The 101,443-nt window shown below is 41.4% G+C and overlaps 3 protein-coding genes and 1 long non-coding RNA gene across 6 annotated transcripts in view; 3 read left to right on the top strand and 1 right to left on the bottom strand.

Moving 5' to 3' along the window:
- Nucleotides 1-16,286: 16,286 nt before the first annotated feature.
- On the top strand, nt 16,287-25,888 carry PIGM (phosphatidylinositol glycan anchor biosynthesis class M). Of its 2 annotated transcripts, XM_042446830.1 has the most exons (3): nt 16,287-16,409; nt 19,591-19,659; nt 20,641-25,888. In XM_042446830.1, the coding sequence occupies exon 3, from the start codon at nt 20,814-20,816 to the stop codon at nt 22,101-22,103; it is 1,290 nt and encodes a 429-aa protein (XP_042302764.1). In that variant the 5' UTR covers nt 16,287-16,409; nt 19,591-19,659; nt 20,641-20,813; the 3' UTR covers nt 22,104-25,888. The 2 variants fall into 2 exon arrangements, with proteins under 2 accessions (XP_042302764.1, XP_042302766.1); XM_042446832.1 differs by lacking the exon at nt 19,591-19,659 and having other exon boundaries at nt 16,335-16,409.
- A 16,092-nt stretch (nt 25,889-41,980) lies between these two features.
- Nucleotides 41,981-52,959, top strand: LOC121916445. Its single transcript, XR_006100877.1, has 3 exons — nt 41,981-42,196; nt 51,119-51,203; nt 51,798-52,959. It is a non-coding gene; the product is annotated as an uncharacterized LOC121916445 (long non-coding RNA).
- A 1,798-nt stretch (nt 52,960-54,757) lies between these two features.
- On the bottom strand, nt 54,758-82,642 carry OPN3 (opsin 3). Of its 2 annotated transcripts, none has more exons than XM_042440121.1 (4): nt 82,253-82,642; nt 67,523-67,842; nt 61,832-62,083; nt 54,758-55,800 (listed from the first exon to the last, which is right to left on the bottom strand). In XM_042440121.1, exons 1-4 carry the CDS (start codon nt 82,638-82,640, stop codon nt 55,540-55,542), a joined length of 1,221 nt encoding a protein of 406 aa, XP_042296055.1. In that variant the 5' UTR covers nt 82,641-82,642; the 3' UTR covers nt 54,758-55,539. The 2 variants fall into 2 exon arrangements, with proteins under 2 accessions (XP_042296055.1, XP_042296063.1); XM_042440129.1 differs by having other exon boundaries at nt 62,021-62,083.
- Nucleotides 82,643-96,785: 14,143 nt separating this feature from the next.
- WDR64 (WD repeat domain 64) overlaps nt 96,786-101,443 on the top strand; it is a 105,234-nt gene continuing 100,576 nt past the window's right edge. The window contains 1 exon segment of the mRNA XM_042440396.1: nt 96,786-96,823. The gene's annotated coding sequence lies outside the window, so the exon portion shown is untranslated.

Raw genomic sequence — 101,443 nt, 5'->3', positions numbered from 1 at the left:
CGCCTGGAGAAGAGAACGAAAGTTAAGGGGTGATATAATAGCCCTGTTTAAATATTTGAAGTGATGTCACATTGAAGGGGAGCAGCTTGTTTTCTGCTGTTCCAGAGAACAGACCTGGGCAATGGAGCAAGCTGCAGGAAAAGAGATTCCACCTCAACATTAGGAGGAACTTCCTGACAGTAGGGCTGTTCAACAGTGGAAACCACTCCCTCGGAGTGTAGTGGAGTCTCCTTCCTTAGAGGTCTTCAGAGGCTGGTGGCCATCTGTCAGGGATGCTTTGATTGTGATTTCCTGCATGGCAGAATTGAGTTGGACTGGAGTCCCTTGTTCTCTTCCAACTCTATGATTCTATTATTCTATCTTAATTATCCTTTTTTTTTAGTGTTACACTCCAGTAAGTGAATGATGACTCCAGCCTTTGCATTACCCTCTGGATGGAACTGGGCAGGCACAAATGGTCTCCTTTCTCCTCCTTCCCTACTCCCGTTCTCTGGCTAATCAGGAAGGGTTTTTAGGTCTTCCCACACTAGTTACCCTGCTCTCTTCCCCAACCACGAGAGAAACTCCGTGGAAAAATGAGGAAGGAAATCAAGGAAGATTTCAAGAGCCTCTCAGAAACAGGCAGCCAGCAACCTGTATGCATTGCCATGCGGTGGTATCTTTTGTACCGTTCACTTGGAATACATCTTAATGAACACATGAAACTCATTTCCATGTAGACATATTGCTAATGATTAAAGTGTGAGATTGTTGCCAAATAAAAATTGATATTGAAACTGGTGGGGTTGCGACAAAAGCCAGTAAAAGAGCCAGTGCACTACTTTTCTGACCAGTTGTGTAAAATTGCTCTCGAACAAAATCCTTTCCAGCAACCTACCAAAACAGAACCATCATTGCCTCCCGCAATATTTGTGTGTAGATATTTTCAGGAATACGCTTTTTAGGCTCATTTTTTATTTCTAAATAAGATCACATATGTAAGTACTGTATCTTTATAGCAGCTTGAAATGCAGAGATTCCTGTTATGTTTATGATCCTGCTCCCCCCCCCCGAAACAGGAGATTTCTTTGTTACTTTAAAAATTGAAAATATTTCTGCTCTTTCCCTTACCCCACTAGTTCTTACTAGATTATGAACTGTTTTCAGTTTACTCCATCCCGATAAAACAAACAGCATAGTCAAAATTAAATTGAACAATTTACTTAGTCTTGGGTCTGGATTTAAATCTATAAGACTAGCAGAGACATGTTACTACTTGCAGTGTGTGCTAAAACCAATAATTATTCATGCTGCTAAAAACTGCTGTTTCGGAGTCAATCAGCATTTTAGTCATATCATTTATTGGATTCTAAAACTAATTGCCCTTCTATTTCCTCCCCTTTCGAAAAATATTTATGTTTACTGTAAATGAAGATTTCTTCAATCAAGCACAGCAGGAGTCCTCCTTGTTGAGCAAAGACATAGCCAGTGATCCAGCAACCAGGGGATTTACCTATTGAGAAGGACTTGTAGTGTGCATGCCTTTCAGAACAGAAGCTGTAGATCATGAAAAACGGCTCTTCAGCAAGAGAGGGGTAAAGGATCCGCATGCCTCCCCAAAAGAAAGAAAGAAAGTAGGAAAGAAAAAAATTAGCATATAATGCATTTATATTGAGTAGCCATTAAGGGTGAATGTTGTTGTTGTTGTTGTTGGTGTTTCAAGACATGCACACTCTGGCAAGAGGCAGTTCCCTGCCTTCATATAAGTCTGATACTGTATTCTTATTTTTGAGCATAATTCATAACAACATCTGGTTGACTCTTGCTGTAGGAAAAACAGACTGTAATAAAGACTTAGCTCACTTGTGATATTAGTAATTACACGGAGGGGAGGAGTATAAATAAAAATGTCCATGTTATATTATAGCTACTTCTCTCTATTACTGATACCAGCAGTGAACTAGGTGCTATATTATCACTCTCTAAGACTGGCTTACTTCTTAGTAAAAATTTGGACTATCTGAATGATCATTGAGCAGCTGGTAAAATTCACCAGATATGTGTGAGATGTTGGTATGTCCTGAATCAGATATGATTGAAGATGGAGAGAGGCAGATATAGTGCAGACACACATTCACATACAGTAAGGTGATGCATGCTACAGATTTTCAGTGTCATGGCGAATGGACTTTTGCCCATTCACAAACCTATAGTTACTTGCACTGCAGCAGATGCTAGGAGGCAGCAGCAAGGTGTTGGGGAGAGCATTGTGCGTTAAGCGGACTGCCCTTGTCTGCTAAACTAAGCTGTTGACTCTTATTGCTGAGGGATGCTTGCCCATGCACAGCCATCATTATGCAATTACCAGTCCCTATAACAGCAAGTGTGAGGTCTTCAGTCAAACTGATCCCGTACAACGTTGGCTCAAACTTGGTAACAAATAATTAAGCCATCTTAAGTGACCAATATATGTTTTAGGCAGATGCATGTCCAAAACCAGATAGAACTAATACCAGAAATCATCTATGGTCTGAAATACGTACACAAGTAGAAAATAATGTGTAACAAATTGAACACCATCATGTGAGATCGCTTCACTTTTTTGGGTCACTGGGTATATATTTGCATATTTAAAATAGACACATGCATCCATGTGTATTTCCACATATGTAGGCTAGCCTTTTATAGCAGAAACAGATAGAATACATATGGTAGAAACATGTGGTAGAACAAAAAAGTATATGTGAAATGTATCCTATTTTAAATTTTGGAATAATTATGAGTGTATGTGAACCAATGGCTAAATTACCTATAGGCAAAGTATCACTTTTTATGCTCTTCTAAGAAAGGTGGCAGGCATCGAGATGAAAAAATTCATTCAAATTACATTTACCCTAGATTTAAAAGTGTCTCTCCATTGCAACATGAAGAGTGAAAGAACATCTAGCTGGTGGTGTCCTTTCCTTCAGCATCCAATGCCAGTTTGCAGCTGACATGTGGCTAACATTCACCTTCAGCAATGATTGCCTGCTTTTGATTCTTATGATCTCTACACATTTCAAGACTGCTTTCAACTGGGATGTGATGTGTATGTTGTGCATGGTTTTTATTATGGATAGTATTTTCCTTTGAAATTAGAATTCAGAAATTAGGGCTACAGTGCTGACAAATTTTGAAGCCCTGTACTTTATTACTCATGTTATTAAACCAATTTCTCCCCTTTCTTTCCGTAAATACCTGGGAGCTAGATATGCAAGCATAATCTGTGCTATGATGATGCATTTAATTAATTTCAAATTGATTGGTATCATGTATTGCATCTTTATTCTGTCTTTCTTCCAGTTGCTGCCTTGTCATTCTTTTATTCCCTCCACCACATACATAAACACTGTTTTATACCAATTATGCTGTATGCTGGCATTTAGCTCACTGACCACATTAGTGACTAACAGTTGTGTTGTCTGTCTAACATACAGATGGTGGATCCTGTAGCACCTTGACTCTTAATCGAGAAAGGAATGTCTAGATAAACTTTCATGGACTCAGATGTACAAGTGAAGCTTCTCTGGACAGACATTTTACCATCAGTGAGAAAGAGGCGAGTGTGAATTATGCCTGTTGGTAGATTAGGGATAAGGTAGGATAAGATAGCGTGTGCTGACATAATTACTTGATTATTTATGCTTGTACAATAAAACCTAACTGATGAAGACCTATCCGGTGTAAGGTTGACATAACTACATATCCACATGTGTGCAGTAAGATTTCATAGTAGTAGGCAGAGATTGCCTTTGTCTTTGTATTTCTCTAAGGTGTGAGTTGCCCAAGGTCACGCATTGGGTTTCCGTGGCTGAATAGGGATTTGAACCCTGGCCTCCTGGAGTTCTGGTCCCAACACTCAAACCACTAACAACAATGTGCTAAAGGAAAAAGGCACTCAGCATGGGTGGGATTTTGTGAAGAAGGAATTGCTAAAACCCAATCAGAAAACAATTCCATAAAGAAGAAAAATGAAAAAGCCGTGTGGCTGCACTGTAAACTTGGAAGTAAAATGGGAGGAAAAAACATGCAGAAGGAAGGAAGGAAGGAAGGAAGGAAGGAAGGAAGGAAAGAAGAAGAGGAAGGAAGGAATCCCAAGAAGAATACGTGTTTAGCACAAGTTTGCAGAAAGTTCAAGGAAAACTAAAGCTCAAGCTGAGATGGGCTAGGCGAGCAAGAAGCAACAAAAATGGGTTTTTAAACTACACTATATTTGAAGTAAGAGAATGACAAAAGAAATGGTGGGACCATTGCTCAGTAAGGATAATAAAACACTCACAATGAGAAAAAGAACTGCCAATACTTATTTTACTTCAGTTTTCCCCCAAAAGGACTATATGCTTCCATGCATCAGCATGACCTCAGCAAGGACTCTGGATTGCATACGGGATGGATAAATTAGTCAGGAATCACCTAGTTAACCTAAATGAGTTCAGATCTGTAAGCTCAGTGAACTGCCTCTCAGAGTACTTAAGGAACTTGCTGACCTTGGGCCTGAACAGACAGGCTTTGGGCCACTTTGGAGGTATGCTGTTTAAATGACACATGCACTTAAGAGGCCGAAGCTGCCACAAGCTAGCCCAGGTTCATTCCCTACCCCTGTTGAATTAAGTTAATGCAAACTAATTGTGCAGTTTGAACTCAATTTGCATTAAGTGAAATAAGCTGAAGGGGAAGTGAGAGAAGGAGTGATAAACTAAACATTTTTAAAATAGCTGAAAAAGTGGGATGAGAGAGGATTAATCAGGACTGTCCCTGCTGATTCAGATAGCTAGAGGTATGTAGTATCCATTTATCTCTGGCATGTTTGCTGATATGCAGCCCTGGGTTGAAATGCAGCTGTTGGATGAAGGTTGTGTTGGGGATATTTGATATAGTTTTGGCTTCTAGTGTCTTTTCTTCACCACACTCCTTTATTCTTTTCAATCTCTTTCCCCTCTCAGATCTTCTCCTCTCTCTCAGAATCCCTCTGACATTCACATAATGTCCTCAGAATCTCCTGACCTAAGAAAAGCTACAGATCACTGTGTTTGTTTGGTATTATATACACTTGCATGAGAAAGTTATTATAGATAAATGATTTTCATTTGCACTTGAATACTAACAATATACATGACTGTAAACCTGAGGATGAGAGATGCAGAGTGTTCTCCTCATTGTTAGGCCATAAGTACTGATCAGCTTGTGAGAAGTGGTTGTTGTGTGCTTTAAGCACTTTTTGACTTATGTGGAACCTATCATGTGGTTTGTTCAGAGAAGTTTTCCCTTGCCTTCCCTTGAGGCTGAGCCATAGGTTTACCTAAGTCACCCAGTGGGTTTCATGGCCAGCAGAGAATCCAGAGTCATAGCCCAATACTTTACTCAGACCTCTATGCTATGCATTCTTTTTGTGGCGGAAAAGGATTTGTTACAAAATGTACAACTGTCAGCACAATGCCATCAACCAAAGTTTAGCAGTGTTGAAGAAGGTAGAAATGGCCTTTAAAAAGAAGCAAATTTCATTGGTGTGGGGCTGTGAAAAGGGAAAAGGATCTCATTAGGGAGGCTAATAGAACAGTACATCCAAAATCCATCAACAACAAAAATACAAGACATACAATTCCACAGTTAATAGAAATTATCTGAGTGATACAATTTTGTTGATGGTGATGGCCTTGGCTCTGGAAGAAGAATACAAGTCCTAGTTCATCTTTACAGAATAAGGGCATAGTGCTAAGCTAAGGGAAGAAAAAAGTGACTTGAACTGTATACACCGAGTATACAGTGAAAACAACAGGGAACAGTAGGTACGGTTATAGCAATATTCCTTGTAAAATTCTTCCAATCAGGGTTTTATCTGCAGATGCTGTCCTTATGTTAGGTATTAAAATGCTAGCAAAGTGTTCCCACCTCAGTTAAATGTGTTAGTTGAACATGGCATTGTTACCACATTCTCTTGCATCCGCAGAATACAAATATACACTAGCATGCATATTTATATTGGTACTGTATACCTTTGGGCATCCACTGTGTTACACTCATGTAAGTACTGCCCTGGTGGCACATTCACTGTGCAAAGAGGAAAAAGAGAAGCTAGTTGAGTTAGAAAAGAGTGAGCCTTAGACTCTTTTGCAAATAAAACCACTATAAAAAGGTAGGTGTGCTGGTCCATGAGGGCAGGTAGATGAAAAAACCTACAGTAGAACAATTTTTTATTTGAACCAACCAATTTTGATTATCATACCAAAGATATTGCTAGTCCTATGCTTTCTTCTTCTTCCTTTTAAAAAAGATCACTTTGGTAGCTCCAGAGCTAGTCCTATCCTTGGTGCTTGCATACTGTTATGCCGCAAAGGAATGTTTCAGTTTAATGCTTCTCTTGAGAGCATTTATTTAAAGTTTAAGCCCTCTCATGGGAGTCCATAGAGAAACCAGATTTCTCCTAGCTATCGCCTTTGCCCCTTTTGTGCCCCACTACTTCTTGGAGTGTGTAACCGATTGTAAAGTATCAGAAGCAACTCAAACCCACATGGAAAAAGTACAAATTCTCACACACAGGGCTTTGCTAGAATGAAAAGGTTGCCACATGCTCATTTTAACTGTGATCTATTTCCAGCTTGCTCAGCAACTGTGCTTTCCATAAAGTTAGATCCTCTCTCTCTCTCTCTTTGCAATAGGTTAGAAACTATTATTTTAACTCTTTATTCTGATATCTTTATCTAGGACATGGAAAAGAGGGGCATGGATTGCATTAGCATGTCTTCACTGGGTTGAGCATCTGCTTCCTATCCAGGGCTTTGCCAATGGAAGCAAGACCCAGAGAGTTACCGTTAGAATGGTATAGGATGAATGCCACAGATGAAAGCTTCAGGCCTAGCTTGGGAAGGATCCTTGATGTGGAAAGTCAGGGAAATCTGCTGAACAGTTCAGGGTGGGAAGATTTCTAATGAATCTCTGGACGATAGCCAGGAGATACGGCAAGGAAGGAACCGGAGAGATGCGTGGGATGGGTAAAACAAGCAACCTCCACCTGGCTATGACATTGACTTTGTCGGAAGCGGAGATTTAATCACTGCTTGTCTCTGTGGAATTGGGAATGGAGAGGTTAGCTTTCTTGTCTGTGCTGCTGCTTAGGAAAACAGAAGCCTGGCAAGGGAGGAACACAGCACAGGAATTGGGCATAACTTTTTCATGGAGTTTCAGTCCACTCCTCGCATGTCCTGACACCGAGTGGTATGAAAGCCACAAGTTTTCCCGACAGGCTCCCACTCCATCCGGCTAATCTGTTCCCTCCACTGCAGCAGTTTTCAAGAAATAAGCGTGTGGTAGTCTGTTGTAGCACAAAGGGGTGGAAGTCCGGATCTCTTCCTGCCTTTAAAGATGGCAATTTCTTCCTTTTCAGCCTAAGTGAGATGTTGCACTTGCTCCGCTCTGACTGGGCCCCCCAACAAACTCCAAATCCCAGAATTCCAGCCTTGAACCAGACAAGTTAAAGCAGGGCCAAACTGTTATTTGTCCATGGTGGGCAGCTTCTATGGGTCCAAAAACACCTGCAGAAATAATCCAGTTTGAGACTGCTTTAACTGCCTCGGCTCAAATCCTGGAGCCGTAGTTTTGAGGCATTGAGCCCTCTCTGTCAGAAGAGCTCTGGTGCCACAATAAACTACATTCCCAGGATTTCCCTGGGCACTTAAAGTGGAGTCAAACTGGTTATCCCTGCAGGTGTTTTGGACCCATATGGGACCCTAAGAAGCCCTATCATGAGGTTTTTTCTTGCCAAGTTCTTCACAGGAGGTTTGTTATTTGCCTTCCCTGAGCTGAGAGAGTGTGACTTTCCAGGTCCCCCCCGTGGGCTTTCCATGCCTGAAGGGGGACTCGAACCCTGCTCCCCAGAGTCGCAGTCCATGCTCAAACACTAGGCCACGCGGGAAGGAAGAGAGAAGGGCAAACGTGGGTGGCAGGAGAAACAGAGCGCACCCTTCTATCCTTGCTGTGAAAATCCTACTTCCAGCCCTGCGCATGCGCCCTAAGCCACCCTGCGCCCACCCTTGCCAGTCCTATTTCTCTTCTGAAAAGTGGCTTCGTGCTTGCGCTACGGCGCATGCGCGGATTCGAACCAATCCCTCCCAGATGTGTCTGACGCGTCACTGTGGCAAAGTGATTGGCTCTGTCGCACGATGACGTCTTCCCTTTCGGACTGACTGAGCCTAAACGTCGGGGGGCACTCCGGTACTCTTCCCAGAACTACCCCTAAAGTCTTCCTCCTTGGCCGCCATTTCAGAGCATCTCTCTCCCCCCTCCTCACAGTATATCCCTGTGCCCCTTTCCTCCTGGGAGCGGGAAAAGGAGTCTCCCTCCCCACATAATTCCAGTCAGAGGGGAGGAAGTGGCTGTGGTTGCTGTTCTTAGCTGCCCTAGTCCGCCTGAACTAAGGAGCTTAGTGGGAATCTAAGGCCCCATTCATACGGGGTAAAAGAAATGGAGGGAAATGGGTGATTCCGGATGCCCTCCCCCGAATCGCTCCGTACAAGTGCCACTACAATGAAATCGAATGCATTTTGACGGAAATCGAATGCATTCTGTAGATTGGCCGCTGCCAATCAAGCTAATCGTCATGGTGAAGTTTTCAGGGCATTGGGGAAAGTCTCCTCCCTTTTTAAAGAGCCAGGCCACAGTGTTTAGCGGCTGAAGCAGGAGAGAGATGCTCTCTCTCTCTTTCTCTTTTTTATTAAACCTGTGGGCTTTTGGGTCAGATCTGCCCCTGTCCAGGCAAAGGATGGGTTGCCATGCTTTTTTTTTTTTTTTTTTTTTTTGCTTTTAAAGCAACATTAGCTTCCCTTGCTTCCCTTGCTGTATTCTGCTCAAGACGAGAATCATTCCGCATGTTCGCTCAAAAAATTGTTAAATGAACTGATTGTTGCAACATTTTGTCACTTTTCCCTCTGCACAAGCAAGGAGATCCAAGTTGTAAAAGTGCCACTGTATTCTGCTTTGGTCAGGCCCCACCTGGAATACTGTGTCCAGTTCTGGGCACCACAATTCAAAAAGGACATTGAGAAACTGGAGCATGTCCAAAGGAGGGCAACTAAAATGATGAAGGATCTGGAAACTATGCCCTATGAGGAATGACTTAGGGAGCTGGGGATGTTTAGCCTGGTGAAGAGAAAGTTAAGGGGTGATATAATAGCCCTGTTTAAATATTTGAAGTGATGTCACATTGAAGAGGGAGCAAGCTTGTTTTCTGCTGTTCCAGAGAACAGGACCTGGAGCAATGGATGCAAGCTGCAGGAAAAGAGATTCCACCTCAACATTAGGAGGAACTTCCTGACAGTAAGGGCTGTTCAACAGTGGAACACACTCCTTCCTCGGAGTGTCGTGGAGTCTCCTTCCTTAGAGGTCTTCAAACAGAGGCTGGATGGCCATCTGTTAGGGATGCTTTGATTGTGATTTCCTGCATGGCAGAATTGAGTTGGACTGGATGGCCCTTGTGGTCTCTTCCAACTCTATGATTCTATTATTCTATCTTTAATTGATCCTTTTTTTTTTTTAAGTGTTACACTCCAGTAAGTGAATGATGACTCCAGCCTTTGCATTACCCTCTGGATGGAACTGGGCAGGCACAAATGGTTCTCCTTTTTCCTCCTTCCCTCACTCCAGTTCTCTGGCTAATCAGGAAGGTTTTTTAGGTCTTCCCACACTAGTTTACCTGCTCTCTTCCCCAACCACAGAGAAACTCCGTGGAAAAATGAGGAAGGAAATCAAGGAAGATTCCAAGAGCCTCTCAGAAACAGGCAGCCAGCAACATGTATAGCATTGCAATGGCAGGATGGTATCTTTTGTACAGTTCACTTGGAATACATCTTAATGAACACAATGAAACTCATTTCCATGTAGACATATTGCTAATGATTAAAGTGTGGGAATTGTTGCAAAATAAAAAAATTGATATTGAACTGGTGGGGTTGCGACAAAAGCCAGTAAAAGAGCCAGTGCACTACTTTTCTAGACCAGTTGTGTAAAATTGCTCATACGAACAAAATCCTTTCCAGCAACATACCAAAACAGAACCATCATTGCCTCCCGTTAATATATTTGTGTGTAGAATATTTTCAGGAAATACGCTTTTTAGGCTCATTTTTTATTTCTAAATAAAGATTACAATATGTAAGTACTGTATATTTATAGCAGCTTGAAATGCAGAGATTCCTGTTAGTGTTAATGATCCTGCTCCCCCCCCCCGAAAATTGTGCGTTAAGCGGACTGCCCTATGTCTGCTAAACTAAGCTGTTGACTCATTATGTGCTGAGGGATGCTTGCCCATTGCACAGCCATCATTATGAATTACAGTCCCTATAACAGGCAAGAAGTGTGAGGTCTTCAGTCAAACTGATCCCGTACAACATTTGGCTCAAACTTGGTAACAAATAATTAAGCCATCTTAAGTGACCTAAATATATGTTTTAGGCAGATGCACTGTCCAAAACCAGATAGCAACTAATACCAGAAATCATCTATGGTCTGAAATAATGTACACAAAGTAGAAAATAATGTGTAACAATGTGAACACCATCATGTGAGATCGCTTCACTTTTTTTGGGTCACTGGGTATATATTCTGCATATTTAAAATAGACACATGCATCCAATGGTAGTATTTCCACATATGTAGGCTAGCCTATTTATAGCAGAAACAGATAGAATACATATGGTAGAAACATGTGGTAGAAACAAAAAGTATATGTGAAATGTATCCTATTTTTAAATTATTGGAATAATTATGAGTGTATGTGAACCAATGGCTAAAATTACCATTATAGGCAAAGTATCACTTTTTATGCTCCTTCTAAGAAAGGTGGCAGGCATTGAGATGAAAAAATTCATTCAAATTACATTTACCCATAGATTTAAAAGTGTCTCTCCATTGCAACATGAAAGAGTGAAAGAACATCTAGCTGGTGGTGTCTTTTCCTTACAGCATCCAAATGCCAGTTTGCAGCTGACATGTGGCTAACATTCACCTTCAGCAATGATTGCATGCTTTTTGATTCTTATGATCTCTACACATTTTCAAGACTGCTTTCAACTGGGATGTGATGTGTATGTATGTGCATGGTTTTATATTATGGATAGCATTTTTCCTTTTAGAAATTAGAATTCAGAAATTAGGGCTACAGTGCTGACAAATTTTGAAGCCCTGTACTTTTATTACTCATTGGTTATTAAACCAATTTCTCCCCTTTCTTTCAGTAAATACCTGGGAGGCATGAATATGCAAGCATAATCTGTGCTATGATGATGCATTTAATTAATTTAAAATTGATTGAGTATCATGTATTGCATCTTTATTCTGTCTTTCTTCCAAGTATGCTGCCTTGTCATTCTTATTATTCCCTCCACCACATACATAAACACCTGTTTTATACTCACAATTATGCTGTATGCTGGCATTTAGCTCACTGACCACATTAGTGACTAACAGTTGTGTTAGTCTGTCTTAACATACAGATGGTGGAATCCTGTAGCACCTTTGACTCTTAACTAGGAGAAAGGAATGTCTAGAATAAACTTTCATGGACTCAGATGTACAAAGTGAAGCTTCTCTGGACAGACATTTATACCATCAAGTGAGAAAGAGGCGAGTGTGAATTATGCCTGTTGGTAGATTAGGATAAGGTAGGATAAGATAGCGTGTGCTGACATAATTACTTGATTATTTATGCTTGTACAATAAAACCTAACTGATGGAAGACCTATCCGGTGTAAGGTTGACATAACTACATATCCACATGTGTGCAGTAAAGATTTCATAGTAGTAGGCAGAGATTTGCCTTTGTCTTTGTATTTCTCTAAGGTGTAAGTTGCCCAAGGTCACGCAGTGGGTTTCCGTGGCTGAATAGGGATTTGAACCCTGGCCTCCTGGAGTTCTGGTCCAACACTCAAACCACTAACTACACAAAATGTGCTAAAGGAAAAAGGCACTCAGCATGGGTGGGATTTTGTGAAGAAGGAATTGCTAAAACCACAATCAGAAACAATTCCATAGAAGAAGAAAAATGAAAAAGCCAGTGTGGCTGCACTGTAAACTTGAGAAGTAAAATGGGGAGGAAAAACATGCAGAAGGAAGGAAGGAAGGAAGGAAGGAAGGAAGGAAGGGGAAATCCCCAAAGAAGAATACAGATGTTTAGCACAAGTTTGCAGGAAAAGTTCAAGGAAAACTAAAGCTCAAGCTGAGATGGGCTAGGCGAGCAAGAAGCAACAAAAATGGGTTTTTCAAATACACTATATTTGAAGTAAGAGAATGACAAAAGAAATGGTGGGACCATTGCTCAGTAAGGATAATAAAACACTCACAATGAGAAGACAGAACTGCCAATACTTATTTTACTTCAGTTTTCCCCCAAAAGAGGACTATATGCTTCCATGCATCAGCACTGACCTCAGCAAGGACTCTGGATTGCAATACGGGATGGATAAATTAGTCAGGAATCACCTAGTTAACCTAAATGAGTTCAGATCTGTAAGCTCAGATGAACTGCCTCTCAGAGTACTTAAGGAACTTGCTGACCTTGGGCCTGAACAGACAGGCTTTGGGCCACTTTGGAGGTATGCTGTTTAAATGACACATGCATCTTAAGAGGCCCGAAGCTGCCACAAAGCTACGCGCCAGGTCTCATTCCCTACCCCTGTTGAATTAAGTTAATGCAAACTAATTGTGCAGTTTGAACTCAATTTGCATCAAGTGAAATAAGCTGAAGGGGAAAGTGAGAGAAGGAGTGATAAACTATAACATTTTTAAAATAGCTGAAAAAGTGGGATGAGAGAGGATTAATCAGGACTGTTCCTGCTGATTCAAGATAGCTAGAAGGTATGTAGATATCCATTTATCTCTGGCATGTTTGCTGATATGCAGCCCTGGGTTGAAATGCAGCTGTTGGATGAAGGTTGTGTTGGGGATATTTGATATAGTTTTGGCTTCTAGTGTCTTCTTCTTCACACACTCCTTTATTCTTTTCAATCTCTTTCCCCTCTCAGATCTTCTCCTCTCTCTCAGAATCTCCTCTGACACATGCAACATAATGTCCTCAGAATCTCCTGACCTACAGAACAGCTACAGATCACTGTGTTTGTTTGGTATTATATACACTTGCATGAGAAAGATTATATAAGATAAATGATTTTCATTTGGCACTTGAATACTAACAATATACATGACTGTGAAACCTGAGGATGAGATGCAAGGAGTGTTCTCCTCATTTGTTAGGCCATAAGTACTGATCAGCTTGTGAGAAGGTGGTTGTTGTGTGCTTTCAAGCACTTTTTGACTTATGGTGAACCTATCATGTGGTTTGTTCAGAGAAGTTTTCCCATTGCCTTCCCTTGAGGCTGAGACCATATGGTTTACCTAAGTCACCCAGTGGGTTTCATGGCCAAGCAGAGAATCCAGAGTCATAGCCCAATACTTTACTCAGACCTCTATGCTATGCATTCTTTTTTGTGGCAGGAAAAGGATTTGTTACAACTGTACAACTGTTCAGCACAATGCCATCAACCAAAGTTTAGCAGTGTTGAAGAAAGGTAGAAATGGCCTTTAAAAAGAAGCAAATTTCATTGGTGTGGGGCTGTGAAAAGGGAAAAAGGATCTCATTAGGGAAGGCTAATAGAACAGTACATCCAAAATCCATCAACAACAAAAATACAAGACATACAATTCCACAGTTAATAGAAAAATTATCTGAGTGATACAAATTTTGTTGATGGTGATGGCCTTGGCTCTGGAAGAATACAAGTCCTAGTTCATCTTTACAGAATAAGGGCATAGTGCTAAGCTAAGGGAAGAAAAAAGTGACTTGAACTGTATACACCGAGTATACAGTGAAAACAACAGGGAAACAGTAGGTACGGTTATAGCAATATCCTTGTAAAATTCTTTCAAATCAGGGTTTTATCTGCAGATGCTGATCCTTATGTTAGGTATTAAAATGCTAGCAAAGTGTTCCCACCCTCAGTTAAATGTGTTAGTTGAACATGGCATTGTTACCACATTCTCTTGCATCAGCAGAATACAAATATACACTAGCAGTGCATATTTATATTGGTACTGTAATACCTTTGGGCATCCACTGTGTTACACTCATGTAAGTACTGCCCTGGTGGCACATTCACTGTGCAAAGAGGAAAAAGAAGCATAGTTGAGTTAGAAAGAAGTGAGCCTTAGACTCTTTTGCAAATAAAACCACTATAAAAAGGGTAGGTGTGCTGGTCCATGAGGGCAAGGTAGATGAAAAAACCTACAGTAGAACAATATTTTTATTTGAACCAACCAATTTTGATTTATCATAACAAAGATATTGCTCAGTCCTATGCTTTCTTCTTCTTCCTTTTAAAAAAGATCACTTTGGTAGCTCCAGAGCTAGTCCTATCCTTGGTGCTTGCATACTGTTATGCCCGCAAAAGGAATGTTTCAAGTTTAATGCTTCTCTTGAGAGCATTTAAAGTTTAAGCCCTCTCATGGGAGTCCATAGAGAAACCAAGATTTCTCCTAAAGCTATCGCCTTTGCCCCTTTTGTGCCCCACTACTTCTTTGGAGTGTGTAACAGATTGTAAAGTATCAGAAGCAACTCAAACCCACATGGAAAAAGTACAAATTCTCACACACAGGAGCTTTGCTAGAATGAAAAGGTTGCCACATGCTCATTTTAACTGTGATGATTTCCAAGCTTGCTCAGCAACTGATGCTTTCCATAAAAGCTTAGATCCTCTCTCTCTCTCTCTTGTCAATAGGTTAGAAACTATTATTTTAACTTCTGTTATTCTGATATCTTTATTCTAGGACATGGAAAAGAGGGGCATGGGAATTGCATTAGCATGTCTCACTGGGTTGAGCATCTGCTTCCTATCCAGGGCTTTGCCAATGGAAGCAAGACCCAGGACTGAGTTACCTGTAGAATGAGGTATAGGATGAAGTGCCACAGATGAAAGCTCTCAGGCCTAGCTTGGGAAGGATCCTTGGATGTGAGAAAGTCAGGGAAATCTGCTGAACAGGTCAGGGTGAGAGAAGATTACTAATGAAATATCTCGGGACGATAGCCAGGAGATACTGGCAAGGAAGGAACCGAGAGATGCGTGGGATGGGTAAAACAAGCAACCTCCACCTGGCTATGACATTTGACTTTGTCGGAAGCGGAGATTTACATCAATGCTTGTCTCTGTGGAATTGGGAATGGAGAGGTAGCTTCCTTATTGTCTGTGCTGCTGCTTAGGAAAACAGAAGCCTGGCAAGGGAGGAACACAGCACAGGAATCTGGGCATAACTTTTTCATGGAGTTTCAGTCCACTCCTTCGCATGTCCTGACACAGAGTGGTATGAAAAGCCACAGGTTTTACCCTGACAGGCTCCCACTCCATCCGGCTCAATCTGTTCCCTCCACTGCAGCAGTTTTCAAAGAAATAAGCGTGTTGGTAGTCTGTTGTAGCATACAAAGGGGTGGAAGTCCTGGATCTCTTCCTGCCTTTAAAGATGGCAATTTACTTCCTTTTCAGCCTAAGTGAGATGTTGCACATTGCTCCGCTCTGACTGGGCCCCACAACAAACTCCAAATCCCAGAATTCCATAGCCTTGAACCAGACAAGTTAAAGCAGGGCCAAACTGTTATTTGTCCATGGTGGATGCAGCTTTCTATGGGTCCAAAACACACTGCAGAAATAATCCAGTTTGAGACTGCTTTAACTGCCTCGGCTCAAGGCTAGGGAATCCTGGGAGCCGTAGTTTTGTGAGGCATTGAGCCCTCTCTGTCAGAAAGAGCTCTGGTGCCACAATAAACTACAATTCCCAGGATTTCCCTGGGGCACTTAAAGTGGAGTCAAACTGGATTATCCCTGCAGTGTGTTTTGGACCCATATGGAGACCCTAAAGAAGCCCTATCATGAGGTTTTTTTCTTGCCAAGTTTCTTCACAGGAGGTTTGTTATATTGCCTTTCCCTGAGGCTGAGAGAGTGTGACTTTTCCAAGGTCCCCCCCGTGGGCTTTCCATGCCTGAAGGGGGACTCGAACCCTGCTCCCCAGAGTCGCAGTCCAATGCTCAAACCACTAGGCCACGCGGGAAGGAAGAGAGAAGGGCAAACGTGTGGCTGCAGGAGAAACAGAGAGCACCCCTTCTATCCTTGCTGTGAAAAGTCCTACTTCCCAGCCCTGCGCATGCGCCCTAAGCCACCCTGCAGCCCACTCCTTGCCAGTCCTATTTCTCTTCTGGAAACAGTGGCTTCGTTTGCGCTACGGCGCATGCGCGGATTCGAACCAATCCCCTCCCAGGATGTGTGCTGACGCGTCACTGTGGCCAACGCTGATTGGCTCTGTCGCACGATGACGTCTTCCCTTTCGGACTGACTGAGCCTAAACGTCGGGGAGGCACTCAGGTACTCTTCCCAGAAACTACCCCTAAAGTCTTCCTCCTCTTGGCCGCCATTTCAGAGCATCTCTCTCTCCCCCCTCCTCACAGTATATCCCCTAGTTGCCCCTTTCCGTCCCTTGGGAGCGGGAAAAGGAGTCTCCCTCCCCACATAATTCCAGTCAGAGGGGGAGGAAGTGGCTGTGGTTGCTGTTCTTAGCTGCTAGTCCGCCTAGACCCTAAGGAGACCTTAGTGGGAAATCTAAGGCACTGCACTTAGGCAGGAAGAATGAAATGCATAGATATAGAAATGGGGGACACCTAGCATAGCAAGACTATGTCTGAAAGGGATCTAGAAGTCCTAGTAGACTACAAGTTGAACATGAGCCAACAGTGTGATGCGGCAGCTAAAAAGGCCAATGCGGTTCTAGGCTGCATCAATGGAAGTATAGCGTCTAGATCAAGGGAAGTAATAGTGCCACTCTATTCTGCTTTGGTCAGGCCCCACCTGGAATATTGTGTCCAGTTCTGGGCACCACAATTCAAAAAAGATGTTGAGAAACTGGAGCATGTCCAGAGGAGGGTGAAGGGTGTCTGGAAACCATGGCCTATGAGGAACGACTTAGGGAGCTGGGGATGTTTATCCTGGAGAAGAGATGGTTAAGAGGTGATATGATAGCCCTGTTTTCAAGGGATGTCTTATTGAGGAGGGAGCAAGCTTGTTTTCTGCTGCCTCAGAGAACAGGACCCGGAACAATGGATGCAAGCTCCAGGAAAAGAGATTCCACCTCAACATTAGGAGGAACTTCCTGAGAGTGAGAGCTGTTTGACAGAGGAAGACGCTCCCATGGAGGGTGATAGAGTCTCCTTCCTTAGAAATCTTCAAACAGAGGCTGGATGGCCATCTGTCGGGAATGCTTTGATTGTGAGTTCCTGCATGGCAGGGGGTTGGACTGGATGGCCCTTGGGATCTCTTTCAACTCTATGATTCTAAGATTTCTTCAGAGGGAGTTTGCCCTTGCCATCCTGTGAGGCTGAGAGAGTGTGACTTGCCCAAAGTCACCCAGTGGCTTTCCATAGCCAAGTGGGGAACTGAACTCAGATCTCCAGAGGTGTAGTGGAAACCTCAAACAACTACTTCAGGCTGACTCACTGGGTATAAGGGATGACCCCTACCTTATAGGAATGGCAAATGTCCCTTCTTATGTGGGAAGTCTCCCATCTGAGGGCTGGAAGGCTTTTCCTTTTGGATTGTTGTGGTTGTTATCTGCTCTCGAGTCGTTCCCAGCTCATAGTGACACTGTGGATGAGGCATCTCCAGGGCTCCCTGTTTTCCAGTGCTCTGCTTAAGTCCTGTAAATTCATATCCATGGCCTCCTAGAGGGTTGTCTGTGCTGAGCGTCTACATTGTTGTTGTGTGCCTTCAAGTGATTTCTGACATATGGTGACCCTATCAAGGGATTTTCTTGGCAAGTTTCTTCAGGGGAAGGTTTGCCATTGCCATCCTCTGATGCTGAGAGAGTGTGACTTGCTTAAGGCCACCCAGTGGGTTTCATGGCCAAGCTGGAATCTGAACCCTGAGCTCCAGAGTCATAGTTGAACATTCAAAACACTACACCACACTGGCTTCTGCCATTATCTTAAGGGGCTGATAGTCTTTCCACTGATCAAGGCTGGACTCTCCCCAGAATCCAAGATGATCAAACTGAGGCTATTGTATTTTGGCCACATCGTGAGAAGGCATGACTCATTGGAAAAGACAATAATGCTAGGAAAGGTGGAAGGCATTAGAAAGAGAATGAGACTACATGTCAGATGGTTAGACTTGATCAGGGAGGACAGGAGCCTGGGCCTGCAATACCTGGGCAGTGCTGTGATTGAGGACAGGGTGTCTTGGAGATGTCTCATCCACAGGGTTACCATAAGCTGAAGTCAACTTGAGGGCAGTTAACAACAAGATATTCCCATTTTTAGTCTGTACTCTTTAGATTTTTCCTTTTAGATGATCAAAGTGAGGCTGTTGTACTTTGGCCACATCACGGGATGACATGAATCACTAGAAAAGACAATATTGCTAGGAAAAGTGGAGGGCACTAGAAAGATACGGAGACCACATGTCAGATGGATAAACTCAATCAGAGACGCCAAAAGGGCCTGAATGTATGAGATTTAAGCAGAGCAGTGGAGTACAGGGTTTTTTGGAGATGCTTCATCCACAGGGTCACCTTGAGTCAGGGTCGATTTGAGGGCAGTTAAAACACCTGTTATTCCACTTATACACACAGGGAACCTATTTCGTATTCATCCAGCATTCCATTTTGCCTCCCTTTGCCCATGTACTGTGGAGGACCAATCACCTACTAGCATCCATTTGTTTACTAACAATCTGCATTAGGCTGTGACTGAGATCCTACATCAAGCAGGCAGAGCTTGATACTCTGCCCCCACATCCTTGCCCTAGGAAGGACCCCTACTGCTGATCATCAGTGTGAAGGGGAAGGGGGAGGCAATTCAGACCATGAAGAAGCAACTGGTCTTTCCCTAGATGAGGAAAGAAATGAGGATGTGTCCACATATAACATGCCATCTCCTTTTCCTTCCTCTCAGAACCCAGAGTAGTCATATCTTCATCTGAATTGCCTCTCCACCAGTAAAAAAAAAAAAAAAAAAGCAACAGCAGGCCCTTCTGCTTGACAATTGCAGTGGGGAGAGATTTTAGATAGATGCAAAGAGCTAGAGAATAGCCCCCTGATCCCAGTCCAAAAGGAGAAATATGCAGTGCTCCCCTCACATTCTCTGGGGTAAGGGGTGAAGGACCCTCATGAATGTGGAAAACCACAATTAAAAAAAAACAACACTGTTCTTTTTACCTAAGAAACCATCTCTAAGAATGTCCAGGTCCTCCAGTGCAGCTCTGGTCAACATCTGCCAAAATTGCTCTGGAGGACATAGAAATTCCCAGAGATAACATTTTAATCAAAACTGCAAATAATCAAATCCACAAAAGTCAAAGCTGCAAATGTTGAGGGCCAACTGTACATACATTTATAGAATTCAAAGATATAGCAGTATCTGGAAAATCAGTGTGCGAAGGGATCTTAGAACACCTTTGAGACTAAATGAAAAAGAGATGTTGGTAACATAAGCTTTCATAGGCTTGAGCCTACTTGCCCAGGTACATAATAACATATACATATTTATTCTAACAGGATACTGTCCTGTGTGTGGATTGGCAGCATGTCTTTTGGGTGCCCTCTCCACCATGATCCAAGAAAGAGGTGAGCAAGTGTTTAGAGGGAATCAGGTATTGAATGCATTCTTTGTGTCACCCAGTGTGGAGCAATGTTTCTCAAACACTGGTCCTCCAGGTGTTTTGGATTTCAGTTCCCATACAACCATGATACCCTACTTGCATTCTGCATTTGGCCATACTGAGAGGCCTGATGGCTGGTAGAACATTTTGAAAGGTATAGATTTCCAGGCCTATTTGCAGTGTTTGACACAGTTTCGAGGAAATTATATTCCTGTTCATGTTGCTCACAATAGGCATGCTTATCTTCAGAAGTATACTTGCTCCATGTGTCTTCAGGTCTTTCTTGCATTCTTTTTTCCTTCTTCAGTCCTGCTTCCCAACAGAGCCTAAATGAGGGGTGGAAATCATGTAGCTCGCGAGACATTGGTCCAAAACACAGTGCGGAGATAATCCAGTTTGAGACCGCTTCAACTGCCCTGGCTCAATGCTAGGAAAATCCTGGGAAATGTAGTTTATTGTGATAACAGAGCTCTCTGACAGAGAAGGCTAAATGTCTCACAAAACCACAGTTCCCAGAATTCCCTAGCATAAAGCCAAAGCAGTTAAAGTGGTCCCAAATTGGATTATTTCCGCAGTATGTTTTGGATCATTGCTGACCTGCAGCTGTCAGTATCTCTAATAGAGACCATGGTGAGAAGTGTTGGGAGCTGCAGTCTGGCAATATATGCAAGGTCGCATGATTCCCACCACTGGCTTAAACCCAACAGCTAGTCCTAATTAGAGTAAGACCAAGTCAATAAATTAGTGGATAAGAAATGTAACTCCTGTTGGCTGAATGAGTCTACTCTACTTGGGACTGGCAATTAGATTTAGGCCAAGGTTTCCAAAACCACTAAGGAAACATGACAAAGAAGATCCTTTTATTAATCAAATAGCAGTTTACTTCAGTCTCCGCCTTTTTAACATACCAGCCAACCTTGACTGTCTTAATGTTTTTTTTCCACAGAAATTCTTCCTACCTGGCTGAATTGATCTTTGGATTCTATATACATCTTAAGACATTAAGATCATGGAAGGAGAGTTCTTCTTCTTATTCACGCAGCAACACAGTGAGAGGACTCAGGTCTTGATCAACACAGAACTCTGTTTTCCACAATAATTCCTTTCAGAGAACCTAATATGGCATCCTATGAAATATTAAGGAAACACATTCTTACTGGATTCCTCAGGAAGGATGTTTTATTTAGTACTGCTTTCATAATCAGGCTGGCACTTGTCTTTTATGGCATTTTTCAGGACAGAACCATGTTGGTAAAGTATACAGACATTGACTACCAGGTATTCACTGATGCTGCCAAATACATCACAGAGGGAAAGTCTCCTTACTTAAGAGCCACCTACCGTTACACTCCATTACTGGGCTGGATCTTAACACCAAACATTTATGTTACTGATTTGTATGGGAAGATCCTCTTTGTTGCTGGAGATATGATCGTTGCATATCTCACCTATCAAATTCTCATTCTTCGAGGGCTGGATAGTAGGAACGTGTGTGGATGTTGTGCATTCTGGCTCCTCAATCCCCTGCCAATGACAGTGTCCAGCAGAGGAAATGCTGAATCTCTTGTTGCAGGCCTTGTCCTTGGCACAATGTATTATATGGAAAAGCGTCATTTCATAAAGGCAGCTTTTCTTTATGGCTTGTCTGTGCACATGAAAATTTACCCCGTGACTTACGCATTGCCACTAACTCTCCATTTGCAAAGGAACAGAGATTCTGAGCAGGGAGAAATGGGCAGTGTCTCTTTAAAGAGGCAAAATGCCCATTTGAGGGGTGATTTGCAAGGGCTTTTCATTAGGCTGCTCAGTCATGATGTTTTGCTTTTTGGCTTGGTGTCTGGTTGTACCTTTGCTGCCCTAGGCCTTGTGTTTTATTTGTGTTATGGCTGGGAGTTTTTGGAGCATACCTACCTCTACCACTTGACCAGGAGAGATATCCGCCACAACTTCTCACCCTATTTCTATATGTTGTACTTGACTGCAGAAAGTGAGTGGAGTTTTGCCCTCGGCCTTGCAGCTTTCCTGCCTCAGCTCTTGCTGCTCTTAGTGATTTCCTTAGCTTATTACAGAGATCTTGTCTTCTGTTGCTTCTTACACACAGCTGTATTTGTCAGTTTTAACAAAGTGTGCACATCCCAGTATTTTCTGTGGTATCTTTGCCTGCTTCCACCTGTAATGCCTCTCTTGAGAATGTCCTGGCAGCGATCTGCATTGCTTCTCCTACTGTGGCTCACTGGGCAAGGCCTGTGGCTAGCACCTGCATACCTGTTGGAGTTTAAAGGGCAGAACACTTTCCTGTTCATATGGCTAGCTGGCTTGGTTTTCCTTTTTATCAATTGTACAATTCTTGTTCAGATTATTTCTCACTATTCTCCATTGCATATGACAAGAAAAATAAAGCAACAGTAAGACTTGTGTTGCTGCAAAGGTGAATATTTTTAGGCAATTCTCTGAGAGTTATTCATGGAAGAAAATGAGGGAACAGTTACTATTTTCCAGGTATACAGTTTTCAAAGTGTTATTGTGAACACTGCTTTGAAAGTTACATTTTATGAGTCTTCTTTTATTATGATGGACTGTAACTTTTCTGCAGGTCTATGGAATCTCTGGGTCTCCTATTGTTGTTGGGCTCTATTTCCCATCAGCCTTTGCCAGCCTGGTCATTGTGAGAGATAGTGGAAGTATTGTTAAGATTATTTTATTAATTTCTATCCTGTTTCTTCTCTAATATCAAGACTCATGGCTGTTTAAAGTATATTCATATCAGGACAAATTAAAAGTCTACAAAAACATCAGTAAAAAGTTATTTTAAAGTTATTTTTTTAAAAATAATCAATCTGTAGTATTAAAACCATTTAAAAATGTTTTCAGAGTCAGGATATAAAACACAACATACCATCAGTTCATCAGCATCTGGAGGGTCTCCTATATTGATGGAACATTTAAAAGAATTGTCAACATTAAGGCAAAAATCAAATGGTGTTAAATATCCATATAGCTTGAAATGTTAAAGAGCATAACATCTAAAACCATTTCGTCGAAACCACAAGCTCTCTAATGAGGATTCTGTGAGCACATGTTCCTCCCCACCCCCATTCTCTGATAATTGCTGAGGATTCATCTGAGCAATGCAAGCAGTTTCTGCCTGCTTTAAAGGGTGTAGGACATAAGAGAACTCTTGCCTCCCTCAAATTATTTGGATGTTCACAATCTGTTTGGGAGGGTGAGAAACCATCTTTCATTTTTGGAACAGGCAGAAGGAAAATGGGAGACCCCTTGACAGAAGCTGGTGGCTTCCCTGCCAGTGAGGCATCAAATCTTTTCTGGGTTTTAGTCCAAACTTGAAACATGTTCAGAACCATAGTTGCTCATTTTAGTTTTAGACTAAAACCCAGAGCAGATCCATCACTCAACTAACATGAGAACTACCAGGTACCACAGTTCACAGTGTTTCAATCTGCTGCTCCAAACTCCAGTATTGTTTTGAGAGTGCACATACACCTCCTATATCTTCCAGCCTGTGCACAGAATGGAAAGATCAGTGGCAACTGATTCCTGGTTATTGAGCCTAGCCATTTTTGTAAAAACCTATTCTTGGCTATGCTGGTTGTTCTCCATGAAGAAGAAAGTGTAGTCCTCCTCCTCATGATGTTAGACTGCAACTCCTGGTAGCCCTAGCCAGAGAGAGATGATGGGAGTCACAGTCTAGCAGCATCCAGAGGGCTCCACCTTCCCCATCCCTTTTTAAAACCTTTTTTTAAAAACTTAGTTGTTATTTAAAAAAAAAAAGCCTCCCTGTCTCTCTGCTTAAAGTTGTGACAATCCGCATGTCTTGCATCTTACATCTGCAGATGAATACTGTAGAAACAAATATATCTAGTAGTATTTACCAGGGTATAAATGACACCTTAGAGAAGAAAAAAACAAAGGGCCACTCTGGGAAGGTCTGCAGTCTCCAGCTTAAAGATGGCTACGAGTATCTGTGACAAGCATCGACATTTCAGAGTTGTTTCCAAGAACAAATGGCTTGTGAACAAATAATTTGGGAACACCTCAGAATAGGAAACCTGCAGACCACACATATACCACAGAGGAATGCTCATGAGGATGCCAAGAGATAGCTAGGAGGGCTAGAGAGTAGGATCTTGCTTTTTCCTTCTATCTAGAAATTTTACTTAATGGGCAATATCTAATGACACACAGAGTCCCTTGTCTCTCCTTTTACCCCCTTCCCCAAATCTGTGGTAGAGGATCCTCCAATCCTTTGTAGTATATGAGTTTGGGCTGCAGGGAAGATTCCACTACTGGTGTCTCTTCCTTTGACAGGCAAACACTGTTGGATTTATCCATTCACCTATCAACAAGCAATATCCTAGGTATCCATCAGAAAACTGGCTTAACTGAAGAAAGAACACAAGTAAGGACATGATATAGTAGTTAATTCAGACTGCACATGCTGGAAGTTTTCATGTGCAAGCCCCATTGAAATGAATGGGAGCTTTGTTGTGGCAGAATAATGTTCATGGAAACTCTTATTCATGTCAAGAAGATCCATGCTGGATCATTTCCTAGGACCAAAGGTGTCCAGTAGCTAGTACAGACAAACACTGCCTGAGTTAATAAAGCATTGAAATAGAAACGCAAATCTGATATGTGGACTAAGCTTCAGAGTCTCCTACTGGAACTCTGAGTATGATTGGCAATGCATTCTAAGTCTTAAATAGAATGATAAGCTGGGTACTAAAAAGATGGTAATTATCTAGACAGTTATGATCTCATTGGCTGTTTGAAAGACAAACGTGAGGCACTGTGCTGAATCACAGCAGAACCCTCATAACGTGTTTTGTGGAATAAACAACACTGCAAATGATTGATCTCTTTTATAATTCAGGCTTGCCAGTGAAATCCCATAAGCTCATTTTTCAGCATCCTTTTGTTGTTTATGGTATTCATTTGACAGAGAGAGGGAAAATGCCATTCATTTAGCATTCATAGAAAATAGAGATAGACTCTTTATAAAATCACTTTGTAAACTCAGTAAGAAAAAACACTTCTCAGAACTATGCAGCCTGTGTTTACTCAGAAGCCCCCTTGAGCTTCACAGGCCACTTTGCTAGTGGCAGTGGATCCAAGTAGAGTCCCACCATCATCATGGGCATGATGAGCATCATCATGCTCACAGTTTTTCATTAAACCACACATACACAAAGAGAGGGGTGAGGGAGAACATATGCCTCTCCATCCATTCTGCCTTTCGCTGAATGGAAACTCAACTGAAGAGGCTCTGCCAGTGACAGTTACTCCAAACTGAAGGCTTTGGGCATTGTCTCTCCTTCTTTGTGGGTCTTTAAATGGAGGTTGGATGCCTATGTCTCAGGAGTGTTTTAGCTGTGAATTTTTGCACTGGTATGGGATCGGACGCAATGGCCCTTCAAGTGTTTTCTGACTGATTCAATGAGCTTTTCTGCATGCTCTGCCCTCCATTGCTGTTTGAAAGTTACTTTGGGAGCAGCTAATTCATGGTAGTACCCCAAGGTGATATCAAAGGGAATGTTTTAGGTGTGTAGCCTGCCTTGGCACTCGCATGTTGGCTCAGTTTGAAATTGGGTAGAAATGCTGCTGGATTTCATTTTGAGCATTCAAGACAGGCTCCTCGCCTCCTCATTTCAGTCAGCCTTGTTGAGCCACTATCACTGTCATGACCCTTTGATTGGAGCTCTGTTTCTGGACTGGTAAGAAATTGTCTTCAAACTTGCTACAAACTAGCTCTTGTGTGTGTGTGTGAATGCTATTGCATGAATTGTGATTTTCCCCTTTGCTGTTAATCAATAAAACTACCGTATATACTCGACTATAAGTCGAAAAATTTATGCCCCAAAATGAACTCCAAAATCCTGGGTAGACTTATGGAAGGGTCAATGAGTTAATGCTAATAAATTTTGTGAAAGAAGAAGTGCTCACCTTTCTCTGTAGCCTTGTAACGGCTCTCTGTTTGAAGCCCCTGCGCCGGCTCTCCTCTCCTCCTCTCTCCCTGTGTGTGTGTGTGTGTGTGTCTGTTTCCCAGGCTCTCAGCCTTCCTGCCGAGCCAGATCTAACTAGCTGCTGCTTGAGAGAAGGAACACAAAGAAAATATGCCCAGGCTTGTTCCCCGTTTTGCCTGGAAGTCTTGGGGGTAAGAAGGATAGAGAGAAAGCCCTGTCCTCTATTTCTGAAAGCCATGAGGGTTGCCATAATTGTCCACTTTTACCAGGGACAAAATGTAGGACAAATTCAAGACCAAACTGTAGGGCAACTGCAGGACAAAACTCAGCTCAAAATGTAGGACATTTAAAGTCCACAACATTTTTCTTCAATGTCCTACATTTTGGGCTGAGTTTTGTCCTGCAGTTGTCCTACAGTTTGTCTTGTTTGTTCCACATTTTGTCCCTGGTAAAGTGGACGATAAGCAGAGAGAGAGTGGATCTGTCCGCCTTTTCGCAAGCCATGTGCCTTGGAGATGCTTTTGGTAAGGGGAAGAGAGTGTGTTTGTGTGTGCACACTGAGGTTTGTTTCCCCTTTTCCATGAGACTGATGCTTGGGAGAGGTCCAGAGAGTGAGATATAGGGAGGGAAGTGGTGCTTTGTCTCCCCCCCCCCTTTAGATCTTTTGTAACATCCTCCAGTGTTTGCCCCTCGACTTATCCACGGGTCATATCAAAATCCATGATTTTGGATCCAAAAACTGCCCTCGACTTATACATAAGGTCGACTTATACATGAGTGTATACGGTAAGTTGTACTTAGCACCCTTGAGTTCTAGTTTCTCTGAACCATTAGGCAAAGTCAAGAGCCCAACTCTTTGAAGTTGCCTGGAGTCCTCTCACTGCTATTAATTTGAGCTGTTAAAAATCTCCTATTATATATTAATTTGTGGGTGCTATCTCGGTAACCTAGCAATTTGGGTAATGTTCTGATTTGGCAGGAATCATGCCTATTAATACACTGCCTTCCCACTTTTTCAGCTGCTTTTAAAATATCTTTTTTCTTCCTCCTACTTTCCTTTTTTGTCCACAGCTTACTTTAGTTGCTACAGAGTTCAAAATGCAAAAGCACTCAGTTAACTCAGCAGAGAGAAGATAGGAGGAGATAGAATCTCTTTTTTTTTTACAAAAAATCTTTATTTGTTAAAATAATCAGTACAAATTACATACCTACCAATCCATTCATAAACACATACACAAAAACAAATGTTGTAGATGAAAAATAAGGTAAATATACTCAAATCTAGTTAATATGTACATTTCTTTTCTTCAAACACAATATCCATCATACACATTTTTATTATCTCAATTTCTTACTTCTCTACCTGCCATCAGCTGCTTATATCCTTCCATACTCACCCTCTTATCTTCTCCAGCTTATATCCCTTTCCTGACCTTAACCCCTCTACCTCTAAGCCTTTCACTTCCTTATTCCTACCCTCACTTCACTCTCCACCTTCCTATCTTCCCCTTTCTTCCTTAACACACATACCTTCTACATCCTCATACCTTCTGCACCTACTTAGAATCTTGTCCTTCCCAGTAGACCCAATTAAAGGCAAACTGCAGCAGCCTCTCTCAGCTTGTGTATTCTTCCTCATCAATACATTTTGCCATCTTAACTACACTCTTTATGTTGTATGGCCACCCATGTCCAGCTTTCACCTGTGAAATGTTGGAGATTTTGCAAACACTGAGCCTCCTTTCTTCCCTTATATTGTTTCCTTAGTTTTTATATCTTACTTTGCTTGTAAATCTGAGAGTATGGAATGCCATCGGTTTTATAAGCTGCTCTGGGTACCTTCCGTGGCAAAAAACCAGTCAATAAATAATAACTGGCCTCACTATGCATACCTGCTATTGCCATCCTGAAGACCCATTCCAATAAAGTAGCATGGCTGATGATATTAAAAAAACATCAAAAGATGAAGGAGAGGAATGATATTTAAATAAGTTTCAAAATAAAAAGCTTTGAAGCTTTGCAGAGCTGAAAGTGAAAACATGGATTCAGATTATATGAAGTACTGTCTTTCATTTTCAGGCTGGGGATGCTTTCTCATTTTGTCCTACCTTAATTTTTTAAAAATAAAACATCCCTGCCTGTTTTTTTGAATACAGTCAGTGTGACAATTCACATGAGTAACAAGCACTTCCTGCCATGTTCAAAACTGTGAAATGTATTTGAAAATAGATTTTAATTAACATTCACACTTCATAATTACTGCTGGCAATAAGCAGCCTGTTTGCTGACTCCAAAGAAGCAAGAGAAACTGCAGCTATTTCCTACTTGCTCATGACATTGGCTTATCAGTTAGGAAGTTCATAGAGAATTGGCATGGTTAGCCTGATGTCCTGCACTGGAGGCTGTGAAAAGGCGTATGGTTCAGTGGGCCTGAGATACCTTGAAGGAGAGCCATGCTAATTATAAATCAAGGTGAACCTCTTCTTAATCCCCAAAGTCAGAGAGGGGTGCTTGGTATATGCCCTCTTCATTATGACCAAGCTGCCTCTCCTGTCCACTCACTGTGGCCACTGATGGGGATGGGGTGCTGCTACCACCCAGAAGCTCCTTCTGAGTCTGGCAGTTCTGAGAAATGGAGGTGACAGTGAGAGCAGCAGCAATGGCAGCCACAGACCTCTCTCTTCCCCAGAAGGAAAGGAGTCCATGGCCACCACTGCCCCCATTGGATGCCTTTCCTGCCCAGCCAGTAGACCCGCCATAACTGGAAACGCTGCTGGGCAGGGGCAACAGCAGCCCACTTCCACCAGCAGCTGCAGCAGACTACCTTGCCCTCCATTCCTGCCTTATGCTCCCTAACCTAGAAGGAAGCACAGGGCAGGGCAGTGGGAGGGAAGCGAGGGCAAGGTGGGCAGCAATCTGCCAGGCATCTGGGAAAGTTGTTGTTGCTGCTGCTGTCCAGCAACCCTTTCCACATTTGGCAGAGCTGCTGGCTGGGTAGGAAATGGATGCAGTGATTGCAGACACTTTTCCTTCGGAAGAAGGGGAGGTGTCTATGGCCTCCACTGCTGTCATTTCTGCCAAAACTTCTTATAGTTTGACCAGCAACCTTGCTGGATTTGGAAAGGGCTGCCTGGCAGCAGCATCACCCCACCCTCACTCATCTGGACAGATAGCAGAGGTGCCCTGGCTAGCAATGAGGAGAGGGCGTCTTGGGACAGATGGTGAGTGACACCCCCCCCCCCCCGGTGTTCACCCAACTCTCAGATGTTCATCTCCCAGTGTGATCTGTATCCCTGCATCCTCTATTGACACCCCTGTGAATATGGTGAGTTAAAGTAACTTGATATCACTTTCACTTTCTTGATTCCATCTGATGGAATCCTAGGATTTGTAGTGAGGCACTTAGAATTCTGCGCTAGGAAGTTCTACAACTGTGCTCACTCCCTTGAACTAAAAACACAAGAGCCTTCAAGCACAGAATCCTAAGCAAGTTACAACCCTAGGAGTCTGCAGGATAAAGCCGCCACCACAGTTAAAATGGTATCAAACTGTATAGATACACTATCTGTGTGTTTTGTACACGTATGTACAAGTGTATTTAGGATGCCTGATTAAAACTAAATTTGTAGCAGCAGATCTTTCACCCATAGTATTAGCTTTTGTTCTTATTTCTATTGGACCCACCAAATAGAACATAGTGCTTCCGAATTCAAGGTGCTAGCTTTGACATAGAACCCTACATGATTGGAACTAGGATATCTGCAAGAACACCTCCCATATGAGTTTGTCCAAAATCTGAGATCCTCAGTAATTGCCCTGCTGCATGTCTCAGCCTCCCAAGGAGGATAGCTTGTTGGAAATACAGGCTGACCCTCTCTGAAGCAGCACCTTAGCTGTGGAACCCCCTCGCAAGGTAAGTCAGCCTGGCTCTATCCTTGAAATGTATGGTTTTGCAAGGCCATCAGGCCTTAAAACCACGGTGGCTGGTCCAGCTGTTTTTATTGCATATGTTGTTGTTCTTTTTTTCTTTTCTGAGAAATTGCTTTAGTTTGCTTTTAAACAGCGCTTTTATTTGTTTATATTTCATATTTTAATAATGTTTTTATCTCTTTTCCATTGCCTCAGAGGCCCTGGCAGGCTGACAAGTTGTAAGTAAGTAATGTCCTCCACGCCTGACAGGGCATTTTGAGGGTAGTTAGGTTACTAGTTCAGGATTGTCCCAGGCCCTGAGGTTTCTGGGCTAAAACCTAAGGCTCAGGGATAAACACTGGTGATGGCCATTGAGCCCTATATGTTTTAAGTACCATCCATATTTGCTCATAGTTTTTCATTAAACCACACATACACAAAGAGAGGGGTGAGGGAGAACATATTTTCCCATTTGGAAATTAAAACAGAAACTTTAAAGGGGTTCTTCCCAGATCAAGGTGAAATGAGGGGCTTGCTCTTTTTTTACTTATTTAGGGAGATAGGATTAGGAACATGTAATCTAGCCTACCTGCTTTTAGTTAGAGCAGGGCAGACAGTGAATCCTGGAGTTACAATGACTAGAAAGTAAGGAAGCAGCTGAGTAAATTCTCTCTCTCGCACGCACATATACACACAAGGCAATCTTGCAAGTTGCACCAACAAAACATATTGGGAACTAGCAAGCTGCTGCTCTACTAGCTGAGCTGTAGATTTACACACAGCCCTATCCTCTTGCCTGGAAATTAGCCTCCCAAACCTGGATAATTAGTAACCCTGTTTCTTCCATTGAGATGACTCATGAAAATGGGAGTCTCAGGATCAGGTTCTGAGATTTGCTACCCTCTGGGGTAATTGTGGTCGTTTTTAAGTCCCAAGATAGCAAAGCCAGGAATTTTGTCAAGCCCTTATTGGGCTGTCAGATATGTCAGATAGGCTTTATTGGGGTGGTTGGGTCACAGTTTATTCTGTTTTGTGCCCTTACTGCAATCATTATCACACAGTTAATTTTGGTATAAAGTATGAATATGCAGATGTCGCAATGAGTGGTGATTATGCAGCCACTCTTTGATACATCTCTTGCAACACTGGATTTTTAAAAATACATTACTTGTCATCTCAATCTATCAAGGCCAAATCAGAGCCACTTAACACGCAGGAAGCAAAATAATTGCATGATGTTTAATCCTTTAAAGTGTTTGTTAGTAGCTGACATTTTGCCTCAGCTCAATCCTCTGGGGCAATATATCACTTCTTATCTAGGGACTAAACTGTTTGAAATTCATGTGTCATTTGAAACTGAATAAAAGCATATTTACACAAGCCAAGAACACATTGCTGTTTTGCTGCTGAGGTTGGCCACCATCCCATAAGAGTATCTGACTTGAAAACAAGGTTGGCAAAAGAATGGTTTTATATTATTTGCTATACATTCATATTCTTTAGTGGTCAGTACACTCTTGGGTAAGTGTACACTTGTGCACATTTGAAAAACAGCAGTGAAAGAAAAGTGAGTGGGCCAGGAATGTGCAGGGAGGAGCACAGGCCTGCTTCACATAAATGGCATGTGAGGTAATGAACTAGATCCTGAGGCTGTACCACTTAAGAGTCACACATGGAATCTCCATTGGAGATAGTCCTGTACAATTTCATGGGTTCTGTGGAGCCAGATACACATGAATACTAAAAACCATAATCACAGAGGATAACGGTTTGCAAATTTAAAAAAAACTTACAAGACTATCGCACAGCTTTAAAAAATGACTTACTACCGCCAAATTGAATTCTCATTCGTGCTGCATCCAGATACTGTTGCATGTGTTTTGCTGCTGGCGCTGCCAGCCGGGTGCAGCCCAGGTAACTTCCAGCTAGAATCCGAGCTCAGTTGGCCAGTTTGCAAAGCAAGGAAGCTCCTGGCTTTTAAAAGAGGCTGTCTGAGCTCACATTCAAGCCAGAAGTTACTCAGGCTACACCCAACCGGCAGCATTGGAAGCAAAATGTGTGCAACAGTATCCGGGTGCATCCCAAATTAGAATTCAATTCGGCAGCAGTAAATTGCTTTTTTAAACTGTGCAATCATCTCCAAAATGTTCCAATTTGGCAAGGACAGTCCTGATGAAGCCCCTGTCCTCCCACTTTTTCAGCTGCTTCTAAGATATTCCAGTTTCTTTCTCCTCCCACTCCCCCTGCATTTGTCTTCACATTACTCCAACTGCAACAACCTGAGTTCAAAGTGCAAAAGTAGTTTGCTCTCACTTAACTCAAGGGAAGGGGGGAGATGAGGGGGTAAAATCTTGCCCTCCAAACTGCTACATCCTCTTCTAGCTGGTATGTTCTTCCTCACTGATAACTTTTGCTATTTTGGCTACACACTCATGTTGCTTGCCACATGTGTCACAGCTTTCATCTATGAAATGTTGGAAGGTATAAACTCCAAGGAATTTTGTGAATAAACAAGGACCTTTGTTCTTGAGGCCTTATGCAGTCCAGAATGATTGGTATGAGAAGTGTGCACTCTCACCCATTTGTGTCCCTTACCCATTTGTTGTTGTTGCTATGTGTTTCCAACTTATGGTGACCCTAAGGCGAGCCAATCAGAGGATGTTCTTGGCACATTTTTTCAGAGGTTTGCCATTGCCATCCTTTGAGAGTATGAAAGCGTGACTTGCCCAAGGTCACCCAGTTGGTTTCCATGGCTGAGCGGGGATCCAAACACTGGCCTCCCAGTGTCCTAGTCCAACATTCAAACCAATAAACCATGCTAGCACTCCTCTTATCCATCTCATTCCATAAAACATAGCCATGTTGGCTATATAGCAAAGTACAGTAATATCCAAAATCCACAAAACAGTGATACATTTACTGGGCCAAAATAAATGCACATTATACATGATGCAAGCTTCCAAAGCTCCACTGGCTTCTTCATCAGGCAAAGATGTTAAAAATCATACAGGAGAAAAAAAATATATGACAGTGTTAGTCACAATCCTGCATTTTGTCAAGATGTGGCTGTTTTCAGGTTGTACTGGGGGGAAATTCATGCAGGCAGGTCCTTCCTTCTTCTGGCCATGTGGGTACTCCAGAATTTTTATTTTTAAATTTCATTAGCAAGACAAAAAGAGATGCTGCTCTTGAGATCCAAGTTGCCTCTGTCCTTTATGAAGCTACAGGTTCCTCCTTTAGGCAGAGAGCACTGAATTGCTAAAGAAGCCCTCCATGTTTTACTATCCCATGTTATGTGACTTTACTGATCCCAAGGAACACAGAACCGCTTCACACATGCAACCCTAGGCACCAGGTGTGAGGCCCTGAAGAATACATTGTGTTCCAGCAACCACTTGACATGCAAACAAGTGGAAATCCAAAAGGTCATCCACATTTGTATTAATCTTGCTGAACCAGGGAATGAAATTGGGAAGGAACTGTTAAATAGATACAGGTGAAGATCACTCTTTTAGAAGTTAAAATTATGTCATACCTTTCTCCCCAAAATTGCATTCATTGACAAATACAGAAGAATTAGATAGCATGTGTCAGCTATTAAACGTCTTCAGTGAATAAGCATTCTTTTTATTTAGATGTTAGCTGTATAACATATGTAAATTATTTTTTACTTATGTTGGAAGCTGCCTTGGGATTATTTTAAAAATTGAAACGGGCAATAGTTTCTCTGTTAATGAATAAATAAAAATACTGAGGAACTTAACACAATGAATTTATCATACTTATATTGCATCTTGTCTCTCTGTAGCTAGAACCTATGTTCAGGGAAAGCTATATAGTAGTTCCCGGAAAAATATTGATATTTTCTGGTGACCACAGCATGTTCTGTAGATTAAAAAGCATCCTGCCTACAATTGCTGGGTAGCTTGCCCTGGAGTCCCTTAGCTTTCAAGCTATTAAAACTTCATTTGTTCTACAATGCTAAAAGGTTCCCCCCTCCCTTCTTTTTCATAAGAGTTCATCATTTCTCTTCTCATGTCAAAGCAATTGGGTAAAATACTGGAAGACTAATTTAAAGGGCACTTCTAGGCAGCCTACGCAGGTGCATAGTTTATGCAAATGTGCCAAATTAGATTATTTGCTCAGTACTAGGAAGAACTTTCAAGGGATCCTAAGAGGTTTGCAGTATTATCCAGATTTCGTAGTACTGTACAAGTTTCTGTTTGAAACTTAGAGGCTCGACAGATGGGCAGCTCCCATCACTTAAAAGTGGTGCCAAACTGCATTATTTCTACGGTGTGGATGCACCCTGAGGCCCGCCACCATCACAGGTACATTTGTTGAAGACCTGGGAGAGAAAGTCTTCTCAGTGGCTGCTCCTAGACTGTGGAACTCACTTCTGAAGGAGGGTTGGTAGGTCTCCTGTCTTCTTTCATTTTGCTGACAGGCAAAGACTTTCTCATTTGAACAGGCCTTCAGGGTTGGGACATTGGTTGGGACAGTGCAAAAGGTATGCTCCCGCTTCATCTGTAATAGGTTTTTTTAATGTGTTTTTAACTATTCAGAATTCATGTTTTCAGTGGGCTGTAATTTAATTCTTTTTACATTTTTGGATTACAGGCTGTTTTAGCTATTTGGTGTAAGTAGCTCTGAGTCCCATTTGACTCAAATAAATTAAATTAGACAATTAATATAAATTATTTGATTCATCAGATTTTTTTGCATCTGTAAAGAGTTAGGTGGATTTGGGTTTAGGAGTGTAAATAATATACTAATGGAAGTTCCCTGAGCCATTGGCTCTAGCACATACACTGGAGCTTCAGTTAGAGCTCTGTGTGACCAGAGGATGCCCCGTTCATTTTAATAAGCAGCACAGCATTTTCCCCTTAATTCATAATAGCATTTTAATTATTTGTTTTGAAAAATGCAGTAATTATTCTAAGATGCATGATGGGTCCCAATGTACACAGAATTCTGTAGAAAGAATATTTACCAACACTGAAAGAGGGGTAGGTAGTGGGAAAGTGCTACTGCATTACCTTTTCACTAAAATGATTGTTTGAAAAACCTACATTAATTACATTTATGTCATAAAGAAGATGATAAAGGAGATCTAAATAAATAAAGGAGCTTGGTGGAGTCTCCTTCTTTGGAGGTCTTTAAGCAGAGGCTGGATGGCCATCTGTCAGGGATGTTTTGATTGAGATTTCCTACATGGCAGGGTTTTGGACTGGATGGCCCTTGTGGTCTCTTCCAACTCTACGATTCAATGATTCTATAATTCTGTGACTCTTTAACTGGGTAGTATGAAAGAGCCCCAGGGCATGTATAAAAAGCAAGGCAGTCCTTCCCTTGGGTGTGTTTAGAGGTGAGGGGACCCTGGTCAGCAAATCACAAGAATGCATAAAGTAACCATGCATCTCAGTCTTCTTCCACAATCATCTCACTAGCTCCTGTTAAAAGGACTGAGGACCAAATTAGTATATCTTTCAGCTGAACTGCCTGATCAAACTGTTCTGATGTATGTATTCCAAACAACAGCTGGTTTTCAGTGTCTTCCTGTCATCTGGTGTTTTGGACATCCGGCTAAGCTTTCTCATGTTCTATTAAAATATGAGGGAGAGGAACATAATGTTAATCATGATTGTGCACCAGTGTAAATAGTGCAGAAAGGGTTACAATGAGTTCTCTTCTTTCCATGAGCTGTACAACAGTACAAAAGTCACATTGGGCTTGATGTAGATTCATCCTGGAACCATACCATCAACATTTGACAGATGAAAACTGGAACATGTTTGGTCAAACAGCATCAGAGTGTGGACAAAATGGCAAAAGTTATTAATGAAGAAGAAAAGGCAAGCTAGCAGATTCCATATCAGTTTGCTTTAGCCTGAAGTTTGAATCTTGGACTATGACTCTAGTGATCAGGGTTGAAAATCCTGTCTCTCTGTAGTCACACTCTCAGTTTAGAGGAAAGCAAAGGAAAAACCCTCTGAACAAATCTTCCCAAGGAAACCCCATGAAAGGATCACCTTACATCAGAAACAACTTGAAGGCACACAACAATAACAAACTGGAAAGGGCAAGATTCCACCCCACCTCTCTTCTACTGAATTAATTGAGATCAAATAATTTTGCACTTTGCATTTGCAGCACCTGAAGTAAGCTGAGGACAAAGGGGGAAAGTGGGAGGAGGAGAGAGAAACTGGAACCTTTTAAGACCAACTGGAAAAAATTAGAACTTTCCCTGCCAAGTTGGGATAGATGGAGATTATATAGAACTGGACAAATTGTAACAAAGGCTATTATTCTTAACAAACCTGGTGTTATTTTAGTAGGACTCCTAGTGTTATGATATGCCCATGTCAGAACATCTCTGTTTCAATGTTCCTGTTCCTCCTATAACTAGCAAGAGCCAGTTTCCCTAGCCTTGTAGTGTCTCAATATAGCAGCCAGAATTAATCTTTTATCACCAAATACAGTAGAGTCTCGATTATCCGATATAATTGGGCGGGCTGACAGTCAGATAGCCGAAAATGTCAGAAAATCTGGAAGGTCCAAGAAAAGCCTTGAAATCACTATGAATTGCAAACGTATTGAAGTTTTACTGCAGTAACAGTAAAAGTAACATTGCAGTAATGTTACAGTAACAACATTGTAATGTATAAACAGTTCAGTCCTCTGAAAATGTAAAGAAATCACTGATCAACATTGTGATGTACAATATGTACTGTATAAACAGTTCAGTCATCTGAAAATTTAAAGAAATCAGTGATCCTTTTCTGCTTTACTGACAATTGCCGATTCTTCGCTGCCAAGTCTCGCCATCTTTGCAGCATCATAATTTTACCCCCGTAGCTTCTTATTGTTGTTCGATGTAGTTCATTGCGATTTCTAGAGCCCTAACCCCATTGCCATGCGAGATTGTGAGAGTTTCAACAGATGATGCTTGCTCATCAATTTCTATTTCGCTGTCATCGCTATTGACAAGAGTGACAATTTCTTCATCAGTAATTTCATACAACGTCTTTGTTCATCCAGCTGTCAACCTCTTGCAAATACACATCGTCACACCCAGGGATACGGTGTACTAAGGGTAGAATGCTTTCTTTGTCTTCATCTGTGCTTTCCATCATTTCATCTTCTTCATTTTCGCATAGCAACTTATTCCATGATCTGACAATTGTTGGAGCCCTAATGTCACTCCAAGCCCTTGCAGTTGCAACCCAATAAGCAACATCACTGATGCATTTCAATCTTTCAATCATGTCTTGCTCTTCTTCAATTTCTTCTATCAGTGTCGACAGTAGCTTCCTGCGATAGTTCCTTTTTAGCGTTTCCAAAACGCCCCGATCCATCGGTTGGCATATGGTGGTGACATTAGGTGGCAGTAACATAGCCTTAACGTTCTCATCTTGAAGCTCCTCTGCATCAGGGTGCGTCGGGGCATTGTCTAGCAACAAAACTGCTTTTCTGGGGCGGTTATTGTCTTTCAAAAATTTCTCCATGGAAGGAATGAATTCCTTAAAAAACAGTCTTTGAAAATTTCTCTGCTCATCCACACACTTTTTTGACTGTTGTACTTCACGGGAAGAACGTTTTTTGAAATGTTTTTAAAGGCTCTTGGATTTTTGGACTTTCCAATCACTGTGAGGTCCATTTTGAGGGTTGCAGAAGCATTGCTGCATGCTAAAATTGTTAGCCTTTCTTTACTACACTTATAGCCTGGGGCTGCTGCTTCAGCTCAGGCTGCAAGACTCTTACTGGGTAACAGTTTGTAATTGAGGCCGGACTCATCACAATTAAATATCTGATCATCCATTAGGCTTTCAGTTTCAACAAAGTCTAGACATTTTTTCTTGAATGCTTCCATTTCTTGAAAATCTGAAGGCAGTAACTGATGGATTCCATAACATTTCTTCCACCTGTCAAGCCAACCAACATCACTGTAAAACCTGGGTCCTCTTCATCAAATTCCTTTTGAAAATGCAATGCCTTTTGCTGTAAAATAGGCCCTAAAATAGGCACACCTTTGTCTCTGAACTGCAGAAACCAAACATACAAAGCTTCATTGACCTTTTCATAGCTGCACCTTTTCATGGTTTTCCTCTCTTTCACAGCATCATCAGTAACTCTGGAGGAACACCATTTTTCTATCTCCAATCGGTTCTTTCTCCAGTCTCCTACAGTTACCCTTCCAACACCATAGTCATCTGCTACCTTCTGTAACGTCTCTCCATTGTCCAGTCTCTTGATTGCCTCAAGTGTCTGCTCCATTGATACAAGGACCTTCTTCCTTTTCATTGCAGTGCTTGGGGGCGTGTTTGGAAGCCTGGCTGTGCCTGTCACCTTCCCCATTGCCATGCTTTGACCCTTGTTTTGGGGCCTGGAAGTACTCACCCTGCTCACTACCACCACCTCCGCCACGCTTGGTGCCTGTTTTGGGGTCTGGAGGTACTCGCCCTGCTCGCCTTGCCTGTTGCGGCCACCATGTTTAGGGGTGTGTCTGATCTGGGGGCAGGCAGCCGCAACATCGGATAATCCAGAATGTGGGATTACTGAAGGAGAATTGAGACTCTACTGTATAATAAAACATGTGTGCATCATTGGGGGGGGGGGAATATACACAGGAGGTGCCATTTCTTTGAAACCTTTTTTCTCATTTGCTACCTCTCTCTCCTGTTCATGAAGCTACCCAGAAGATGGTCTCTGATATTGAGTTGATGACACAAAGAAACTGACATGAAGTTAGTCATTCCTTTAGTTTATAGATGGGTAAGATTTAAAGGTAAGCACCAGCATATCCTCCAACTGTCTCAGTTTGGCAAGGACCAGTCCCAATTATTCTTCTGCCATTTCACTTTTCCAGCTTTTAAAATGTTTCAGTTTCTCTTCTCCTCCCACTTTTTCATTTGTCAGCTTAGTTCAATTGCTGCAGAGCTTAAAGTGCAAAAGTAGCTTGTGCTCAAGTAACCCAGGGGAGAGGAGAGGTGCAATTTTTTTCCTTCCCAGCAGCAAACCACTGCAGTCTCTCCTAGCAGTAGCCCTCCTTCATTAATTCCTTTTGCCACCTTCACCACATTTGGCCACATGTGTCTTCATTTTCTTCTTGTGAAATGTTGAAAGGTATGCACCAGCACTTGAAATTCTGCTCACAAATGTACAGGTAACCACTGCAGTGGTTTGAAAATAAATGAAATATGTTCCCTCCTAATTGTCCCAGTCAAAATAAACCTTAAGCTGTCTTCAGAGACCATCTGCACAATGACTCATGTTTGAGAGTTAGGACAAGGATACAATTCTCATCAAGCAAAGCATAACTTTTAAAGACGGCTTTTGTTGTCAAAATAATGTGCCTCAGCTCTAGTAGGATATGAGAATCAATACTTTTGTAATTTATTTTTACCTGTAAAACCCCCAATGCATCAGCCTAAAGGAACTTCAGTGTAATTCAAAAGCAGATCCAATGGGTTTTAAACCAATACATCTCTTCATTGACATTTTGATATGAATACTACCTGCAAGGAGATGTGTAAACCTCACTTTATTGATTTTCATATTTCCACCCCAATGTGGTTTTTCAAAAAGTATATAAGCAACAAAAAGTGGAATTTTACTGTTCTTTCAGCTTTAATAATTCTCAACCAGTCATGTTAGATTTAATGTTTATTCCACTGTGCTAGTCTCCTGGATTTCTGCCCCTTAAGGATAGTGTTCACAGAATTATACAGTCCAATCAAGGCTGGATTATCCATGGTGCAATTGGGGCAAATGCTCCAGGGCCATTAGTGCCTAGGAGCCCAATGTGGCTACTGATACCAAGCCTACACACCAATTATTGCAATTTTGTTAAAGAGAGAAATGCTTCTGGACAGAGGGGGCTCTCTTCCTCTGCCTAACATGAAAATTAGGAGTGTTTACAAACCAAACTGTTTCCTACTTGTGAAGTAAATGAAGAAACAGGTGGGACATAATGGGTGTTGCTCTAAGACTCTTACCTTAGCCATGCTATCTGGAGCAAAGGTGGAGGGATGCCCAATGAAAATGAGGTTGTTGTGTCTAGTCCTCCTTCCCTACCACATCATTTTTCCAGGGAATATATGATGCTTCCAAATAAATCAAGTAATCCCACCCATAGAGTATTCCAAGGTATTTTACTGAAACAGAACATCACTATAAGTTTATTTATTCTGGCTTCACACTAACCTTGAAAACCTCATCAATCTTGGCAAAATAAGAAAAGTCTAAAAGTAAGTCTCTATGAAAACTAGACCTAAGATCATGTGGCTATACAGACTCCAGTGGGAGGCTGAGCAAACTGGCAGGAAAGCAAGGTCTAGTGCAGGGACAGGCAGGTGTTTACACACCAGCCTATCCCCACACCATGGACCCGGTACCATTGTGCACCACCTGCCTTACTCCCCTTTTGCCACTACTGAGAAGCCCCCATCACCACATCATCATCATCATCATTATTATTATGATGCTTTATTTATATAGTGCTGTAGATTTGCACAGCTCTGTACATACAAACAAAATAGATAAGAGTAAACCTGCCCATGGCGTACAATCTAAAAAATAATAGCATAATACATATAAATAATACATAACAATACAGGAAAGCGTTCACTAAAACAGGCAACAAATTAAAAATATTCCATCTGATCTGGAAACGGGGCTGCCTGGTCATGTGGGTTCAACTAGGGGCCCTAGAACCATAGAATCATAGAGCTGGAAGAGACCACAAGGACCATCCAATCCAACCCCCTGCTATGCGGGAACTCAGAATCAAAACATTCCAGATGGCCATCCAGCCTCCGTTTAAAGACCTCCAGGGAAGGAGACTCCACTACACTCTGAGAGAGTGTGTTCCACTGTCAAACAACCCTTACTGTCAGGAAGTTCCTCCTAACACTGAGGTGGAATCTCTTTTCCTGTAGCTTGCATCCATTGTTCTGGGCCTTGTTCTCTGGAGCAGCAGACATCATACAGCGTGACAAGGGGGTTTCTCAGGAGTGGCAATGGAGGAGTAAGGTAAGGCATGCATGGGCCATCTGCTCTACCTGAGGTTTGCTGTGGAGTTTCCAAGAAGCTTTATTGCATTCTTCACTGCTGCTGTATCCTGATAAAATCTGTATTCCCAATGCAATGGAAAATAGAGGGAGTGGGGCATAAAAAGAAGCTTCAGTTTCAAAGGAGCTCTGGTGGTGCAGTGGTTAAATGCCTGTACTACAGCCACTCACTCAAAATCATAAGATTGCAAGTTAAATACCACCGAAAGGGCTCAAGCTTGACTCAGGCTTGCATCCTTCCAAAGTCACTAAAATGAGTACCCAGATTGTTGGGGGCAATTAGCTTACAGTTGTAGCCTGCTTAGACACTCTTAGTTTAGTATAAATGAAGCTGTCTCTCTCTCTCTCTCTCTCTCTCTCTCTCTCTCTCTCTGTGTGTGTGTGTGTGTGTGTGTGTGTGTGTGTGTGTGTGTGTGTGTAGCCAATGACTGAATAGGGCCTCTGGCCAATAAGGGCCTGGAGCATATGCTTCAATTGCAGCACTGATATTCCAGCCTTCTCTGGAGGGTTGCATGTGGGGAGCAAGAGAGCCATGTATGCCACTTTGTACCCATGGAAAAAGGATGGAATGTAAATGTCACTCTTTAAAAAAAAAAAAAGACCTCAAAGTTATTTGTAATAATTTGACAAAAGTTTTTGATGCCTTCTTTCTTAGAGCAGCAACAACAGATTTCCTCCATTAATTTGATTAAAACTCTTAGGCAGGGGGAATTTAAAAATAGATTTGTGTATGGAGAATTAGTTCTGCTCCTGAAAGCAAATTCTTTGTCTAAACAAGTCTAAAGACTTCCTTATCCTTAATGAGAAGTGTATAGAAGTCTTCTGGCAAATCATTTTGATACAGCTCTAGTTCACAGATGTCAAACTTGTGCTTAAAAAAACAACAGCCCAAAGTCTCTCTGCCAAGTCTGAAGTCTGCCTACCCCTGATTTATATAATTAAAAATCCATACTAGTTGCAAAAGAAAGCCATTATACAGAGGCTGTAAATGGTTAAGGACTAAATCCAACTGATAGTTGTAAATAGAAAAAATCCATTGAATCAATGGAATTTAAAAGTGATGATCTACATCATCCAATAATTGTTTCGGTAAGTATTTTTTAAATTGAGATTAGCAACTAGCATTAGGTTTAACAATCTGAGTGCATCTCCAGCTACTTGGTTCTTGTTTGGAGGATTTATTTAAGAAAAATGATAAAACTTCTATGCAGTACATAAGAATGTGTTTATTTATTTAATTAACTTGCTCAAGTGCATGAGATGGGGAGAATATTCATGAAATATAACAGGATTTTGCTCATTTGCAGCATTGCCATAATACATTTGTTGCATGCCTGTGGCTCCCTCCTTCTCTGGATATTGTCTTTTATGGTTTTTTGTGTTAAAGTTTTTCTTTGAATCCATAGGTTCCTGACTGTCTTTCAAGCAACAACAACAACAACAAAACAAAAAAAAAGGAAAGGAAAGGAAAGGAAAGGAAGGAAGGAAGGAAGGGTAAAAAAAGAAAAACAAAGCAATCCCCCAAAATCTTTAAATAATGGTAAGAGCTGAGAGGTGTTATGTGATGATTTCTTTTTCTTTTTCCAGCCTTTATGTCTCCAAGGAAAGAAGGGGGGAGGGAGCTGTTGACATCCATTTCTTCAGGGCTCAATTATGTTGGATACCTCTATCAACACACTGTCTTTCTTTGAGAATGCATTGCTTTCCATTCCTGGGAAGGATTTCAATTTTAAAATATTTAAGTCCAATAGGATTTAGAATCCTTTCATGAATCAAAGTCCAGCTGCTACAAAAACATGGTGGGGGTTTGCAACACCCAAACCAACCTTCCTTGATTTATTACAATGGGGAACTTGGGACCCCAAGAAACATGAACTGTTATTCAACAGAGCTGTTCAAAAGCTTTGCATGGGTAATACTGTAACAGAAATTTCAGGAAACTTAAATATCTAGGATTGGCAGAGCAATAGGATTGGCAAGAGGACCTAGTAATTGAAAATCCATAAGTTTATTTCCAGTTGTCGACAAAGGAAAACAATGAACTCAGTGGAATTCAAGTTCCAAAAAGCTGAGGCCCCGAACAAGACAAAATGGCTCTTTTTATATTATTCAAGACAAAGAAGCTTCTTCAATACACCTGATTGGCTAATTACAATTTAAACATACAGAATTCTTACAATCAGAACAGAAATACATGCATATATTAAAACTGCATCATCACTCCTTACCCCCTCCTGTAGGAATTCAGTGGCTTTCCTCCTAACCTTGCTTCTTAATGTCCTTATCTCAGTACATTATGTTATGTCTTTTTACTGGTGCCAGCTTCCATCTAGGTCAAGACGCACTCATTATTCCTTTGCTCTAGTTTTTCCCTAAACTCCAAGCCTTTATTTCAGAAACCATCTCTCTGGCTGACAAAGGTGACTCCATCTTTCTATAGTTTTTATTTCAACAAGGAATTCCCACCACAATACCTATCAACATTGACCTATGTGCCTAAGGTGACAGATAAACTTGCAGTGTTATTTAAATGTCAAATTCATCACTTCTAATACATGTTTCTTCAGGAATGAGAGAGCTTGAGGACTACTTCCCAGTGGTAAACTGTGCTTAGTCTGTTCTTTCCTATTTATCTTTTCTAAAAGTCCTGCCTGGGCAAAAGTGATCATCATTTTAGAGAGAATACAGAAGGAGAGGTAACTCAATTGATCAGACAGAAGGTTTTTTATGTAAGGAACTGAAAGCTAAGTTAAAATAAGGGAAGAAAAATGTAATTTTCTGACACTTTTAAGGCTAACCAATCTATTTTAGTATAAGGGTGTATCTAGAGTACACAATTATAGCAGTTTGGTACTGAAGGGTAATTTAGGTTTCCTAAGGCTTCAGCCCTTGCCAAGAAAACAAAAATATTAAATATCAACAATGTCAAAACCAAGTCTATTAAGGTCCAGCTTTAAAGCAGCAGAGTAGCAGAAATGTGATCTTGTCTAACTATGCTTCCCTAAGACCCAAGACTGACTCAAAAACAACATAAGTAGCTTGTAGTTCAAACAAAAGTTTACTAATGGTTTAAATTTATATATACATAGATTAAGAAATATTTTTCTCACCATCTTTCTGAAGAAAGTTGATGAAGAAGAAAGGTGGAGGGCTCAACAAGTAAAGAAAATCTTTAAAGTTGTTAGTTCTAAAAGGGGAGTGACCTCAATCATATGGTTAGAATCATAGAGTTGGAAGAGACCCCAAGGGCCATCCAGTCCAACCCTCTGCTGTGCAGGGACTCAAAATCAAAGCATCCCATCCAGCCTCTATTTAAAAACCTCCAAAGAAGAAGATTAACTCTGAGGAAGAGTATTCCACTGTCATTTTAATGAGAGAGAAAGAGAGAGAGGAGTTTCCATGCAGGAAATCCCTATCTATTTAAGGGGGGGGGGGGAGAGAATGCAAAAATCTTCAAACAAGTACTCCATATGTTGAGACATTACCTGAAGGTAATCTTTTATTACCTCTTTATATATTCTGTGCTGCATTTCCCCTCCTGCAGCATCTGCTCTGTTTCCCCCAGTTTGAGCACTATTTTTTCCTTTGGGAGGAAATCAAGGCAGACAAAGTATTGAGTAGTTTTCTGTCCTCTGTTAGCATTTCATCATCTTCTCCATGCAGTTTCCCTACCATTCCCCTTGTGGTTGTTGTTCTTTGATTTTGTGAACTGGGGTGTCTTATAATTTTTATCATCATCATAACAATTTAGCTGCTTTTTAAATTACTGAAGATTAATTGTTCTAATATAATTTTAATTGTTTTTAACCTGTCATGTATTGTTTAAATTGTACTCTATTTTAAGCCATGTTGTAAGCTACCAGGGTTCCCATATTTGGAAAAAGGTGGGATATAAATTAAATATATAAATAACATGTTGGATAATGAAATTACTTTATTAAAATATTGGGTCCCTTCTTTAAAAGGGTCTTCTAGTGCATGGAGGAAAACTCTTCATAAGCAGGAAAATACAGTTTGGTAATTACTGGTTGACATTCTGCCATCACAGTTCATGGAAGGTGGGGGGGGGGGGGGGGGAATTAGAATTCTGATGTTTTAAACCAGCATTTTCCTTACAGTTCTGCTAGATTTTTAATGACATAACCACTTTTTTGATCAAGCCCATGATCAAGCTGTTCCGTTTTGACTGCCAAATCAGCTTGGCTGTGCTATGATGGTATATTTGAAGAAAGTCCAGAAGAATTATGCCTAGTCCACCTCATTCTGTTTGGATCCTTAAAGAAGGTTAAAAATGTGTTTCTGGTGTATATTGCTCAGCAGGACTTAGGTCCAAACTACACTGCAGAAATAATCCAGTCGGAGACAACTTTAACTGCCCTGGCTCAGTCCTAGGGAAACCTGGGAGTTATAGTTTATTGTGGCACCAGAGCTCTCTGACAGAGAAGGCTAAATGTCTCAAACACTACAGTTTCCAGGATTTCCTAGCACTGAGTCAGGAAAGTTAAAGCGGTCTCAAACTGGATTATTCCTGCAGGGTGTTTTGGACCTTAGTTTTGTATTGACATTATGTAATTTCACTGTTAATGTATGGTATTACTTTCAGTTGTGTTGCAGCACTTGATCATAATCAGAAAGGAATAGAAAGGAAATGAGCTGTTGCTGATACCTTTCAAGAATTTAAAGCTGTGTGATGGTTTTAATCTAGACTTATTCAGTATCACTCAGGTGGACATTTGATTCCCAATTGCTCTAACAAAGTTCTGTGCACGTTTTTATTTCATGGTGTTGTGTAGAAGTAAGGGTATGCAGAAAATATTTTACACAGAGTGAACTGGATTCAGAGACAGGAGGAGTGAAGATAGGAGGAAGGAACATTAACAATCTATGCAGATGATACATTGTTACTAGCAGAAACCAACTAAGGCTTGGAACAATTACTGAAGAAGGTCAAGGAGGAAAGCGCCAAGGTTGGATTAATGCTGAAAACAACAACAACCTCCACCACCAACAACAAAGTGATACAAGAATTCATCCTAGTCAATAAAAAAATTGAAATTGTCAAAGAATTCCCATACCTTGACTCATATCAATCAGAACACAGACTGCAGTCAAAAAATGAGAAGACTAGGAACAGGAAGGACTGGGCTGCTAAGAATGAACTGAACAAGACCACAAAATGTAAAGACATAACTCTGAACACGAGTGAGGATCATCCAAGCCATTGTATTCCCCCTCACCATGTATGGATGTGAGAGCTGGACAGTAAAAAAAAAAAAAGCCAATAGGAAGAAAATCACCTCATTCAGCTGGTTCACACTGGTTTGCCAGAACTGAAGGTTAAAGCTGTTAAAAGACAGGGAAGCTGAGGCAATTAAAAGGGGAGCCAGGAGTAGCTAATGGGAGGAAGAGACAGAGAGTGCAGCAAACAAGGACGGAGAGGTGAGAAAGTCAGAGAGAGGGATGGGCCTCCAGAGCTCTGGGAGGGAGCCAGGGATGGGAAATGGTTGTCAATTATTTTGAATAACAACATTGATCCTTCAGTTGTAGGGCTTTGCTGGCTTGAAATCCCTTAAAATACTGCATACACTGTGTGTTTCAGAAAATATGGTGATCTTGCTACTATACTCATCATGCTATATTTTTCCTGGATTGGCATTTTAGTTTCTAGTTTCTAGCACAAAATGATAGTAGATACCTTTTCTCCTTTGCTGCATTAAATGCCGTATCCTGTAACTGGTAATTTGTTCACATTCTGGAATATAATAACATGTCTCTTCCTGTTAAACATATACTTTTGAAACATTGGCATTTGGTAAGATATATTCCAGGATGTGAACGATTACCAGTTACAGGATGCTGTGGAACTTCCAGGATAAAATAGTACATTCAGAAATAATTCACAGCAGAATTCTTGTGGTGATGTTGATAATGATATCAGTTTCCATATAACTTTCATTTAGATATATAATAATATCTCAAGAGAGTGTATAACTCAAAATGGTTTTTCCATTGCTTTTGCCAATGCAAATATTTACGACACAACCATTAAATAATTAATTAAAACTTTTACAGTTAGAAAAATTTTAAATACCAAGGGAGAGCATTCAAAATAAATAAATAATGGGCACCACCATGGAGAACACGCATTTCCACTTTGCTGCCCAATTGGTAGAACATAATCTAAATTGCAATCATTCTCCTGGCGATATAATGCCAGTTTTCTAGCAATCAAACAAGTACATGTTTTGGGCCGAAGTGTTTGTGTGTTTCTTGGCTGGGCAAAGGTAAAGTAAAGGTATTCCCCTTTGACAAGGTTGTCAAGTTGTTTCCAGCAGCAAGGGCAGTGCTCATCTCTGTTACTAAGCTGAAGAGCCAGCATTGGCAAAGACAATTCTGTGATCATGTGGCTGGCATGACTGCACAGAAGGTTGTTAGGTTCCCACCAAAGTGGTATCTATTTATCTACTTGCACTTTTACATGCATCTCCACTGATGGCATACTATGGAGAATAGCAATAGCAATAGCAAGTACATTTATATACCGCTTATCAGTGCACTTAAGCACTCCCTCTGAGTAGTTTACATGTGCAAGCTAATTGTCCCCAACAATCTGGGGACTCATTTGAGAAACCTATGGAACAATGCAAGACTGAGTGGTCCCTAGAGCCCTGCCTGGGATCGAACTCACAACCTTGTGACGGTGAATGGCTGCAATACCAGTATTTAACCATTGTGCCACCAGGGCACAGAATGCTGTGCGGAACCAGTTGTCTACATCCATCCAGCTAAGCAGAATGCTTGTTTTAACATAAATGCTATGGTTATTCATAGCTACACAGCTCTGCAGGGGTTCAGTGAATACAGTATTTCCATACACACATGCACCAACATTTCCCACCTATACATTCTTTGTTCATCCTAAGGTTAGCTCTGAGTAAAGTTGTTTTTCTGCCTTTGATCCCACTGGGCAAAGGGATTGTGTTTCTTTGCTCATCTTTTTTATTTCTGACCCTTTTACCTTTTCTTCCACTTTGGTCCCTCACTCTGCTTTGCAAGAGTTTCAGAACCCCTCCCATGTTTGAAGTCAGCTGGTTGGGGAGCACAGGAATCAAAATCCATGAAAGAAAAGGAGAAGACAGAGGAATGGGTGAGTAGGAACAGCTGGAACAGAAGCAGGGAGAAAGAGCTGCTTCACACAGCCCATGGTGGGGGTGAAGGAGAAGTTGTTATTTATTTATTTCCTGCTTTCCCCCTAAATTGGGACACATAGCAGGTTTACAAATTAAAATAGTACAATTAAAAACTTACAAAAATGCACACTGAAACAGAATTAAATCAGTACAGTATTAAAACATCACTCATTAAAAGAATAAAATGTGATCAAAAGATAAAAACACTTAACTGTACACATTAAAACAATTGAAATACTAAAACAATAAAAACTAAAACTATGTACATACTCTTACATGTCAAAACCCAGCACCACATAGCACTGAGAACCTAACCTCCACTATGACCTGGGATAGATGGGCCAAAGGTGGCGTGCCGCCACCGATACTACTGTTCCAGAGCACATGGCAAGCATACTCTCCATAACCCTAGCATGTCATGGCGGTGGCCTAATGGTGGCCTCCCATCTACATGGGGGCTGCTATCTTGATCTAAGCTACATGCAGTGTATAGATTGGCAAACTCATGATGTGCACATGCCATCCTAAAAAGAACCCGGGATGGAGGGATGCTGGGCAGTTTGGCTGCTGCAGTGTCCCTCTGCAGGGAAACAGGCCACTGCTGGGCTGCCCTTTGGGGGCAGTTTGTACCGGGCCTATAAAAGGTTCTAAAGTTTTTGAAACCAGAGTCTCTGCTAGAAGTTATAACACTGCTTGATTAAAACACAGGGAACTTGGTAGCACATGGAAACCACAGTCATTGGAAGAGCATTATTTGCTAAAAAACCTATTAAATTGATAGAATAGTGATGTCCTTCTGTAGGGCTGATGGCACATCCATATTGTGAAATGATCTTGAAATTTTGAACAGTAAATCAAATTTACAGAGGGATGCAGTGGCCCAAGTGATTAAGATAATGACTCTGTTGATTTCAAGATTGGCAGATTGGCAGTTCGAGACCTGAGTGCTGCATGATGGGATGAGCTCCTGTCACTAGTCCCAGCTTCTGCCAACCTAGCAGTTCAAAAGCATGCAAATACAAGTAGATAAATAGGTACCACTTTTCAGTGGGAAAGTAACAGCGTTTGGTATAGTCATGCTGGCCACATGATCACCAGAGCAGTCCTCGGACAATGCTGGCTTTTCAGCTTAGAAATGGAGATGAGCATTGCCCCCTACAGTCTGATATAGCTAGACATTCATGTCAAGGGACTACCTTTATCTTTAAATCAGACTTCCAGTAAATCAAACACATCCATAATCATCAACTAGGTAAATATGACTAATTAAAAGAAACCTCACTATCACTTTTCCTTCTGTCCCCCCCCCCCCAAAAAAAGCAAACATAAAAAATAATACTGAAGTTTTGTTTACACACTTTTAAATATTATTGTAAAAAAATCTATTTACCACTAGAGGGAGATCCTGCACTTTGCTAAACACTAGAAGAAACAGAGTACAAGTGATGTTGTTTCAGATTTAATAACATGTTTGCAGTTATTATCAATGAAATTTATCTTACGTCTTCACCCATGGCTTTTAGCCAAGGGCCTGCAGGAAGCAGAGGGGGGGGAGTGCCGGGGAAATCATCTCCATTTGCTATAACTTACACATATAAAGAATATAGAATGTTGTACTGAACCATTTCTAGGCGGCATAAGGAAATTGAAACCAATGTATTGTTATTTACCATCAAATCAACTTCTTCTCATGACAACCCTATGGATGAGAGACTTCCAAGAGGTCATCAACTGCCCACCTCAGGTCTGATAAACTCAGGACAGTAGCTTCCTTAACTGAGTCTATGCACTTCTAATACAGCCTTCTTTCCTACTGCCTTCTACCTTAGCACTCATCATTGCCTTTTCTAATGAGTCATGTCTTCCCATGATATGCCCAAAGTACAGTTCCAAGATCCCCTGTGGATAACAAAATCTGTGGATGCTCAAGTCCCATTAAATATAATGACATAGCAAAATGGTGTCCCTTATAAAAATGGAAAAACAAGGTTTGATATTTGAAATGTATACTTTTTTAACATTTGCAAACTGTGGATGCTTGAATCCGTGTATAAAAGTGCATGTACAAGAAGGGCCAACTGTATAGTCATCTTGGCTTCTAGGGAGAATTCAGGCTTGGTTTTCTCTAGAACCCATTTATTTGTCTTTTTTGGCAGTCCATGGTATCTGTAGAAATCTCCTCTAGTGCCACATTTCAAATGTGTTGATTTTCTTCACTGTCCAGATTTCACAACTGTACATATAAATTAGAATTATTATGACATGGATGGTTCTGACTTTGACGTCTACTGACATATCTGTATACTTGAGGATCTTATAGGTCCCTCTAGTCCAAAATAGAAATAAACCAGTTTGAGACCACTTTAATTGCCCTGGCTCAGTGCTAGGGAATCCTGGGAAGTTTAGTTTATTATGGCACCAGAGCTCTCTGACAGAAAAGGTTCAATGTCTCAGAAAACTACAGTTCCCAGGATTCCCTAACTTTCAGCCAGGTCAGTTAAAGTGGTCTCAAACTGGATTATTTCTGCAGTGTGTTTTGAACCGCTGTTACCATATTGCTAGTTTACTGAGATAGTATCCTCAAATTAATATATAATAGGGGGATTTTAATAGCTCAGATTGATAGCTGCAATAGGACTCTGGATAATTTCAAAGAGCTGGGATCTTGCCTTTGCATATTGGTTTTGAAAAACTAGAACTCCAGAAGTTTTATTAGTAGTACAGTAACTTGATAAACTGAACCAGATTTTTATTTTTATTTTGTCTTTAGCTCAAATGCTTACCAAACTGAAGTTTATCCAGTTTGAAAGTATTGTAGTGATTAATTAAAATCTATAGCTTTAAAAAAATCTGTTCTTCAGGAATCTTGCTGAAAATATGTTGGGGGGAGGGATCCTTGTACAGAATGGCTGCACTAGAAACCTTAATTCTAAACATTGGTACAGGTATTTCTTACTGCAAGGTAACCTAACCTCTTGAACACAGCTCATTATGCTAATAGGTTCAGCAGAAATGAATGAAGGGGGCTTGATTAAAACAAGCCAGGAGGTGCTCGCTATTCTTACAAGGGAACAGCAAGAATTTATCTGATCTTCCAAAGACTGAACATTATTATGCAGCATGAACGTTTGAACATTTTTCTTCAACTGCACTTCGATAAACATAACCTTTAAGGACTAATACTGTTATACAGCTAATGTATAAATCTCTGTATGTAAACAGGTCTCTAATCAAGAACACCCCCTTTAAAAGGTCTTTTTATACCTTCTCAGACACCTCTACCTAGCTGGACATTTTTTACCAGCATCGTTGCTGAGAGGATTGTCATGGAGGGCTGGAAGACACATTATTTGAAGGGTAGGAAATTATTCTTCTTATTTCTGTGTTATTTCTTTCTCTGGCACCAAGTTTTCTGTTAAAGTAGTGCTTTCAGGTGCTTTCAAAATATTTTTGTTTACTTTTGGGTATAAACGTCTATGTTTTATGTGTATAAATGTTTGATTTTTAAAAATTGTGGGGTTTTTTTTTGGCAAGGCTTTCTGCACCTGCTTGTTTGAATGCATAATTTTGAATAAAAAATTGTTGAAGCATGTGGAACTGCTCTTCTTTTTTATGGTGTAGGAACTTATCCCTATTCTTTCCATGCTATTTCTGCCTCCAGGTTTTGGGAGGAGAGGTAATGCCTGCTTATACCTGTCACACAGTACAAAGCGGTGGCACTCAAACTTTTTACCCTTGGGACCCCCACACTTGACATAGTATATGAATAAAAATATTTTGTTTATTTAGTGCCCTATCTTTCTTAACTGTCCAGCTTTCACATCCTTATATGGTAATAGGGAATATAATGGCTTGTATGATTCCAACTTTTGTGCTAAGCTGTATATAATTCAAATTAGAACAGTTTTATTTAAGTAAATTCAATAATTTCAATTCCTGTGTAAATTTTAGATATACAAAAGTTGAAGAGGAAGAGGACGAGGGATCAGTCTCCCAGTTTCATGCCCCACCATCAGCAACTCTCGCATCCCCCCTGGGGGTCCCATCCCAACATTTGAGAACCACTGGTATAAAGGAAATGCTATGAGAGCCAGCATGGTTTAGTGGTTTGCATGTTGGACTATGACACCGGAGGCCAGAGAAGACAATGCCAAACCTCCTCTGAACAAATATTGCCAAGGAAACGCTGTGATAGGGTCACTGTAAGTTGGGAACTTCTTGAAGGTACAAAACAATTACTTACCACACAGCATCCAGCAGGTGGCACAAGACACCATCTTCATCTCCAATAAGCAGTAGGGGACCTGACTTGCAATAACCATCATTCAGTCCAGACAGCACCTTTACACCCTTCTTTTATGTAGAGGGGTCTCTAGTTCTTCTTTCACACTGTCTGTGTATCTTTCTTTCTCCTGCTTTCTTTTGAGGGAGGGATTATTTTCAGGAAATTAGTCTTTTACTACAGCTTACTCTCTGTTGCACAAACTATGTACCTAGTGAGCATTAATGTGATTGATGTCATTATTTTTCTTTCAGAAATCTAGCATGATACACCCGTTCACCCTCCTTTCAGGGCCACCCCACTCCCAATATTTTCATTACAGGTGATTACAGGTAAGCCACTACCTGATTACCTTCTGTGGACTGGAAATAATACATGTACTTAACAATTTCACTGAGTTGCTCTGAGATCAGTGGTTCTCAACCTTCCTAATGCCACAACCCTTTAATACAGTTCCTCATGCTGTGTTGACCCCCAACCATAAAATTATTTTCATTGCTACTTCATAAATGTAATTTTGCTACTGTTTTCCAATGGTCTTAAGTGACCCCTGTGAAAGGGTTGTTCGACCTCCAAAGTGGTTGTGAGTCGTGACCCACCGGTTAAGAAGTTTATTCACTAGAAACAAGCTGATGATTATGAATGTTGTAAAACATTGCTGATTGATAGTAACATTGCTGTAGTATTTTAGCCTTTACTTAATGGTTCAGTTCTTTAGCCTCCTGGTTGCATTGCACAGCCATGTTCCACAGGTATCAATTCAAAGATCTGTAGTATGAATATATTTCAAGGACTGGACACAATGTTGCCTCTACGTTCTTAATAAATGCACAAAATACCACTGTGAATCAGGCATTATTCCAATGTGTAACTGAACCTATTTTGTACTGTAGAAACATAAAATGTGTAGTAGTAAAGAGGTCTTTGCACAGTTGGTAATAGTGACTTTAATCAGGAACAAGGTGATTTGTTAAATAAATAGAAGATAAAGAAATGGAAAATTAAAAAGACTGTTACCTTTCAGTTTCATAACCTTATATTAATAGCAAATTATTCTCTCAGCTTAAGAGGGAAGGCAATGGAAAACTTCCTCTGAATAAATCTTACCAATAAAACTCCATGAAATGTTTGCCATAAATCAGAATTGACTTGAAGGGATGTAACAGAAACAACAAAAACATTTAGACCAACTCCCTGACTACATCATCTGTGACCAAGGAGGATATATGCATAAAGATGCATCTACTTTTTGGATCCAAATGTGTTACTTCAGGAATTGTCAATTGCATCCTGCATTTCTTTTGCATCATGGTTACAAGATCCACTAGCAACTATAAAGTGCTATTCATCACAAGATTTTGTGTGCCTTCAAGTTGTTTCTGATCTATGGCGACAGGGTTTTCTGAGGAAGATTTGTTCAGGGGAAGTGGGTTGTCTTTGCCTTCGTCTGAGAGAATGTGATTTCCCCAAGGTCACCCACTGGGTTTCCTTGGCTAAGTGGTGATTCGAACCTTGGTCTTTAAAGTCCAAGTGCAGTACTCAAAATACTATGCCATGCTAGTTCTCAATGATGTTCACCATTACATAAACTGGGTTAATACTGGTTCAGACCACAATGGTATCAAACCCCATTGTAAACAAAGAATCCCACCGTGGTTTCTCACAGCGGACCATACGTATGGTTTGGTAGGTGCAATTGATTGGGACTAGAAAGAAGTCTTGCTGGACAAAAGGGGTGTTAAACCTTTTCACTATCTTTGTTTTGGATGTTGGCATGTGGTAGGATAGCATTGTGGTTGAAGGATACTGCTGCTCTGAAATCCAGGGGACGCAACATAAAGACAACAAACAGCTGAAAGGTTAACCCTAGCCCACATATACAGCTAACCCTCCATATCCACAGATTCAAGCATCTACACCTTGAAAATATTCAAGAATATATATTTAAATTCCAAAAAGCAAACTCTGAATTTGCTATTTTATGTAAGGGACACCATTTTTCTATGTCATTATATTTAATTGGACTTGAGCATCTAGGGATTTGGGTATTCATGTTGGGGGGGGGATTAGATATCAAGGACCCACTGTACACCGATTTTTCTCCAAATTCTTTTGAGTACTTTTTCCTAAAGAACCAATGTGGTTCTCTTACACCCATTTGTCACACTAAATAGTTCACTTGTTGCTAGTTGTTGTTTTAAAATTGTTAGCATATACCCTTTATAGTTGTCACACTATATGAGAAAGAAAGAGTAACTTGTTCCTTTTCATACACACACACAAATAAAAAAAAACACTTCCACAACAGGTATTAATTTGGGAGCGAAGAAAGTCACCTTCTGGAGTGAAGAGCCAACCACAGAAGCATGAATTTTTGTTCGGAAAAGGGATCAGTTAAACCCCCCCCCACACACACTTTTGTTGTTAATAAAAATGAAGATGTAGCACTTCCAACTTCAGTGTCTTGTTTGCTCTTTTGGTTCAGATGATCACTATGCAGCGTTTTCAAGACTAGTTCTAGTCATACTTCCGTATCTTGAATTTCTGCCCTAGGCTCCAAGGCATGTTTATGCCACCAACTATCTTTATGCCAAATCTTTGTGCAGCTTTTGGAATTTCTAACAGTAGTCTGTTGTCTTTAAAAGTTACCTTTAACAGTTTGACGTCATTCAGCATGGCCACTTCTTAGGCACAATCATAATAAAGATGGTCAAATACTCCACATACCTCCCCTTTCATTTCTCACGAAGATAAATCATCTTGCTTTTAAGGAAGAAAACATGCCACACACCAAAATGCAATTTTGTACAAGAACCAATTTCCTGTTTATACATGAGTCACCAGCTTGGGCTACAAAAGTCATCACAGTGTACCCCCTACAGTCAATTCAAGGCATGCGTTTCACATAGCAGGTATGCAGGCCTGAAGGAGCAAATGATATCGCTTTGTATTAAAGTATCACACCAAAAGTCATTCTGAAAAGAAAATTAGTGGGGCTCTGCTGAAAAAACTATTGCCTCCTGGAGAAGCTCCTTTTATTCCTTGGTATGGCTACAGTGCAGCAAGTGCTAAACAATCAAGATATGATATTGAAAAATAAATACTCAAAGAACAAAATAAATCAGCCAAATGTCTTAATTTCAATACTGTTACAACAGTCAGCATATTACAGAGCTTCAGTCACTGACACTGCAATCCTATATGTGTGAAGTCAGAAGTAAGTCCCACTGAGTTCAACAGGACTTACCTCCTAATAAGCAAGCCTACAGGATTAGTGCATGAACTGTTTCCATATTTCACACTTCAGAGATGATGTCTGCCTTTCTAAATGTACCACAAAAACAGTCTTTACCCAAACAGCTGGGTTAACAGAAGTCCACTCAAATCCTAACAGCTGCCGAATACTGCCTGCTATAGCGGTTTAACTTGGATCACATTTATTTTTGTGTCTGTATATTTGGTATAGTCGTCTATTTGCTGTGTGTCATCGCTGGTGATAATGAAAATGATTGAGGAAGAGCTAAAAGTCACTTTCTTCTTTGGCCTGCCCCCTGGTTTCTGGGACATGACAATAGGCCTTATGGGCTTGTTCCCCATGACTGGTCGTTCTTTCAAACTCCTCTTGAATCTCAGGAGGCGAACACAGAAAAGTTGCATAAGGCATCGACGAAACTGCAAGGGGAGAAAATCAGAGACAATTAGGTGTTCAGGAGGCACTATTTTCATACCATATATACAAAAGTGGCATAGGTGCCATATAACATCAGCACAGGCATATCACAGTTAACAAAGCCTCTGACAGTGAAGCTCGTTTTTACAAAGGCTTTTTAGGCCCACATAGTCCCCAACTTTTCCTCCTTATCCTCTGACTAGCTGAAATGGGATTTTTTAAAAAGCAATACCAACATTGGAATGATAGTGGAGAGCTGGAGAAACACAGACTATCAATGCTTAGTGCAGCAAAGTGTCTGAAGGAAACAATGAAATAAAGTCTGTGTTGGGAAAAAATGGGATTCTACTCCACCTACTCTTCCTATAGTCATGTGTATCTGCCTACAGCAGACAAGGTAAACAACAGCTGCCTCAAGAATCATTTACTGCAAAACAGCGAGAAAAGGCTAGGCACACAAGTCCTCATCGCCAGCTCTCCTCACCCCCAACCCAGCATGTAAAAGAAGCACAAATCTATAAGTTTGTCCACTAAAAATGGAAATCATAAGAAAAGTAGAGGCTGGTGAAAGAAAAAATAACCACCCTGGAAGAAGTTTTTGGAAGAAGTTTTCAAATGGTCTCTAGGAGGTTCAAAATGTTTTTGTTTACTTTTCCAAGGCTTACCTGACCCGACTGTTACATTTTGCATGTGCATATTGTTATTTTTGAATAAAGGTTTGCTGAAACACATTGAACTGTCCTTCTTTTTTGAGAAGTAAGAAACTATCCTTTCTTTTCATGTTACTTCTGTCTCTGGAACCAAATTTTCTATTAAAGGAGTCATGCTAAAGAAGACATGTACTTTATTAACAGGGGTATACCTATATTGGCTTGATTTTTGGTACAGGGTACAGTAGCATATACCCCCATCCTCAGTTGGCTCACAAATATGAGGACTGTATGTAGAGGGATTTGTTTTACCATCATCTTTCCTATTGACAGTTTTCAAAACTGCAAATTCTGTATGCATGACAAACTTTATTTGGACCAACATATTACTGAAGAATTCTCTAAAGCAGGTCCAGTCAATACATCTTCGCCTCATGTTTCTAATTGCCCCATTTAGCAATTCTTATCTTACCCTACAAGTGGCAGTGGAAGAACAGAAGGCTGAAGTGTTGTTGCACAAAATTCAAACACCTTCACTAAGTCAAACCAAACCATTCTTCAAAGATAATAATTATTAGTTATTTCAGTATCTTTAAGGGGAAACCTGCACTAAAAAATAAAAAACAAAACAAAACAAAAAACCTGTGGCACAAGTACAAGCTTTCTTAGGAAGGTGTGTGTGTGTGTGCAGAGGGGGGGGGGGGATAAATAATGGTAACATTTTCTGATTGTAGCTGTTCATACTGCTCCAGGGCCATTTTTGAAACATAGACACAGTATGAGCTTGGCTAATTAGAAATTACATGCACATGAGGTGGTTACAGCATCATATAGCTACAGATTAGGCTACATGGTAAGATCACTGAAGGTAGAAGGGAGCCTGCTTTTCATCAGAGCAGGAGAAATGGGAGACTGAACTGCCATGGTTCATGAACTAGATATTCAACAGAACTGTCAGTGCAGCTTGGCAAGATTTTTTTTTTTAATTTGGAGGGGAGGAGGGACATTCCAGTTGACCCTTTTCTTCTTCCATCCCCTCCTAGTAATATTTGAACATTTGTGTCTGAACTTTTCCAACCCCTAAAACCCCCCTCTAACAGACAATTGTCTTCTATAGGTATCAGCATATTAATATAACTTGCCCTTTTCCTTACTCAGAATGGAAACCTTAGGCAACTTTTCTAACATCCTGCAAGAACTATTCAACAGCAGTTAGCAGCCATAATAAATTTCAGCTGCACTCCAGTAATAGCTGATGTGAAATCCAGGTACTGAAGAGTACATCTAAAATTAACACCTCATTTTCGTGGCAGCTAAATGTGGAATATTTTTATCTTCATGGGGTGATTAACGTGCCCTAGTCCATCGAAATGTCCTCTCCCAACTGCATATCAAGTTCCTTATTAGGTATGAAGAATTTGCAGTGGTGCTCAAAATCAGGAGCTGGCTCCAGGTTGACACATTCAAGCGGTAGAAACCAATCCATTACTATGCATGACAGAAATGTAGTTTCAGTGTTGCACCTGTGAATGCACTGCAAATTCAAGGCTAATCCACAATGTTAACATAGGGCAGCTTCCCCAAATAAGAGTCCACCAGAGACTTTAGTCTACAGCATCCATCATTCCCAACCAGTACAGCCAATGATTAGTAAAATGGATGGGTGTTATAGTATACACTTGGAAGACTTCAAGTTAAGGAAAGGTAACACAGGGACACACTAACTATCCCTTTATGCTGTGTCCCTTCGGCTGGCACACAATGACAAAACAGTAAATGGAAATGAACGTCTTGCTACCAGGAGCTGAGATTAGGGAAATAGACTGAAATGCCAAGATCTCCCTGAAAAAGCAACTTTTCTATTATTCCCCAAAAGTGTTTGTGGAGGACCTTTTCCTTAGTGCTGGACTGATCTGCTATCCTACAAAAGGCCATGGAACTGGTAAAGTAAGAGTGGATAAACCTCAGGGGAACAGGACTTCTCATTTGGATTTGTTTCCTTTTGGACAAATCACATATAGTCTCATCACCCAAGTGGACCCAAGGAACCACTCTATCTTACGCTAGGAATGGAGAACCTTTTGCCTTCTGGACATTTTAGACTTCATCTCCCATCTGTCCCATGCAGCATGGCCAACAGTAATGGATTATATGTACAAAATCACATGAAAGGCCAAAGGTTCCCCACTTTCTCTCTTTTAACAAATTCATTTAAAATAATATTCCTGGGAACTACATATTATTATTATTATTAACCTTTATTTATGAAGCGCTGTAAATTTACACAGCGCTGTACATACAATCTTTTTAGTTAGACGGTTCCCTGCCCTCAGGCTTACAATCTAAAAAGACATGACACAGAAGGAGACGGGGGTGGTGGCGGGAAAGGGTAAGAGGTCCAGCAGTTCCTCTCAACCTCCGAGGCCTGGACCAAGGCAGATGGACTGAAGGGAGGGCTTGGCTTCAAAATGGAAGGTTAATCATTATCCAGGGAAAATACATACTCAGAAGTAGGATAATACATATACAGTACATAGCAATACAGGAAATGGATCAATAAACAGCCAACAACAGAACATCAGATAGTAAGCGACAATTATGCGATGCCTGGGAAGGCTTCTCTGAATAGGATGGTTTTCAACTCCGTTTTGAAGCTGGTTAATGAAGTGATGGCTCTTGCTTGTGGAGGAAGAAGGTTCCAGGAGTGAGGGGCAGCAAGTGAAAAGGGGCGAATCCGGGATGGGGCAGAGGAAATCCTGGGCTGGGACAGGAACCCTTGACTACCAGAACGGAGGGCCCTGGTGGGAAGGTGAGGAGAAAGAAGGTCTGATAAGTAAGGAGGGGCCAGTCCATGGAGGGCTTTGAATGTCGACAGCAGGAGCTTATACTGAATGCGGAAAGGGAGAGGGAGCCAGTGAAGGGATGCCAACACAGGAGAAATGTGGTCAGAGCGGTGGGTGGAAGTGATAATGCGTGCAGCTGAATGCTGGACAGAGATTAAAGGACGGAGGTGAGAAAGAGGAAGCCCAGCCAGGAGGACGTTACAGTAATCAAGTCGTGAGATCACTAGGGCATGGACCAGGATCTTGGCAGTAGAGGCGGAGAGATATGGTCGGATTTTGGCAATATTGTACAAAAAGAATCTACAAGCCTTGGCTGTGGTCTGGATCTGAGGGATACACGACAGAGAAGAGTCAAAGATAAAACCAAGACTGCGGGCTTGCTGGACTGGTTGAATGGAAATGTTGTCCACAGAGACAGAAAAGGAGTGTTGAAGGTTGGGCTTAGGAGGAAAGACAAGAAGCTCCGTCTTGGACATGTTGAGCTTCAAACGCCGATGGCGCATCCACTGTGAGACAGCTGTAAGGCAAGACGAGACTTGCTGTTCAAGCCTTGGAGAAAGGTCAGGGGTGGAAAGATACAGCTGGGTGTCATCGGCATATAGATGGTAGGAAAAGCCAAAAGAGCTGATGAGTTTTCCTAAGGACAGTGTGTAGAGAGAAAACAGAAGGGGACCCAGAACAGAGCCCTGGGGAACTCCAACAGATAAGGGAACAGGAGAAGAAGTCTGACCACCTGCAACTACTGCAAAAGATCTGCCAGACAAGTAAGATCTAAACCAGTCGAGAACAGAGTCTGAGAACCCAAGGTCAGAGAGTATGTCAACTAGGAGACAGTGATCAACAGTGTCAAAGGCTGCAGACAAATCAAGAAGGATGAGAACAGAGTAAAGGCCATTAGCCTTGGCCTGTAAAAGGTCATTTGAGATCTTAGTGAGGGCTGTCTCAGTGGAATGCTTTGGGCGGAAACCAGACTGAAAGGGATCGAGAATGGAGTTGGCTTCAAGAAACTCAAGACAGCGCGAATAGACAACCCGTTCCAAAACCTTAGAAAGAAAGGGGAGAAGAGAAATCGGACGATAGCTAGACAAAGAGGAGGGGTCAAGAGAAGGTTTTTTCAGAATTGGGGAAATGAGACCATGTTTGAAGTCTGAGGGGAAGGAGCCTGTAGAGAGAGAGAGATTGAAGATATGGAGAAGCGAGGGCAGAAAGGAGGGAGCTATAGAGATTAGAAGACGAGTAGGAATAGGATCAAGAGGACAGGTAGCAGGTTTGGAAGAGTTCAGAAGTGTAGAGAGTTCATCCAAAGAGGCAGGAGGAAAGACAGAAAATTTGTTAGGGGAAGGCGATAGAAGATTAAGAGCAGAAGAAGAATCAGGAGGGACTATCTCAGAGCGAAAAGTGGTAATCTTAGAGATCACATAGTGATTTTAAATCTCAGTCTCCATTAGTCTTATATGCTGTGATTAAAAACAGTGATATAAACCAATGACAATCACAGAAGCAGCATCTTATGACTAAAGATTACTACCAGTGGGGAAAACATGTTTTTAAAAATCCAACACAACTTAGCAGGTGTAATGAATAATATTATTACTATAAATAAATAATATCTGACCAAAAGCCTGCATCATCATTGTAGCCATCCAAACCTACCTTCACACCTTGGCAGTGTCCTGACCAATAAGTTTCTGAAGTGATGGAGATCTGATTGCAATGCAATGACATCTGTAGCACTCTCCCAGTTGCAGGGAGGCCTAGAGAAGGCAGCTGGCGACCCTCAGGGTCCGGACCCAACTGCTTGTGCAAAGGTACCTTGTGACCAAGAGCATGTTGTGGATGTCATTTCCAGCATGGGGTCATGTTGGTCATTCATGATCATAAACATGAATCCCCAGCAGTTACAATATCCTAAGTCCAGCTTATGGCATCATAACTGCTGAACAGAATGTTAGCCTCTATATTTGCAGAAATGAAATTTATGTTTAAAGATACTATCTTATATTTGATCATCATGTTTAAGGTTTCTGTTATTTAAAGAGGATTTCATCATCTAAGTGTCAGACTTATGTAACACAGGCGGTTTACAGACCGCCCCTTTGGGGAAGAAATGGAATGGAAAGAAAAATTCTGCTGAAGTCTTCTCCCATCTGTTGGAAGAATGAAAATGATCAACATGTGCCCTATTTGCATGCAGATTGTGATTCACATCAGCATCTAGCAGTCTGGTTCAATTTTACTTGCAAATAGGGTGAGTAGGAAATACTCTCCCCATGACTTTTGTGTGGCAATGGCACTGGGTGAGTGTGTGTCACAGAATGGTATGTAACTCTGCCCAGAGTCTGATGCTGCCATTTCCCACAGAAGTTCAGCTGGCCTTATCTAGACTAAAGAACTGTAATAAATGCAAACACATGTATTGCAGGATATAAGCATCAATCTTTTGGGCTCAAGCTGGAAGAAAGAGGCCCTATATTGTATGGTGAATTAGATGAGATCTTTGTGAAGTTTGCTAGTCCGAAACATTTCAATATATGGCTTACCTTTCTGCTCATGAAAATGTAGATAACTGGATTGTAGGCAGTGCTTGATTTGGCAAAGAAAGATGGTACAATGGCTACTGTTGGAGTTATAAGGTGACTATAACCATAGGCTATTAATAGAGAGACCACAGCATAAGGCATCCAACAAATAAGGAATGTTGTTATCATTAAAAAACACATTTTAGCCACCTTCTTCTCATATCTTAGGATTTTGATCACTTGGACTGTCTGCAAATCTTCAACACATCGAAGCTGGAAAGTAAAGAAAAAAATACTGAAAATCATCAAACAGCATTTTAACTACAGTATATACTTGACTATAAGTCAACCTCATGTACAAGTCAAGGGCAAGTTTTAGAGTCAAAATCATAGATTTTTAAAATGACCCGTGAATAAGTCGAGGGTAAAACTTAGGGTCATGTAACAAAGGATCTAACGGATGAAGCAAAGGAAAACAGTGCCAAAGAACCTACAAAATTCTAGCAGGCATAAATGTTTGTGCTCATATTGAAGACTGGGTGGATGAGAAAATAGGAGGTCAGTGCTTCCAGGACAGATTATACTCTTGTCTTTCACCAGGGGATAGTTCCTTTAAAAAAAAAGAGTTAAACTACAATACTTACATTAACCCATGGATAACTTGACTCAGATTTTTGGGGTCAATTTTTTACTAAAATTTCAAGACTTATACAGAAGTATATACAGTTATCATGTTGCTCCCATTTTTCTCTTTTTCCAAAGCATTCAGCAACAATACTTTCCATCACAAGGACCACCAGTCCAGATGGCGCTCCCCTCCTGTGTATACCACAGTGTGATGGCAATTATCTGTAGCCCTCCTTGTTTTCCCATGGAACCTTTTTGTGTCACCCAGGAATTTAATTAAGCTTTAACTAAATTGTGGACTGGGCCCTGAATTTAAGATGGGATACAGAAGCATTTCAGACACCTGATCCAATGACAGGTCAGCATAACAAGGTAGCTGAGGGAGGGAGGCTCCTTCAGGCCCTGTGACAATCTCCCTTCATATCCCAATGCACTGTGCTAGGAAGGAAGGACATGAAAAGATGTTTTGCCACTATGGACTATGGAGATGTGGCTCCTGTACAGTTGTGGCTAGACAAAGGAGCGTGGGCAGAAAAAGAAACCACCGAAAACAAATGATACCAGCACTTCAATTTTCTGTGTTAAAAAAAATACGAACAGCTAGGCATGTTTGCTTTATGACTTCTGGTTTCTATTAGATAGCCCTTCATCTGAATGCTTAAATGAAGCCCTTCACCTGAATGTTGTACTGCAGCTAAGGCAGTGTTTTGAGGGTTGGACTAGGTTCAACTCCCTGCTTAGCCATGACCTTAAGTCACACTTTCTCAGCCTCTGAGGAAAGGAACAGCAAACCTCCTCTGCCAAGAAAACCCTGTGATTTAGTATTTTGGCATTTTATAGTCTTGTGATTTATTGTCTGTTTTTATATTATATATGTTTGATGTTCCACCCTTTAGAAAAGGGCTTAGGGTCACCATAAGTCAGAAATTATTTGAAGGCACACAACAATGAAAGCATGAACTATCTAACTAAAGTAAACTCCAAACCTGGAATAAAACACCAAGGAGTAACATGGTGCTAGCCCTCTGCCCTCAAGTATTGTTTCCACCTATAGTTAGCCCACTCTCACTCCTCGTGTGTTTACTTAATTCCAGGGGTGAGAATCATATGGCCCTTTGGATATCACTGGATTGCAGCTCTCCCGATCTCTAGACAATATAGCCCATGGTAAGGAAAAGTGAGACTCATCTCAGCAACATACATGAGGAAGGAAAGCATGCTAATCCCTCCCCCGCCCACACACATACATTGATGCTATATTGGAGAGGACTTGCTATATTTGTAATGGCTGTCCACAAGGAACTACCGGAAAAAAGAGTCCAGCTAAACATTAGGAAGAACTTCCTGACAGTAAGAGCTGTCTGACAGTGGAACATACTGCCCTGCAGTTTGGTGGAGTCTCCTTCTTTGGAGGCTTTTAAACAGAGGTTGGATGTCCATCTGTTGGGAGCATCTTCCTGTACGGCAGGGAGTTGGAATGGATGGCCCTTGCGGTCTCTTCCAGCTCTATGATTCTAAAGTTGTGTGGAAAGTCTTTACAGATAGAAGAGGTTCTTCCTTTCACATAGTTGCCCTCCACATATGCAGGATAAAGGAAATGGTGACAGAAAGAGTTGGGAGAAGCATGCTCCCTTGTGTGTTTACTTCACAAAGATTTCTAACATTTGAACAGGGTTAATGTTTCAGGGGGAAAGTAACCATTTAATAATGGCTGGAAAAAATGGACACATCTCACCTACCCGATGCCATTTTGCAGTGATCTGATGTTTTCTTGAAAATATTTGGTGAGTATGAACAGATCTATATTTAGCAAGGTGATATATTCAGAGATCACAGCAGCAAGGCTTAACGGATTTATTATACACAAAATGTCACATACAACTGAAAGTGAACTCTAGTCAATGAAAATTCATGCTATAATAAACGTTAAGTCTTTACAGTTCCAGAACCACTGATACATCACAGAAAAATAATGGTTGCAAAAATAGTCACTGCAGACATAAGTCTGCACTATGTCCTCAGAGAGGTTCTGCAGTTTCCATTATCATACACTTTATTTTGTTTACAATCGCAAATGTAAATATGAAATAATATAATAATAATAATATAATAATAATTTTTATTTCTATCTTCCCGCCTCTCCCCATGGATCGAAGCGGGATCACAACAAGGTTAAAATCACAAAGTTAAAATTACAACAACATTAAAACCACAATAAAATAAAAACATAAAACCTAAAAAACATCAAATCTAAAACAATAGCACTCATCAATCAAGGGGTCACCTGGACTCGTTCCATACTAATGATCTTCATAGGAGGTCAGGAGGATAAGCACAGCAAAAGAGTTCTGTCTTTACTGCCTTCTTAAAGATTTCTAGAGATGTAATAAGGCGGATCTCTTCTGAGAGTCCATTCCAAAGTTTGGGGGCAGCTATACTAAATGCCTTCAGGGAAGTAGAAACATGTTTGGATGATGGTATTTCCAACAAATTCTTCCCACTTGCTCTAAGAGTGTGGAGCGGATTATATAGGGAGATGCGTTCCCATAAGTAACCCAGACCCAAGCCATGTAGGGCTTTAAAGGTAATGACCAACACCTTGTACTGTGCCCAGAATCTAATTGGGAGCCAGTGTAGATCTTTCAAGATAGGTGTTATATGGTCAAATCTTGAAGAGTTAGTGACCAGCCTGGCTGCCGCGTTTTGCACTAATTGAAGCTTCCGTACTTGATACAAGGGTAGGCCCATGTAGAGTGCATTGCAGAAATCGAGACGAGAGATTACCAGAGCGTGTACTACAGCTTCAAGGTCCTTTCGGTCAAGGTAGGGTCGCAGTTGGCGTATCAACCAAAGTTGGTACCAAGCACTTCTGGCCGTCGCATCCACTTGAGATGACAAATGTAAGGACGGATCCAGAAGTACTCCCAAACTGCAAATTTCATCCTTCAAGGGAAGTGTGATCCCATCAAGGAGTGGTGGACAAATTTCCCTCCCCAGACCTAAGTAACCTATGGCAAGTACCTCCGTTTTCTCTGGATTCAGCTTGAGTTTGTTTTTCCTCATCCAGCCCATTACTGACTCAAGGCAGGGATTCAGAGGGGAGAAGTCATCCTTAGTCACTGTAGCAGTCGGGGGCATAGAGAAGCATATTTGGGTGTCATCAGCGTACTGATAACCCCGCGCCCCATGTCTCCGGATGATCTCTCCCAGCAGTTTCATGTAAATGTTAAATAGCTTGGGGGACAGAATGGCGCCTTGAGGGACACCAGATGTCAGCTCTTTTCTAGAAGAGCAACTGTACCCCAGTCTCACCATCTGGAACCTGCCCGAGAGGTAGGATCAGAGCCACTGGAGCACAGTGCCCCCAATACCCATCTCCCTCAAGCGTTCCAAAAGGATACCATGGTCGATGGTATCGAAAGCCGCTGAGATGTCCAAGAGCACTAACAGGGCCACACTTCCCCTGTCTGTGCCCAGACAGAGGTCATCGATTAAGGCAACCATGGCTGTCTCCACTCCATATCCCGCCCTAAAGCCAGTTTGAAATGGGTCCAGATAATCGGTTTCGTCCAAGACAGCCTGGAGTTGGAAGGCTACTGCTCTCTCGATCACCTTGCCCAAAAAAGGTAATAGGGAGACCGGTTTGTTGTTGTTTCTCTCCAGGGGATCTAGGGAGGGCTTTTTTAAAAGTGGTTTTACCACTGCTAATTTTAGCTGTGATGGAAATTTGCCCTCCCTAAAGGATGCATTAATTATTGATCGTAATAGCGTAGTCATAGCATCCCCTCCCTGGGCGGTCAACCACGATGGGCAAGGATCGAGAGCGCATGTCATCTTCCTTACACTTCCAAGGAGTAACACAATTCCCTATATTATTTAAATTAAGATGTGATATTATTGTTACCCCCATAGCAACCTTTTGAACTATTTTAAGAATGCTGAGAAAAAGTGCTTTATGTATCATAAGCTGCTGTCACACTGCAGAATTAATGCAGTTTGGCACCATTTTAACTGTCATGGGCCCATCCTATGTAATCCTGGAATTTGTAGTTTGCTGTGGAACCAGAGCTCTCTGACAGAGAAGTATCTCATAAAACTACAAATCCCATAACACCATAGCATTGAGCCCTGGCAGTTAAAGCAGTGTCAAACTGCATTAATTCTGCAGTACAGATGCAACCATATTCATATACTGGGCTGATCAAAATACAGTGGGCCCTTGATATCCGCTGGGGTTTGGTTTCGGGATGTCCTCATGGATACCAAAATCTGCGGATACTCAAATCCCATTAATTACAGTGGCATAGTAAAATGGTATCCCTGATATAAATTGGCAAAATCAAGGTATGCCTTTTGGATTTTTTAAAAATTATTATTATTTCCAGCCATAGATAATTGAATCCGTTGGTACAGAGGGCTAATTGTATTGCAGAAAATATAAAACTATTAACTGATTCCTTTTCTTTTTATTCAGTGACCACATTGCCTTATTTAACTGCACAATCCCAAGCATATGTACTCAAGATTAAATACTACAGTGCAATTAACTTTTTTGTAAATGTATTTCATGTCATCTTCTTTACTTTAAAAGTATTTTTACTGATCTGGATCCTTGTGATGATCCTCAGGGCTTTTTTTGGAATGATTATTTATTCTTCCCTTTATAAGGCTGAAATTCAGTTACTTAACAACATGTTCTGGAACTTCTTATTAAGTTATTTAAGATCATTCTCTTCTGCCACCCCACTTCAATTCTCAGTACTATTCACAGCTCAAAGATTTATTTGTTTCCCTTTAGGAGAATAATGTTGAATATTGCAGCAGTAAAAGAAAAAGAACAAAAATCCAAAGTCACAATATCTGTGTGTAGCAGAGAAAATATTTTCACATCAAGCATACCAAATGCAACTACTACATTCTGTTCTTGCAGTAGACACTAGAATATATCAGGGAGAATGTGGTCAGAAATAAAACTATACATTTTAACCACAGGAGCATGTATTCACTTTTGATCCCACTTCAGCAGTACATGTTTTATTTATTCATTTGAAATCTAGTAAGAAACAATTGCTTTAGTCAACTCACCATTCGTATCGCATAAAGAATGTGTCCATAGCAGTAAGCCATGATTCCAACTGGAGCCACTAGACAACCAAGAAAGAAAAAAAGGACAAAAGAGGCATCACTGGGTTCTTTCGACCTCCAGTCCACTGAACAACCTAATCCATGTTTTTCTAGTGTGTAACGGTTCCAGCCAAGGAGAGGTGCTCCTGTCCAGGCTAAGGAATAGAGCCAGATGTATGTGATAGCCCGCCAAGACCATGAGAAATCAATCACTCTTGCATGTACAACTCGGATGTAACGTTCATAGGACAAGACAGTGAGGGTCATGATAGAAACAATTCCTGCAAGAAGAAAAAAAATATAGCATATTAATCAGGTATTTTATACTGTCGGCACTCTGTATCCACAGATTCAACCATCCACTGCTTGAAAATATTCAAAAATAATATAACCCTCAAAAGCAAACCTTGTTTTTGCCATTTCATATAATGGACACTGTGCCATTGTGTCCAATGGGATTTGAGCATCCACAGATTGTGATATTCACAGGGGGTCCTGGAACCAAACCTCAGCAGGCCCACTCTACTCTCTGTTGCATTTCTTTTGTAGTCAGGCTTGTAATTGTACTTGATTTACTTAGTTCACCATGGTAAAAACAAAGATGTGACAAACTGAATAGGAAAATAATTCATGTTTCCTATTTTTGATAAGACAGCAGTTCAATTCATGGCCTGTTAGAAATGAACATCTTATCATTTATATTTATACCTTGACCTTGTCTGGAGAAAAACGCACATTAAAACTATTACTTCAAGTCATCAAAAACTGGAAAACCATGAGATTCTGCACAATTTCCAAAAGGCTATGACACGATGGATACACGTACTGACTGGGGGAACTAAAGTCCAACACATTTAGTGGCAATGAGTTGTGGAAGGCTTCTGCACACATGCATGCATGCACACTTCAAAAACCTTAAAGGGGAACTCAGAAAACATTCATCAGAAGTTCAAAATCTCTCTGGTGAGTTCTAGATAATGATCAACTTGAGCAAAACCATTACTTCTTGCTCACCAATTCTTCTCCATACAATTAGGCAAGCATAGCAAACTTGGATTATGGGTTGCACTGTTGCACAACAAGTCATAACACAGTTGATAAAGCCATGCACTCTCCCACTGTGCAACAATTTTGCCCAACTACACAACCACTGCTAACAGACAGACATACAGAACCTTCTAGAGCAGTATTTCCCAAACTTTGCTTTGGACTTCTGCTCCCAGAATTCCTGATTGTTGCCAAACTGGCTATGGCTTCTGGGAGTTGAAGTCCAAAACACCTGGAGGACCAAAGTTTGGGAAACACAGTTTTAGACAGTACAACTACTTGCACAAAAGTTTATATCAAATAAAGCTCATACAACTCTGAATAGGACAACCTTCAAGAGAGTAAAACAGCCTATACAAGGGCATTAACACCAGTGTTAAGCTATAAGCATTCAGGCCTTAGAACACAACTCTTTCTGTCTTCTTGGAATTTAGCACGCTGTTATGGAGAACCATCATTTACAAATATAGCAGTTAATATTCTGAACATCTTTTTCTAACTTTTTTACTTCATATGTATGTTTCTGACTACAACTCCCATCATCTTAACCAATACAGCCTTTTTGGGTGGGGATAATGGGAACTGGTATTAAAAAATCTCGAGGGAGCCAAGTTGGGAGAAAGTGATTTAAAACATCCTGATTTTTTTTTTACATTGTGTGTTACAAAATCAACACAGACAGCTTACTTGGACAGATTATCAGCAATTTATGAAAACTTATAATAATTATAAATGATAATGTAAATTGTTATCAGAAAATTATGAAAAATAATCAGAGTTCCACTTTCAAGAGGATTTGCTCTATTAGGAAATAGTGCATGATAAAGGGGGTCCACATATTACTAACAGGCAGCTTATCATGGGCCAATTAAAGTAGTTTGGGAATGCATGATTGATTAAACAGTCATTTACAACAAGAACTGTTTCAAGAAGTCCTCGTAATAATGCAAACCACTTATATGTCAATGTCAACATCAATCATCATTCCCAGTTCATTTGCATGTGCAAATTAATCAGGGTTCAATGCTGGATTTAGGGACAGATGATGCAGGGGACTGCCTATGGCAACATGCCTAGAAGCATCTGTCACAAGTCATTCTTTCTTCAGATGAAACACAGTGTGAAGAGAGTTTGTACAGACATGAAGAAATGCCTATGTTCGGATCTTTGCATGCAAATTTATCATTTGACATAATGGGGATAAACTGGGGCAAGGGGCTATGTGGCTGTATCTAGAAGCAGGATAAGGTTACCAGTAAATACCTTCACAATCTTCTGCTCACCTTTGTGACTGACTCTTACAAATGGGTTTCATTAACCACAGGATATATTAAGGAGACAAGAAGTTCTATCTTATAGTCACAGATATGCATCAACAGAACAAAAAAGTGGCAACTTGTTCTGAAGGGCATGTTGCCTTCTCAATGGAGGAATGTTTGTTTGATACAAGGATTTGCCTCTCAGACCTGCCACAAGTATCTACCTCTTAATGCTCCAAAGCTTCCCAAGGCTTACGGATGCATGAGCTAAAGATAGCCCAGTCTTTAGCAAGCACTGTTCTGTAAGCTTTGATGAAAGCTATGCTCAATTAAATTACGTACGTCAAAAGGAGCTGAGCCATTACCTTCAGCTTCTGAACTTAACCAGCCTTTTCCCCTCCTACTAATCTCTCCTTTTAGTTTTATGAATTGTGCCTCTGCTGCATACTCATGTAAAAGTCATCGAAATCAGTTTCGGTATGGTTGTTTTATGCAGCCTGACTGCACCACCCTGCACAGAATGAACAAGCAGAACGGGCACCTTGTCCATTGTAACTTTCTTTCTGCAAACTGAGATCTTTACAATCTGTTAGTCACCCTCAATAGTCTTGTTCCCAAAAAGAAGAATCTACTAGCTATTTATACTGCAGTGACGTGGTAGTAGAAATCACTATCACAGATCTATTTCCAGCAGATAGCTCAAATTGTTCAAAAGCCCTTATTCATGGTGGGACAAAAAGGATTTTATGAGCTAGCTGTACATTAACTGGCATGGCTCCCCCCTCTCCACCCATGGAAACAGAATAGGTACAGGTTATACAAGGAAGACACAGAAAATTTGTGTCACTAGCACTAGGTCTATTTAAAAAAATATATCTTTTAAAATAATTCTCCATTTTTCTTCTCCCCTGTGTCACTCTGTTTTAAATACCTGTTGCTCCTATACCGAAATGCCATTCCCCAATTATGGCCCACTTTCCCTAGTATGAAACAACCCAGCAATCTTCTTTGCCTCTTTGGTGTAAGCATTGGAATGCTATTTCTCTAAGTTGCTCTTGCCCCAATGTCAATGTTCCCCTGCCTTCAGTGCCTACCCAGGATGCTTCCTCTGTTTATGGCACTGGAGTAGTGTCAGGAACATCGAGGAGGGACCATATTACTCAGGTATTGAAGTCCCTCCACTGGCTGCTTATTAGTTTCCAGGTCCAGTAAAAGGTGTTGGTTATCACCTTTAAAGCTCTAAATGGCTTGGGTCCAAACTATCTCAGGGACCGCCTCCTCCCATATAATCCTCCCCACACACTCCATTCCTCTGGGAGGAATTTGGTGCAGCCTCAAAGAGCTAGGCTTTCGGCTACCTCCCAGAGGGCTTTTTCTGTTGTCATCCCCATATTGTGGAACGACCTGCCGGACGAGATCCGTCAATTGACATCTTTAGACAGCTTTAAAAAGGCTGTCAAGACGGATCTCGTCCGGCAGGCCTTTCCAGAATAGATAACCCTGGCCTCAGGAACCCTGTTCTTATGAGAGTCCCCAAGGTCCTCCTTGGAAATGCTACCGTAGTTTACTGTTTTATTTGTTTTGTTTGTCTTGTAATAATGTGTATGTGTTAATATTGTTTAATTAGTTGGTTTTAATTATAATTGATTTAATAATTTTTAAGGGGGGGAGGGAATTTTGATCTACAATGTATTGCATTTTATTGTTGTTAGCCGCCCCGATTGACCTCAAGGGGCGGGATATAAATAAACTATTATTATTATTATTATTATTATTATTATTATTATTATTATTATTGAGTGGTTACTCATTCTCATCCTTCCAAAAGACCAACATTTTTAAAAAAGAAATTGCAACTTTTCCTATTGATAATCTAGACACTTCTATAAATCATGGATGATGGACAGCCGATCTATTGTTGTTGTTGTTGTTATTTCTGGTGAAAACAAAAGAAAATTGTATTCCTATGCTCAGATATTTTTTGCTACACTGAACTCCCATTCTGAAAATGAATATATTCCAGAAAATCCTTTGGATTTGGCTGGTGGAGGAACCTCTCCATTGGCTTCTTAAAGAAACACCAAGAAGAAATAATTCCATACGCCTTTCTTGCAGCAGTTCCAAATCCAGTTCTTTTGAGCGGTTATGTCCAAGTGTCTAGCATCCAAGGTCACATTTATCCTTCTCTTTCCTCCAATGAACACAAAACACATTTCCCTTGTCTTTATTATTATTATTATTATTATTATTATTATTATTATTAAGCTTTATTTATATAGTGCTGTAAAGTTACACAACACTGTACATACAATCTTTTTAATTAGATGGTTCCTTGCCCTCAGGCTTACAATCTAAAAAGACATGACACAAAAGGAGAAGGGAAAGGTGATGGGGAAGGGGATCAGGTCCAGCATTTGTTCTCTCAAAGCTACTGTGTGAGAGAATGGTAAATTATAGTTTAGCAGAGCAAAGGGAAATGTGACACTTCAAATACTGTTCAACTACACCTTCCAGCACCCTTAGACATCACATATAATGATGAGGGATGATTGAAGTTGCACATTAAAATCTGGAGAGGCATACTTTTTCTAGTTACTGGCTTAAGTTTCAGGAAAGTGCCACAGCAAGTTTGGGGCTCACACGCTTCCTGCTCCTTTTCTGGCATTGACATGAAAAAGTTTGAAAAGTTCTTCTTTTTTAGATTAATTGCAACTTGTTGTGATGACTGAACCCAGGCCAACTGGGGCCTAATCTAAATGCAGATGAGAAATTTCCCTGGGTTTATGGGGGGGGGGGCTGGGGGTACTGGATCCCAGGAGCACCATCTCACCTTTGCTACTGTTGAATCCACAGCTGCAACACAAAACTAGAGCCTTTTGCAAGCCAATGCAAAGTAGTGGATTGTGCTCTCCAAAATCTCCAGGAAGTATGAATCACCTGAAAAACAAGGGCCTGTTATAGACAGCCAAAATAAAGCTGCTTCGAGTCACAGTGGAGGTATGGTGTTTCAATGATGCATGCGTCCTAAGAGTCCAGAAGTCGCACCAAAGCCACGCTCCAGCCGACTGGAGCGTGGCTTTGATGTGACTTCTGGACTCTTAGGATGCATGCATCATTGAAACACCATACCTCCACTGTGACTCGAAGCAGCTTTATTTTGGCTGTCTGTAACAGGCCAAGGTGTGCAACTTGATTTTGCTGCCACGGCAAATTCAATCAGGGTAACAGAATCTCTGTGGAAACTGTGTAAGTGGGAGGATGGAGCATGCAGGCCATATGTTCCCCACCTCCAGTATATATTATGGCAAAAGTTTACTGCAGTTCATTCTCATTGTGTTAAACTATGATTGAGAGCAGCATTCCTCAGTCAGTTGCCCTTCTGGACTACAATTCTCATCAGCCCCAACTAGCATGACCAACAGTTAGGTGTCACAGGAGTAGCAATCCAAAACATTTGGGGGTCACCATGTTGGGGAAAGAAGGCTTGGAGTTACACCCATACGAGGTCTGCAACTGATATCAAATTGCAGGTGTCAAGATCATGCAGAAGATGGCTGAGTTATTCTGATTTTATCCTTGCAAAAACCATATTGGGAGAATGAGATTTATTTGAAAAACAGGTTGTTTGCATGTTCAAAAGTATTGACAAATAAAATATTTATATGTAACTAGCATCTAGCTGCACAAAAAAAGATACAATTACTTTATAAGTCTCTGAAGCTCAAATGCCTTAGACCTTGGCACAATCAAGCATGCTACTGACACAGTGGTAAGTATTCAGCCCTTAAATTTCATATGTAGGTCATGCCCATGAATTTCATATGGAGGTCATGAACAAAAGCTAGTAAAGGAAGGAAATAAGTCATGAACTGCACAATGACTGATTTTTTTTTCTGCTGGAAAGAACACATGTCATATTTGTATTAAAATACAGTTGTTTATACTTCAAATGTTACAGCACAGATCCATTGTTAGTCCCAACTAAATGAAACCAATGAATCAATGGAATTGACTTGCCAAGTCTCACTGATTCCAAAGGCATACTCTAGATGGGATTAACAACTGGATTTAGTTCTATGTGAAGAACATATATGATTTTTTTTTCAAGCATTACTCATCGGAATTATTCCAACAAGGCTGTACAGTTCATCACAATGTGTCTTAAAGTAGTTACAAGTAAAATTTGAAGGCAAAAATTTAGATTTTTCCAACCCAACCACATTGTAAATAGATATATGTTATTGTTGTTAACTGCCTTTGAGTTGGTCTTCGAGTTGGGGAATTTGCAAATGAGGCATCTCCAACACCCCCAACCCCCGGTCTTCAAATGCCCTGCTCACGTCATGAACGCTCATGGCCATGGCCTCCTCAATTGAGTCTATTCATCTGGTATGTGGTCTTCCTCTCTTTCTATTGTCCTCTGTCTTTCCTTGCTTTATAGTTTTACTGACTCAATTTAGTCATCTTGACTTAACGAGATAGAGCTGGCTTGATCTGTTCTAGAACCCATTTGTTTGGGTTTTTTTAGCTGTCCATGATATACTTAGCACTTTTCTCTAGCGTCACATCTCAATCGAGTGGATTTTCTATCACCTTTCTTCACTTTCCAGCACTCACATCCATACATGGTGATGGGAAATATAATAACCTGGACAATCCTAACTTTCATATTCACCTTGCTATCTTTGCACTTTAAGATCGTGTCTAGTTCTTTCATAGATGCCCTTCCTATTCCTAGTCTTCTTCTGATTACTTGACTGCAGTCCCCATTCTGATCAATGATGGATCCAAGGTATGGGAAATCTTTAATTATTTCAATTTTCTCCTTGTCTACATTAAATTCCTGTAGCTCCTCTGTGGTGATCATTTTTGTTTTGTAATGTTCAACACCAAACCCACCTTAGCATTTTCTTCCAATAGAACATCAGTTCCATTAAAAATAGCTTTCACCCTGGCATGCTAAAACCTATGTGAGGCTTGCTGATCAGCTGACTAGTAACTCAATAGGAAACAGCCATGTAATGGAGGGATAGAAGAGAAAGTACATATCTATGTAATGCTAGGATCTTGAAAATCACTGCTTTCATCTCTACAAAGAGGTTTCTGTTACCTACATTCCAGAGATAGGCTTGGAGAGTGGCTAAGGTCAAAACTGAAAGGATTTTTCAGCTATACTGCAGCCAGAAAGATTTTTTTAAAAAAGCAGTAGTAGATTTTATGTTGGATTAAGCTAATTGGTTTGTTCACTTTTTCATTTCCATTTGGCAATGTCAAGAGAGCATACCATTAGTTTGGGGGAGTTTTAAGTGTAAAAATCAACTTTACAGAAAAGGAAAATTCTATGGGAAAGTAATTTCACACATCACTGATTCTATGTGTACAGGCTGACCCAGTTTTTTTAAAGCAGCCTTGTACATTAGCCTTCATTTCTTTGGGAACAACTTTTCTGCCTATCATTTTGTTGAATTTGCTTGCTTGAGCAACCTGGATCCTTTCAGAAATGAAGCCTTAACTCCCTCAGCACAGGTCAGCTGATCAATGGCACACTGCAGATAAGGTATGTGTATATACCAACGCTCCAGATATTTCAGGATTGTATCTTCTGCCAGCACTCAGCATTGGTTATGATGGCTAGGGCTGATGGAAACTATGGTTCAATAACATCTTGAGAGCCACTAGGGGTCCACTCATGCTATAGCTACAACACAAATTTATCTACAATACTGTATATACTTGACTTGACTATAAATCGACCTCATGTATAAATTGAGGGTAGGCAGTGGGGCCAAAATTAGGGATTTTGGTATGACCCATGTTTAAGTTGAGGGTAAAATATGGTGGCCATGCTGCCATTGGGAACAACAGGGGCTCAAAGTGGCTCACAATTAAAAGACTGATACAGATTAAATATGGGGGCTTCAAAGAACTGGAAGGGGGGAATAAGCGACATAGACTCAAAGGGCAAGTGGAGTTTCCATAGAAAGTCCTTGTTTGTTCCTGGGTTCCACATGCAAGCTCTGGGCCCATTGCTCCTGGATCCCCAAAGGTCCGCCAGAGCACACCACCTCCACCACCACCACCACAACATTTTCCTCTTCTCTTTGGCAGGCTTCCCTGGGATCCTGGAGGTAGCTGCTTCGCTTCCTGGGTGAAAGGATGCAGCAAAGTAGGCCCCCCTGTGGAGGCCTCCTTGGGCCTGAGTTTACTTGAGGCTGCGAGGAGGCCTGGGCCTGTTTCCATGTAGGGGTGCAATCTCAGCTGTCTGCCAGAGAGCATGCAATGGGGCTGCACAGCCTCTCCTCCTCCTCCATGTCATTCACCTCTGAATGGCCTGGAGACTTCAGCGGATAAGTGGATGGCCTTGTCTCTTTGGGCCAGACCAGGCGACAGGAAGGCCAGCAAGGGATCCACTTCACTCACGTGGGGTTGAAGCCTTCCTCCCGCCTCCTAATAATGGCTGTCCTCCAAGGGGCAGCCATGGTCAGGAGGAAGCTTGGAAGACAGGCGCTCGCCTCCCTCCCCCCTCTTCTCCAGCCCAGCTGTCCCTTCAGGAGACAGCCGAGCTGAGAAAGTTACCGTATTGACCCGTGTGTAAATCGACTCAAGTTCTTTCAGTTAATTTTGTTGCCAAAGATTTTTGACTTACATACAAGTATATACTGTAGTTTAGGTGTAATTTCCTGTCTCTATCTCAGGGTTTCCCAAAGTTTGGTCCTCCAAGTGTTTTGGACTTCAGTTCCCAGAAGCTTTAGCCAGTTTGGCAAACAATCAGGAGTTCTGGGAGCTGAAGTCCAAAACATCTGGAGGAACAAAATTTGGGATACACTGCTCTGACTCAATGAACAGACTTTATGGATGAAACAAGAAACAGTTTATTGAAAGTCAGGATCAGCACAGCAGCAACTCACTGAAAGATCTGAAATCAGAGGCTAAATTTCACTTCTAGAACTCCCTTGAACCCTGCTCCCTCATAATGGCCAACACTCTTCCCCACACAGTACCAGACAGCTAAATGACTTTGGTTCCACATAACAACCCTTGCAGCTGTTCATCCCCCTTCCCATGCTCTCTTACTTCTAACATGTGTACAGTACAGGTAAATAAGCCTAACTTAACACGGCAGAGAGAGCTCTGATGGGTGATTCTGACACATAGGCTAGTGTTTGGAAGAAGACAACATACAGGTCAATGGATGGAAGATACTATCTTAAAAAAAAGGTGAACTGTGAAAATTATGACCATTGCTTCAGTCTAATATGGCAAATTCAGTCAAAATACTGCAGGCTATATGGATCAGGCTACATAGCAGCTAATTATATACAATCAATAAATGAATGGATAGTAGTATCATCATTATTCAGGCTATAAATGTTTTAAATATTTACAGCATGTCTCCTCAGGCACCAAGAACAAAACAAAATGGATAAACTTTCATCACTGTCACAAATTGCTTATATACATTGTGTCCATTATACACTATCATTACTGCTCCTTTTCAAGTTATTCTTTATAGGCATGCACCATAATTTTTTTTGTGGGTTTTTCAGGCTTTGTGGCCATGTTCTAGAAGAGTTTATTCCTGACGTTTCACCAGCATCTGTGGCTGGCATCTTCAGAGAATGCTTGCCAGGAAAGGAGTTGGGTATATACTGTATATACTGTGTGAACCTGGGAAGGCAGGAGTGATTTGCATGTGGATTGTTCTGTTGCTAATGGCAGGCCTCAGGGAGGGAGGGTCTGCAAAAGAGGATTGGTGTTCTAGCCAATCTCCACATAGTCTATGCCTCCCGAATGTTGTTGCCGTGTGCCCTGAAGTTGTTCCTGACTTATAAAGACCCTAAGGTGAATCTATTATGTGGGTGTATAGGCAAAATTTGTTCAGAGGTTTGCTTCTGCCTTTCTCTTAAGCTGAGAGAATGTGACTTGCCCAAAGTCACCCAGTGGATTTCCATGGCCAAGTGGAGATTCAAACCCTGGTCTCCAGAATCATAGTCTAACACTCAAACCACTGGCTCTTCTTCTAGATGTGCTGGACCTCAGTTCCCACAGTCAATCCCCCATTCAATTCAAGAATGATAGGGACTGTAGTCCACTACACCTGGATGGTGTCTAGTTGGTGAAGGTTGTTTATTTGGGGCTAAATGAAGTGGGGTGCACTAGGTATTTCTGGCAAACTAAAAACCCTGCAAAATAACTGGCATACTGTTGTAATGAAAATATTGTGTAAAATGTAAGGATCTTTCAGCAAAAACATAAATCTGAAGATTGCTTTTGCAAATCTCTGCTATCAATACAACACTGTCAGCTTTGCCTTTGTTAATACACAAACGAAGCCAGCAGGACTAACAATGCAGCAGAACACAATAATTTGCTTTGCTGGTTCTGCCCAGAACTATCCTGGTGTTGATACAGTTATTACTTCATGGATCTACAATACGTTCTTATCACCTCCCACAGCACCGAGTAACAGCTGTGAGGACAGCGCAAGAGGAAGGAGAAAGAAGGATACCTGCATATCAGAAGGTGGGATGCAGAATGAAAGGAAGACCATATGTTTAAATGAACATTAAGCTGAATACCAGAGGTGAGCATAAATAAACAATCACAAAAAGAACAAGAGCATAAAAGCAGAAAATTATTTGGGACTCAAGAGGAGAGGAAATAAGTGGCAATTACAGCAGATCCTACTCTGATTAAAAGGAGTCCTATTCTACAAGAAACTAATTCTTGTTGGCCCTCATCCCCTTCCCCTTCCCCTTTTGTGTCGTGTCTTTTTAGATTGTAAGCCTTAGGGCAGGGAACCATCCAATTAAAAAGATTGTATGTACAGCACTGTGTAAATTTACAGCGCTTTATAAATAAATAAATAAATAATAATAATAATAATAATAATAATAATAATAATAATTCTTAACAATGTAGCTACTGGAGGGGAAAGGAGCTCAATGCTATCAGGATGGTAAATCACCCAAAGCCCTTCTTTCTCATATAAAATGTAGAAAAATACCCAGCTGGTTACTCAGAGCAGCAAGAAGATCACTCTGTCCACACTTAGAGACACAACCCATTATATCCCATTGAAGTTTCAAGATACTGGTGTGTGAAAACAGTGCAGGAGGTGACTTGGGAATGACTCAGGAGATCAAGTCCACTGAAGAAGGGCAGGTGGCTCTCCCAACAAGGGTGAATGTGTGCAAGACTCGCCAGGGCAGAGTCCACTTTCCCCCTTCCTAGATATTCAAAAGAAGCAAATGTTGCTGTGAAACCAGAGTAACTCCCCTTAAAATGCTTTGGCTTGAGCTGCGTCTGTACTGCATAAACAATCTAGTTTGACTGGCATGGCTCAGTGCTATGACATTCTGGGAATTGTTTTGGTGAGACATTTAGCTTTCTGTGTCAGAGAGCTCTAGCACCACCAAAAATGATAATTCCCAGCATTCCACATTATTGAGTCAAGGCAGTTTAAGAGGTGTCAAACTGTGTTATTTCAGCTGTATGGCTGCTGAAATGAACCTACACACAAGTACGGTATACCCTGAGGAAGTAGACTCAAACCTACAAAAGTTCATACTCCCAGTTTCTTTCTTTCAGTTAGTCTTAAAGGTGCTACTATATCCCTTTGCATACTGATTTTCTAGACTAACATGGCTATAGCTTTGATTTCCTCCATCCAAGAAGTACTGTATCTGGTGAGGCAAAAGCTCCTTGGGAGAGCCAACACAGCTTAGTGGTTTGAGTGTTGGATTACAACTAGAGATCAGGGTTCGATTCCCCGCTTAGCCATGAATCTCACTAGGTGACCTTGGGCAAGTCACATGCTCTCAACCGCAAGAGAAAGCAATAGCAAACCTCTTCTGAACAAATCTTGCCAAGAAAACCCCATGGTAAGTTCACCTTAGTGTGAAGGCACACAACAACAAAGACAGAAGACCATATCAGACCAAATGCACCTGAGTGGAGTCTGCTCAAGTGTAGCAAGCCTCATGCCACCAACTTCTCTCTTCTAGGCAGTCTCAAAGGTGCTGCAAGATCCCTTTGCAGACTTGATTTTCCAGACTAACACAGCTAGGTCTTTGAGAACAATCACAAAGGGTCCTGCATATATTATTCACAAATCATAGAGTTGGAAAAAGATCACAAAAGCCATTCAGTCAAAACCCCTTGCCATGCAGGAAGACAAAATCAAAGCAAGCCCAACAGATGGTTTAAAGACCTCCAAAGAAGGAGACTCCACTACACTCCAAGGGAGTTTGTTCCACTGTTGAACAGCTCTTACTGTCAGGAGGTTCCTCCTAATGTGGAGGTGGAATCTCTTTTCCTGCAGCTTGCATCCATTCCTCTGGGTCCTATTCTCTGGAGCAGCAGAAAACAAGCTCATGCCACCCTCAATATGACATCCCTTCAAATACTTAAGCAGGACTGTCATGTCGTCTCTTAACCTTCTCTTCTCCAGGCTAAACATATCCAGCTGCCTAAGCCTCTACTCATAGGGCAAAGTTTCCAGACCTTTCACCATTTTGCTTGTCTCCTCTGGACATGCTCCAGCTCACAATGAACCCAAGTGTATACTCACAGGAACACACCTGCAGTCCCCGCATGCCTGTCCCTCCTCTGCACATGCTCAGAGGCACTCATATGTGCGACCCACCTGCCCTCAGGGTGACCAGATGTCCTAACCACAAAGAAAGAGTAGGCAACCCAAAATGGAAGACATTCAAGAAAAATGTAGGACGTTTCCAACTAAAACCTCAAAACAGTCACATAAATAAATGTACATTCATACTTCTTAGCCATGCTCAAAATGAAGGACCTTTTTAAATTCCTCCTGGGCAGGAGGCTGAAATGGAGGACAGGTCCTGGAAAAAGGAGGACGTGTCTCATCAACCTGCCTACAAATTCATGCTTCTTAGCCATACTAAAAAAGAGGACATTTCAGGAATTCCTCCTGGACAGGAGGCTGAAATGGAGGATCCTGTTCGGGAAAAGGAGGACACGTCTGGTCACCCTGCCTAGAAATATGAATTCATGCTTCTTACTCCTGCTCAAAACTGGAGAGCATTTTAGGAATTCCTCCTGGACAGGAGGCTGAAATGGAGGATCCTGTTCGGGAAAAGGAGGACACATCTGGTCACCCTGCCTAGAAATATGAATTCATGCTTCTTAGTCCCTCAAAACTGGAGGGCATTTTAGATTCCCTCTGACAGGAGGCTGAAATCGAGGATCCTGTTGGCGAAAAGGAGGACACATCTGGTCACCCGCCTAGAAATATGAATTCATGCTTCTAGTCCTGCTCAAAACTGGAGAGCATTTTAGGATTCCTCCGGACAGGAGGCTGAAATCGAGGATCCTGTTCGGGAAAAGGAGGACACATCTGGTCACCCTGCCTAGAAATTGAATTCATAGGAGGCTGAAATGTAGGTCCGGAAATGAGGATGCGCCTGGCTACTCTACTCGCCCTTATTTAGTTATAGCTTTATATTCACACACACACACATTAAGTGTTACTTATAAAGTTCTGGAAGTTTGCACAGTGCTGTACAGTATATACAATTGATTAAAAAATGAATAAAATAAAATAAACCTGCCAGTGGCATACATTCGATGCCTATAAAATCCAAACTCCATGATTCTATTAGGAAACAAACAGATTAGAAGTGAGCATATGGCATCAATCATGTAACGTGTATATATATATACACACACACACACACACACTTAATTGTGTTAACAATCATGTTATCAATCATATAATAAAAATCAGTTCACAATCAGTTTCAATCAATCATATAGTTATATATATTATATTATATAATATATAAATTAAAAGTAGAAATATATAAAGATATAACTAATGAGGGGAGGGCAGGGTGGCCAGGTGCATCTTCCTTTTCCAGGACCTGTATGTATGTAGTGTGTGTATGTGTGTGTGTATATGTGTGTGTGTGTGTGGTGTGTGTGTGTGTGTATGGTGTGTGTGTGTGTGTGTATATAATGTGTGTGTGTGTATATATATAATGTGTGTGTGTGTGTAGTATGTGTGGTGTGTGTGTGTCGAATGTGTGTGTGTGTATATATATTGGTGTATATTTGTGTGTGTGTATATATTATGTGTGTGTGTGTATATATGATGGTGTGTGTGTGTGGTTTTATGGTGTGTGTGTGTTATTTTTGTGTGTGTGTGTTTTTGTGTGTGTGTGTATATAGTCTGCTGTGTGTGTGTGGTAGTGGTGTGGGGGTGTGTCTTTGTGTGTGTGTGTGTATGTTTGTGTGTGTGTGTGTGTCGGTGTGTGTGGGTCTGTGTGTGTGTGTGTGTGTGTGTGTGTGGGGGGTGTGTGGGTGTGTCTCCCTCCTCTCTCTCCATGCCAGCCAGCGCCTGTGTCTTTACCGAAGAGGCTGTTGCTGAATCCGTCCCAGAGGCATCCGGCGGCGTCCCAGGCCCAGCGCCGCTTGAGGCAGGAGAGGAAGGTGAGGGCGACGCCGAAGAGGGAGACCAGGAGGTCGCTGAGGCTGATGTTGGCCAGCAGCAGGTGGGTCGGCGTCCGCAGCCGCTTGAACCGGCCGTAGAGCACCAGCACCAGCAGGTTGTTGCAGACGCCCAGCACCCCGATGGTGGCCACGGCCAGCGCCAGCGCCTCGTAGGTGCCGGCGCTGAAGGGCGGGGCGCCCCCCGGAGACCCCGGCGCCTCCTCCTCCGCCGAGTCCTCCTCGCCCGCCGCCGAGGGCTCCAGGCTGTGGCCGCCGCCACCGCTCTTGCTCCCGTTCCCTGAGTACATGGCTCTCGCCTGGCTCTCGGAGTGTCTGGGCAGGAAAGCAGGCTCACCTCCTGCCTCAAAGGCTCTTGGCGCCAAAGGCGGGGCTTAGGTCCTCCGCCAATGGGACTGAGGGGGAAGCTGCTTCTCACGGCGCCCCCTAGTGTCAGGCTTCCGCACTACACCCTCAGAGCACTGCTCTTCCTCTGTGAGCGAGTGAGTGCTCTGGCTGCCTCCCGTTGCATGCTGGGACTTGGAGTTCAAGGAAGGGGCATCTAGGCCCTCCAGTGCAACTCTGTGGTCAACTTTAACAAAAGTTGCATTGAAAGAGATTCCTAGAGACAATACTCTGCTAGGCCTTTATGGCTCCTCCAGCGCAGTTCTATGGTCAGTGTCTGTCAGTCGTTGACCACAGAGTTGCACTGGAGGACCTAGAAATTCCTAGAGAGGTGTCCTCTCTGGGAAAAAACATGCCGTTGTTGTAATTTGCGGTTTTTCCATATTCACAGGGGTCTTGTGCCCCTAACCCTAGCAAATACGGAGGGACAAGTGTATTGTATAATGTTGTATAATATTATATAAACACTCCTAGAAATGTAAAGGCATGGTTCTTAATGACACTCAAATGGAGGACGTTTTGACATTCCTCCTGGACGGAAGGCTGAAATGTAGGACATGTCCTGGGAAAAGAGGATGTCTGGTCATCCTGCCTTAAGGCAAACCTATCATAGCTGCAGTGGCAGCTAGTGGCTTCCCTGTCAATGGGTGGAGAATCCACTTTGGGTGTCAGTCCAGACTTTAAAAGAGCTATCCAAGACCATGAATGTATAATGGTTTGGGGTTGAGCACCTTGGAGAGCTCCTTCAAACCCTGAGGGGAAATTATATCCAAAGTGCTGAACATAGTTGGGGAATTGCTTCAGCACCATGGACAGCTCTTTTCAAAGCTCACATTAAACAAGGCTCACCAATCATCTCTGGGGAGGAGGGAGTGGTGGGCAAAAGTGAAATGGTTAAAGCTTCCTCCCCCAGAGCCAGTGTGGTGTAGTGGTTTGAATGTTGGATTATCAGTCTGGAGAACAGGGTTCGAATCCCCACTCAGCCATGGTGACTTTGGGTGAGCCCTACTTTCTCAGAGGAAGGCAAAGGCAACCCTTCTCTGAACAAATATCGCTAAGAAAACTCCATGGCCTTAAGATCGCCATAAGTTGGAAGTGACTTGAAGGCACACAAGAACAAAAACAACATTTTCTCCATACTCATGCCAGTGCTTTGCAAACCACACCTCCTATTTAACTTTTTAAAAACTATTTAGTAAGTCAATAGCTGTTAGAAAGATCAGTTTGGGGATTCTTTACTTGGAAATACGTGGTTTTCCTGTTGATTTTCCAAAAAACCTTCTGAAAGTATGATCATGCATGAATGTTATACATTATTTGAAGCAGCAAGGCCAAGAAACCTGTAGCCTTGGGTCTAATTTTCTGTGGCATTCAGCATCCTGAGGCTCTCTGGCACTAGACACATCCTCTTGCTCCTTTTCATATATAAACTAGACTTAAAAAGGAATGCTTTGGCACAAAGAGTGAAAGAGGTCTTCAGGGTAAACTCCACTCACTCGTACCTCTGGCTTGTACCTACCAAAATACCTTCATTAGAAAAAGACTCCCCACCTACACAACACTGCAGCCTTTCAACCTTTCATATATATTTGACTACAATACATATCAACCCAATGTCCATGTTGGTTGAACACATCAGCACATCTGGGGGAATTAGGCTTGTGAAGGCTGGATTGTTATCTGGACATCTGAAGGAATCACTGGACAGAAAGTTCACATTTTCCAATACATTGGATAGTGGAATATTGGGTATAGAGTGACCAGCTGATATACATGCACCATAAAGGATCATTGCTTATCTCAGTTTTTGATATGCAAAGGCGAATGCCATTGCTTATGTAATCAAAACAACATAATCTGCACTAAAGCAGGAGGTAGCAGCTGACCTAAGAAAAACCCAAGATTTAAAGATATAAGAAATCTTTAGGGAAATAACATAACAGAGGGAGGAAAACCAGTCCAGTGGGGACTAAGTGTGCTCTGTAGCCATCCAAAACTGATTGGCTGTTGGGAGAAAACGGAGGGAAAATGAAGCATTGGAATGAAGTTGAGTATACTGAAAAGAAATGGGCCAGGCTGACTGAAACACTGAATGAGAGCACTCCAGACTGTAACACATTCAGTCTTATGTGCTGGATTTTGAATTGTGTATAATTGGTCATTTTAAACTATTCAAAAATAAATAAACATAAATGCATAAATCACAGATCAAAATAGCCTTTCTTTAAAAACCTCCAATAAGCAAGAGTCCATATCTTTGGAGATGGTGTATTACACTGTCAAACAGTTCTTCCCATCAAGTTCTTCCTCAGGTTAACTGGAGACTCTTTGGATACATCTACACTGCAGAAATCATCCAGGTTGATGCCACTTTAACTGCTATGGCTCAATGCTATGGAATTCTGGGATTTGAAGTTTTCTGAGATATTTAGCCTTCTTTGTCAGAGGGCTGCAGTGCAGATACAGGCCCAGTAATTTGAATCCAATCATTTAGGTCCTTTCCTCTGGAGCAGCAGAAAATAAATTTATTCCATCTTCTACTGTGATTCTGAGTGGAAGACACTGTATTGCAAATAATGTTTTACCAAAGCAGAATCATGACCTGGACACGATGGTTCTTTTGATCCAACAATGGCTTTCTTTCCAACCACATCATATTGTGATTCATGTTTATCTTGCCGTCTACCAAGACCCTTAGTCATTTCCACATGTACTGCTGTGGAACTGCCAGGTGTCTTCCATCTTGTATTTGTGTGTCTCATTTTTCCTACCCCAATGGAGTTCTTTAAATTTATCCCACCTGACATTTATTTTGGTAGTTTGGGGCCAACTCTCCAGTCTCTTCAGGTCACCTTGAATCTTGATCCTGTCTTCTCCAATATAAACTACTGCTCCCATTTCACTGTCATCTGCAAATCTGTGATCATGTCCTGTATTCCATCAACATCCCTGCTCAGGTCTTATAGACTCTAGACTGTGGCCTCCTTTCCTGTCTGCTTTAAAGTTATGTAAATTATATGTGGTCATTATTTTTTGTTTTCTTGATGTCTAACTGTAAGCCTACCTTTTCACTTTCTTCCTTGACATTCTTCAATAGCTGTTCCAAGTCTTTGCTATTTTCTGCTAGTAGTATGGTATCATCTACATACCAGAAATTGTTGATGTTACATCCACCAGTATTCAGGCCTCCTTCCTCTGCACCTAATCCAACATTATGTATGATGCATTCAAAGTACAAGTTAACTAGACAGAGTGATAGAAATGCACCCTTGCCTGACATTGCCAATTGGGTAGATACAAGGAACGAAACAAGGGCCTCAGGTCTCTACAAGACCTGAGCAGGGCTGTAAGTGATAGGGTAACTTGGAGGTATCTCATTCATAGGATTGATGAAAGTCAAAGTTGACTTGATGGTAGCTAACAACAACAATGTGGTAAAGCATACTGTTTGTATCTTTAAAAAACAACCCTGCTTTTATATGACATTTTAAAAGATTTAAAAAAAATATATCAATTAACATAGGAAAATTGAAAGTGCAGTGCAACTCACTGTTCAGTCTAGAGTCCAGTTATACCGAGACAAGTGTGAATGGAAGAATGGGCAACTGAGGTGGACCTGAGGGGTAATTTTTGTATGTAGGACTCTCTCCAGGCTGCATGTACTTCCAGATATAAAAACAAAAGTGGAGGTGGCTTTAGGTCGACTCATTTTAAAAAAAAGATACCAGGGGAAAAAAAAGATGACCGGGAGGAGAGGAGGTCAAGTACTTCAAAAAGAGCCTTGGGGTCCACATGCAGTGCCAGGGCTGTTTGTTGCCCATCCCATTACATAGTGTTTAACTGATAAAATATCTGTTTCCTGGAAAGGTAGTGTACAGTACTCCCCAATTAGCAAAATAAACTGATGCTCTACTCTCTCAGCTCTCAGCTGGCAGCTGGATTAATTTACAAGAACCTCATTTTAATGAGTTCTGAGTTCATCTGCCACAGGCTTCCCGAACAGAGTATTCAAGGCCTTAACAATTTCAAAGAGATGAGCAAGAAGCATATGAAGCAAAATTTCTGATTCAGAAACTCTAGGATGTTCTTCAAACATTTATTAGGATGGATCATCTGTTGTGCTTGTAAAATATTCTAAACTTCATGCTTGTTCAACCACTGAATAACTCAAATCATAGGCTCATACTGGTTAATTTCTTGTGGGGCAGACAGATTATTTAGAATACTAATGGCTGCTTTTAATCAAGTTTTAATTTGATATAGTAGCCATGAATCTTTAAAAAAATGATTTGTAGCTCTGTAATCTAACTTCTAAAATACATTGAGAGTTATTCAGAGGTTTTCCTATGCCATAATCCCCACACATCCAGCAAGACTAACCTGGGGGGGGGGGGGTGTCACTTGCTGCCACAAGACCTTGTTTTGTCAATTTCTGGTGCAAAGCCATTTGTTCTGTTTTGAAAGAAAAACTTGGGATATCTCCCAGTAGGAACTAATAGCTTTCACCTGGGAACAGGGAAGGTTTTTATATATCCTACATTGTTGTGTGCCTTCAAATTATTTCTAATTTATGGTAACCCTAATGTGAACTTATTGCAATGTTTCCTTGGTAAGATTTGTGGGTTTGTCTTTGCTTTCCTCTGAGGCTGAGTGTTATTTGCCCAAGGTCATGCAATGGGTTTCCATGCCCTGGAGGAGATTTGAACCTTGATCTCTTAGCTTCCTAGGCCAACATTTAAACTACTACACCATGTTGGCTCTCATATCTATAGCTATATCTTCCAACTTTTGCCCAGAACTGGGATCCAGAATGGTTTACAAAAATGAAAACACATATAGGTGTTTATAAAATATGCAACATTTTATTGTTAAAAATGAAATTAAAATATCTATAGAAGTATGAGGGAGTTAAAATGCAATCATTAAAAAGGCAAGATGTAAAAACAATGCAGCAGTACTACTCAAAATGGTGGTCCCTAGGCCAGTACCTGTCTCTCCGGCATTGGCTGCCAGTCTCTGGCAAGTTTCCAGGAAAGAGAGAAACATGGGTACAAATATGGTGCCAATCCCTGGTACACTGGGAAAAAAGTATTTGTGGAACTCCCATATCAAATAACCTGAGAGGCACTGCAGTATAGCACACCAAGAAAAGTCTTTTTCTTAAAACCTGGCATGGAACACTGTTGGTGGCTTGGTGGCCACATTGACTCCCTTAGGAGACCTTGGAGGGCCATACGCATTGCTGCACTTTCTCTCTCTCTCTCTCTCTCTCTCTCTCTCTCTCTCTCTCTCACACACACACACACACACAGACACAGACACACACACAAACTTTTTATTCCCAATACACTACAATGCTTCTAGGGGGTGCTGAGGACAATTTTTACATAGTTTGCCGCTGTTTTAGGCTTAGGAGAGCCATTTTTTTACAACAGGAATTCATCCAGAAGTTAACTTCTAGATCATATCCTGTTAAGAAAAAAGGCTTCTCTTGGGGATAAAATGGCCCCAGGAAAGCAAAATTACTCCTACATCTCTTAGGTGACATCTGCATAGGCCAAAATACTCCAAGAACTGCCTGGAGTATTCTGCCCCCAGAGTTCCCCCATTAGCTGGCCCTCCCATTGTGACACCGGATGGCTGCTCACACACCTGTCCTGGTGAGCTATCCCATGCAGCTGCTACAACCACATGTCACTCCCTTTGAGATCAAAATTACCTCAGAGCGAGCAACCTGCACCAGGTGGCAAAGCGGGATGCTTTAAAGCAGCTAGTTGGCAGCAAAGTGAAGGGCTTGGGATCTTCCAGAAGATTCAGAGGAAAATATGAGGTTTTTAAAAAATTGTTATAAGAAGGGTATGCCCAAGTTCCATGCTGAACAGGCTGGACGCTGTCTGGACTGTTCACATCAGAACCATGATCTCAGCTGTGCATCACTGAGGCTCCCCACCAGAAAGATGAGGGAAGAATGTTTTATTTGGCCTGTGCAGACAGGGGCTCAGATGATATTGGGTTGTACTTTTGGGACAAAAAAAAAATCAAAATAATTGGGGACCTTGGGAGCTTCAAAAACAACCCTGAAGATTGGATGTTGTCCACAGCCCCCATTTTCTCAAGCATTTTTACAAATGGTCCATTCACCAAAGCCTAATGCCTGTAATAAAAGCATTCTTCAATGGAAGGACACCAAGGAGGTAACCAGTGTAGCATTCCTAGGAAGAGAAGAGAAGAGAAGGAAAGGTCCCAGTTTTTTGTTTTTTTTAATAAAATTTTATATAGTATGGAGACAAGATATAAAATATAAAATTCTGAAGTAAGAACATATTAGTTTACATCAGAAATGAAGAGATCAGAAAGGTCATTGTGGTTTTTAGCTGTACTTTCTGCATTTCCTTTCTTTCTAACATTTAATCCCCACCCCAGCCATGTGTATAGATGTACAAGTAACCAAAGTTCGGAAAGTTATTTTTAAATATAAATCACTATGCCACTTGTTACACAGTAATCTCTGAGTAACTGGAAAACATCTCCCTGACCATTTTGTTCCATCATACCCACTCATTACATTAGTTTTGAAATGTAATGGTGTTACACCTTGGCTTAAAAAATATACAGAGTAACTCAGGGCCAATAATTCCATTACTTTTAAGTAATTATTTCCATGATCCATTTATAACCAAGTGTAATACTTCATATATCAGGTGAAATAAACTGGATTTTTTTTAAAAAAAGAAGTTATACCACAATTAATTTATTAAACTTAATTTGTTATTGCTGTTAATGTTTTGTTGTTTTGCATGCTGGTATAGCTGCTCCATTGGTTCACATTAGTATCCATACTACAGTAATTCTCCAGAACACAAAAAAGATGCTAATAGTGAATGACTGCGCTAATATTTAGAATGAATATGTTTACTTCTTGCTTCTGGGTGATTCTGCCTTTTAAAACAGTTATAATGAATTGCTTGGATTACATTTGTCATCATCAGTGCAGTTGTGGAAGGGATCTGCAGTTTTATCACACAGTACTGATAAAGCTGTCTGACATCCTATTGGGAGGGCAGCATACCTTGACCTCGGTTATTCCCTTCATTTTGTATTTCCAGCAGAATATCAAACAGGGAATTAGGTATGCTTAGCTGCTGATTTTGGTGGTCTTATGAATGATAAATACTTCTTTGGAGTGTAACCAGCATTTATTTGTTCACGGAATCAAATCTCACAGTGAGGAATTTGTACAAATAAGCTTAATTTCAATGGTCCTTTCTTTTAGTATTCATTGGCCTGTTACAGACTGCCAAAATAAAGCTGCTTGGGGTCTCTTTGGAGGTATGCTGTTTAAATGATGCATGCACCCTAAGAATCCGGAAGCTGCACCAAAGCTGCACTCCAGTGCTTAGGAATGGAGTGCGGCTTTGGGGCGACCTCCGGACTCTTAGGCCCCATGCATCATTTAAATAGCATACCTCCAAAGAGACCCGAAGCAGCTTTATTTTGGCAGTCTGTAACAGGTCATAGTCTTTATAATTGATTTTAGAACAGAAACGGGCGGGGGGGGGGGGACCCAACATCTTTGTGTCTGATAGAAATTAATTGTGTTGCTCCTCTTTGCCTTGCTTTAGAACATGATATGAAATGCATCCCATGTTTCATAATTCATGTGAAATAACTATGATTATTTGTGTCTGGTGTGCTGCTGTGAGAAGCCCTTCCCTCAAGGTCTCTGACATGATTTCTGCAAAATTTGTTACAAGTGGGTTAATATTTATGAATATTCTTGAAAATATGATTTTTCAAGGTGTGGACACATATATGTAAATTTGTATGAACACAGTCACAGTGATGTTCACTTTAGGGCTTGTGCATGCAACGACTATTCAGAAGTTATTCCCTCATGTTTATGATCCTAGGCCAAATCCTGAAATAGTAGCTTTCCCTTCATGCAGGGATGGGGGAGTGTGTGGCCCTCCAGATGTTGTTGGAGTTTATTTCCAGTAATTCTTCACTCTTGGTTATGCTGGCTAAGACTTGTAGTCCAACAATATGTGCAGATGACACCAGATTAGGAGGAGTAGCTAATACCCCAGAGGAGAGGACCAAAATTCAAAATGACCTTAATAGATTAGAAAGCTGGGCCAAAACTAACAAAATGAATTTCAACATGGAGAAATGTAAGATAATGCACTTAGGCAGAAAAAAATGAAATGTATAGATATAGGATGGGGGATACCTCGCTTAACAAGACTACATGTGAAAGGGATCTGGAAGTCCTAGTAGACCACAAGTTAAACATAAGTCAACAATGTGATGTGGCATCATAAAAAGCCAATGCAATTCTAGGCTGCATCAATAGAAGTATAGTGTCTAGATCAAGGGAAGTAATAGTGCAACTCTATTCTGCTTTGGCCAGGCCTCACCTGGAATATTGTGTCCAACTCTGGGCACCACAATTCAAAAAGGATGTTGACAAGCTGGAGCGTATCCAGAGGAGGGTGCAGGGTCTGAACACCATGCCTTATGAAGAGAGACTTAGGGAGCTGGTTATGTTTAGCCTGGAGAAGAGAAGGTTAAGAGGTGATATGACAGGCCTGTTTAAATATTTGAACAAGTGTAATATTAAGGGCAGAGCAAGCTTGTTTTCTGATTCTCCAGAGAATAGGACCCAGAACAATAGATTCAAACTACACGAAAAGAGATTTCACCTCAACATTAGGAAGAATTTCCTGACAGTAAGAGCTGTTCAACAGTGGAAGACTATGAAGGTCTTTAAACAGAGGCTGGATGGCCATCTTCCAGGGGTGCTTTGACTGTGAGTACCTGCATGGCAGGGGGTTGGACTGGCTATCTCTTGTAGTCTCTTCCAACTCTATGATTCTATGGGCCTGAACAGACAGGCCAAAATAAAGCTGCTTCAGGTCACTTTGGAGGTATGCTGTTTAAATGATGCATGCATTCTAAGAGCCTGGAAGCCATGCCAAAGCCACGCTCCAGTCCTAAGGACTGGAGTGCAGCTTTGGTGCAGCTTCTGGCCTATTAAGATGCATGTGTCATTTAAACAGCATTCCTCCAAAGTGGCCCGAAGCAACTTTATTTTGGCCTGTTTGTTCGGGCCCAATGATTCTAATATCTGAAGGGTCATATGTCCCCAGATCCACAGCTTAGCAGGGATTTGAACACTGGTCTCCTGGAGTTTTAGTCCAGAGCTCAAACAACTACATAACACTGGCTAATCCAAAATTTTCCAATAGTTAGCTGTATTTTTCTTAGACTATTTTATATACGTTATGTTAATATTTGCACATGTTTATCCACTAAAACTATAATATACCCTCCATTGGTGTCTTCCTGTACTGTACTTTTGTTTCAAAATAAAATTCCATCTTAAAAACCATGTGGGACTGCCCAACCTCTCACATATTCTACCATTTGCCCCACAAGAACAAAAAAATAATTTATTTTCATAGATCCCAGGGGGACCAAATCTAGAGAGTTGGCCCTTCCCTCAAGGTCTCTGACATGATTTCTTCAAAATTGTGATCACCTGTAAGCCTATTTCTGGATGACATCTATTTTGTACAAGAAAGGGTCCTGAACTGCTTACCTCTGGCTTTTATAGCTGACATTTTGTTTTTCTGTTTAGTACTCTTTTCATAGCCTGCAGGGAAGACAGAGATCAATGCTGATGCATTGACCCAATGTATAGTTGAACCATATTGGGATGAAAAAGCCTTACAGAAGGATAAAGAACATCTTTTGTGTATTTTCTTGTTGCTCACAAACACACTGATACTCTACAATTTCTCTTGCTGTAAATGTATTGAATTTAAATATTTATTTACTAATATTAAGATTATAATTTTAGAAATTAATTTTGTAGAATTTGTTATTATGCAACTAGTTTCTAATCATGCACTTAACTCCTGGTTGCAGGATTTTGAATAACAAGTGGTAGCAGGCAATGTGTACAAGACAGCTCTAAAGCCAGGAACTAGACCACGTCTATGAAAGCTCATACAACTTCTTTTACACAGTCTCAAAGTTGCTACGAGATCCCTTTGTATACTGATATTTCAGATTAACACATCTATGTCTCTGATTTCTACTCCGTTAGTAGACAACAGTATTTGCTGGAATTAAGTATCTTTGACTGTATCTGCACTGTAGAAATAAACCAGTTTGACACCACCTTAACTGCCATGGCTCAGTGCTATGTAATTCTGGGATTTGTAGTTTTGTAAGACATTTAGCCTTCTCTGCCAGAGAGCTCTGGTCTGCAACAAACTACATTTCCCAGAGTCCCATAGCACTGATCTATGGTAGTTAGAGTTGTGTCAAACTGGATAATTTCTGCAGTGTGTATGCAGCCTTTGAGGTGCTTTTGAACTTTCTGTTGGTTTAGGGGTTGTTGGGATCTTGACTCATATGTTACAATTTTGTATCAAGGTCTGCTTCAGATATTAAACTTTTGTTTCACAGATAGCCCATGCTACATTATGGACAACATAAATTATTTTGCATTTGCACTCTGAATCTTGAGACAATCAAGAACTTAAGTTGAATTCTTTTTTTTAATTAAAACTTCAAAATATATCATACAAAATCTTGCAATCATAAGACAATGGTATAAAAAAGTTTCATATCATTAAAAAACTTTCCTTATTAAAGTTTTGCACAATTCAATTCATTTAAAATAAATATGACCATAAAGAACAGTGGCTAGATGGAGGGGAAATGGATGTAAAATTTGTATTCTAAAGGATTTGACTGCTGGGTATTGTAGAACCTAAGGGAAAACAATATGAAGGTTCACCAAAGGAAGCAAAGCCAGTGCTCTGTTGTCATGAGTCCTTCCTTGAAGACTCCTCATTGGATGAAGGGTAATGTCACCTATCCAGCAGAAAAGAGAAGGGACCCAGTAGATGTCCAAATACAAGCTAGGCCCCTCTTCTGTGACAGAGAGTGTGTGCAGTTGTTAGAGATCCTGACTAAGGAGCAAAGATACCAATGGCTTAGCAAAACAAAGTAAAAGGCTTTATTATAGGAACTCTTTTCTAAATATGAGAAACTTACTCAGGGTCAGGGTGCTATGCTAGTCCAGCTGCATTGTTGGGAAGAGCTGAGAGGGTTCTGGGAAGGAGAACAGGTGGAAACATCCATAGGAATATCAGTCTACATAACAAGGGGATCAGGACAGGTAGAGAAGGGCATTTGGGGTTACTCAAACTATCTAACCCTATTACTACTGCTCACTGTGAGGCACTCTTGACTCTTCAGTGCTTGTGTTGTTATGCTTCCAACATTTTATTCAGTGGGTTAGCTCAATATTAGAAGAAGAGGAGGAGTGGTCAGAAGGAAAAGCTACCCAGCTCCCAAGAAAGGAGTAGGCTGACATGTTTTGGAAAGTATATATGAGCACTTCCAATCTGTGGGCCATTGTTTTGTTTTCCATATTTGTTGATAGACTTTAGTTAGAGCTAAAATAGATTCTGTCTCTGTTGTTTGAAACAGCTCTATTGATATGCCATGCCCACTTCGCTAAGCCAGTCCTCATAGGGCATGGTTTCCCAATATTTTACCATTTTGCTCACCCTCTTGTGGACACCTTCCAATAGCCTTTTTGAATTGTGGTGCCCAGAACTGGACACAGTATTCTCTTCCTGTTTCTTTCCCTTTATAGTTGATTGTAATTGCATCCCATTACAGAGATGCAGGCAGAGATGGAAGAAGGAAGTAATGTGGTTCCTATGTATGTGCAACTGGCTGAATTAAGAGGTTCAAATACCTGTATGTTATCTATCAAAAAAGTGGGTGTTTTGAATCTCATAACAGTGCTTTCTGCCTCTTTACACAGATTGAACTCATTAACTAGCACCTTGCTACTTAAGATGGTTTGTGATCTTGAGTGACCCAATGACCAATGGGGCTCAATGAGGTGTTGTGACATCAGGTACCTGATAGGACATTGGCCTGCCTCAGAAATGCATGACAAGAAGGCCAGTAACCATTCAGCCAAGCAACAGACAAGGTCATACAGCTGACATTTCCTCAAATGCTAACATCAAAGATTACACCTGAGAGAAAACAAGCCCTGAAACATCAAATAGAATGTCTAGAAGAAAGACTCAAGATGAGGATGAGCCACCTGAGATTCTTGATGGAATCCTTTTTAAAAACTCCTTGAAGCTTTTTCAGAGATTAGTTGACAAAACCGTTGCTCAGAAGAGGGAAGAAAGGCTAGGCTTGTACGTAAAAGATGCAGGTAAGGAACACTGTGTGTCTTACACACAAACGTAATTTTTAACAAACTTATTTTGTAAAATATGTGTGCTTTTCTTAAGTGCATCAAAGGCAGCCAAGGAAATACTAGTATACAAATTTCATAATTAAATAGTGTTGTGACCAATAAAGCACATTCATTTAGAGCTGTAGAGAGAACTATTGTATATACTCATATATAGGTCTAGAAATTATAGTTAAATATTTGACCTGAAATATTTGAGTCAACTTTTCTACAGGTCAAACTAAGTACTGTACTTTAAAAAGAAAAGAAAAAAGGAAAAGTGTTCATCCCTTTCTTTGAGTTGAGTGCCAAAAGGCAAGAGCTTAGACCCTTCTGGGAGCATCTAAAAGACGCACCAACCCTTGCTACACCCTCCACCAGGTCACCACTTCAGACCTTTCTGAATGCTTAGGTGGGAAAATGGTGGTGGCAGCAGCCCTTTGGCACTTCCCTTCAAAGGAGTGCTAAAAAGAATCAGGCTCTGAAGGATTTGAAGACACGTTTGTGTATGTTTGTCAGCTTTTCTGGATTAAAATCAGGCAAAGTTATCATATTAAAGTTAAAGGCTGTAATCATTGCTAAGGTAGTTGCCATTTTCTTTGCCTTTCCATCCTGATATGTGTCCATTTTCTTGACCCCGCATGTACTTGATTGCCTCCTCACACACATCACACAGCGACAATTTACCATAGTTCCCTCCTCATCCATCTAGCCTTTAATGTGAGCACAAAATGTTATGCCTGCTGGAATTTTGTAGCTTGTATGGCATTTTCCTTTGATGTTTCATTTATATCCTTTGTGACATGCCCCTAAGCTTTACCCTCAGTTTATCCACAGTTCATATTGAAATCCATAATTTTGGCTCCAAAACCTGCCCTCAATTTATATTTGAGCTCAACTTATAGTCAAGTATATACAGTTGATTTTCTAAATGTTTTAATGGTACCAACCACAAATCTTTTGGGGAGGGAGTTTCAGAAGAAAGGTTATACTTGGAGAGTGGTAGAGTCTCCTTCCTTGGAGGTCTTTAAACAGAGGCTGGATGGCCATCTGTCGGGGATGCTTTGATTGAGAGTTCCTGCATGGCAGGGGGGTTGGACTGGATGGCCTTGGGGTCTTTTCCAACTCTATGATTCTGTGAGAAGGGTCTGTCTTTAGTGCCTGCCACTTTAACTGACCTTAAAGGTGGGCCAGTTAGTGGGACCTCTGAGACTGATCTTAAAGCACAGGCAGCAGGTGGTAGATCGTAAGAAGTCATGCTTCCTAAAGAAGGAATGAAATGAACCTTGCATTGTAGTCTCTGTGTCCACCCATATTTAGTTTGTCTTACAGTGCAATCCTATTCAAGTCTACCTAGAAGTAAGTGTCACTGAGTCCATGGGGACTTACCCCCAGGTCATTCCCATATGTAGCATTGCAGCCTTAATATTTTCAAAATATGAGGCGCTAGGAAACAAGATGTTGTGATTATCTTTTTTCAGAAACATCCAGATTTTAGACACAGTAAATGCCAGCAAGCTTTCCAAACTAAAATGGGCACAAAAAGAAATCTCAAGAACTGATAATAGATTTTAATACAAGTGAAGTGAGGCAATGGAGAAAAGTATTTAAACCAGAAATATTAATTTGTTAGCTTTTACACTGATACTCTGTGGGGGATTATTTTTCTTCACTGCAGAGGAAATTGATTATGACAAATTCTATGCTGCAGTCCAGGACCTTTTTGGTACAGATGTGAAAACTCAAGATGTTAAAACCTTCTATAGGAAGATTAACAACAACCCAGATGGGCGTACTGAATGGTGTGAGGTAGATTTTTGTTATTATTATAATTGTTGTTGTTCTTGTTGGTGTCATGATGGCATGCTAACATGTCTGAGCCAGATTCAATGTCAAACCAGCCTGTTGTTGTTGTTGTTATTATTATTATTATTATTATTATTAACCTTTATTTATAAAGCGCTGTAAATTTACACAGCGCTGTACATACAATCTTTTTAGTTGGACGGTTCCCTGCCCTCAGGCTTACAATCTAAAAAGACACAACGCTAAGGGAGTGGTGGTGGGGAAGGGGCCTCTCTAGTAGGATAATACATATAAAATACATAGCAATACAGGAAATGATTCAATAAAACAGACAACAAAAGAACATCAAATAGCAAATGACAATTATGCAATGCCTGGAAACGCTTCCCTGAACAGGATGGTCTTCAGCTCCGTTTTGAAGCTGGTTAAAGAAGTGATGGCTCTTGCTTGCAGGGGAAGCAGGTTCCAGGAGTGAGGGGCAGCGAGTGAAAAGGGGCGAATCTGAGATGGAGCAGAGGAAATCCTGGGATGGGACAGCAGACCTTGACTACCAGAATGGAGGGCCCTAGTGGGAAGGTGAGGAGAAATAAGGTCTGATAAGTAAGGAGGGGCCAGCCCATGGACAGGGACGTAGCTGGGGGTGGTGTGCTGCTGCACCACCACACCCAAGCCCCATTATAATGGTGGCACTTAGTCTGGACCCCCCTTCCTAAAATCCTAGCTACATCCCTGCCATGGAGGGCTTTAAACGTCAACAGCAGGAGCTTATACTGAATGAGGAAAGGGAGGGGGAGCCAGTGAAGGGATGCCAACACATGAGAGATATGGTCATAGCGATGGACAGATGTGATAATGCGTGCAGCTGAATGCTGGACAGAAATTAAAGGACGGAGGTGAGAAAGAGGAAGCCCAGCCAGGAGGACGTTACAGTAATCAAGTCGTGAGACCACTAGGTCTAATCTGCATTCTAAAATGGGGAATATTAAGAAACTATTTACCTGAAGCATGATTTTGGTGTAATTATTACATATCCACCAACATTTCACTGATAAAAACTGTAACATGTGTGCCCAAACCAAACAACATCTGAGTGTGGTCAAGATGACAAACATTATCAGTCAGGAAGAGGACACAACCTGGGAGAGTAGTTTGCAGTTTGTAGCAGTTTTCTTTTGCTTGAGCCTACTGAGGAGAGTAAAATTCTGCCTCTTCTGCTTTTTTTCTGGCTTCCATAACGCAAACTACCACTTTGAACTCATAATACAACAATTGGACTAAAATGAGGACAAAGGGTTTAAAGTAGGAAGAGGAAATAGAAAACTGGATATTTTAAAAGCATCTGTAAAAGTGAGACAACAAACGATTAATCAGGACTGTCTTAAATTGAGACAGTATAGTTCACAAAAGCTATTGCCACTAAGCAGGGGTGAGTGTTACACTCTGCAGCACAAAGAATGTGGTAGTGGCAAGAGATTTCCATGAGCATTGTAATAAGAACTAAATTGACTCTCATTTTAAAAAGGAAAATGAAGAATGAAACTATTCTCATCAGAAAGGCCTTACTTAGAGGGAAGGAGGAGAAGGAATTATCTTGATATAGTAGAGTGCTGCAGATTGTCATCGTACCAGGAACAGCAAATGTTTGTCCTTGCAGTGCATCCCCCCTCACATTTCCCCCACTTTGCTTAGAAAGGAACATGAATGTCTCCAAATGGATAATAGTGATGTAGAGGTCTACAGTAAGATTAAGGTGCATACAGTCGGAATACAAAAGGGAAAAGGTGTATCTCATGCCCACATGGATTGTTGTTGTTGTTATGGATTGTAAATTTTACTTCAATTTATAATGATCCTATGAACGAGAGAGCTTCAAGAACTCCATGCATTCAGAGGGGGAGAAAAACTAGTGCTCCCAGCAACTATGCTCCTATAATATAACTCCTGCACTATTATGGCTGTCCTTTTGCCTAACCTTTGCAGTCTGGCCTGTGTATCTCAAAGATGCCACCTAGGCTGAAGTACAAGGTCTGAGACCTGATAGTCATTCAAATCAGCTAACTTGAGTAATCCATCTAGCTTCATCAAGTCTGTGAAACACAAGCTTTGAGGCAGAAGGACTCTACACTAGCAGAATCCCTAGACTGTCCCTAGCCTTTAGGGTCAGGTAGATACACTCGATATAGGAGGTCTGTCGGATGTGGTTCCTGGTGAGGGACACGGTGTGCCCCTGTCATAGACGGATCATTTCCTGGTAGAGGTGAAAATCAAGGCCTCTACCCAGACCCCCCCCGGGGGGGGGGTGGACCTGTTAGGATGGTCCACCCTCGAAGGCTGATGGAACCTGAGAGGTTCCAAGAAGCCTTAGAGGGGCTCACGGTTGGAAATGACGGCGACTCTGTTGATGCCCTCACCGGTATCTGGAATACCGGTCTTTCTAGGGCTATACACAGGATCGCTCCCAAGCGCCCTCTCAGGCCTGCTTCCAAACGTAAGCCCTGGTATACGGAGGATCTCCGGGCAAGGAAGCGGGTCCTGCGACGGCTAGAGTACCGTTGGCGGAAACACCTTCGCTTAGACGACAAGACTCTCCTAGACCAATTGTTAAAGGACTACGGAGAGGCAATACGAGCAACAAAGAATTCGTTCTATGGTGCTCGTATTGCGTCCGCTGAGTCGCGTCCGGCAGAGTTGTTCAGGGTGGTCAGGGAGCTAACTCAGCTCCCTCCCGCCCTGAACCAGATCCTTGAACCTGCTGTGACCTGTTTAACGACTTTTTCGCGGATAAAACCTCTCGTATAAGCGAAGGTCTGAACGCCGACATTGTAGCAGAACCTAGGGTAGAAGTGTCCAGAGCCTCCGTGGACTATGTTAAACTGGATCAGTTTGAGTTGGTGAGTACCGAGGATGTGGACAAGATCCTCGGAAGTGTTCGGAAAACAACCTGCTCTCTTGATCCCTGTCCCTCGTGGTTAGCGGCCCAGGGGGGACCGGCGGTAACATCATTGTTACGCCGGATAATTAACACATCTCTGAGGGATGGGCTATTTCCATCACAACTTAAATTGGCCATTGTAAAACCTATTTTAAAAAGGCCCTCCCTTGACCTGGTACATAATAATTATCGGCCTGTTTCGCTGCTACCATTTTTGGGAAAGGTGATCGAAAGAGCGGTTGCGATCCAGCTTCAGGCGGTCTTGGATGAAATGGATTATCTGGACCCATTTCAAACTGGCTTCCGGGCGGGTTATGGGGTTGAGACGGCATGGTCGCCCTGGTCGATGATCTCCGTCTGAGCATTGACAGGGGAAGCGTGTCCCTGTTGGTGCTCTTGGACATCTCAGCGGCTTTCGATACCATAGACCACGGTATCCTTCTGGGACGCCTGGCAGAGGTGGGGATCGAGGGCACTGCGCTCCAGTGGTTCCGCTCCTACCTCTCCAGGAGGTCCCAGATGGTGCAGCTGGGAGACGTGTGCTCTGATGAGAGGCCCCTTAAAACCGGGGTCCCTCAAGGAGCTATTCTGTCTCCCATGCTATTTAACATTTACATGAAACCGCTGGGAGAGATCATCCGGAGACATGGGGCGCGGGGTTATCAGTACGCTGATGACACCCAAATCATTTTCTCTATGTCTCCGACTGATGCAGTGACTGGGGATGGCGTCTCTCCTCTCGTGACCTGTCTAGAGTCAGTAATGGGCTGGATGAGGGAAAACCGACTCAAGTTGAATCCAGAGAAAACGGAGGTACTAGTGATAGGTTCTCCTGGTCCAGGAATGGCGGTGGTTCCACCTGTCCTGAACGGGGTCACGCTCCCTGTGAAGGACTCCGTGCGTAGCTTGGGAGTGCTTCTTGACTCGTCGCTCCACCTGACAGCTCAGGTGAACGCGACGGTCAAGAGCACCTGCTATCAGCTTCGGCTGATTCGCCAGCTGCGCCCATACCTGGCCCAGAGGGACCTAGAAACTGTTGTACATGCTCTGGTAACTTCGAGACTGGATTTCTGCAACGTACTCTACATGGGGCAACCCTTATACCAAACTCGGAAGCTGCAAATGGTGCAGAATATGGCAGCCCGGCTGGTCACTGGTGCTCCCAGGACCAGCCATATAACACCGGTGCTGAAAGACCTCCATTGGTTGCCCATCCGCTTCCGAGCTCAATATAAGGTGTTGGTAATTACCTATAAAGCCCTAAATGGCTTGGGCCCAGGATACCTAAAGGACCGCCTCTCCCCGTACATTCCGCCTCGCACCCTCAGAACGTCTGGGCAGCAATTACTGAAGGTGCCTGGGGCTAGGTTAGCCTCCACTACACGGAGGACATTCTCCACTGCTGCCCCAGCCCTTTGGAATACGCTGCCCACTGAGCTCCGCTCGTCTACCACCCTGGCCCATTTCAGGAAGGATTTGAAAACCTTCCTGTTCCAACAGGCATTCCCCGAATAAAATCCTGTGGGCCTCCCTCCTCTTTCGTGGCCAAGAGGCTGGGCTATGGGGCTTTTTTGTTTGTTATTTTACTGAATAGTTTGATGCTTCGTATTTTAATATTTGTATTATGTGGATTGTTGTTTTTAACTTGATGTAAGCCGCCCTGATCATAGGAAGGGCGGGATATAAATAAA

Source organism: Sceloporus undulatus, chromosome 1 (genome assembly GCF_019175285.1).
Source record: "Sceloporus undulatus isolate JIND9_A2432 ecotype Alabama chromosome 1, SceUnd_v1.1, whole genome shotgun sequence".
NCBI lineage: Eukaryota > Metazoa > Chordata > Lepidosauria > Squamata > Phrynosomatidae > Sceloporus > Sceloporus undulatus.
Note: the sequence above shows the minus strand (reverse complement) of the source record. Positions and strands in the feature narration are given on the sequence as shown.

Bases quoted from the DNA above. Each gene is read 5' to 3' on its own strand.
- PIGM (XM_042446830.1), top strand. From the start codon at position 20,814: ATGGCATCCTATGAAATATTAAGGAAACACATTCTTACTGGATTCCTC.
- OPN3 (XM_042440121.1), bottom strand. From the start codon at position 82,640: ATGTACTCAGGGAACGGGAGCAAGAGCGGTGGCGGCGGCCACAGCCTG. The intron at 62,084-67,522 runs GTGAGTTGACTA...TTTACTTTCCAG, and splicing joins TTCTTTATGCGATACGAATG to CTTCGATGTGTTGAAGATTT. The intron at 55,801-61,831 runs GTAAGCCATATA...CTCCCCTTGCAG, and splicing joins ACATTTTCATGAGCAGAAAG to TTTCGTCGATGCCTTATGCA.